Genomic DNA, 144,179 nt, shown 5'->3' with positions numbered 1-144,179 from the left:
TGACTGATCAGTCTCCTACAGCCTGCAGAAGAAGAAAAATCAAAGAAGGGGTTTGCTCAGCTGTCATGAATGCTAAAAGAACAGTAGCGAGAGGGGGTAGGGAGGAATAAGTAGCGCCTGCTCCGGAGGGGATGAAATAATGGTGTATTTCAAAGTAAATTTAAAACTGTTTTGAAATCTATCAGCCAATGGTAGGGTACAGAGTCATTTGTCAAGATGAAAAATAAGAAGAGAGTTGATCAACTTTTCAGTCTCAGAAAGGGCATGAAGGTACACTTTGCTGCCAGTGCCAGCTCTTTTCTATGTATGTTCATGTATTAATTCCTTCTTTTATTCAACACAGATTTATTGAGGGTTGATTAGCTGTCAGGCACTATGCTAGTAGCCATAGAAGACACAAAGGTCAACAGAAGAAACACTGCCTCTGCCTTTACAGAACCCCGAGGTCAGTGAAGGAGAGTGTGAACAATCAGGTAGGTGAACAGTGACAAGTGCAATGAAAGAAAAGGAAAGTTATATGGTGCTAGTGACTGATGCTCGACAAGATGATATGACCGAATGTGAGCAATCAGGGGAGGCTTCCTTGAGGAGGTGACGTTTGAGCTGAGCTCTAAAGGATAAGCAGAAAGTCTTTCACTTGGACTTTGTGAAATAGGCATTATAAGGCCCATATCAGCATATTTGGGGCTGTGAGTAGGAGCAAACTCAACTAAAAATGATGTAAGTGAAAGAAAATTTATCTTGCAACGCAAGAAGACCAGAGGAAGCACAGTTTCTGGGTTGCTCAATTAAGTGGCTTAACAGTGGCATCCAGAACTAAGTTTTTCCATCTTTCCACCTTGTTGTCTTCCTCCTGGGCTTGTGCTTGCAGACTGCACTGTGCAGCCTCATGAGGTGGCTGTCATAATTCCAGGCATCACACAAGGGGCAGCACTGGGAGACGGACGGTGAGTGTGCTCCTCCCCTGAGGCTTTTTCCATTGAAGGAACCCTTTCCCAAAGCTACCAATAGACATTGACTCACGCCTTTTTGGCCAGAATTTCATCCCATGCCCTTTCCTAAAGCAATCAAGGAATTACCACCACAATCAGTGTAGATCAAGACTTCAACTCCTACCCGCAAAAGTCTGTGATTGCTTAATAGTTAAACAGACAGTGTTTATGAGCAAGGTAGAACATAAGAATTTTTCTCAGAACCAGTTTTACAATTAGATTTTTATTTTTCTTTTGGCTGCACTGGGTCTTTGTTGCAGTGTGTCGGCTCTTGATTGTGACCCTTGGCTTCTCTACTTGCAGCCCTTGGGCTCTCTAGTTGTGGAGTGCAGGATCCAGGCCCGCAAGCTCAGCAGCTGCAGCGGGCAGGCTTCTCTCTAGTTGTGGCACATGTGCTTAGTTGCCCTGCAGCATGTAGGATCTTAGTTCCCTGACATAGGGATTGAACCCATGTACCCTGCATTGGACAGAGAAGGCAATGGCACCCCACTCCAGTACTCTTGCCTGGAAAACCCCATGGACGGAGGAGCCTGGTGGGCTGCAGTCCATGGGGTTGCTAAGAGTCGGGCACGACTGAGCGACTTCACTTTCACTTTTCACTTTCATGCATTGGAGAAGGAAATGGCAATCCACTCCAATGTTCTTGCCTGGAGAATCCCAGGGACGGGGGAGCCTGGTGGGCTGCCGTCTACGGGATCACACAGAGTCGGACACGACTGAAGTGACTTAGCAGCAGCAGCAATCCTGCATTGGAAGGTGGATTCTTAACCACTGGACCGCCAGGAAAGTCCCTACAATTAGGAAGTGGACATCTCAGAGTTAAACAACTTCTCTCCTGCAACTTTAGATTGGAGCATGGATGAATCTGATCCTGATTTCATGCCTTCCTCTCCATCCAATCATGCAGTGAAGAATGGACCAGATTCAGGGAGGCTTCATTCTGTGATGCAAGATCAAGGGCTGGTCCTGCTGTTGAGTCTGCAGGTGAAGGAGCCCCAGTTGTGGGAGGAGACAAGGGACTGAGAGCAGAGAGGGCCCAACACATTTTCAAGCGAGAGACTTGGAGACAGGGAACATGAGCAGAAGAAACTACTGTAACTAGAGATCCCATGAGGGTCTCATAAATGAGACAGGAGTCACAGCTATTAGAACTGAAGTACTAGCAGCTGGGCTTGCTGCTGCTGCTAAGTCACTTCAGTCGTGTCCGACTCTGTGCGACCCCAGAGATGGCAGCCCACCAGGCTCCCCCGTCCCTGGGATTCTCCAGGCAAGAACAGTGGAGTGGGTTGCCATTTCCTTCTCCGATGCATGGAAGTGAAAAGTGAAAGTGAAGTTGCTCAGTAGTGCCCAACCCTCAGCGACCCCATGGACTGCAGCCTTCCAGGCTCCTCTGTCCATGGGATTTTCCAGGCAAGAGTACTGGAGTGGGGTGCCATTGCCTTCTCCAGCAGCTGGGCTTACTGCTACTGCTAAGTCACTTTAGTCGTGCCCGACTCTGTGTGATCCCATAGACGGCATCCCACCAGGCTCCATCGTCCCTGGGATTCTCCAGGCAAGAACACTGGAGTGGGTTGCCATTTCCTTCTCCCTCTGCTGCTGCTAAGTCGCTTCAGTCGTGTCCGACTCTGTGCGACCCCACAGACGGCAGCCCACCAGGCTCCCCCGTCCCTGGGATTCTCCAGACAAGAACACTGGAGTGGGTTTCCATGTCCGGCTTAGGGACTGAGTAAAACCCTTGCAAGCGCCCTGCCCCCATCTCAGCAGCGAGTGCCCCGCCCCCATCTCAGCACTGGGCTGCACAGCTGCCTCAAGTGTGAGGACAGGAGGGCCAGAGGAGGACGGGGCAGCCACAGGACAGGTCTAAGTTGAGGCGCCCACACTTGTAAAGTGGAGCAAGAAAGGGAATCCACCAGAAGAGACAGGAAAGAACGGTCAGAGAGGTAGGAAAGGAATGGGAATAGTAAAGACAGCAGAACAAGATATCCACAGGGAAGGGACAGTCACACAAGGTCTGGTGTAGAGTGTGAATGGATACACTTGGATGCATCCATCAATGTATGAATGAGTACACAGATGATTGAATAAATGAGCAAATATAGGGGAAATGCCAGATAAGATGCAGATACTGTATATATCAGGGAATAAACAGGGGATTTCTGAGTTCCCAGGGGGTGGGATTCAGGAGAGAAGAGGGAGATGGAAGCTCATAGAAGATAAGTGTGAAATCTCAGGACTTGGCACCTCTTGGATTGGATCTGAACATCAGTAAGAGTCAGGTTACACGCCTCCCCTGACCGCCCACCCCCACCATACACACACGCACATGCATTTTCCAGATGCAGATGCAAAGGCAGGCTCTGCTGCTTCCCTGCTCTTTACAGATGACAGGTGGGCCCTCTCACAGACTATACAGGTTCCTTGGAGTGAAGAGTACATTTTTGCAAGTGATAGAATACCAAGCAGATGGAACCCACCAGGATGGGTAAGAATAGGAGAGACCACCAAATACCACTCTTCGAAACTCAAGGAGTATCTCAGAGGAGTCCTATTGTCTGCTCTACCGTTATTTTCAGCCACACTGCTGTCCTAAAAACCTAGGAGTGCCAGGGTCAAAGATGAGAGACATCCTCTCTTCAAACATGACCCCTTGACTTCTCAATCCCATGCTTTATACCCATGCTGTCCTTTCAAGGTAAAGTGCCTTCTTACCCCAAATTCACACACCTTCAAGAGACAACTTCCCTAAGTCAGGCTGTCTTTCTATGAATCCCTTCATTTAAGGGATTGCTTAAATAAAGCATAGAATACAGTATTCCACAGCTGACTGCTCCCACAGTATCATAGCATCATTCCCCTCTACTTATGTGTGAAAGTAAAAGTCGCTCAGTCGTGTCTGACTCTTTGGGACCCCATGGGCTATACAGTCCATAGAATTCTCCAGGCCAGAATACTGGAGTGGGTAGCCTTTCCCTTCTCCAGAGGATCTTCCCAACCCAGGGATCAAACCCAGGTCTCCTGCATTGTAGGTGGATTCTTTACCAGCTGGGCCACAAAGGGAAGCTCATATTTATGTTTATCTGGTAATTAATCTCCTTTTTCTCTAGCCTAAGATTATTCAGAGACAGAAACTATATTTCATGTCTGTGTGAATCTGCAGTCATGTCTGTATCCAGAGCAACTAACATAGCATCTAATTAATAGTAACTGCTCAAAGCAGATATACTGATTAAAATATATAATTGCTAAGCAAATGAGTAATAATGAATAAAAGAATTAACAAATGAAGGATACGTGAATGAATGAATGGGAGTGAGTGAAAGAATTAGCAAATAAAAGAGAGAACAAGTGTTTTCTGGCTCTAGTCAAGATGTAGTCAAGACAGCTTCCACACTGTCTTATTCCCATTGAAAGCAACTAAAAACTCTGTGGAGAGAAAGCAGGGAGGAACCCTCTGAGGACTCTGAAAGCAAATGGTAGCAAAAGAAACAGAACTTCAAGTGATACCAAACTAGTGATGAGTTTTTTATAATTTTTTTTTCTCCAATATTTCCTAGCCTAGACTCGAATGCAGCCTGAAATCTAGACCATGCATTGGATGAATATGAAGCTTCTTCTAGTTCCGGTTCAAGGAGTCATATGGCTCCAATTTTACGCATGGCAAATAAGCTATATGGTGTCTCTTTTTGTTGTTGTTGTTTAGTCACCATGGTGTGTCAGACTCTTTGCAACTCCATGGACTGCAGCATGCCAGTCTTCCCTGTCCCTCACCATCTCCCAGAGTTTGCCCAAGTTCATGTCCATTGAATTGGTGATGCCGTCCAACTGTCTCATCCTCTGTCATCCTCTTCTCCTTCTGCCTTCAACCTTTCCCAGCATCAGGGTCTTTTCCAATGAGTCAGATGTTCGCATCAGGTAGCCAAAATATTGGAGCTTCAGCTTTAGAATCAGTCCTTCCAATGTGTATTTACGGTTGATTTCCTTTTAAGATTTGCTGGTTTGATCTCCGTGTTGTCCAGGGGACTCTCAAGAGTCTTCTCTAGCACCATAGTTCGAAAACATCAATCCTTTGGCACTCTGCCTTCTTCTTTAGGATCCAGCTCTCACATCGGTACATGACTACTCAAAACACCATAGCCTTGACTATACAGACCTTCGTCACAATGTGATGTCTTTGCTTTTTAACACACCGCCTAGGTTTGTCATAGCTTTCCTGACAAGAAGCAGTCATCTGCTTTCATAGCTGCAGTCACCATCTGCAGTGATTTTGCAGCACCAAAAAGTAAAGTCAGCCACTGTTTCCCCATCTATTTGCCATGAAGTGATGGGACCGGATGCCATGATCTTAGTTTTTTTTTTTGATACTGAGTTTTGATCCAGCTTTTTCACTCTCCTCCTTCACCCTCATTAAGAGGCTCTTTAGTTCCTCTTTGCTGTATGCCATTAGAATGGTACCATATGCATATATGAGGTTGTTGATATTTCTCCCAATAATCTTGATTCCAGCTTTTAACTCATCCAGCCCAGCATTTCGCATGATGTGCTCTGCATAGTAGTTAAACAAACAGGGTGACAATAAACAGCTTTGTCATACACCTTTCTCAATCCTGAACCAGTCAGTTGTTCCATACAGGATTCTAACTGTGACTTCTTGACCTGCATATAGGTTTCTCAGGGGACAGGCAAGATGGTCTGGTATTCCCGTCTCTTTAAGAGTTTTCCGCAGTGTGTTGTGTGCTATGACTTTGACACATAGTCAAAGGCTTTAGCATAGTCAACGAAACAGAGGTAGATGTTTTCCTGGAATTCCTTTGCTTTCTCTATGATCCAGTGAGTGTTGGCAATTTGATGTCTGGTTCCTCTGCCTTTTTAAACCCAGCTTGAACATCTGGAAATTCTCGATTCACGTAATGCTGAAGCCTAGCTTGAAGGATTTTGAGCATAACCTTACTAGCATGGGAGATGAGTGCAATAGTCCAGTGGCTTGAACATTCTTTAGTATTTCCCTTTTTGGGGATTGGGATGAGCCACCACATGGCCTTATCACCTCCAAAGGTCTCTACCTACTAATACCACCACATTCATTAGGATTCCCTGGTAGCTTCTCTGGTGGCTCAGACGGTAAAGAATCTGCCTGCAATGCAAGAGACTTGGGTTCGATCCCTGGGTCAGGAAGATCCCCTGGAGCAGGAAATGGCAACCCACTCCAGCATTCTTGCTGAGAAAATCCCGTGGACAGCGGTGACTGGCGGGCTACAGTCCATGAGGTCACCAAGAGCCAGACATGACTGAGAAAACTAACACTTTCATTAGGATTCATGTACCTATTAATACATCACCATCATTAGTATTTCAACAAATGAATTTATTCAGACAGTAGGGGAGAAAGAAACATTCAGACCATAGTAAATGGATACAATTTGTTTTTTAAATGAACAACAAAACCAAGTGTTGGGAGGATATGGGTGAACTAGAACTTTCATTCATTGCTGGTGGAAATGCAAAACATTACAGCCACCTCACAAAACAGTCTGCAGTTTCTTATAAAGTTAAATCTACACTTATCAATGATCCAGCAGCCCCATTCCTAAGTATTACTGTGGAGAAATAAAAACATCTTCACACAAAGCCCTGTACATAAATTTTATAGCAGCTCTATTCATAGTTACCAAAAATAGGAAATCATATGGATTGGATAAACAAAATGTGATCCATCCATTCAGTGGGCTACTAGTCAGCAATCAATAACAACAATAACAACAGCGATGAATGTCAAAGGGATATGCTACGTAAAAGAAGACGGTCTCCAAAGGTTACATACTATATGATTCAGTTTATATGACATTCTGGAAAAAGCAGAAGTGCAATGACAGAGAAGTGGTTCCCAGGGGTTAGGGGTGGGAGGAGGGTTTGACCACAAAGGAGCACAGGGTGCTTTTGAGGTGATGAGCTATTCTGTGTTCTGGTTATGATGATTATATAAATATGTACATTAAAGTTCCTAGAGCTGTACACCTAGAAAAAGGAAATTTATTGGACTCTATGTAACTTTATATAGCAATAATAATAATGGTGAATGAATATATTCATATTCTCATGTCTTGGCTCACTCTGTCCCCATCCATAAAGGATTTTCTTCCATCTTCTCAGCTTATGTGACTCTCTGGCCATCTCCACTAATTACCTGGAATCCCACCTCTCAAGATGCCTCTCTAACTGCATCTCAGTGCTCCCTTGTAGCCCGAGGCATACTGCCAAAAAGACCTGGTGCAATAAGGCCCGTTGGGGTCAGCTTCTCTAGTATGCTGGTGCGAGTCCGGCCTCACCTCCCTCAGGGTGCCCTCCAGGGCTGCTACGTGTCAGCGTGGCAGCTACCCTTGGGTTCTGTTTCCATCAAGACTCTTGACTGCACGGCAGAGAGACCCACTTGAGCTAGCCTGGGGGAAAGGCATTAACCCCAGGGCTTCCCAGAGGCCTTGGAGAATCTATGAGAGAGAATTAAGCAGAGCCAGTCCCAGGGGGCCTGAGACCTGGCCTCTCTGTCACAGGGCCTGCAGCTCTCTGCTTCTCTCTGTGGGTCTGCTCCATTCTCTGGACTGGCCTGCTCTCTTCTGTTTGCACACCAGCTTGTAGGTGGCCCCCCAGTTCCTTCAGCTTCTGGTGCATGTAACCTTCCTGCTCCAGGGCCCACCACATGCTGCAGCAGTCTCTCATGTTTCAAAGTTTGGGGAAAGCAATCAGTTTGCTCAACCCAGCTGTTTGAGTCTGCCACACAATTCCGGGCTTGGGTTATGTGTCCACGCCTGACTCAGTGAGCAGCTAGGTGAAGTACAGGATCAAATGCACTATGAGCTGCTCCTTCCAAGAGCTGTGACAAGGGCAGACCCTTCTAAAGTGCTGTGATAAACCATACTGGAAAAGAATATGAAAAAGAATACGTGAGTGTGTGTATATATATATATATATATATATATATATACACACACACACATGCCGCTGCTGCTGCTAAGTCACTTCAGTCGTGTCCGACTCTGTGCGACCCCATAGACGGCAGCCCACCAGGGTCCCCCGTCCCTGGGATTCTCCAGGCAAGAACACTGGAGTGGGTTGCCGTTTCCTTCTCCAATGCAGGAAAGTGAAAAGTGAAAGTGAAGTCACTCAGTTGTGTCCGACTCTTAGCGACCCCATGGACTGCAGCCTACCAGGCTCTCCATCCATGGGATTTTCCAGGCAAGAGTACTGGAGTGGGGTGCCATTGCCTTCTCCGATATATATACATACATATATATACACACACAACTGAATCACTGCTGTTCAGCAGAAATTAACAACCTTATAAATCAACCATACTTTAATAAAATTAAGTTTTTTAAAAGTACTGCTCAAATGAATTTACTGGTATGTCAGGCTGTAGACACACAGCACTCCCCTTCTGCACAAAGTCAATGCTATGAGTCCAGCTATGGGGGTAACTCCTTTTGGGGAGCCTCAGTATCAAGACACATTGTTCAACTGCTGCTTGGTGATGAGAAATGCCTTCCAGACAAGCCAGAATAAGAGGAGTCAGAGACAGCGAGGTCAGGAAGCCTGCTAGTACAGGAGGCCTGGAGCGGCAGCTGCCCCAGACTCAAAGTTCACCTTGGGTGGAGGCCACAGAGCAGCTTTGCTGACAGATGAAGGGGCTGGTGAGGGGAGGGTGCAGGAGGCGGGTCCACAGGGGCAGGCAGATGCCAGGGTGCTGGAGGAAGAAAGGAGATGAAACAGGCGTCCTAGCAGCACGCCTCTTTGCTTTCTGAGTGTCATTTGCCTTTTCCCTTCTACCTCGGGCCCCACCCTCCTCACCCAAGGCTTGATAGAGAGCCCCCCCACCTATCACCTCTGGACGGACCTTTCTGAGACATCCTGAGTGCCACCTGCTCCCAGACACAACCCTCCAGACCCGGGTGGTGACACTCCGGTGCTGTCCTCTTTCTGAGGAGAGGAGATACTTTGTCACACGCTCTTCCCACATTTAACCATGTGTTTATTCTGGAAAGCTCCAGTTCCTCTCCTTCCCTACCACCTCAAAAGCAGAACCTACCTGGCCTTGCCCTTGGTGCCTTTGGGCCACACCTCAACGGTGACTTGTGGCATCCTGAGCTACATTTGTGTGCTTTCTTCACCCTTGATGGTTCATGAACTCCTCAGATGTTGCATCTTTATCTTGTGTTTCCCATCACCTAGAACAATTTTGAGTAGGGTCTGCATTTGGGCTCCTGCAGAAGTGATTCTGACTTATGGATATAAGGGTGAGTAGTTCATTTGGGATGGAATTCCAGGAAACACCTGTGGGGATGGGAAAGTAAGAGAGGGAAGGATGGGGAAGCAGCCAAGGAAAGAGTCCATTAAAACTCAGCTACCGATAGGGACAAGTGAAGCTTAATCCTACTGGGAGAACTCTGGCAGGGAAACATGTGCTTCTCAGAGTCACCCTACTGGAGGGAGCTGGTTGTGATACACCAACACCTATCTGTCATTGGGTCAGGGATGCTTCTTGTTGTTCGGTTGCTATGTCCAACTTTTTTGCAACCCCATAGACTGTAACCTGCCAGGCTCCTCTGTCCATGGGATGTCCCAAGCAAGAATACTGGAGTGGGTTGTCATTTTCTTCTTGAGATCTTCCTGACCCACTGATTGAACCTGTGTCCCCTGCATTGCAGGTGGATTATTTACCAGTGAGTCAACTGGAAAGCCCAGGGCTGCTTCTAGGGGGCCTTAATTCCCTGGGATTACAGTCCACCGCTAGGACAGGCAAGGCAGGCTGTGGCATCTGGAGAAAGCCCTCAGCACAGACAGGCACTGGCCGGGGGAACTTGGTACAACTGAAGATGAAGTCATAAGGTGGTGGGGATATGGGTGATGCGACAGAGCTTAACAAATATCTACTGCATTATGAGCGATTAAGTTCACTCAGAGATCTTTAGGAATCAGCTTTTGTATCACCAAAGAGTGATATACAAAAGAAGGAATGAATTTCATTGTATTTAATTCTTGCCAAGGGGTCAGAGTATGGTTACTAAAGTATTCTATTTTCTCTTAACAGTTCTTCCACTGTATGTGTGAAACTAACACAATATTGTGAATCAACTATACTTCAGTACAAACTTTTTTAATTAAAAAAAATATTTTTTAGACAAGTACATCCTCTAATGTTATATATGCCACCCAGTGGGTAATTGTTTCAGAAACTGTGGTTGGGCATCTATGGGTGGGTGTCTCCTTTCTCCCCACCTCCGTGGCCCCAGCATCCCTCTCAGAGCTATGGGGTCAATCAAAGCAGAGAAACATCCCCAAAGAGGTGATCCTTCTCCCAGAGGCACACAGCACAAAGACTCTGGAGTCAGACCAGCTTGGGCAGCATCCTGGCCCTGGCTCCACTCACTGTTATCACTTTGGTTCAACAACTCACTTTTGTTGTCTATAAAACGGGCCTATCTACCTTGCTTACTTTTATAGGAATGAAATGACATAAATGTATGGAAAATATTCAACACTGTGTTAATACTTTATTTCTCAATTTTCTTTCCTCCCCTAATCTAAGGTAACCCTATAAGAGGGTCTAATGGTAGGAGGAAAAACTGATTTCAAAAACTGGGATCTTTGGGATCCTCAGTAAGCAGATGACAGTACTGAGCACAGAGAGGTTAAGAAAAATATCCACGGTCACAGCTAATAAATGGCTCAGCTGGGATTAGAGCCCAGACAGTGTGGCTCCAGAGTCTATGTTCATATGCTCATGATGCTTTGCTTACTGTTTGAGAATGAATACTGGAAAAAGAAAGATACTAGGCTAGTGAAAGCATCCAAAATTACAATAATAATGGATGGTCCAGAGCAAAGCAGGCATAGGAGGGAGTGGGAGGGAGTGCATGTCTCATGCACAGAAGAGACATGGCAATGGAGGACTCTGAGGTCTAGGAAAAGGAGAAGAAAGGAGAAATCCACAAGAATTTGTATTTTCCAAGCCTGGGGCTATTTTTAGCATATGTAACTTAGGGCCAGAGAGCCAGGTTTTGGAAAAGACGATGACACAAATAAAAACCAATATAATATTGTAAAGTAATTAGCCTCCAACTAAAATAAATAAATTTATATTAAAAAAAAGAATCCATTGAGTCATCCACTACTCATTAAGCATCTACTAAATATGAACACTCCCACCAAGCCTTAAATATGATTTAGAAACACCCAGGAAGTTTATTTTTTAAATCCCAGCACTTAGATCTGGACACAAATAATTAAGTCAGTATCTGTGGGGCTCAGGCTGTGGGCATTAGTATTTTTAAAAAAGCATCCCAGGTGATTATTATATGCGGCCAGGGCTGAGACCACTGGAATTCCTTATCTCATTTAATCCCCCCGGCATCCCTATGAGGTTCTACTATTATTGTCTCAGATAGGCTAAGGAAGAACTAAGAAAAAGAGCCAAGTTTCAGACTTTATGTAGCTGTAAAGCCCATGCTTTCAGCTGCTTCATAGGTTGAGAGGCTGAAAGAGGTCTTAAAGATTGCCATGCCCAGCCCCATTTCACAGAGAAGAAAATGGAGGTCCAGGGAGGGAGTGAGCTGCCAGAAGTCACCCACACCAGCTGTGCCACATCAGACTCCTACCTGGCTCTCCGGACCCCCAGCCCAGAACTCACTGCTCCCATGCCGTGTTCTGTTTTAGACTAGAATTCTGATACAGAGAAGAAGTAGTGAGGAAAACCACCCGAGCGCTGGGTCAGACTGTCAGAGGGCGCTCCTTCACTCTCCTGTCTGCAAAGGCTGACTCCGTGTTACGGGAAAGAAGCGAGAAAGGGAGCCCCAGCAGGCCACCCTGTCCCCTCCCTGCGTCTACACAACAGCGCCTGCTCCTGACAGCAAAAGCCCTTATTAAGCGTCCTGTACCATCTCATCACCTGCCCCCGCTGAACTTATACTGCTCATGTTGTAGGGATTAGGGGGAAAAAAAAATCCCTCCACCCCGAGGCAGAACAATAACAACACGGATGCTGACTGGGAAGGCAGTTCGTCGTGTGGGCTTGAAAAATAATGAAGGTGACATTTAGGGGGGCTGCTCTGGCCTCCCTGTCACTGAGCCTCATCATTAATTTAACCATCTCTGTTACAGACAAACTTTCTAGTCAGCCTTGGAGGGATGAGGAGGGGGCTCCCTGTCCTCTGTGGCCCATTAGAGATGCAGGGGGCTTCTCTCCCTCCTCCCCCAGTCACCTGAAATCTAGTCTCTGTCCGATTCTTGGCTCAAATGACATTTCTGCAGAAGAGCATAATTGGCTGCTGTGGACGAGGGGAGAAAAGGCAAAAAGTGTGTTGGCAGGAGGGCTCCGAGAAACATCTATCTTTACCCAGCAAAGAGAAGCTATTCTTCAAATGCCCACAGTGGGACATGCATTCATGTGTATATTCATCTGTTCAACAATTAATTACACGTGCCTCTTTGGCATCAGGCATGGTGCAAAGAGCTGAATATACCTTGGTGAGCCAAACAGGTAGAGACCCTGCCTTCCTGGAGTTTCTAATCTAGTTCTGTGCTATCCAATGTGGTGATCACGAACCACAAGTGTCTACTTATTTAAACTGATCTAAGTATAATCAAAAGTTCAATCCCTCCTTTGTACTAGTTGGGCTTCCCTTGTGGCTCAGCTGGTAAAGAATCTGCCTGCAATGTGGGAGACCTGGGTTTGATCCCTGGGTTGGGAAGATCCCCTGGACAAGGGAAAGCCTATCCACTCCAGTAATTGGGCCTAGAGAATTCCATGGGCTGTATAGTCCACGGGGTCACAAAGAGTCAGACATGACCGAGTGACTTTCACTTCACTTTGTACTAGTAACATTTCAGGTGCTCAGTAGTCATGTGGCTAGTAGCTACCACATTGGATAGACAGGAAACATCTCCATCTTCAGAGAAATTTCAGTTAGACAGCACTGGTCTAGTGGGACAGGCAGATACTTTATATTATTTCATCTCTCCCTCATAGAACCTTTGAGGTAAGCACAGTTTCCCCTATTTTAGAGAGGAGGAAGCAGGGACCACCTGGTCAGTTGTGGAGGCAGGGTTTGAACTCAGATTTCTCCTACCCCAAAATCTATAAGTAAAGGAAACAGGATCAAAGCTACAGGTAGAATAGCAAAGTGGTTCAGACCATGTGACTTGCAATATGACCTATTAAAATGTAAGTATAAATTTGGGTCATTTTTTTTTTAACCTCTCTGGGCCTCAGTTTATTCATCATGTAGGGATAATAATAGGGTCACTTCATATTCTGTGGTAAGATGTTTGTGTACACATCCTGGTATGGGATAAATGCTCAGTGTTTTGGAGCCCACTCAGAGAACAATGAGTTCAGGACTATGGACACAGCTACATATACAAGTTGGGGGATACCATCTTTTAATAATCTGTATCTGACACCTACCTGATAGGTTAGTTGTGAGAAATAAAATGGCATAGTTAAGTGTTCATTAAATACAAATTCCTTCCATCCCTTTGGATGATGAATCTGAGCTCTAAATGACAGAAGTACAATAGTGATTTAAAACCAGAGATAAAGAAACACTCAGAAATCATTTGTTTTGGAAAATTCAAGAACAGAACAACCAGGAACAGTAAAGATGAACCCCGGATTTTGATCATTATATTATTTGTCTATGTAACAAATTACCCAAATACTCAATGCCTTAAAACAACAAAGATTCATTATCTCATAGATTCTGAGGGTCATGAATCTGAAAGCAATTTAGCTGGGTGCCTCTCGCTCAGGGTATCTAGCAAGGTGGCAGTCAAGCTGTTGGCTGGGGCTGTATTATCTGAAGGCTTGGCTGGGCAGGAGAATCAACTTGCAAGGGAATTTAATCCCAAGACTGCTGTCAGGGGGCCTCATTTCTCTCTAGCTCTGTTTGGTCTTCTTGGGTGTTTACCACATGGGCTTCTACACAAGGCCCTATAAGAGTTCTTAAGACATGGAAGCTGGCTTTCCCCCAGAGCAACTGACCCAAGGGGTAGAAAGAACAAGTGACAGAGAGAATCCATAGTCTGTTCACAAGGTAATCTCAAAAATAACATACCACCATTTTTGCCATGTTCTATTCATTAGAAGCAAGTCATTAAATCCAGCCCATATTGGACTGAAAGAGGAATTAAGCTCTACATCTTGTAAGAAGCATCAAAGAATTTGTGGACATATGTTAAAACTACCACAAGCATGAACTGGGCTGGGTGCCCAGGTCTTCCTTTGAGCAAAGTGCCTGGATGGACCAGGAGTCAAAGACAAAAAGTTTAGGCACATAAATACCACTTTACCATCCAGGAGCTTGAGTCAGATCTGGGAAGATAGCAAAAGGCAGATGAAGAAGTTGGCAGCAGTGGGGCCTACCAGTAATGTTTGTGCATTTGCGTGGGGCAGGGAAGAAAGGGCACATCACCTGTATTATAATAGGACATACACCAATTGTATATAAATTCTTTCTCCTAACTGGGGCACTGTGTTTTGGGAACGAGGCACCAAAAGCACTTCCAAACTTGCATTGTTTTATTTCTGGCCAGAGTGCCTTCCCTGAATCCATCTCCTTTCTTTCACTTGGCCCTAGGTTGAGCAGCAGAGAAGGGGATGAAAGGAATTAATGTTTATTGAATAGCTGCTATGTCATTTTATTTCTCACAAATATCCTATCAGATAGGTGTCAAAGACAGATTATTAAAATGTATGTGTGCATGTGTGTGTGTGTGTGCACTCAGTTGTGTCCAACTCTTTCATCCCCATGGACTGTAGCCTGCCAGGCTCCTCTACCCATGGTATTTCCCAGGCAGGAATACTGGAGTGGGTTGTCATTTCCTACTCCAGGAGATCTTCCTGATCCTGGGATCGATCCCACATCTCTTGCGTCTCCTGCATTGGCAGACAGATTCTTTACCACTGAGCCACCTAGATATGGTGTCCCCCAACTCATGTGTATTCCTGTCCATAGTCCTGAATCTCATTGTTCTCTGTGGGTGCTCCCCTGACCAGGGACCCAACCTGCATGCTCAGTTGTGTCCACGACTCTTTGCAACCCATAGACTATTGTTCTCTGAGTGGTCTCCAAAATGAGGTTGACCTACTCTAATGATTCATGGGAGTTGTGGAGGAAAACACATTGGTAGAGCCCTCTATTTATATGTTTAAACTTAAAATAAGTAAAATATTAATGTTTACTAAGCTATAATATGCCAAAGCCTTTGACTGTGTGGATTACAATAAACTGTGGGAAATTCTGAAAGAGATGGAATACCAGACCACCTGATCTGCCTCTTGAGAAACCTATATGCAGGTCAGGAAGCAACAGTTAGAATTGGACATGGAACAACAGACTGATTCCAAATCAGGAAAGGAGTATGTCAAGACTGTATATTGTCATCCTGCTTATTTAACTTATATGCAGAGTACACCATGAGAAACGCTGGGCTGGAAGAAGCACAAGCTGGAATCAAGATTGCCGGGAGAAATATCAATAACTTCAGATATGCAGATGACACCACCCTTATGGCAGAAAGTGAAGAAGAACTAAAAAGCCTCTGGATGAAAGTGAAAGAGGAGGGTGAAAAAGCTAGTTTAAAGCTCAACATTCAGAAAACTAAGATCATGGCAACTGGTCCCATCACTTCATAGGAAATAGACGGGGAAACAGTGGAAACAGTGTCAGACTTTATTTTTTGGGGCTCCAAAATCACTGCAGATGGTGACTGCAGCCATGAGATTAAAAGATGCTTACTCCTTGGAAGGAAAGTTATGACCAACCTAGATAGCATATTAAAAAGCAGAGATATTACTTTGCCAACAAAGGTCCGTCTAGTCAAGGCTATGGTTTTTCCTGTGGTCATGTATGGATATGAGAGTTGGACTGTGAAGAAAGCTGAGCACCGAAGAATTGATGCTTTTGAACTGTGGTGCTGGAGAAGACTTTTGCGAGTCCCTTGGACTGCAAGGAGATCCAACCATCCATCCTAAAGGAGACCAGTCCTGGGTGTTCATTGGAAGGACTGATGCTAAAGCTGAAACTCCAGTACTTTGGCCACCTCATGTGAAGAGTTGACTCATTGGAAAAGCCCCTGATGCTGGCAGGGATTGGGGGCAGGAGGAGAAGGGGACGACAGAGGATGAGATGGCTAGATGGTATCACCGCCTTGATGCACATGAGTTTGGGTGAACTCCGGGAGTTGGTGATAGACGGGGAAGCCTGGCGTGCTGCGATTCATGGGGTCGCAAAGAGTCGGACACGACTGAGTGACTGAACTGAACTGAACTGAATATGCAGATAAGCTCTGATGCTCTTATGCTCTTACTGGGTCTATCTGTCATCTACTCTCTACTCTCTTTTCTTTCTGTGAAGAAAAGGTAAGTGTCCCACAAGACAGAAAGGCTACCCACAGAATCCTCATTCAATTTTTACTTTTCAGCATTTAATGGTTTACTGTAAGGACATGAGTATAATTAAGTGACTTTACAGATTATTGTCTGAGATACTAGAGTTGGGTGAAGATGGTGAAAATCTATACCAAACAGAGGCTCACTAGTTATCCCAGAGCTAAATACTTAAAAGAGTTGTCTAGAAGAGAGATGACATATGAAATTATTTTTAAAAAAGACAGAGGTTTGGAATTTACTGATATTTCCTATGATGAAAACAGCTGTTGGCAGTCCCGTATAGCTAAGACAATGATTAAATTCAACCTCTCACATAAATTAAACTTTGAGCCAAACTTTTGATTTTTTTTTTTAACTTTTTGGCCACACTGCACAGCTTAAGGGATCTTAGTTCCCCGGCCAAGGATCCAACTTGCACCCTCTGCAGTGGAATCAATGGAGTCTTTACCACTGGAGCACCAGGGAAGGCCCTGGGCGAAACTTTTAATTAACTATTTCAGAAAGTGTTGCAAGATTTTCAAAATCACAATATTTTAGTGTGAGTATGTATTTATGGGTCACTAATTATTTTTAAATTAGTGTTTATTTTTATTTCAGGCTTTCAAAAAATTCCAATCTTAAAAATTTCCATTTGTGGACTTCCCACCGGAGAAGGAGGTCCAGTAGTTAAAACTCTGAAATTCCAATGAAGGAGTGCAGATTGTATCCCTAGAAAGGGAACTAAGAGCCCACATGCCACATGGCATAGCCAAAAAAGAAAAAAATCTCCATTTGTGTTTGTCTTACACAAAAAATATTAGTACACGTGTAATGATACAATTTTTAAACAAAGAAATGTGCATACATTGATCCTGGATGCTCAAAGTTTCCAGTGTCAGTAGAGGCTCATGATCAAAAAGGACTGGTCTAGAGCCCAGTTATTTCCAATGTGATTTATACTCATGCTCATTCTCCTGAAACATTTCTAAGTAAGGAACTGGCAGGATGGGTGAGAAAGGAGAGAGCAGAGATGGAGAGCAGACAAGAGATGGCCACTCTGGAGAATCAGAGCTGCTCAGGGATTGCCAGGGAGAAAGCAAGGTTTGTTCTGAAGTTGATTTCATATTAGTACAGTAACCATGGACAAAACTGCAACTGAACCCAGCTAAACTACTCAAGAGCTTTTTAAAAAAAATAAGTCAAAAGGTGTACATTAATGGACACCGAGGCAGGCAAGCATCGACATGAACAAGGGTAGTACTGCCGTGAAGAGAATGAGCTCTCCCTGAGACTGAGTTATTCAAAAGGGCTCATGATTTTTCTCTGTTTTTATTTTCTATCTTGATGAGAAATGTGCTGATTCCACCCTGTCTCAGGGAAAAGAGAACGTTGACATACGGTTCACAATTTACGTAGCTGATTGCATATACTTGTGCTGGCTACATTGTTTCTGACAATTACAAATACTTCTTTGTTTACTCGGTGGTATTGTGGGGCATCCGTGATCACCCCGCTGTGCCTTGATGCTACAGTTACGGGTGCTCTTTATTCCATCTGACACTGCAAGGAAGCGAACTGAGGCTCAGACAGGTTATTTGATCAAGGACACCTAAAGGGTAAATGGCAGATCCAGGATTTGGACCCAGATCAATAAGGGAAGTACCTCAAAATTTCTCTGCCACATCTCAAGTGTCCCCAGACTGAGTCACCTCAATCCCAAGGAATCTCTGTCTATAGCAGTGTTTCAGAGGTTCAGGGTATTCTGAAGGTATTCAGAGGTTCAGGGTACCTAAAACTTCAGGGTATTCTCCAAACTTCAAAATGTCTAAAAAATGGCATGAGACAGGCTATTTACCAATAAATACAGTGCTTGTACTGGGTAAAATCTTTCAAGGGTGGAGTCAATCAATGTATGAAAATCATGTATGGGTCATTGGTGGTCAAAATGAGGGAAGTCATTGCTTTAGATTTTTACCCAAATGACAAGTACCCTGCATCAAGTCCCTTCAACTTCATATAGCATCTGGTGAAGCCAGACTGGCTGTTGAGTGAATGAATGCCTCAGGCTGTTGATAAGACCTTATTGTGTTCAGTTTCCTCAACTATAAAATAGGGGTGAGGACAGACATACCTCTAAGAGTTGTGGTTAGGATTTTTAAAAATCAAAATATGCAAAGTACTTAGAACAGTGCCTGACATCTAGCAGAAAATCAGTGACAGCTATCGTTATTGTTTTAGCCTCGGTTTCTGCATCAGTAAAATAGGAGAATGCATATACTACCTACTACCCACAGTCATACTGTGAGACTCAAATGAAATGGTACAATAGTGCCTTACAAGCTACAGCATGCTCCGCAGATGACAGAATGTGTTGTACTTTTCAGTTTTCTGACTCACACATGAAATAAGTCTGAGAACAGCACATTCCAGCTGGGAAATTAAAAGCTTTGTTCCTTTGGAGTCAGAGTGTGTCCCTGTACAGATCAATGTTGCTGAAGTGAAAAGAGAGATTTAATTACCTCCAGCCTCACCACCTTCCCCGCCGAGAGCAGCGAGCTCCTGGTGGGAGGGGAGGCTGAGTGTGGAGGTGACAGGCCATCGTGTGCACACCTGGGGAATCCTAGACCACCAGCCTGGGCTCTGTTCCTGGGGGCAGACAGCTTGACACAGGCAGAGCTGACCCCAAAGAGAAGGTGTGAACCTGTCTTTGAAAAGGCCATGAGCTGGGATGGAATCCCCCGGGGGAGGAGGCAGTTAAGGCTGCCTTCCTTGCCCTTGCAGGCCTGTGTGTGTCACCATGGGAGGGCACACAGCACTGAGTTTGCATACACTGGTATCCATGTACCGAAGAGTATAAACTCTCAGATGCATAAGGTCATATGCACAACAGAGAGTCTACATGTGCGTGTACCTGTGCATCTGAACACACCTTGCATGCAAAACACAAGTGGGTTTGCCTGCGGACCCTGTGTCTGCCCCCATGGGCACACATGCATGTCTGGGTCTCTGCTCTTGGCCTAGTGGGCATGGATCCTTGTGGCCAGGTGGATCCATCTGTGTAAGATCCTGGCATCACTGTCTAGATTTGTGTTCAAGTCTGAACACAAATATATATGAGTTTGTACAGCTCTTACTGTGCATCTCACTGGTGCCTGGTTACTGAGACAGGGCAGGCTGTGGGACTGCTGACCATGGGATACCTGTGGAGTCCGGTCTGGGGGGCTCTGGGTGAATGCCCCAAAGCTAGGAACTGGCAGGGAGCTGTGGTGGGAAGAAAGTGAGCTCACTGCCAAAGGAGTCAAGTAAAGTGGACCTAAATGAGAGGAGATGTGGAGCCTGGGCTGCGGGGAGGAGAGGACAAGGAGGAACACAGTGCAAGAGGGGGGAGCAGAGATCTGGCTGACAAATCCACCACCAGTGGGCAGGCACAGACAGAAGAGCGTCTTGCTTTTTAACCAGAGATGTCTCCTTAAAGGCGCCACACCCGTTGCCCAGGGCACATAGTCTGAGGGCTGGCGTGCATATACAGGGTCTGTTTCTACACAGGGCTTCTCTAGGGGTTGACATATGATATGATTGCATGTTGGCTTTTACTCAGGCAGTGTTTAGACAGCACCTATTGTATACACGAGGTCTTTGGGAGGAATTGGAACAAAGTGGAAGCATGTCCCTTGAGCCTGAGTTTCTAAATGGAGGAGTGAAACACACAATGAAGAGAAAAATAAGCAATGTAAAGAAAGTGCTCAGGCATTCTACTGTCTAGATTTGTGTGCAAGTCTGAACTCCACGTTTTACTGGCTCTGTGGTGTTAGGCAAGTTATTTAACCTCTCTGAGTTTCATTTCCCTCATCTGCAAGATGAAATAATAATACCAATTATTGTTACTAGGCTATTGTGACAATGAAAGGAAGTAAGAAATATGAAGTCACCTAATAAAGTATAAAGTACATAGCATATGTGATGAGTGGGGGCTCAGTCCAGCAGGCTCCTGAGAAGGAACTGACCAGGTGACAGTCTGAGAGAGGATGTGGAGGATCCAGACCTCCACATGAGTCAGCTCTTGTCTTTACACCTTTGTTGTTGTGATTCAATCTCTAAGTCATATCCAACTCTTTGTGACTCCATGGACTGTAGCCCGCCAGGCTCCTCTGTCCATGGGATTCTCCAGGCAAGAATGCTGGAGGGCGTAGCCATTCTCTTCACCAAGGGGACTTCCCAACCCAGAGATCGAACCTGTGTCTCCTGCACTGCAGGCAGATTCTTTACCATCTAAGCCTCCAGGGAAGCAGAATCAGAGGAGGATCCTAAAACCAACCCCCAGGGTCAGGAGAAGCTTTGCAGAAAGATGGGCAGAGTGAGGTTGGGTGTATCTGACATAGGTCGTGGTAGGACACACGGTATTTCACATTTGATACAGTCCTGTCAAGGTGATGCATTGAAATAGCCTGCAAATCAAAATGGCTCCACTACAGTTATAATGGATAACATTTATGGAGCACTCGCCATGTGCTTTCATTCATTTGCTCCTATGACACAGTGTGGGAATCCACATTTTCAGATGAGAAAACTGGGGGCTTAGGTAGCTTGACTAAAGTAGCCAGCTGGTAAGTGTCTGAGCTGGGGGGATGACTCCAAGCTGTACCCCTATACCACCTCTGGTCAGAAATGTTTCCCCATTAAAACTCAGGACCTGAGGCCAAGAGAGAAGCCAGATTTTGGAGAGGAAGAAACCTAGAGCAGCACGGTGGCTGTAAGAATGTGCCTCTCAGATGTCCAACCTCAGGGAGCGTAACTGACCAGTGGTCCCAGCCATTGTGCTCTGAAGTCCAGCACTGCTGTTGCACCATGCTGGTTCCTGGCAGCTCCCAGCCAGTGGCAAAACCCAGCGAGGGACGCTCAGCAGGGTCATTCAGGGGAGACTCGGGCCTCCTCACCTGGGCAACTTGGGTTCAAGGACCCCAGACAGCTTTGCCAGACTCAGGATTGTCTAAGAATTTCCACCCAACCCTCTGCCTTCCCTCTGTCCTTCACTCAGGGTCACATCAACTTCACACGCTGTAGCTCCTCCCATCTCTCCTGACTTCCCCCTCATTTTCTCTCCCATTTCAGATTTCCTATACATTTAATCCTGTCTGTTTCTGGTTTCTGCTTCTTCTATGGACCTGGACTAATACAGATCAAGTAAGTGTAAACAGTGGGTGCGCAGCTGAAGTCTGTGGAGCACTGGATTCTGAGCCCAGATGGTAGAGGAAAGGGAGGACGCTCGAGTGGTCTCATGCGAAGCACTGTCACTTTGCTCTTCCTTTTTCAGGCCTCGGGGGACGGTTCTTTCTTGAAGGAACAACCTCTCTCCCCTGCCACACGCCATCCTCTCTTCCTTCCCCTGGCTCCACCTGGTTCTCTTCTGGAGGTCACTTCCTCCAGAAAGCCTTGATGCCGTGACGCGGAGTGATGTGTCACCTTCAGTGCTGCCACTGCCCCGACCTTCATCTATCATGGACTTCATCCCACTGCCCGGGCACCTGTCCATGCCTCTGTGTTCCTGCTAGACGGGGGTGGGGGCTCCTGGGCGGTGGGTCAGAGTCTGTGCTACTTGTCACTGTATTCTGGTGCCTGGAATGTAGGAATGGTAAATCAATGACTGAAATGATCGAACACATCAATAAGTGGATGATTGGCCTCATAGCAGACAAACACATCACTTGCCTTGTATAAAACAGACACAGAACCTGGAGGCAGAGCACCGCAGTGGACCCTTGACACCAGAAAGACTTTCATGTGAACCTAGCTCTGCTAATTAGCAGCTGAGTGACCCCAAATTTGCTGAGCCTCAGTTTTCTCATCTGTAAAAAGGGGTTGTAATGCTCAACTCTCCAAATTGTGAAGACTGAAAATAAAACACATGAGGCATTTAACAAAGTGGCTGTCTCAGTAGTAGGAAATCAGGCGTCAGGCCCTCTGACCTGGCCCCCCAGGTCCTCCACTACAGATCTATCACCTCATACAGCAGTGCTCAGATAAAGGCAGAGGCTCTGCTTTCCTGACTTTCAAAACAGTTACTTACGTTCTACTCTCTGCTCTACCCGCCTTCTCTCTTCCCTCGATTTTCCATCTCCTGATTAGTAAAAACATAATAAGCACGTATTGCTTGTCATCAGCACTGGGGATTCAGAAATAAGCAGATGAGAATCTTCCTTCTTAGAGTTCATGGTCCAGTGAGGGTCTGGGAGAGAAAGAGAGTAGAAACAAGCATAAAAATAAAGAATTGCTACTCAGGGCAGGAAAAGCCACAATAGGCTAGGACTCAACTGCTGACATGTGATAACAAAGACCCAAGATTTTCTGAAGCAGAGCCGATTTCAAGTCATTTAATATATTTTCAAAAAAGGTAATCTGTGGAGTATGATTTAATATGGGTTACTTTTATCATGGAATACTTTAGGCACAGGTACAAAGAGCAATCATGAACCAACCACTCAGCTTAAAACAGAAAACCTGACTGCATTCTTCTTTCTTTCTCTCCCCAGTGGCAACTTCAATCCGGAAGTTTGTGCTTAATCACTCCCTAGTGTGTTCTTAGACTTTTATTATGTATGCACATATCTACAAATGATGTATTGCTTGGTTCTGCATGTTTTAAAACTTTATATAAATGTCACATCCTGTATGTATCACTCTGCAACTTTTTTGGTTGTTTTTGCTCAATACTGTACTTTTGAGATGTATCCATATTGAGGCCTTTATCTCTAATTCATTCATTTTCACTGCTCTGTAGCATTCCACTGGATGTCAATATCACAGTATTGATCTGTTTTCCTGGTGATAAACATTTGGATTGGGGAAACAGAGTCACTCTGTTTGTGTACTACAGACTTCCAAGAAGCAGACACCAAGATGGAATCAGATGTACAAGAGATGAATTGGAGAGACACAGATGAGTGATGTGGGTAGGGGACGAGTAGTAGGCAGGGACAGCCTTCAGACCACAATGCAGGTCTGACACAGGAAAGGAGAGTGGGAAGGAAGGAGGACCGAGTCAGGAAGATTTCTGACTAGCGTGGCTCTAAGCAAGTCTCAGCTAGGCCAACAGGGAGTCCTCAAGCAAAGGTTGTCCATTATAGGTACCCACTGGGAGGCCAGAATGGCCCCGTCCAGCTCTAGCACTGCTGCTGTGTCCAGTCACTGGCTGGAAGCCATCCAGATGAAATGTCACACTGGATTTGAAGGTGTGGCAGCTGGGGCATCAGTCAGCTAAGCTCCACACAGCAGGTTCTCTGGAATGGGGTGCTGAATGGGTCCACAACCTCTGTGGCTGCCATACTGTGCATGAGCAGAGAACAGGCAGATTCCTACTTATTTATTCATTCGTTCATTCATTCTCTATCTTAGAAACAAATTGAGATGTTTCAGAAGGTCATCACAGAACAGTGCCATGAAAGCTGTGTCCCTAGAGGACTGTTTTAGACTTCATCACTGGGGCCAGCAGCCGCAGGAAGTCATTTTTGTCTGGTGACCACATAGAGCTCTACTGCCAGGGATCTACAGTCAAGGTCCCAAGCGTCTTCAAGGTAAGATTTTGGAGTCATACAGACCTGTTTTTATTCTCTTCTCTGCCACTTGGTCACTTGTGCAAAGACCTTTGTACCTTGCTCTAGGTCTCAAAAATGAGGGTAACCAGACCTATTTCATGGAGTTGTTATGAGGATTAAAAGAGGTGATGTAAACATAGCACCTGGCACACATAGTAGGTGATTTAAAAAACATTAGGCAATTAGGTTCCTCATCCAACATTCTTGGATGGAACAATTTTTCTCAAACAGAACTGCTAAAACTTAGAGCCCTAGTTCTGCAAACTCCAGCTATAGCAATCAGGGTGAATCGAAATGGTCTCCATTGACCCTTCTTATTCACACCCATCACTCTTTCTAAAGCAGCATTTGTGATTAATCTCACTCTAGGGCTAAATCAGTCCCAAGCGCTTCCAAGGCACTTGATAAAGAAGCTCTCTGATTTATAGCAAACACCATTATTGAGCGGTGGCAGAGAGAGGCCATTGGGGGATTTGTCTTGCTGGAAACTCTGTCTGTTGGAGCCATTTCTTCTACTTTCCTGGATAAGAGGTCAATTTATTTCAAAATAGATAAATGGGGTCCTTTTTTTATTCCCTTGGTGGGGTAGGAAGGAGAGAGGAGTTGTACAATTTTTTAAAAATAATGAATAATAGTTAACATTTTAAATTTGGGGAACTCTTCATGGCTGACACAGACATCAGGGTTCAGCAGAAGGCTAGGCACATAGTTCAGTTCAGTTCAGTTGCTCAGTCATGTCCAACTCTTTGTGACCCCATGGACTGCAGCACACCAGGCTTCCCTGTCCATCACCAACTCCCTAAGCTTGCTCAAGCTCATGTCCACCGAGTTGGTCATGCCATCCAACCATCTTATCCTCTGTCATGCCTTTCTCCTCCTGCCTTCAATCCTTCCCAGCATCAGGGTCTTTTCAATGAGTCAGTTCTTCACATCAAGTGGCCAAAGTACTGGAGTTTTAGCTTCAGCATCAGTCCTTCCAATGAACATTCAAGACTGAGTTCCTTTAGGATTGACTGGTTGGATCTCCTTGCAGTCCAAGGGACTCTCAAGAGTCTTCTCCAACACCACAGGTCAAAAGCATCAATTCTTCAATGCTCAGCTTTCTTTATAGTCCAACTCTCAGATCCATACATGACTACTGGAAAAACCATAGCTTTGACTAGATGGACATTTGTCAGCAAAGTAATGTCTCTGCTTTTTAATATGCTGTCTAGATTGGACATAGTTTTTCTTCCAGGAAGCAAGTGTCTTTTAATTTCATGGTTGTAATCACTATCTATAGTGATTTGGGAGCCCAAAAATATAAAGTCTGTCACAATTTCCATTGTTCCCCCATATATTTGCCATGAAGTGATGGGCCAGATGCCATGATCTTAGTTTTCTGAATGTTGAGTTTTAAACCAGCTTTTTCACTCTCCTCTTTCACTTTCATCAAGAAGCTCTTTAGTTCTTCGCTTTCTGCCACGAGGGTGGTGTCATCTGTGTATCTGAGGTTATTGATATTTCTCCCAGCAATCTTGATTCCAGCCTGTGCTTCAGCCAGCCTGGCATTTTGCATGATATACTCTGCATATAAGTTAAATAAGCAGGGGGACATAGTAGGTCCTCAATAAATGTTTGTGGGCATATGCAGTCATCTCATGGAATCCTCACAGTGCCCCTGTGAACTGTACCAAACTCATTCTTCCCATTTGACAAAAGGGGAAGTTGAGGCTCGCAAGTAAGACATGGAAGAATTAGGACGGTGATGTAGCCCAGACCTAGCCTTGCCAGTCACCACACCACTGCCGTTGGTGGTTCAGGAGCAGAGCCGTCATACCCATTCCTTGAGCACAGATGCCTAAGACACTGGCTCAGAGTGAAAGCCCAGTTAGCCAAGGCTGCAGCTTATTTTTACCTAGTCTTTGGATCTAGTTGGTTCTACTCCAGAACATATACATAGAACATTTGTCTCTCACTTGCAGTCCCACTTCTTCACTTCTGCCTACTCAGAGCCAGACTTTCCTCTCCAACAAACCTTACAAACGGTAGTCTGACAAGACTTTGCCTGAATATTTCCAGTAACCAAGAGCTCCCTTCCTGCCAGAGTTGTCCATAAGAGAGCTCTTCTTATTTGTGCCCTAAGAAGGTAATTCCCCTGGACCTTAGACTTTGCTGCAGGCAGAAAAGCATAGGTGAAAAGCTCAGGCAGACCTGCCCTGAAGTATGGACTTTCTATTTACTAGCTAGGTGAACTGGGAAAGTTAACTAATTTGCAAAATGCAACCAATAATATTTTATCAGTAGGATTTCTTTTGGGTGCAGGTGTGAGAATGGCCACCTGATATGAAGAGCCGACTCACTGGAAAAGATCCTGATGCTGGGAAAGATTGAAGGCAGGAAGAGAAGGAGATGACAGAGGACGAGATGGTTGAATGGCATTACCAACTCAGCAGACATGAATTTGAGCAATCTCTGGGAGATGGTGAAGGACAGGGACAAGCTCAGACAGATGGTGAAAGACAGGGAAGCCTGGCACACTGCAGTCCATGTGGTTGCAACGAGTTGGACACAACTGAGCAACTGAACAAGAGAATACTTAATTAACAGTGGCATAAACAATACACTTAATTTTTCATTTCTAAACAATTGCAAGGGAGGCAGCACTGGCACTCGCTCAGCAACACAGTGATGTTGGGCTCCAGGTTAGTATCTTCATGATTCTCTTGGCCTGCCCTCAAGTTCATTAAAAGGCCACAGCAGCATCAAGTATCATATCTTAACACAAAACTTGCAAAGCAGGGATAGAAGACACAGGTTTAAAAATAAAGCAAAGTAGATAAACAATAAGGGTCTACTGTATAGCACAGGGAACTATATTCAATATCCTGAGATAAACCATAATGGAAAGAATATACATATGTATGCATGTATTTCAGAATGTATAACTGAATCACTTTGCTGTATAGCAAAAATTAACATAACATTGTAAATAAACTATATTTCCATTGAAAATGTAAAATAAAATAAAACAACCAGACTTTTTCATGGCCTCTCTCTTATCAGGTGGAAAACATTTGCCATCCTGGAAAATATTAGTCTTGTCTCTATTTCTCCTTGGTCAGATCTGGTCACATGCCTACTTCTAGACCAATCACTAGCTTAGGGAGATAGTACTGCCATGATTGACTTAGAAAACCATGTTTTATCTCCTTGGGCAGGGCAGATTACCATTTAAACAAAATGAAGCTTTGCTAGCTGTTGGCTGAACAGCAACAATATTGCACTTGAGGGTAAAATGGGATAATATGCGCACAGTGCTTAGTAATTTCTGACATGTTTTACTCCTTGTTAACTCTTACTATTGCCTATTATGATGATAAACATTAATAAAGGTATCCAGTTTCCCTCTGACAATCTCTTCTTCCACCTAGAACTTCAGTTCACCCTTAATTATGTTCTACCTTGAGGATCATTCTTCTTGACAGAAAAGATAAAAGCATTAAAGGTAGGACTGCCTTGTTGCATTTACTCTACTGGGAGTTGTTTACATTGTAGTCTGGGCGAATGGAGCCCTCTGGAGTTGTGCAGGATATAACGTGTGTGACTGCTAGCCTTGGTCCTATTAGAAGTAAAATAGTTCTTTCTGTGTCATCTGTCTTCACCATACCATCTTCTCCCATAAGCAGTCCCCTCCTGTTCTTGGTATATTTGACCCTACAAAAACTTTAGCTTTTTTGTCTTACTCGTACGTCTCACTTAGGAATTGAGCCTGGATTAACATCTTATCAATATCTTGAGTGAAAATAGGGACAGGCAGCTCCCTTTAAGGGATAGAGTTAGTGACCAGTTGTGGTCATTGAACTTGACCATGGGACCTCTATCTGCCCTTCATACGGCAGTGGGGGTTGAGGGAAGGCAGGCTTTCCAGTTCTGCTGTCACCTTTGAAACAGTTCAAAGAGACTCACCAGCAAAGGGTAGAGAAACCAGGGCAGGTATTTCCTGAATATTACTTAATGCTATCTTGAGTAGAAAACAAAAGACTTTGTTGAAAAACCTTTCTTGTATTTGTCTCTTGATATTCTCTGCCTTACAAAAGAATCTCTTAAATCATCTAAGGCCTGATAAAAAGAGTCAGATTTTGGCCCCAAACTTTCCTTTGCAAATCATCTTTGGAAGTAAGTGGACTATAAAGCATATGTTTGAGGGGAAAAGAGAAAGAACAAGAAGTAATTAGTTACCATGTGCCAGGCACCTCTGCACATAAATCCACTGCCTTCTCCTGGCTGCTCTGTGAAGCAGGTATCACCAAATATTTGGTGGGAGTGAAATCAGTCCTGGGAAAGTGAAGGAATTTTCTAAGGTCTGTCTGATTCAAAAGACATTTCTCCACATCACACTGTCAGTTCAGTTCAGTTCAGTTGCTTAGTCATGTCCAACTCTTTGTGACACCATGGACTGCAGCATGCCAGGCCTCCCTGTCCATCACTAACTCCCGGAGCTTTCTCAAACTCATGTCCATTGAGTCAGTGACGCCCTCCAACCATCTCATCCTCTGTCATCCCCTTCTCCTCCTGCCTTCAATCATTCCCAGCATCAGGGTCTTTTCCAATACATCAAACTGTATTTTTGTTCATCATAAACTAGTCAGTCAAATAGCCAACCCGTCCTCATCGAATGCCTTCAGATGGCATTAAATCTGGAGCCCATTAGCTTGGAGGATGGGGACAGTCAAAACTGTGACTCTGGGTCAAGACACCCATGCTCTCTAGGCTCTGATTCCTGCATTCATCTATAAAGTGAGACAATCATATCCACCTCACAGAATGGCTGTAGGGATCAAATCAGCCCCTGGATGTCAAGTGCTTTTGGGTCCTGGCTTATAAGAGCCGATTAATTATTCATCCACTAACCAATGGTGGCTCTTATTATTGCTCTGCTTACTGGTCTTACTGTCAGTGACTGGATCTTGCTGAGCCCTGAAGTGAACTGAGAAGTGTGAAGTGAAAGTGTTAGTCACTCAGTCATGTCTGACTCTTTACGACTCCATAGCCTACCAGGCTCCTCTGTCCGTGGAATTCTCCAGGCAAGAATACTGGAGTGGGTTGCCATGCCCTCCCCTCCAGGGGATCTTCCCAACCCAGGGATTGAACTCTGGTCTCCTGCATTGCATGCAGATTCTTTACCATCTGAGCCATCAGGGAAGCCCCAGTGACCGCTTTCCAAAACAACCCAACCTGAATGTCCTCTGCAGAGTAAGCTGGAGCACTTCTGAGTTGGCTTCCTCAAAACTGGTTTGCCTTCCCAGCCTGTGTTCCGTGTTTCGACTCCTGACAGATTCCTTGTATTGGACAAGGCCTCTGAGTGTGACTCTGCCATCTGCTCCAGCTGTTAAATAAACTTCTGCTCCCAGACGGGCTGTCACATGTGTGTAAAAACCACTTTACGTCTGGACTCTGATTTCCAAGTCAAAATTTCCATTACATGGCTGGTTATTAGGGTCACTCCGGATCCAGATTGTATGAATCAGAGATAATAGGTTTCAGCTCCGAGGCTGCCCTGGGGACTGATGATGGGCCCGAATGAGGGATGTTTACTTATTGTATGTGGGCATGTTTATGGCTACTCTGAGCATCAGATGATCACTTTTGTGCCACCATTATTAGAAGAGGTGGCATTATGAAGGGACAATAAGCCACTCATGCCCAGTACTACAGTTTATGAAGCCCATTTATATTTAAGTGTTGACTCATTACCTCCTCATAACAACCCCGAGAGGCAAGGGTTATTTAAACTATGCACTGCTGTGTAACCATGGGCCGATTCCCACTCTCTGAACTTTAGTTTTGTCATCTGCTAAGTGGGGTTGTTATGGGCATTCAGTAATAATAACAGTGTTTGATAACTAACTTCCCAGTTTGGGTCTCCCCCAAAATAAGGCCGAGGCAGGCACCAGGTAAAGTAGGTAGGCCTGAGGTGGTTTATCTGGCCTTGCTCTCAGGAACTCATATAAGGAAGTGGACAGAGAGAGTGGGGAGGGAGAAACCACTGCAGTATGGATTAATGACTGGGTTAAAACTGTGATGGGGCTTCCCAGGTGGCTCAGTGGTAAAGAATCCACCTGCAATGCAGGAGACCTGGGTTCGATCCCTGAGTTGGGAAGATCCCCTGGAGAAGGGAATGAATGCCCACGCCACTATTCTTGCCTGGGAAATCCCATGGACAGAGAAGCCTGGAGGGCTATAGTCCATGGGGTCGTAAAGAGCCCATGACTTAGAGCCAGACATGAGCCTAAACACACACATCTATAGGCTCATAAATCACACTAAAACTAAACCTGCTACAGATAGGTTTCCCTTTTCTCACCCTTGGGTAAGAACAGATCATCATCAGTTCTGGGTTGTATCACATCAGGCAATGGTCATCCTTTTGGAAATGACCTCTCCTAAATAATAACCTTATCACCCAGACTAAGATGATGCTAGAATCGGCCTGCATACAGCGTTGTTTTTGTTTTTTTTTTTTTGAAAGAGAAATGAAGCAGTTTTTAATAAAATTAATGGCATAAATTTGGTTGTATATCTTGGAATACAAAAATAAATTGTAGGTGTTTTAAATGCAAAATGATAAAAAGCCAGCCCCAAACTGCATGCAGCATTTTGGATAATGTACAAAGCAGAGACACATAACTATATTTAAAACCCATAATAACTGTGGGAAGTAGGCAGGGAAAATGTTATCATCCTATTTTCCTAAAGAAAAAATATGATTAGTCATGTTCTTGATTTTTCTCAAGGTATTCTAACATCAGAGGGGAACAGTTGTGGAAAAAATTAAATTCAACTTTCTTTTCTGCAAAAATGATACTTAAAAAATATATCCTTATATACAGAACAACAGACCTGTCTACCTTCAGTAGACTGTCCATCATCCCTAACCTACAGAAATATGGCTATAATTTAATATACTGGTCAACATTAATACATGTTAATTTTACTTTATTTTATCTTCTGGAGAAAAAAAAGTGAATCTGACTGTAAACCTCCTGGGAAGAGGTCCCAGGCCCCTTGTGGCCTGTAAAGATGTTATTGGAATCTTCCAAGGAACCTAACTAAAAATTTTATATTTTCTCTCATATAATTAGGCCACACAGACTAATTAAAATCACAAATCTTTCTTTTGGCTGGAATTTGGTAACACCAGAGATCACATGATGATCAGCAGTCCTGATTGGTCATTAATGACATCACAGAAACTCTGAGACCTGGAAGCAGAACCACACTGTGACTTATGCCCCTTACCCAACTATCTCAGCTCCTAAGCAGCCAGTGCAACAAGAGACCCTGCTCACGGGTTGAGACATTCCAACCCTTCAAGACAGAGGGAACTTGGTGCAAACATCCATGCACACAGAGCCAGATCATGTAAAAAGAATTCTTGGTGATTTAAAAGCTAGAGCCACTGGCCTACTTTGGAGGGCTATGGGTTTTCTGATGGAAATTAGGGGGCCAAGGAGTAAAGGGGGGATGCCCTGATAGTGCCTTATTTCCACAGTGAAATGAGATTGAGATATATATATATATATATATGTTTTTACCACAGATTAAGGAACTCTCTAGGTTTCAATAAAAATACATTATACAAATGCTGGAGAAGGTGTAGAGAAAAGGGAACCCTCCTATACTGTTGGTGGGAATTTAAGTTTGTGCAGCCATTATGGAAAACAGTAGAGAGGTTCCTCAGAAAACTAAAAATAGAATTACCACATGATCCAGCAATCCCACAACTGGGCATATATCCGGACAAAACTCTAATTTGAAAAGATACATACAACCCAATGTTCACAGTGACACTATTCACAATATCAAAGATATGGAAACAACCTACATGTCCATCGACAGACAAATGGATAAAGAAGATATCGTACACAAATACAATGAATAGTTCTCAGCCATAAAAAAGAACAAAATAATGCCATTTGCAGCAACACGGATGCAATGAGATTATCATTCTAAGTGAAGTAAATCAGAAAAAGACAAATACCATATGATATCACTCTTATATGGAACCTAAAATATGACACAAATGAACCAATCTATGGAAGAGAAACAGATTCACAGACATAAAGAGCAGACTTGTGGCTGCCAAGGAGGAGGGAGATGGGGGAGGGATGGACCAGGAACTTGGGGTTGGAAGATGCAAACTACTACACTTAGGATGGATAAGCAAGGTCCTATTGTATAGCACATGGAACTATATTCAATATCCTGAGATAAACCATAATGGTGATGCATATAAAAAAGAATTTGTGTGAATATATGTGTGTGTGTTACATATATATAAAACTGAGTCTCTTTGCTGTACAGCAGAATTAACACAGCATTGTAAATCAAGTGTATTTCAATTTAAAAAAAAAAATGTTATAAAACAATTACCAGGAATTTTATCTTCATGTATATGAATATGCTTAAAATAGATATTTTTACCACATGCCATAGAGCATTAAAATGAGTGCTTTTAAGAAAGGGAAGAGAAGGTATTGGCCCTGCTGTTCGCAAGTGAGGAGTGAAAGGAAAAGAACCCTGTGCATTTCCACTTCCTTTATGAGATTTGCCAGCTGAAGTAGTAAATGGATGAGGAGCACAGACTCTGGAATCAGAAGATGAAGGCTTGAATCTCAGTTCTGCCATTACTTGCTGAGCAGTGCTGGGCAGTTGCTTAGTATCTTTGAGCTTCAGTTTTGAGATATAAAAAATGGAGGTAAGGCCTGCCTCTCCAAAGAGAGCGGAGTTACAGTGTGGTGTTACTGTTGAATGAGCACAGGATTATAAATCAACGAATCTTTTCCTTCTGATCCCAGTTCAGCCGTTCACTTGGATAACTTGCCTAACTCCTTCAAGCTTTAGTTTTATCCCCTATGAGCAAAACTCACTTGTCCTTCCAATCTCATAGGTTGATTTTGAGGATATAATTCAGGTCAGGCCAAAAAAAAAAAATTATAAATGATAAAGCAAACATTGCAACACAAACCCACTATCATATCAACATAAAATTTTGCTACAGTGTTTTTGTCCAGATTATCATTTCAGACCAATCTTCAAAGGATCATGTTTCCTTACTTGCTCAAAGAGGCAAAGGTAACAGGTTTCTTTATTCATCACTCAATAGACCCTACGGTTGCATGTCCCCCACCATGTCATAGAGCTCTGTTTGGGTGCTGTTGACTGTACCCATCCTTGGCTCCTGCCAGTCAGGACAATCCCATCCTCTACCATGGTGATGGTGACTGCTTCTGGGATGCTCTTTAGAGGCTGCACTTAGAAATGAAGGCTTTGTTTCAAAAGTTGCAAAGTGAGTCACTCTTCCCACCTAGATGTGAAGTAAACCTGGCAGCTGCCTACAGCCATCTTGATTATCATCAGAGGAGAGAGAAGCCAGAGCTGAGAAAAATCACAAACAGCCATTGCTCTGCTGATATCATGATCCTCTGGACTGAATTGTGTCCAGAGCTAGTGCACTTCTGGGCTTGCTGGCTGAGACAATAAATTTTCTTGATTGAGTTTGAGTTGGTTTTTCTGTTCTTGCAAGTAAAATAATCTTAAGAAATATACCATGTGACCTTGAGCAAGTTTCATTAACCCCCTGAACATTAGTTTCCTGATCTATAATAGGGGATAATATAATATCTATCATATAGAGGGTTACAGTGAGGTTCAATGGTGCTTGAAAAATGCTTAGCACAGTGCTTAGTACAAAGTAAGAATTCAATAAATTGTGGCTATTTTTATTATGTTTGGAGCTCTAGACATTGTGCTAAATGCTTTCAGTACATCATTTCCCTTAATCATCATGTTAACCTATAAAGTGGGATTTATTATTTCCATTTATAAATAAAGAAATGAGGGTTAGAGGGTTTAGGGGACTTGTCTAGGGTCCCATGGCTACCAAAAAGCAGAGATTTCACCAAGTATCATTACTTTTCCTTTTTTCTAATCTTTCGACCAGATGATATTGTACATTATCAGCAAAATGCAAATGTGCTAAAAATGATTAGGTATTAGAGATATAGCAGTAAATATACATTTTTCTTTGAGCTTAGTTTTAGAGGGTATAGTATTAAAACTATTGGATTATAAAAGAAATTAAATTGAATTTGTGCCCTGGATTAACCAGCATCATTTTCCAGCCAACAGCATCTAAATCCTCCAAGCACATAAAAAGCACTGAAAGTAAGTTATGCAACTAAATGCAGGCCATAGAGAGGTCGTTTCCATGTACAACTTAAAGCATATGTACACATATTATGTTCCAATTACTATTTAATTTCTCCTAAAACCCTGAGCTGAAATGTAACATTTCTTTTACATTTATTGATTCTAGTTTTTTAAAAAATCCTTTTCATGTACACTATAAAATTATCATCTCTACATTGTCTCTGCTCTTTCTGACAAGATGTCAACTTGTGTATGTTTTCTAGGAAGTCTGAACAATACAATTAGATATGAGAATAGAAGAAAAACAAATAGACTAGGGTCTTCACTACATAATTTTCTTAGGAAATGTACAGGGAAATCTAAAACTGCATTCTACTGTTGACCTGTAGGGGACCTTCTCCAGATGCTGTTACATGGCATGGAGTGACAGCACTCAGTCACTAAGGGAGGAAAGACCGACCAAAGGGAGGATGGTTAATCCAAACCTCTGCCTTACAAGTGTTGTCTTGTGGGCAGATGAGGGAATTCCTTCCGAGCAATAAATAGAAAGCCTCGAAAAACATAAATACACTCTGGACTGGTCTTCTTAACAACTAGGTCAATATTTTGTCAAAGAAAATGTAACTGCATCCAGACATATCCCTGGTGAGAAGTAACAGAGTTTCACAGGCAGGGCGAGAGGTTTCACTTCCGTCCTGCCTCATTCCAGGTTTTTCACATGAGGCCTGATAGAAATGTCTGAGAGGAGGACCTGGAAAACAGTCTTATAGATGATACAAGTGATCCTTGATTTTAAGTTTAGACGGTTTTTTACCGATATCAAAGTCATACATGAGGAAGCTGACAAGCAACCTAGAATAGAGTTTGTTTCTTTTGGTAGTTTTTAGAAAGCTGAGGGTGTGGAAGTGGACATATTTGTAGTCAGGCAGGTCTAGCCTTGCTCCTTCTAGGTGAGAGACACTGAGTGTATCGTTGAACCTCTGCAAGCCTGTTTCTCATCATAAAATGAAAATACAGGCATGCCTCATATCACTGCGCTTCACTTTATTGCACTTTGCATTATCATGTCTTTTACAAACTGAAGGTTTGTGGCAAGACTGTGTCACACTGTCTCAACAGCATTATTTTTTAATTAAGGTGTGTACATTGTTTTTTACACATGATGTTATGGCACACGTAATAGACTACAGTACAGTATAAACATAAGTTTTATATGCACTGGGAAGCCAAAAAAATTTGCGACTCATTGGACTGTGATATTCATTTTCTTGTGGTGGTCTGGAACCGATCCTGCAGCATCTCTGAGGTACGCCTGTAATAAGAACTACTTCACAGGGTTGTGTGATGAATGGGCACAGGTAAAAGGTAGCTTATTTTCCCTTTAATTTTCTATAAAACTATTTATTTGATTTAACGTGTTATAAGAAAAATATCCCTCTTAATATAACCTCAACATCACTAGACTTCACCAGTTTGGGAGTACAAATCATACAAAAATAATAATACATTTTAAAAACCTATTTCTACATGTAGCGAATACAGTAATTTCTGGGTATCACTAGGGATGTGTCCTGTGCTTCTTTCATCTTCATCCAGATCTTTTTCGATGTCTGCTGCCAGAAAGATCAACTTGGGGACTACACCTCCCCCTGTCTGCGTCTCTGTGATACCTCAGTGAGAACAGGTTGGCTGTGCTCTCTGAGAACCCCCGAGGTATTGAGACTATAACATCACCAACAAGCTCAGATGACACAACTTCCTGCTACAGCTTCAGTGCACCAGAAGCATACCGTGTCTGCAGAGAAGATCCTTCTCCCCATTTTCTCACTTGATCACTTAGACCTCAAACAGCACTACTTGTGTCTGCCTATGGAAAGAGCTTCTTCAGCTTCTTCTTAATCACTCATGGCCCACAGATGAGGATCAGGAAACTCTCTAGTCAAAGGTGCCCTATTCCACACAATTGCAGTCCTATTGCAAACCAATTTCTGCATATTTCAGACCATCAATTTCCTAGTTCATTGCAACCACCCAGACTCTTAAATTCAGTTTAGGCTCAGCTGGAACCCTCTAGATGATAACAACTATTTCACGTTCTGATAATCTGATTTTTCACCCACTAGAGGTTTTCCCCCCAAATCAAAAGTATAAGACACAGTAAAATGTGTAAAACAGGGGCGGTCCTAAGATGGCGGAGGAATAGGATGAGGAGACCACCTTCTTCCCCACAAATTCATCGAAAGAAAATTTGAACTCTGAGAAAATTCCACAAAACAACTTCTGAATGCTGGCAGAGGACATGAGACGCCCAGAAAGGCAGCCCATTGTCTTTGAAAAGGAGGTAGGACAAAATATAAAAGATAAAAAGACAGACAAAAGAGGTAGAGACGAAGATCCATCCCGGGAAGGGAGTCTTAAAAGAGAAGTTTCCAAACACCAGGAAACACTCACCAGCGGGTCTGTGGGGAGTTTTGGAATCTCAGTTCAGTTCAGTTACTCAGTTGTGTCCGACTCTTTGCGACCCCACGAATCGCAGCACGCCAGACCTCCCTGTCCATCACCAATTCCCAGAGTTCACTCAAACTCACGTCCACCGAGTCAGTGATGCCATCCAGCCATCTCTTCCTCTGTTATCCCTTTTTCCTCCTGCCCCCAATCCCTTCCAGCATCAGAGTCTTTTCCAATGAGTCAATTCTTTGCATGAGGTGGCCAAAGTACTGGACTTTCAGCTTTAGCATCAGGCCTTCCAAAGAACACCCAGGGCTGACCTCCTTTAGAATGGACTGGTTGGATCTCCTTGCAGTCCAAGGGACTCTCAAGAGTCTTCTCCAACACCACAGTTCAAAAGCATCAATTCTTTCGTGCTCAACTTTCTTCATAGTCCAACTCTCACATCCATACATGACCACAGGAAAAACCATAGCCTTGACTAGACAGACCCTTGTTGGCAAAGTAATGTCTCTGCTTTTGAATATGCTATCTAGGTTGGTCATAACTTTCCTTCCAAGGAGTAAGCGTCTTTTAATTTCATGGCTGCAGTCACCATCTGCAGTGATTTTCGAGCCCCCAAAAAAGTCTGACACTGTTTCCACTGTTTCCCCATCCATTTGCCATGAAGTGATGGGACCAGATGCCATGATCTTCATTTTCTGAATGTGGAGCTTTCAGCCAACTTTTTCACTCTCCATTTTCACTTTCATCAAAAGGCTTTTGAGTTCCTCTTCACTTTCTGCCATAAGGGTGGTGTCATCTGCATATCTGAGGTTATTGATATTTCTCCCAGCAATCTTGATTCCAGCTTGTGCTTCTTCCAGCCCAGCGTTTCTCATGATGTACTCTGAATATAAGTTAAATAAGCAGGGTGACAGTATACAGCCTTGACATACTCCTTTTCTTATGTGGAACCAGTCTGTTGTTCCATGTCCAGTTCTAACTGTTGCTTCCTGACCTGCATATAGGTTTCTCAAGAGGCAGGTCAGGTGGTCTGGTATTCCCATCTCTTTCAGAATTTCCCACAGTTTATTGTGATCCACACAGTCAAAGGCTTTGGCATAGTCAATCAAGCAGAAATAGATGTTTTTCTGGAACTCTCTTGCTTTTTCCATGATCCAGCGGATGCTGGCAATTTGATCTCTGGTTCCTCTGCCTTTTCTAAAATCAGCTTGAACATCTGGAAGTTCACGGTTCACGTATTGCTGAAGCCTGGCTTGGAGAATTTTGAGCATTACTTTACTAGCATGTGAGATGAGTGCAACTGTGTGGTAGTTTGAGCATTCTTTGGCATTGCCTTTCATTGGGATTGGAATGAAAACTGACCTTTTCCAGTCCTGTGGCCACTGCTGAGTTTTCCCAGGGCAACAACTGGGAGGAAAAATTAAATAAAACCCACAGATTACGTGCCTAACGGCAACTCCCAGTGCTCGCATCCGCCAAGCAGGGGCTGAACGGGGAGGCACGGGCTACATTGTTTAGGGTAAGGACCGAGCCTGAATGCTCTGAGGGCAATCTGAGGGAACCTATGTGAGATAGCAACCCAAACTGTAGGATAGCCAGAGAGAGAGAAGAAAAAAAAAAAAGAGAGAGAGAGAGAGAGAAAAAACTATCTTGCAAAAAGCCCTAACCTAAGGCATTGCCAGGCCCACTCACAGAACAAAGGGCTGAGCCAATACCAGAGGAGAGCTAGCTGGCTGTGGACCGGCCCATCCCCCACTGGAGACAGGGAGGTAGGCGGGGGCAGCCAGAGCCAGAAAGGGGCAATCTCAGCCCCAGAGACAGCATCCTCTACCAAACTGCAAGCAGGCTCCCAGTTGCTAACCAAGACTTCTTGGGATTCTGGGCAGTTGACATCTGCCAGGAGGGTCACAGCCAGAGATCAGCTCCCCAAGAGACACACGGCACACCTGAGACGGGCGCACCCGCTGCCACCCAGGAAACTGAGCTGCTGGGATCAGGGAGGTGATAAGATGCACTCCCCACCTGGGGAGACTGTGCTCACCAAGCACCTGGTCACCTGAGCTGCCAGACCTGGGAAGGGCACAAAACGCAGACCCAATCGAGTCTGCGCCTTTGTGGAGTACCTGAGAACCTGAACCTGAGCGGCTTAGACCTGGGAAGCGCATACAACCCAGGGCCCGCCTCTGACAGTTCCTGGCAGAGCAACCTAGAGCCTGAGAAGTGTAGACTGGGAAAGTGCATGCACCATGAGCGGGAGCAAACCCAGTGTGGCCCAGGCACTGTGAGCACTGCCCACACACACCAGTGACATTTGTTTGCAGTGTTCCTCCCTCCCCACAGCATGACGGCACAAGTGAGCCTAAATAAGTGACCACCTTCGCCCCCTTGTGTCAGGGCAGAAATTAGACACTGAAGGGATCAGCAAACAGAAGAAGCTAAAATAAACAGAGGGAACCACTTTGGAAATGACAGGTGCAACAGATTAAAACCTCTAGTTAGCACCGACTACATTGGAAGGGGCCTACAGATCTTGAGAAGTATAAGCCACATCAAGGAACTATCTGAAACTGAACTGACCACACACTGCCTGCAACAGCTCCAGAGAAATTCCTAGATATATTTTTACTATTATCACTTTTTAAATTTTTAAAAATGAAAAAAAAATTTTAAGTCCTTTATTACTCCTTTAATTTTAATTTTTATAACCTACTATTAAGTTGCAAAAAAAAGATCCTATTTTTAAAGCAAACTTCATATATATATTTTATAATTTTTGTGACTTTTTTTTTTAATATTGTATTTTTGAGAGTCTAACCACTACTCTAGATTTTTAATCTTTGCTTTTTGGTATTTGTTATCAATTTTGTACCTTTAAGAACCCAATCTTAAGTACCCATTTTAACTTGGGAGTGTGATTACTGGTTTGATTGCTCTCTCCCCCTTTTGACTCTCCTTTTTCTCCACCAGGTCGCCTCTATCTCCTCCCTCCCCCTTCTCTTCTTTAGCAAACTCTGTGAATCTCTTTATGTGTTCTGGACTGTGGACAACACTTAGGGAACTGATTACTGGCTGGATCTGTCTCGCTCCTTTTGATTCCCCCTTTTCTCCTCCTGGTTGCCTCTGTCTCCCTCATCCCTCTTCTCTTCTCCATGTAACTCTGTGAACCTCTCCAGGTGTCCCTCACTGTGGAGAAGCTTTTCATCATTAACCTAGATGTTTCATCATCGGTGCTGTATAGATGGCGAAGTCTTGAGGCTACTGTAAGAATAAGACTGAAAACCAGAGGCAGGAGGCTTAAGTCCAAAATCTGAGAACACCAGAGAACTCCTGACTCCAGGGAACATTAATTGACAAGAGCTCATCCAAAAGCCTCCATACCTACACTGAAACCAAGCACCACCAAAGAGCCAACAAGTTCCAGAGTAAGACATACCAGGCAAATTCTCCAGCAATGCAGGAACATAGCCCTGAGCTTCAATATACAGGCTGCCCAGAGTCACATCAAACCCAAAGACATCTCAAAACTCACTACTGGACACTTCATTGCACTCCATAGAGAAGAAATCCAGATCCACCCACCAGAACACCGATGCAAGCCTCCCTAACCAGGAAACCTTGACAAGCCACTCGTCCAACCCCACCCACAGCGAGGAACCTCCACAATAAAGAGGAACCACAAAGTGCCAGAATACAGAAAGGCCACCCCAAACACAGCAATCTAAACAAGATGAAAAGGCAGAGAAATACTCAGCAAGTAAAGGAACAGGATAAGTACCCACCAAACCAAACAAAAGAGGAAGACATAGGGAGTCTACCTGAAAAAGAATTCAGAATAATGATAGTAAAAATGATCCAAAATCTTGAAAACAAAATGGAGTTACAGATAAATAGCCTGGAGACAAGGATTGAGAAGATGCAAGAAATGTATAATAAGGACATAGAAGAAATAAAGAGAGTCAATAATGAATAATGCAATAAATGAGATAAAAAACACTCTGGAGGGAACCAACAGAATAACAGAGGCAGAAGATAGGATAAGTGAGGTAGAAGATAGAATGGTAGAAATAAATGAAGCAGAGAGGAAAAAAGAAAAAGAATTAAAAGAAATGAGGACAACCTCAGAGACCTTGGGGTCAATGTTAAATGCCCCAACATTTGAATCATAGGAGTCCCAGAAAAAGAAGACAAAAAGAAAGACCATGAGAAAATACTTGAGGAGATAATAGTTGAAAACTTCCCTAAAATGGGGAAGGAAATAGTCACCCAAGTTCAAGAAACCCAGAGAGTCCCAAACAGGATAAACCCAAGGCAAAACACCCCAAGATGCATATTAATCCAATTAACAAAGATCAAACACAAAGAACAAATATTAAAATCAGCAAGGGAAAAACAACAAATAACACATGAGGAGATTCCCATAAGGATAACAGCTGACCTTTCAATAGAAACTCTTCAGGCTAGAAGGGAATGGCTGCTGCTGCTGCTGAGTCACTTCAGTCGTGTCCAACTCTTTGCGACCCCATAGGCGGCAGCTCACCAGGATGCCCCATCCCTGGGATTCTCCAGGCAAGAACACCGGAGTGGGTTGCCATTTCCTTCTCCAATGCATGAAAGTGAAACGTGAAAGTGAAGTCGCTCAGTCATGTCTGACCCTCAGTGACCCCATGGACTGCAGCCTTCCAGGCTCCTCCATCCATGGGATTTTCCAGGCAAGAGTACTGGAGTGGGGTGCCATTGCCTTCTCCAAGAAGGGAATGGCAAGACATACTTAAAGTGACAACCTACAACCAGATTACTGTACCCAGCAAGGATCTCATTCAAATATGAAGGAGAAATCTAAAGCTTTACAGACAAGCAAAAGCTGAGAGAATTAAGCACCATCAAACCAGCTCTTCAACAAATACGAAAGGATCTTCTCTAGACAGGAAACACAGAAAGGGTATATAAACTCAAACCCAAAACAACAAAGTAAATGGCAACGGGATTATACTTATCTATAATTACCTTAAGTGTAAACGGGTTGAATGCCCCAACCAAAAGACAAAGACTGGCTGAATGGATACAAAAATAAGACCCTTATATATGTTGTCTACAAGAGACCCACCTCAAAACAAGGGACACATACAGACTGAAAGTGAAGGGCCGGAAAAAGATATACCACATAAATAGACACCAAAAGAAAGCAGGAGTAGCAATACTCATATCAGATAAAATAGACTTTAAAAAAAGGCTGTGAAAAGAGACAAAGAAGGACACTACATAACGAGCAAAGGATCAATCCAAGAAGAAGATATAACAATTATAAATATATATGCACCCAAAACAGGAGCACCACAATATGTTAGGCAAATGCTAACAAGTATGAAAGGGGAAATTAACAATAACACGATAATAGTGGGAGACTTTAATACCCCACTCACACCTATGGATAGATCAACTAAACAGAAAATTAACAAGGACACACAAACTTTGAATGATACAAGGGACCAGTTAGACCTAATTGATATCTATAGGGCATTTCACCCCAAAACAATGAATTTCACCTTCTTCTCAAGTGCACATGGAACCTTCTCCAGGATAGATCACATCCTGAGCCATAAAGCTAGCCTTGTAAATTTAAAAAAAAATGGAAATCATTCCAAGCATCTTTTCTGACCACAATGCAGTAAAATTAGATCTCAATTACAGGAGAAAAACTATTAAAAATTCCAGCATATGGAGGCTGAACAACACGCTGCTGGATAACCAACAAATCACAGAAGAAATAAAAAAAGAAATCAGAATATGGATAGAAATGAACCAAAATGAAAACACAACAACCCAAAACCCATGGGACACTGTAAAAGCAGTGATAAGGGGAAGGCTCACAGCAATACAGGCTTACCTCAAGAAACAAGAAAAAAGTCAAATAACCTAACTCTACACCTAAAGCAACTAGAAAAGGAAGAAATGAAGAACCCCAGGGTTAGTAGAAGAGAAGAAATCATAAAAATTAGGTCAGAAATAAATAAAAAAGAAACATAGGAGACCACAGCAAAAATCAACAAAGCTTAAAGCTGGTTCTTTGAGAAGATAAATAAAACTGACAAACCATTAGCCAGACTCATCAAGAAACAAACGGAGAAGAATCAAATCAACAAAATTAGAAATGAAAACAGAGAAATCACAACAGACAACACAGAAATACAAAGGATCATAAGAGACTACTATCAGCAACTATATGCCAATAAAATGGACAACGTGGAAGAAATGAACAAATTCTCAGAAAAGTGTAACTTTCCAAAACTGAACCTGGAAGAAATAGAAGATCTTAACAGACCCATCACAAGCATGGAAATTGAAACTGTAATCAGAAATCTTCCAGCAAACAAAAGCCTAGGACCAGACGGCTTCCCACCTGAATTCTACCAAAAAATTTAGAGAAGAGCTAACATCTACCCTACCCAAACACTTCCAGAAAATTGCAGAGGAAGGTAAACTTCCAAACTCATTTTATGAGGCCACCATCACCCTAATACCAAAACCAGACAAAGATGCCACACAAAAAAGAAAACTACAGGCCAATCTCACTAATGAAAAAAGATGCGAAAATCCTTAACAAAATTCTAGCAAACAGAATCCAACAATATATTAAAAAAATCATACATCATGACCAAGTGGGCTTTATCCCAGGGATGCAAGGATTCTTCAATATCCACAAATCAATCAATGTAATACACCACATTAACAAATTGAAAGATAAAAACCATATGATTATCTCAATAGATGCAGAGAAAATCTTTGACAAAATTCAACATCCATTTATGATTAAAACCCTCCAGAAAACAGGAATAGAAGGAACATACCTCAACATAATAAAAGCTATATATGACAAACCCACAGCTAACATTATCCTCAATGATGAAAAACTGAAAGAAATTCCCCCTAAAGTCAGGAACAAGACAAGGGTGCCCACTCTCACCACTACTATTCAACATAGTTTTGGAAGTTTTGGCCACAGCAATCAGAGCAGAAAAAGAAATAAAAGGAATCCAGATGGGAAAAGAAGTTAAACTCGCACTGTTTGCAGATGACATGATCCTCTACACAGAAAACCCTAGGACTCCACCAGAAAATTACTAGAGCTAATCAATAAATATAGTAAAGTTGCAGGATATAAAATTAACACACAGAAATCCCTTGCATTCCTATACACTAACAATGAGAAAACAGAAAGAGAAATTAAGGAAACAATTCCATTCACCATTTAAATGAAAAGAATAAAATACTTAGTTTTCAGCATTCTTGCCTTGAGAACCCCATGAACAGTATGAAAAGGCAAAATGATAGGATACTGAAAGAGAAACTCCCCAGGTCAGTAGGTGCTTAATATGCTACTGGAGATCAGTGGAGAAATAACTCCAGAAAGAATGAAGGGATGGAGCCAAAGCAAAAACAATACCCAGCTGTGGATGTGACTGGTGATAGAAGTAAGGTCCGATGCTGTAAAGAGCAATATTGCATAGGAACCTGGAATGTCAGGTCCATGAATCAAGGCAAATTGGAAGTGGTCAAACAAGAGATGGCAAGAGTGAATGTCGACATTCTAGGAATCAGCGAACTGAAATGGACTGGAATAGGTGAATTTAACTCAGATGACGATTATACCTACTACTGTGGGCAGGAATCCCTCAGAAGAAATGGAGTGGCCATCATGGTCAACAAAAGAGTCCGAAATGCAGTACTTGGATGCAATCTCAAAAACAACAGAATGATCTCTGTTTGTTTCCAAGGCAAACCATTCAATATCACAGTAATCCAAGTCTATGCCCCAACCAGTAATGCTGAAGAAGCTGAAGTTGAACGGTTCTATGAAGACCTACAAGACCTTTTAGAACTAACACCCAAAAAAGATGTCCTTTTCATTATAGGGGACTGGAATGCAAAAGTAGGAAGTCAAGAAACACCTGGAGTAATAGGCAAATTTGGCCTTGGAATATGGCATGAAGCAGGGCAAAGACTAATAGAGTTTTGCCAATAAAATGCACTGGTCATAACAAACACCCTCTTCCAACAACACAAGAGAAGACTCTATACATGGACATCACCAGATGGTCAACACCGAAATCAGACTGATTATATTCTTTGCAGCCAAAGATGGAGAAGCTCTATACAGTCAGCAAAAACAAGACCAGGAGCTGACTGGGCTCAGACCATGAACTCCTTATTGCCAAATGCAGACTGAAATTGAAGAAAGTAGGGAAAACCACTAGACCATTCAGGTATGACCTAAATCAAATCCCTTATGATTGATTATACAGTGGAAGTGAGACATAGATTTAAGGGCCTAGATCTGATAGATAGAGTGCCTGATGAACTATGGAATGAAGTTCGTGACATTGAACAGGAGACAGGGATCAAGACCATTCCCATAGAAAAGAAATGCAAAAAAGCAAAATGGCTGTCTGGGGAGGCCTTACAAATAGCTGTGAAAAGAAGAGAAGCAAAAAGCAAAGGAGAAAAGGAAAGATATAAACATCTGAATGCAGAGTTCCAAAGAATAGCAAGAAGAGATAGGAGAGCCTTCCTCAGTGATCAATGCAAAGAAATAGAGGAAAACAACAGAATGGGAAAGACTAGGGATCTCTTCAAGAAAATCAGAGATACTAAGGGGACATTTCATGCAAAGATGAGCACGATAAAGGACAGAAATGGTATGGACCTAACAGAAGCAGAAGATATTAAGAAGAGATGGCAAGAATACACAGAAGAACTGTACAAAAACGATCTTCACGACCCAGATAATCACAATGGTGTGATCACTGACCTAGAGCCAGACATCCTGGAATGTGAAATCAAGTGGGCCTTAGAAAGCATCACTATGAACAAAGCTAGTGGAGGTGATGGAATTCCAGTTGAGCTATTCCAAATCCTGAAAGATGATGCTGTGAAAGTGCTGCACTCAATATGCCAGCAAATTTGGAAAACTCAGCAGTGGCCACAGGACTGGAAAAGGTCAGTTTTCATTCCAATCCCAAAGAAAGGCAATGCCAAAGAATGCTCAAACTACCACACAATTGCACTCATCTCACATGCTAGTAAAGTAATGCTCAAAATTCTCCAAGCCAGGCTTCAGCAAAACGTGAACCATGAACTTCCTGATGTTCAAGCTGATTTTAGAAAAGGCAGAGGAACCAGAGATCAAATTGCCAACATCCGCTGGATCATGGAAAAAGCAAGAGAGTTCCAGAAAAACATCTATTTCTGCTTTATTGACTATACCAAAGCCTTTGACTGTGTGCATCACAATAAACTGTGGAAAATTCTGAAAGACATGGGAATACCAGACCACTTGATCTGCCTCTTGAGAAATTTGTATGCAGGTCAGGAAGCAACAGTTAGAACTGGATATGGAACAACAGACTGGTTTCAATTAGGAAAAGGAGTTCGTCAAGGCTGTATATTGTCACCCTGTTTATTTAACTTATATGCAGAGTACATCATGAGAAACGCGGGACTGGAAGAAACACAAGCTGGATTCAAGATTGCCAGGAGAAATATCAATCACCTCAGATATGCAGATGACACCACCCTTATGGCAGAAAGTGAAGAGGAACTCAAAGGCCTCTTGATGAAAGTGAAAGTGGAGAGTGAAAAAGTTGGCTTAAAGCTCAACATTCAGAAAACGAAGATCATGGCATCTGGTCCCATCACTTCATGGGAAATAGATGGGGAAACAGTGTCAGACTCTATTTTTTTGGACTCCAAGATCACTGCAGATGGTGACTGCAGCCATGAAATTAAAATACGCTTACTCCTTGGAAGGAAAGTTATGACCAACCTAGACAACATATTGAAAAGCAGAGACATTACTTTGTCAACAAAGGCCTGTCTAGTGAAGGCTATGGTTTTTCCAATGGTCATGTATGGATGTGAGAGTTGGACTGTGAAGAAGGCTGAGTGCTGAAGAATTGAAGCTTTTGAACTGTGGTGTTGGAGAAGACTCTTAAGAGTCCCTTGGACTGCAAGGAGATCCAACCAGTCCATTCTGAAGGACATCAGCCCTGAGATCTTTGGAAGGCCTGATGCTAAAGCTGAAACTCCAGTAGTTTGGCCACCTCATGTGAAGAGTTGACTCATTGGAAAAGACCCTGATGCTGGGAGGGACTGGGGGCAGGAGGAGAAGGGGACGACAGAGGATGAGATGGCTGGATGGCATCACTGACTCGGTGGACCTGAGTCTGAGTGAACTCCGGGAGTTGGTGATGGACAGGGAGTCCTGGTGTGCTGTGATTCATGGGGTCTCAAAGAGTTGGACACGACTGAGCGACTGATCTGATCTGAAAGAAACAAAAGACTTATATATAGAAAACTATAAAACACTGATGAAAGAAATCAAAGAAGACACAAATAGATGGAGAAATATACCATGTTCATTGATTGGAAGAATCAATTTAGTGAAAATGAGTATAGTACCCAAAGCAATCTATAGATTAAATGCAATCCCTATCAAGCTACCAATGGTATTTTTCACAGAACTAGAACAAATAATGCCACAATTTGTATGGAAATACAAAAAACCTTGAATAGCCAAAGCAATCTTGAGAAAGGAGAATGGATCTGGAGGAATCAACCTTCCTGATTTCAGGCTATACTACAAAGCTACACTCATCAAGACAGTATGGGACTGGCACAAAGACAGAAATATAGAACAATGGAAGAAAATAAAAAGCCCAGAGATAAATCCACACAGCTATGGACACCTTATCTTTGACAAAGGAGGCAAGAATATACAATGGAGAAAAGACAATCTCTTTAACAAGAGGTGCTGGTAAAACTGGTCAACCACTTGTAAAAGAATGAAACTAGAACACTTTCTAACACCATACACAAAAATAAACTCAAATGGATTAAAGATCTAAACGTAAGATCAGAAACTATAAAACTCCTAGAGGAAAATGTAGGCAAAACACTCCCTGACATAAATCACAGCAGGTTTCTCTATGACCCACCTCCCAGAGTAATGTTAATAAAAGCAAAAATAAACAAATGGGACCTAATTAAACTTAAAAGCTTTTGCACAACGAAGGAAACTATAAGCAAGGTGAAAAGACAGCCTTCAGAATGGGAGAAAATAATAGCAAATGAAGCAACTGACAAAGAATTAATCTCAAAAATATACAAGCAACTCCTGCAGCTCAATTCCAGAAAAATAAATGACCCAATCAAAAAATGGGCCAAAGAACTAAACAAACATTTCTCCAAAGAAGACATACAGATGGCTAACAAACACATGAAAAGATGTTCAACATCACTCATTATCAGAGAAATGCAAATCAAAACCACAATGAGGTACCATCTCATGCTGGTCAGAATGGCTGCTATCCAAAAGTCTACAAACAAATTCTGGAGAGGGAGTGGAAAAAAGGGAACCCTCTTACACTGTTGGTGGGAATGCAAACTAGTACAGCCACTATGGAGAACAGTGTGGAGATTCCTTAAAAAACTGGAAATAGAACTGCCATATGACCCAGAAATCCCACTGCTGGGCATACACACTGAGTAAACCAGAACTGAAAGAGACACATGTACCCCAATATTCATCACAGCACTGCTTATAATAGCCAGGACATGAAAGCAACCTAGATGTCCATCAGCAGACAAATGGATAAGAAAGCTGTGGTACATATACACAATGGAATATTGCTCAGCCATGAAAAAGAATACATTTGAGTCAGTTCTGAGGTGGATGAAACCGGAGCCTATTATACAGAGTGAAGTAAGCCAGAAAGAATAACACCAATACAGTATACTAACACACATATATGGAATTTAGAAAGATGGTAACCATAACCCTATATGCGAGACAGCAAAAGAGACACATATGGATAGAACAGTCTTTTGGACTCTGTGGGAGAAGGCGAGGGTGGGATGATTTGAGAGAATAGCATTGAAACATGTATATTATCACATGTGAAACAGATCGCCAGTCCAGGTTTGATGTATGAGACAGGGTGCTTAGGGCTAGTGTACTGGGATGACCCAGAGGGATAGGATGGGGAGGGAGGTGGGAGAGGGGTTCAGGATGGGGAACACATGTACATCCATGGCTGATTCATGTTAATGTATGGCAAAACCACTGCAATATTATAAAGTAATTAGCCTCCAATTAAAACAAATAAAATGTATTTTTGTTCCAGAATTTTTTAAAAAAAGGATTTAGGCATGATTAAAAGTGAAGTTCTTGATTTATCAAGAAGTAAAATGTAGCAGTGATCTTCAACCAGAAAGTAAATTATTTATCAGTAGATGGCACTGTACTGGATAATTTAAAAAAATCTTTTAGTTCAAGGTTCAACTTACTTATCAAATTAAAAGAATTCTTTGTTTCAACAGAAGAAGGTAAGATTACATTACTTCTATTTTAAGTTATCTCATGGCTTTGAAAATAAAAGATATGGTTTAATGGAAAACAAAACAATGACATAATCAAGTTAAACTCTATTTTTAAACTATTCTGATATCTTAAATAACTCTTCTGATATTTCTAAGCAGAAATAATGATAAATGTCTCTTGTTTACAGTACAACAAACAAGTATAGGAACAGAACATGTGCAGATTTGTACTGTAGCAATTTGACTTAGCTGGAACTACATGCATGTCCCAGAATCCCTGGTCACAAACGGCTCCAGGCAGATTTGGCCAAAAGAAGAATTAACTTCAGATGCCCGAGGAGGAACTGAAGCAGCCATAGGATTTCTCTTCTTGGTTAGATGTGGTCACAGATACTGACACTGCCAGTTCCAGCCCATCCTAACATCACTCTGGTCCACGTCTAGCTCTTTTTTTCTCAAACACTGAACCAACTGACCAATAAAGACCCCAGGTTCACACCAGACAGCTGGCAGATGACACAGAAGTGGCATTCTAGAAGTATTTAATTATGGACGAATAATGTTTAGTAAGCTATAATAATGAAGTAAATGAGTTAAGCTCCTCCTCACACAGTAGCTTCAATGTGTTGATAATGTTCTATTAATTTATAGATTTATAGGGTATTTGTACACCCTTTTGCATGTATCAAACATTACATAACATTTTTTTAAAGGACAATCAGTGATATTAAACATCTGGAGATATTCAAATAAGTTGAGACCACAATGTCTAAACAAAACAGTGAGCTAAGAAATCCATCTCCACCATTTCTTTAATATTTACCAAATTATCATTCAGCAGTATCATTCACTGTGCATGAAAACCCTCCATCTATAGTCAGCTATCTTTAATAGTCAACCAAACTCCTGCGTTTGATAGCTAACCACCAAGATCATTTCTTAGTCTGTTTTATTTTCAGAACTGAAAAAGTAGATCCAGTGCTGGAACCAATGACAAGGATACATAACAGGCTCAATATTCTGTGTTAAAAAGAGTTGATCAGTTAAATTATCTTCATATTGGTATCAGCCTGATTCAACTCCCTTAACATCTGAGTTACCACAAGGTAATGAAATGAAACGTCTAAGAAAATAAGAAAAATAACTGCTAGTTCACTTTTGTGGATTAAAAAAAAATCAAGATTCAAAAAAAATGTGTAATACAAATTTATTCTGTGGCATTTTCCTCATTAAAGATATTTTTTAATTGATTAAATATATCAACATTTCATGAAAAATAAATACCTAGTATAAGAATTCAGATAATACCTGTAATATACATGATTTGACCCTGAGTATCCATTTTTTTCCTTTCAAACATCATTTTTTAAAAAATAACATGAAAATGATAAGGACTGCTGCATTCTTCATGTATCCTGTGTCTCATAAATTTTAATTCAGCTGCCAGTTCTTTTGTCCACTATACATGTTAATGGTATTTGCTTCTGGTTTTGGATGGGAAGAGCATCCATTTTCTGTTTAACAGTGATATTTAGGTCTTCTTTCTCTGCTTCAAGAAAATTCTTCATGCTGAGTTTGAATAGTAATCGAGGGTCTGGTCCAGAAAGTGGTGGGCAATTACAGGTCTCTCTAATTTTGAGAGCCTATAAAGAAAGAATACAATACAAAATATATACACACATATAAATTAATTAAAACAATGAAAAATAAGAATACATTCTGTATTTCTGCAATAAAGGGATCTTAAATACAACATGTGAAAGAGAACATATGTAAATACATAGTAAATAGTCATATTTACATGATTTATCCATACAATAAGGTATTTGCAAAGAACAACTGTATCTGCAATGACTGCCCACTGTCCTACTGGGGATAAACAAGGCTTCTTGGGGTATCTCTATGATTTGTCAAACTCGAAGCAATCCTGAGAATAATATTCCGATCAAAAAGATCTGAAGACTCAGATTTTTTTCAAGAGAGAAAAAAAAAAAAAGATGTGAACACACTGAAAGAAGATATACATAAATGGGACAGTCTGGGGTGGAAATGATGCTAATAACCTAGACAAGTAAGCAAATCAAAATCATGACACCTTTTAACTCCAGGGAAAATAAAATGCTGCAGGAAAAAGAAAAGTAAGCACAGTATACAAACGGCTCAGCTCTGTTTAGTGTTTACAGTGTTTAAAAAATCGATCTTTATCTATCCAAAAGGGGGAGAGCTATATTCATGCCTGTGTATGCACAGGATGTGACAGTGTGCCGGGAGCCAGCACGGGAGTTCCCACCCATGACAAGGTCATGCGGGAGTACCCTGACGGGGAAGGCGAGTCAGGGCTCAAGGGCGCCCCCCCGGACCTGCCTGAGCATCTACCCCAAAACCAAAATCTGTCTGTTTTACTATTTCACGACTTGTCACCAACTCTTCTGACATTAACGGAGGGCTATCCCCGACCACCTTTCTCTGTAAGAAAATCAACTTAAAACTCTAGTTAATAAGTCTCCTGGGCATAATAGGAGTATTTCAATTCAAACCCCTCTGATGACTTTCTAGATTGCCTGACAGGTTTGTTCAGACTCCTGCAGCTATGCATGTGATTGTTCACAGCCTCCCAACCATGAGAGGCACAGGAAGCTTAAGATATTCTAACAATGCAGAGCTTCTTAGAGAGTTAAAATTGTTAGAATAGAACTAGTAGAGGATTTCTTTGTTGAGCTAATGCTTGCTTCCAAGTTTCCATATCCCTTACCTACTGGGTCCCTGGGAGTGTATTGATTAATATAGTTGGTGTATAGAAATGTAAGTAGTAGCTTTAATGTTTGTAACCTTGGTCCCTTGAGTTAGTTCTTGTTATAGCCCACCACACTTTTGACCTATAGGAATGCAACTTTAATGCTTTCAGAGGGTGGCACCTGACTTTAGAATAATCACCTTTAGAGACAAATAAGTTTTCTGAAGAAAGGGTCATAAAATGTTAACAGGCCTCCTGGCCAGAAGATGATGTAAATCACCTAAAACTTTTGCACATGATAAGGTTGCAGAAAGAAAGCCTGGCTTCGATATGGATCAAGGACTGCTGACCTTGCATGACTCTGCTGCTGCTGCTGCTGCTGCTGAGTCACTTCAGTCGTGTCCGACTCTGTGCAACCCCATAGACGGCAGCCCACCAAACTCCCCCATCCCTGGGATTCTCCAGGCAAGAACACTGGAGTGGGTTGCCATTTCCTTCTCCAATGCATGAAAGTGAAAAGTGAAAGTGAAGTCGCTCAGTCGTGTCCAACCCTCAGCGACCCCATGGACAGCAGCCTACCAGGTTCCTCCGTCCAGTGGATTTTCCAGGCAAGAGTACTGGAGTGGGGTGCCATTGCCTTCTCCGTGCATGGCTCTAGCCCCCCCCTTATCCTCTATGCACAACTTAAGGTATAAAAGCTACTTTGGAAAATAAAGTTGCAGGCCTTGCTCACTGAAGCTTGGTCTCCCCATGTCGTTCTTGCTCTTTCCTTTTCCTTTTCAGGCTGATCCCCTGGAGCACAGGGGCCCTCTGCGTTCACTTTCCTGCCTGGGCTTCTAAGACCCACTAGAGAAGGTGCCTAAAGTGGGGCACCTTCCACGATTCGAGAGGGCGCCTGCAGCCTACGTGAACAGAGAAAATCCCGTGCTGGGGCTTTATTGGCTTTCTGCGTAAACCAAGGAGTATCAGCCTCTTTTCTCTCCTCTATTTTCTTAACTGCAGAATTCTTTCCTTATCTCTTTCTCTATTTCTATCCTTTTCGCCAATGCCGTCCTCTCGAAGGAATCCCTGGATCCAACCGGGGCTGGACCCCAGTAATTCTCATCCTCCATGGGGAGAAAAGAAACATATAATACCCAAAAACAAAAAGTTAGGAAATAGCCATATAAGCATGTTACATGGACATGGTAGGAAATACTGAAAGAACCACTTTATAGAGGTGCAGTTAGCCTTGAAATTGGAAGCAGGATAGGGAGACTGCTGCTTCACATACTAGCCTCAGAGAACTACGTGCTTCTTTAAAGTGGGTACATGGACGACTTTAAAACATGAAAACCAAAATAGAAATTTTTTAAGAGAAGAAAGTCTTGATTCTTAAGGGATTTTGAAAGAAACATATTTGAGGGAAAAAATTAGTTTAGTCTTTTACCGCTTCTAAATCTTGGATAGTGATGCACATTAAGGGAAGAGAAGCAGGGAAGGGGATGTGAGAATCCCTTAGAGGAAACGGAGTAGCCCCCGTAGTCAATGAAAGAGTCCGAAATGCAGTACTTGGGCACAATCTCAAAAATGACAGAATTATCTCTGTTCATTTCCAAGGCAAACCATTCAATATCACAGTAATCCAAGTCCATGCCCCAATCAGTAATGCTGAAGAAGCTGAAGTTGAATGGTTGTATGAAGACCTAACAGAACTTCTAGAAATAACACCCAAAAAAGATGTCCTTTTCATTAAAGGGGACTGGAATGCAAAAGTAGGAAGTCAAGAAACACCTGGAGTAACAGGCAAATTTGGCCATGGAGTACAAAATGAAGCAGGGCAAAGGCTAACAGAGTTTTGCCAAGAGAATGCACTGGTCATAGCAAACACCTTCTTCCAACACTACAAGAGATGACTCTACACATGGATATCACAAGATGGTCAATAATTAAATCAGATTAATTATATTCTTTGTAGCCAAAGATGGAGACACTCTATACAGTCAGTAAAAACAAGACTGAGAGTTGCCTGTGCCTCAGAACTCCTTATTGCAAAATTCTGACTTAAATTGAAGAAAGTAGGGAAAACCACTAGACCATTCAGGTATGACCTAAATCAAATCCTTTCCAATTTTACAGTGGAAGTGACAAACAGATTCAATGGATTACATCTGATAGACAGAGTACCTGAAGAACTATGGACAGAGGTTCATGGCATTGTACAGGAGGCAGTGAACAAGACCAACCCCAAGAAAAAGAAATACAAAAAGGCAAAATGGTTGTCTGAGGAGGCCTTACAAATAGCTGAGAAAAGGAGAGAAGCTAAAGGCAAAGGGCTTCCCTAGTGGCTCAGACAGTAAAGCGTCTGTCTGCAATGCAGGAGACCTGGGTTCGATCCCTGGGTTGGGAAGATCCCCTGGAGAAGTAAATGGCAGCCCACTCCAGTATTCTTGCCTGGAAAATCCCATGGACTGCGGAGCCTGGTAGGTTACCTTCCATGGGGTCGCAAAGAGTCAGACACAACTGAGCGACTTCACTTTCACTTTCACTTTACAGGCAAAGGAGAAAAGGAAAGATATACCCACTTGAATGCAGAGTTCCAAAGAATAACAAGGAGAGATAAGAAAGCCTTCCTCAGTGATCAATGCAAAGAAACAGAGAAAAACAATAAAATGAAAAAGACTAGAGATCTCTTCAAGAAAATAAGAGATACCAAGGGAGGAGCCTGGTAGGCTGCAGTCCATGGGTTCACGAAGAGTCGGACATGACTGAGCGACTTCACTTTCACTTTTTCACTTTCATGCATTGGAGAAGAAAATGGCAACCCACTCCAGTGTTCTTGCCTGGAGAATCCCAGGGGCAGGAGAGCCTGGTGGGCCGACATCTATAGGGTCACACAGAGTCTGACACAACTGAAGTGACTTAGCAGTAGCAACAAGGGAAACTTTCATACAAAGATGGGCACAATAAAGGACATAAATGGTATGGACCTAACAGAAGCAGAAGATATTAACAAGAGATGGCAAGAATACACAGAAGAACTATACCAAAAAGATCTTCATGACCCAGATACCCACGATGGTGTGATCACTCACCTAGAGCCAGATATGATCACTCACCTAGAGCCAGACATCCTGGAATGCGAAGTCAAGTGGGCCTTAGGAAGCATCACTACAAACAAAGCTAGTGCAGGTGATGGAATTCCAGTTGAGCTATTTCAAACCATAAAAGATGATGCTGTGAAAGTGCTGCACTCAATATGCCAGCAAATATGGAAAACTCAGCAGTGGCCACAGGACTGGAAAAGGTCAGTTTTCTTTCCAATCCCAAAGAAAGGCAATACCAAAGAATGCTCAAACTACTGCACAATTGCACTCATCTCACATGCTAGTAAGTAATGCTCAAAATTCTCCAAGCCAGGCTTCAACAGTACATGAACTGTGAACTTCCAAATGTTCAATCTGGTTTTAGAAAAGGCAGAGGAACCAGAGATCAAATTGCCAACATCTGTTGGATCACAGAAAAAGCAAGCGAGTTCCAGAAAACCTTCTACTTCTGTTTTATTAACTGCAACAAAGCCTTGGACTATGTGGATCACAAGAAATTGTGGAAAATTCTGAAAGAGATGGGGATGCCAGACCACCTTATCTATCTCCTGAGAAATCTGCATACAGGTCAAGAAGCAACAGTTAGAACTGGATATGGAACAACAGGCTGGTTCTAAATCAGGAAAGGAGTTCGTCAAGGCTATATATTGTCACTCTGCTTATTTAACTTATATGCAGAGTACATCAAGCGAACTGCTGGCCTGGAAGAAGCATAATCTGGAATCAAGATTGCTGGGAAAAAGACAAATAACCTCAGATATGCAGATGACACCACCCTTATGGCAGAAAGCAAAGAAGAACTAAAGAGCCTCTTGATGAAAGTGAAAGAGAGAGTGAAAAAGTTGGCTTAAAACTCAACATTCAGAAAACTAAGATCATGGCATCTGCTCCCATCACTCCAGGGCAAATAGATGGGGAAACAATGGAAACAGTGACAGATTTTCTTTTGGGGGGCTCCAAAATCATTCAGGTATGACCTAAATCAAATCCCTTATGATCATACAGTGGAAGTGAGAAATAGATTTAAGGGCCTAGATCTGATAGATAGAGTGCCTGATGAAACATGGACTGAGGTTCATGACATTGTACAGGAGACAGGGATCAAGACCATCCCCATGGAAAAGAAATGCATAAAAGCAAAATGGCTATCTGGGGAGGCCTTACAAATAGCTGTGAAAAGAAGAGAAGCAAAAAGCAAAGGAGAAAAGGAAAGATATAAGCATATGAATGTAGAGTTCCAAAGAATAGCAAGAAGAGATAAGAAAGCCTTCTTCAGCAATCAATGCAAAGACATTGAGGAAAACAACAGAATGGGAAACACTAGAGATCTCTTCAAGAAAATTAGAGATACCAAGAGAACATTTCATGCAAAGATGGGCTCAATAAAGGACAGAAATGGTATGGACCTAACAGAAGCAGAAGATATCAAGAAGAGGTGGCAAGAATACACAGAAGAACTGTACAAAAAAGATATTCACGACCCAGATAATCACAATGGTGTGATCACTGACCTAGAGCCAGACATCCTGGAATGTGAAGTCAAGTGGGCCTTAGAAAGCATCACTATGAACAAAGCTAGTAGAGGTGATGGAATTCCAGTTGAGCTATTTTAAACCACAAAAGATGATGCTGTGAAAGTGCTGCACTCAATATGCCAGTAAATTTGGAAAACTCAGCAGTGGCCACAGGACTGGAAAAGGTCAGTTTTTATTCTGATCCCAAAGAAAGGCAATGCCAAAGCATGCTCAAACTACTGCACAATTGCACTCAACTCACATGCTAGTAAAGTAATGCTCAAAATTCTCCAAGCCAGGCTTCAGCAATACGTGAACCGTGAACTTCCTGATGTTCAAGCTGGTTTTAGAAAAGGCAGAGGAACCAGAGATTAAATTGCCAACATCCGCTGGATCATAGAAAAAGCAAGAGAGTTCCAGAAAAACATCTATTTCTGCTTTATTGACTATGCCAAAGCCTTTGACTGTGTGGATCACAATAAACTGTGGGAAATTCTGAAAGAGATGGGAATACCAGACCACCTGACTGGCCTCTTGAGAAATCTGTATGCAGGTCAGGAAGCAACAGTTAGAACTGGACATGGAACAACAGACTGGTCCCAAATAGGAAAAGGAGTACGTCAAGGCTGTATATTGTCACCCTGTTTATTTAACTTATATGCAGAGTACATCATGATGGACTGGAAGAAACACAAGCTGGAATCAAGATTGCCAGGAGAAATATCAATCACCTCAGATATGCAGATGACACCACCCTTATGGCAGAAAGTGAAGAGGAACTAAAAAGCCTCTTGATGAAAGTGAAAGTGAAAAAGTTGGCTTAAAGCTCAACATTCAGAAAACGAAGATCATGGCATCCGGTCCCATCACTTCATGGGAAATAGATGGGGAAACAGTGGAAACAGTGTCAGACTTTATTTTTGGGGCCTCCAAAATCACTGCAGGTGGTGACTACAGCCATGAAATTAAAAGACGTTTACTCCTTGCAAGGAAAGTTATGACCAACCTAGATAGCATATTCAAAAGCAGAGACATTACTTTGCCAACAAGGGTCCATCTAGTCAAGGCTATGGTTTTTCCTGTGGTCATGTATGGATGTGAGAGTTGGACTGTGAAGAAGGCTGAGTGCCGAAGAATTGATGCTTTTGAAGTGTGGTGTTGGAGAAGACTCTTGAGAGTCCCTTGGACTCCAAGGAGATCCAACCAGTCCATTCTGAAGGAGATCAGCCCTGGGATTTCTTTGGAAGGAATGATGCTAAAGCTGAAACTCCAGTACTTTGGCCACCTCGTGGGAAGAGTTGACTCATTGGAAAAGACTCTGATGCTGAGAGGGTTGGGGGCAGGAGGAGAAGGGGACGACAGAGGATGAGACGGCTGGATGGCATCACTGACTCGATGGCCGTGAGTCTGAGTGAACTCTGGGAGTTGGTGGTGGACAGGAAGGCCTGGCGTGCTGCAATTCAAGGGGTCGCAAAGAGTCGGACACAACTGAGCGACTGAACTGAACTGAACTGAAAATCACTGCAGATGATGACGGCAGCCATGAAATTAAAAGATGCTTGCTCCTTGGAAGAAAAGTTATGACCAACCTAGGCAGAATATTAAAAAGCAGAGACATTACTTTGCCAATAAACGTCTGTCTAGTGAAAGCTATGGTTTTTCCAGTAGTCATGTATGGATGTGAGAGTTGGACTATAAAAAAAAAGCTGAGTGCTGAAGAATTGATGCTTTTGAACTGTGGTGTTGAAGACTTTTGAGAGTCCTTTGGACTGCAAGGAGATCCAACCAGTCAATCCTAAATAAAATCAGTCCTGAATGTTCATTGGAAGAACTGATGCTGAAGCTGAAACTCCAATACTTTGGCCACCTGATGCAAAGAACTGACTCACTGGAAAAAACTCTGACGCTGGGAAAGGTTGAAGGCAGGAGGAGAAGGGGACGATAGAAGATGAGGGCTGGATGGCATCACTGACTCGATGGACATGAGTTTGCGTAAGCTCCGGGAGTTGGTGATGGACAGGGAGGCCTGGTGTGCTGCAGTCCATGGGGTCGCTAAGTGTGGGACATGACTGAGGGACTAAACTGAACTGAACTGAACATTTCACTAGTTCTCACTGAAAAAATAATGACCTGGAGGGGTGGAGGGAAGACGTAGAGGACAGGACCTGAGGGAAGAAGTAACTTGGGTATCCAGAAGAAGATACTTCCAAAATGCGGCAGTGAGTGCCAGAACCTGAGATGCGAGAGTCATGTTCCGGACAGTGTGGAAGCCAGGACAGCTGCAGCAGAGTGGGTATGTGGCAGGTGCAGATCGTGTGGGATCTCACAGGTCAGGGAAGGGATCTGGGTCTTACTCTGAGTGCGCCTGCTTCTGACATCTGTGGGGTCCATGGCAAGAATGCAAATGGAGGCTCAGACACCATATATTTAAATATCTAAAATGACTACATAAAAAATGTTCTTTTCTACTTTGAGGAACAGACAATCAAAATGACACTGATGGCCGAACACAAAATTAGCATCCTTGAATTCACTGTAAGGTTGCAGGGAGCCTACCCTGGCTGCTGCCACTGGCCTGCTGTCCACTCCCTTCTCCCACCACAACCGCCCACCTGGCACTAGGAGGGACCTTGTGTGCGCGTGTCCAAGGGAAGAGGTCCACAGAGGCCCTGGAAACAGGCTCCAAAGGATCTGGGTGGGGAATTCCATTATGCCAAATGATGACAGCAGGTTCTTAAAAGGGACTATTCCCTTAGGTCTCACAGGAGAGGAGGGCATACAACCAGAAGCAAGTCAGAAAAGGGTCTTTTTAAATGGCTGAGGTCAAGGCAAGAGCTTGGGTCTAGGACTCTGACTCTGAATGAGGCTGTGAGTTACCAAAATAAAGAGGAAAAAGCACTGAAGTGAAATTCTTTGGTGATAGAGGTCTTGTCTGAATTTTCTTTGTATCTCACAATATGACAGAATGTGATATATACTCAGTGTTAAGTAAATGTTTGTTAAACTGAACTGAAAAAAGAAAAACAATGTTTCCCAGCTACAGCACTAAAGTAAACAGAAATTCAGACCCTCAGCCAAATGTTGACCTACTGTCCAAACAAGGATACCTTTGAGAGTGAAAGGAAATGCTATTAAAATAAGATTTACACCAAGACATCAGGCACAAACTGAGACTGTCCTGGCAAAACTGGGACATGCTACTCTTGCTTTAACTCCTTTATAACCATGCTGATGTTCTTTCCCAAGTGAGAAGCCATTCTGTCACGGCTGCTACATCACACGCCCAAGGCGTTCCTGGGTGTCAGTAAAGGCCCAAGTGCGGGGTTCAGCAGGTAACAGGGGGTACAGCTGAGTTTAACAATAAGAGATGTGAAAAAGCAAACAAAGAGAGGAGAATACCATCTCCAATAGTCTTGTATATTCAGTAAAAGCTCTTCTCTTTCCTTTAGTCAATACTTTTGCCTTCAACAGAAACTTAGAACCCAATACTGAGTAAAGTGCTAGGTATACTCGAATCAGAACAGTCATGATCCCTGCCCTCAAGCAATTCACTTTGCATTTCCCCATGACTGGGCTTGTGAATAGTTTCCATAGTTTTGTTTTATGTGGCTTTTATAAGTTACCCTGCTATGAAAATCTTTGTTTAAAAAAAAAAAAAAGATGTTATTTTCTAACCTCCAGTTGGGAAGGAAAATTCCCCAAAATAAAATGATCTGATCAAAAGCATAAGAACAGAGTGTAATTCTTGTGATATAGGACCAGACTGCTTTCACCAGGAAGGGTTTATCACCCTATAATATCATCATGCAATCATATCTGACCTAATCCATGTAAGAGTGCATGATTTCTATCTAGATAACTACATAATTTCAAACCTCAGAATTCTTAGAAATCATGCGTTAAATTTTACAGAGAAGAAAATTGAACCCTAGAGAGGTTAAGTGACTGGCAGGAAACAAAACACTGCCTAGTACTTGTTTATTTACTTGTAATTGCCAAAACTCGGAAGCAACCAGGATGTCCTTTGGTAGGTGAATGCATAAATAATCTGTGTTACAAGCAGACAACATAATATTATTCAGCACTAATAAGAAAAATTTTCAAGCCATAAAAAGCCACGGAGAAACCTTAAATGCGTGTTTTTAAGAGGAAAAAAAAAAAAGCCAATCTGTAAAGGCTACATAGTGTGTGATTCCAGTGATATATGTGACATTCAGAAAAATGCACAACTATGGAGACACTAAAAAGATCCTCGTTTGTTAGGGGGAAGGAGGGAGACAAGGATGGACAGACAGAGCAAAGAGTATTTTTAGGGTAATGAAACCTACACTATGTAGTACTATAAGGATAAATACATGTCATTATACATTTGTCAAAACACCACCAAATATACAACTAAGAGTGAACCCCAATGTAAACTGTGGACTTTGGGCTATAATAATGGTGGCAATGTACATTCATCTATAGTAACAAATGTACCACTCTGGTGCAGGATTTTGATAGAGGGGAAGGATGTGCCCACATGGAAGCAAGAGGTAGATGGGAAATTGTACCTTCCATTTAATTTTGTTATGAACCTAAGATCTGTCTTAAAAACAAAACTATCTTTTTCAAAAGCTGGCATGGAAGTAATCCCAGGTGGCACTAGTGGTAAAGAACCCGTTTGCCAATGCAGGAGACATAAGAGACGAGGTTCGATCCCTGATTTGGGAAGATCTCCTGGAGAAGGGCGTGGCAACCCACTCCAGTATTCTTGCCTGCAGAATCCCATGGACAGGGGCACCTGGTGGGCTACAGTCTACAGGACCTCAAAGAGTCAAGCATGACTAAAGCCACTTAGCACAGCACAGCACATGGAAAAGCAAAAAGGTTTAGAAAAAAGGAATTGGAACCCACTTTTGTTGTTTTTGTTTTTTATACTTCTGCATTACATGTACTAATGTGGTTTCTTTTTCTTTCTTTTTTTTTGCACATTATGTTTCCTGAGTAATCCTTTACTGAGTAAAACGTACTTTGGCAACATCTGAGCTACATTTCCTTAACTGCTAGAAAAACTATATATACTTCATAAAGGTTTATATTAGTATTTCTTCACACGTCAACTGTTTTTCTCCTCTACCTATCAAGCAGAATCCTGTTACAGACCACGTATATTTTCATCAAGTCTTCATCTGTTTTGCATAGTAAGATTTTTATCACATATGTTGGTAAAACATTCTTTTTTTCACTTTCCTTTCCACATTTATTTCATTATGCTTTGTGGTATCAACATCTTTTATTTTTTATAAATTCAAATCTATCTTATTAAATATGCCTTCCTCTCTTTTAAAGTAAGCAATGCTTTCCTACTATATAACTAGAATATGCTTTTTCCCTTACTTTGTTTTCTGTATTTAACTCCATGCACTGCACATAATAGTACTTAATAAATGCATGCTGAATTTTAAACAAACATTTATAGAACACAAGCTATGAATAAATCATTATGATAAATGTCATAGGAAAAACATTCTTAAGAGTTTTTACAGCCTAAGAGAAAGCAGAAATGCATTCACATAAGAATATACAGTTCTAAGAATCCCATGGAAGACCTAGCATTAAATATGGGATTAGCCAGCCTAAAGATTCCCACTAGGAGTGAAAGAAACTAACATTTACCATTCATTTTCTATATGTCTTGCACTGTGCCAGGTGTTCTATCTAAATTGGGGTTATGATATGAACTACTTTGAAATCCTGGGTTCAGTGTTAAATACTTATCATTAAAGTATCTTATAGTGGAGGTAGGGAAGGAGAAAGTTTCCCTTTCTTAGGCCAAGAGGGAAGGAGGCATGATCTCCACACAAATACATAAAACATTCATTAAACATCCAGGAGAGACTGCTATCTCAGTTTCCTTCTCCAGGGGATCTTCCTGACCCAGGGATCAAACCCACATCTCTTTATGTCTCTTGTATTGGCAGGCAGGCTCTTTACTACTTAGCTCCACCAGGGCTTCCCCAGTGGCTTAGATGACAAAGAATCCACCTGCAATGCAGGAGACCCAGATTCGATCCCTGGGTTGAGAAGATCCTCTGGAGAAGGGAACGGCTACCCACTGCAGTATTCTTGCCTGGGGAACCCCATGGACAGAGAAGCCTGGTGGGCTAGAGTCCACAGGGTCACAAAGAATTGGACACAACTGGAACAACTGAGCACTCACGCAGTAGAGAAGAAAATAAACATTCATTTCCAAGCATTTAGTTTCTAATGTCCATTAAATCTTATTTTTGTACTATTCAACTCAATTTTCTGTTAATTTCTTTACGTGATCTTTGGTTTTCTAAGAAGAGCAGAGTGCAAGCTATAATCACAATCCTATATATTGCTAAATAGCAAGCTAAACTATATATTTTATCTAATTCTCAAGCATCAGTGGATTTGGAAAGTTCACTACTGCTACTGAGTACTTCACTGACACTTTGTTGTATGTGTTTCATTTACTAAGGGATCTTTCATCATAAAAGGGGTTTCCCAGGTAGTGCAGTGGTAGAGAATCTGTCTGTCAACGCGGGATACGCGGATTTGATCCCTGGGTCAGGAAGATCCCATGGAGTAGGAAATGGCAACCCACTCCAGTATTCTTGCCTGGAAAATTCCATGGACAGAGGAGCCTGGTAGGCTACAGTCTTTGGAGTCAAAAAGAGTCAGACACGACTGAGTGACTGAGCACAAGCCATCTTAAAAGCAAGGAAAGTTGGTTTGGCTAGATACCATAGCAAAATGTATTCGTTCCATCGGTTTTTGTTTGTTTGGTTTTGTTCCATTCCTCTTTAAACTCTTACACTTCTCCAAAGTCTGCAAAGTAAGATCCAAAGTCTCTTAAAGTGTTTTTAAAATTTCTCTTTATACCACGGCATCTTGCAAAAGCCTATCTTTGCAATGAAGGGCAAACATTTGATAAATGTATGTATCTAGGTATGTTCATGTCAGGTTTCTCTTGCATGATGCTCTGGGATTCTTCTAAAAACTTTTCCTGAGAAATGTTATCTAAATTAAAAATGTGACATAGAAACTAGTCAAAGAAATGTCTTTTCTCTTGTCAAAAGACAAAACAAATGACCCTTATCACTGTTACATGCAGCCTGGATTTCCTTGTGTCTTCAATATGCTTCCATTTTTTTAAACACCTTTTTTAGCTTCGGATGTTTTAATTTGGTTGTGCTATGTATGTTGCTCTATCTCCGAGCATCAATAAGTCTTTGCTCTGGAGCATCAATTCTGTTCTTTCCAATAGCTACTCTGCAGTATTCACAAGTGAAGTAACTTTCTGAAGTGGGTGTGTCTTACATTTGTAAAGTCATTCTTTCTTCTTCCTGTCACTTTCAATGTAGCTGAATCAGCCTTATCATGCAGCTTTACATGGTGCTGCCTCTGCATGTGCAACTAATTTGTGCAACTAAACTAAGTTGTGTCCAACTCTTTTGTGACCCCATGGACTGCAGCACTCCAGGCTCCTCTGCCCATGGGACTTCCCAGGCAAGAATACTGGAGTGGGTTGCCATTTCTTCCTCTAGGGGATGTTCCTGCTCCAGGGATCAAACCCAAGTCTCCTGCATTGGCAGGCAGATTATTTACCACTTGAGCCACCAGGGAAGCATCTCTGATGAAGCAAATTTTTTAAATTAGCTTGAGATCTGCTTTTGTTTTTTTAGTTTTTCTATTATTTAAAGCTTATCTTATTCAAGGAAAATGGGCATTTGGGGGGCTTTGGTTTTTGTCGTTAATGCTAGATTTAGTTGAGATGAAGATCTTTGTGGTATTATTAGTTGAGGACTCTCAGACACTACCTATCTATTAAATATCAATACAATTATCTGTGACCAACCTTCCTTTCAACTCTTATGCACTAATCATCATTGTGATTTAAAAAAAAAAAAAAAAAAACCTCACTTACCTACGTCTTAAATCTACTCTTAAATAGGAGAAAAATGTGCCTGCAACACCTTTTGTTCCATTAGAGCTGACTTGGCTGGTCTGAGTTCCTTCTTCACTGTTCTACTTAGGTAGATTCCTCCTAAAGACACACGGGGCTTATCTGCTGGCTCAGACAGTAAACAATCTGCCTGCAATGCAGGAGACCTGGGTTCAATCCCTAAATTGGGAATATGCCCTGGAGAAGGAAATGGCTACCCACTCTTGTACTCTTGCCTGGAGAATTCCATGGACAGAGGAGCCTGGCGGGCTGCAGTCCATAAAGTCACAAAGAGTCGAACACGACTGAAGCGACTAACACTTTCACTTTCTGAAGACACAATCAGCTTAGCCTTTTAAGAGAGAGGAGGATATTTCTTCAATTAAAGACACTTCTCAGGTTGCTGAAGAACTGGATCTTTGGCAGAGTGCCGTATCACCACCTCACAATCACTTGCTGGCTATGAGGGGGAAAACCACATTCCCAAAGGAGGGGTTACGGTATCACCCTCCAAACCCTCTGATCAAATGTGACATCACTGAACATGGAGCAGCCAGATTCAGAGACTCCTGATGTGAAGCCATATGAAGTATAACTGCACCACCTATAAAATATTCTTGCCAAAAGTTAACTTCCACTTATACGCATACAGAGAAAGAGGCTGGTCAAGGCCACAAAGAAGTAATCAGATAAATCTAGAATGTGGGTCTAGATTTATTCAACACATCAATAACATGTTTAAAAACAAAGGGCAGGGAGACTGCTCTAAAATCACAGACTTAAGGGACAAAGCAGGGAAATGCTATATGGATTTGTTGGATTTGAATAAACTAATTATAGAACTATATTTTGGGATGATATTTGAGTATACAAAGGATATTTAACTTTATTAAGGGGAAATTACTTAGTTTTCTTAGCTATGATGGTGGTATGATTACAGAAGAAAACAGTACTACTTTCTAAAATGCATATTGAAGTATTAGGAGGGAAAGCCCTCATGTATAAGTTTTGCATTAAAATACTTCAGGGGAAAGAAATAAGAGAAGGGGCAAATGAAGCAAATGTATAAAAAACTTAATACTACTGAATGTGACTGAAAATGGGGGCTCATTAAATTATTCAAATTATTCTCTATCTTTATATATGTTTTAACATTTTTACCATCAAAAATAAAACTAAAAATCTTTTCTTAAAAAAAAAAACAACCTTACTTTTCCTTTGTCATTTTTACACTCCTATAACTTCAACCTTGATTTTACATCAATATCTTTTAATTCTAAATGGCTCACGAGAGGTTTAAATGTTTTTCCTGAAATATAAAAGCCGTCCCTTTACACCCTCTGAATTTCCAACTCTTTACCTTAATTTCTGAAGGTAAGCGTATACTTTTCAAAAGATCTGAAATTTTAGTATCAATAACCTCAGTGCAAAAACTCACTAGAAACAAATTTAAGAGAAAATAATAAGAACAGTAGGTTACCACTTCAAGGAATAGGAAATACACCAGAAAACACAATACAATGTGTGGCTACTTAAAAATAACCAAGACACTTGTTTTTTATTAGTCTGACAGGATGATCTGATCTGGTGTCTACTTGAAAGGTTAACAGAAGACAATAGGAAACAAAGAGAAAACTGTGAAAGAATTTGAAATGGGCGGTAAACGGTCATTTGCTGTCCCGTCAGGTGCATCCTTGGTATTATCTCTGTCTTTCATGGCCTTAGAGCTATTTTACCACACTCTAATTTGTAGAAAACTTAAAACTCTGTAAATGATACTTGTCCACAGAAAAGGAAATGAACTATATCTGGTACTACATATCAAGTAAAACAGCAATTACATATGCATAAAAAATAAACTAAGAAAGAAAAAAAGAAAAAGGAAAAAAAACAGAAAAAAAAATTAACGCCAAAGAAGCCTCATGGTTAGGCTAAAAGCCTCCTTTGAAAACAGAAACCAAGACATTTCAAGTGGGAAAAAAAAAATCACCTCCATTTTTTAAACATGTTTTTCTAAAAATATCATTACTTTTCTCCCCTTTCCTCCTAAAAGCAATTTTTTTCTAATAGCCCATTCATTTCAGCCTCAAGTAGATACACATCAAATGCACCATAATATTTTTTTAAGGTTTTAAGACAATGGTACTGTCAGGCTTACTGGTTTTATATGATTCAGAGGCCAATTCAATTACAGTAGCTGCTATGATATTTGCCTTTTCCTCAACACTCTTCATGTCAAACAAAATGAAATTCTGTGAGGTGAGCAGTATGTTTGTGTACATTGGCCAACAACGACATTTCACTTCAATGTTAAACACTCTCATATTTTCTCCTTATGAGATGTATAATATTAATGATTTATGCATTTACTTTGTCCAATTATAAATATGTAAGAATGATTTACACGTGAGTTAAAACCCCCAGCTTCCTGCAAGTTTAAAGAATCTGAAGTAAAATGAGATTAAAATGAATGCATTTATGGTCTGCCACTGAGTGATTCTTGTACCTAAAAATTAAATGTAGTAAATTTGAAACTCAAGATTTAAAAAATAGTTTACAAATAAAGCTGACATTGAAAGTTCTAAGAGTATTAAAAAATAAATCCTATTCAAAATTATGATTATAATAACATAACCCCAGACAACTAGTAATTCCAAATTAAATGCTCTCCCTATATACTCTATTATTCTCTATCCCCTTCCCCATGCCAAGGAAAGGATGACAGAGAGTTGGTAAGAGAAGAAATATAAAAAATTTAGTATAAATGCTTTCAGTTGTAAAATAAATCCTTCAAGTAAATTTCAACCCCAGGTTATTATACAATTTTTCTTATTAACATCTATTCATATAGTATAATGATACTTACAGAAAAAAATTAAATAAGGTATCTCTTTCAAGGACTATGTATGGTAATATATAAATTTAAAATTTGAATATAATTTTAAAATTGTCATACTATTAAACATCAACAGGTTGATATAACATCTGTTCTTCAATTTTTCACCCAAGTTGTTATGGTAACAGAATACGTGGGATATGTGTTTCCTAAATTTAACTGATTATTTCAAGTAAATAAAATTATAACATACCATATCATTAACTACAAATAATATCATTACTATAACTCTTTATTTATCCTTTTTAAATACTAGTGGATCACAGGACTATATTTAACTAGGCATTTACACATGCATTATCTCAGAATTCACATTTTTTAAAAAAGCAAAGATATTTTTTTCCAATTTGGAGGCTTGATTTAGAAACAAAACAAAAAAAGGAACTGGCTTATTTTCTGAACAATATACTAAACTAAAACACTCCAAAATTACATGATTATACTGTTTTTATGGAGCTGTAGATCACACTCTTTTCAAATACAACACAGATCCTGTTACTCCTCTAGTCCTCAGCTCAAAACACTCCACTGAGGCTCTCTTCAGTCATGTCTGACTCTGTGTGACCCTATGGACTGTAGCCCACCAGGCTCCTTAGTCCATGGTATTCTCCAGGCAGGAATACTGGAGTGTGTTGCCATGCCCTCCTCCAGGGGATCTTTCTGACCCAGGGATGGAACCTGAGTCCCCTACAACTCCTGCACTGCAGGCAGATTCTGTATCACTGAGCCACCAAGGAAGCCCCCACTGCTGCTCTATCTCTGAGTAAAACCTAGGCCCCCCCCCTTTTTTTTGGTGGGCCTATAAAACCTGCTCCCTCCACCTTCCCTTGTTTAACCCCAAGCAGCTACATTGGTTTCTTTGCTGGTCCTCAAATATAGCTGGCTCACTCCGGCTCAAGGACTTGTACTTACTATTCCCTCTGCCTGGACAGCTCCTCCTCCCAGGAAGCTACATGGCTCACTCTTTCCCTTACTTCAAGTCTTCCTTCAAATACCTTCTTCCCAGTGAAACTTTCTCTGACCCAACCCCATTTCAAACAGCTATTCCAGCAACCATGACTACCTCTGCTCACACATTACCTATCTGCTATGGAATGAACTGTGTCATCCAGGAATGTGTATGCTGAAGCTCTAATTCCCAATGTGATGGTATTTAGAGATGCGGCCTCTGGGAGGTAATGTTTAGATGAGATCATGAGGGTATGACCCTTGTCATGGAACAGTGCCTTCTAAGAAGAGGAAGAGACACAAACAGCAATCACTCTTTCTATACCACTCGGGACACAGTGAGAAGACAGCTACATACAAGAACACGAAGAGAGACCTCACCAGAAACTGAACCAGCCAGAACCTTATTATTGAACTTCCAGCCCTCAGAATTGAGAAAAGTGTATTTCTGCTGCTTAAGGCAGAACCCTGATCTTGTACCTTTAGCCTTCAAATCTGTGAATAAATTAATTTCTGTTGCTTAAGCTACCAAGTCTATGGATTTTGTTATGGCAGCCCAAGATAATACACAATTCCTCCTTCTTTATTTCCCTCCCTTACATCTATTACTGACTAACATGCAATGGCAGAAAGTGAAGAAGAACTAAAAAGCCTCTTGATGAAAGTGAAAGAGGAGAGTGAAAAAGTTGGCTTAAAGCTCAACATTCAGAAAACGAAGATCATGGCATCCGGTCCCATCATTTCATGGGAAATAGATGGGGCAGTGGAAACAGTGTCAGACTTTATTTTTTTGGGCTCCAAAATCACTGCAGATGGTGACTGAAGCCATGAAATTAAAAGACACTTACTCCTTGCAAGGAAAGTTATGACCAACCTACACAGCATATTCAAAAGCAGAGACATTACTTTGCCAACAAAGGTCTGTCTAGTCAAGGCTATGGTTTTTCCTGTGGTCATGTATGGATGTGAGAGTTGGACTGTGAAGAAGGCTGAGCGCCGAAGAATTGATGCTTTTGAAGTGTGGTGTTGGAGAAGACTCTTGAGAGTCCCTTGGACTGCAAGGAGATCCAACCAGTCCATTCTGAAGGAGATCAGCCCTGGGATTTCTTTGGAAGGAATGATGCTAAAGCTGAAGCTCCAGTACTTAGGCCACCTCATGCGAAGAGTTGACTTATTGGAAAAGACTCTGATGCTGGGAGGGATTGGGGGCAGGAGGAGAAGGGGACGACAGCGGACGAGATGGCTGGATGGCATCACTGACTCGATGGACGTGAGTCTGGGTGAACTCCGGGAGTTGGTGATGGACAGGGAGGCCTGGCGTGCTGCGATTCATGGGGTCGCAAAGAGTTGAACACGACTGAGTGACTGAACTGAACTGAACTGAACATGCAATAAATTGGTGATTTATTCTGTATATTACTAATTTATTCTATTCACTGTCTCTCACCCTTTACTGCCAAATAAACTTCCTGAGGGCAGGGGGTTTTGTCTATTTTGGTCACAACACCTACAATACCTATAATCTAGCACGTAAGAGGTAATCAATAAATATTTGTTGAAAAATACATCAAATATAGATTTAAAACATCATAAACATTAATATGCTATGGTAAGACAATACACTTCCGTAATGATCTACAGGAAAACAATAAAAAAGAAAAATATACAATCTTCAAAAACTTGAATTTTAAAACATCAAAGTTACCAAGATTTGTATTCTCAGAGGACCAAAGAACCTCATTTTCCTGACTTTCTTGGTCTTTTCCTATGAACCTAATCTACTACAGGCTCTTCCTCCTACCAATTAAGCATGGACTCTACCTAACACGGCTACGTGTCCAAGAGCACTTCCTGTGCTTACCTCCTAAGTGAACTCACTCACTCTCACCACTTCAACTACCAGCATTCCTGGTGATTCTGAAATCCTCATGTCTGACCGAGACACCTCTGCACACTGGTGCGATATTCCCAACCACCCTTTAGATGTACATCACTGTCTGAAATGGCAGAGGACAGGAGTTTTAGGTGCAACCCAACACTGTCCTCACTTTAGTAGGAAAGAAACCTTAAAGAAAATCTAACCCAAAAAAGGTAGTCTCTAAGATGACACAGACTCACATAATTCCAGATACTGCCTGAGGAATCATTTTCTTTCATTACAGAAATTAGACCTATGATAGTAGGGAATTCCGATCTCTGAATTATGACTATGTATTCTAATTAACAATATACTCTTGTACTATCAGTTTCACTTCTACCACTGAATTACTCCCAATATTGTAGTAGAGTTTTATTACCTTCAAATTGAATTTAATCACTTGGGGGGAAAAAATACAAGAAATTATATGAGGTTTTCAAATTAAGCTTCCGAACTAGAATAGTTTATTTTTAGAAGAAAAATATGTCTTAATTTTTTTCTTCGTCACTGGCTTCCAAATAACATAGCTGTTTCTCCAAACATTTTTTTTTTTCGTACTCACTACTCAATTTATTATTATTTTAAAGAGTTCTCTAAAGAACATTTACTACTTCTTTAAAGATCGTTAGTTATCTGATGATGAAACAAAAACCTGGAATTTAGGACAGGCTTCAGATAAAAGTTAGGTAGAACTCATTATCCAGTTTAAGCAAACCATGTATTTTTAGAATTTCATTAAGCAAAAAGCAAAGGAAATTCTAAGAGAAAACCATATGGTTATTATGGATTTAGAGATAGGTTAGGCCACTCCCAGGGTAGTATGAGGTTCCTGGGTCTGGGGTGCCACTAAGAAGACTCTCAGAGTCAGCACTCAACACAAATCAGCTACTTATGAAACTGACTGTCCCAGTCCCATGTTGTCTTTCAAGGTGAAGAACTACTACACGTTATATCAAGTAAATTTCACTGCTCTTTCTTTCTCACGTATTTTTCCTTAAAGTTAAGAGTAAAAATGAAATGTATTTAGGATAGGTCTCAATAACCTATGTCTGGCTGACCCAGTGCTCATAAAAGGCATAAAGTAAGCTCAAAAAATCAACAAATCCAGTCATCATTCTTTTCAAAATACATCCAAAATCTGACCATTTCTCTCCCGCTCTTCTGCCTCCATCATCTCTAACCAGGATTACTGCAAGAGCCTCTTAAATAGGCTTCCTGATTCCAACCTTGCCCCCCTATAGTCCACAAAAGAGACCCAGTGATCACTATAAAACACTTGAGCCAGATTAAGCCTCCTCTGCTCAAAGCCCTCGCTTAGCTTCCCATATCACTTGAAATAAGAATCAAGACCTTACAGTGGTTTAGAAGACCCCTCACGCCTCAACCATTCTCCCCTCCCTTACTCCATTCAGCCCCAGTGTCTTGCTATTCCTTGAATATACCAAGCAAGCACAGTCTCACTTCCGGTCCTGGGCATTAGCTGCTTCCTCAGCCTAGAAGACTCTTCCTCCAGATATCCACAGGACTTGCTCCCCTGCTCCTTTCCAGATTCTGTGTATTAAGGTCTTCCTTGACAAATGAACACTGACTAGTATACCTTCTGTTGCCCAGGCCTCTCTCCCACCTTTCATCCGCTTTGTTTTTCTGCAACGTGCTTATAACTGCTTGACATACTATATGTATGTTTGTTGGCTTGTTTATTATTTGCATTCCTTAACTAGAATGTTAGCTCTAAGAAAACAAGAGGCTGCTTTGTTCCTTGCTCACTCCCCAGCACAATACAACACAGAACAGTACATTAGCAATGAATATTAATAAATGTTGATCATACGAAGAAATGAATGAATCCTGTGGTAGTTTCTTACCACAAATAAGAGGCTTACCCCCAAAATAAGGTTATTATTATTACACCAAGTAATAAGGTTATTTTTCCTTCACAATGTATACCATTGTATTCTACTTTTCTTATGATAAATAATATTCCTTATTATATTAAGAATCATTTTTTACTTATTTTAGCATCTTAAAATATCAAGACTATGTATTATTTCTTTTGCATCCTTCTTATAGCAGGTACTCAATGTTTGTTCTTCTGAATTTGAAGTCATATTTAAAGAGATGTTTATAATATATCTGTATCTGTTGTGTTATCCCTTTAGCAATTAGCCCAAGACTAATTCTTAAATTGGTAACGAATATTCTGCTTTTAAGCAAGTGAGGCAGAAGAGAGGATGTAGGCTGCCTTAGAGATGATTGACATTCATTTTATACCTATGTGGAAAGCACAGAAAACATTCTGAATATGTTAAATCAAAAGATTTTTAGAAGAGAGTGAATACTACTTGGGAGAAAGCTGTTTTGGCTTGATCCATTAATGAATTCTACAAAGGAAAAAAAAAAAGAGCACACAGCACACACTTTATTCTATCTTTTAAGAGAACTAACCAGAAAGCAAACTAATCTGAAGGTTTTTTTTTTTTTTCCCTAAAAAACAAAACAAAACAAATTCCAGCATTACTACTGGAATTAATACTCAACCCAAAATTTCACACAATTCATTAACTGGTATTTTTAATGATAAGCTTAAATCACGGGGGAGGAGCCAAGATGGCGGAGGAGTAGGACGGGGAGAACACTTTCTCCCCCACAAATTCATCAAAAGAGCATTTAAACGTCGAGTAAATTCCACAAAACAACTTCTGAATGCCGGCAGAGGACATCAGGCACCCAGAAAAGCAGCCCAACTCTTCGAAAGGAGAGAGAAGAAATACAGCTCCATCCACCAGAACATCGACACAAGCTTCCCTAACCAGGAAACCTTGACAAGCCACCTGTACAAACCCACACACAGCGAGGAAACGCCACAATAAAGAGAACTCCACAAACTGCCAGAATACAGAAAGGACACCCCAAACTCAGCAATTTAAACAAGATGAAGAGACAGAGGAATACCCAGCAGATAAAGGAACAGGATAAATGCCCACCAAACCAAACAAAAGAGGAAGAGATAGGAATCTACCTGATAAAGAATTCCAAATAATGATAGTGAAATTGATCCAAAATCTTGAAATTAAAATGGAATCACGGATAAATAGCCTGGAGGCAAGGATTGAGAAGATGCAAGAAAGGTTTAACAAGGACTTAGAAGAAATAAAAAAGAGTCAATATATAATGAATAATGCAATAAGTGAAATTAAAAACACTCTGGAGGCAACAAATAGTAGAATAACAGAGGCAGAAGATAGGATTAGTGAATTAGAAGATAGAATGGTAGAAATAAATGAATCAGAGAGGATAAAAGAAAAACGAATTAAAAGAAATGAGGACAATCTCAGAGACCTCCAGGACAATATTAAACGCTACAACATTCGAATCATAGAGGTCCCAGAAGAAGAAGACAAAAAGAAAGACCATGAGAAAATACTTGAGGAGATAATAGTTGAAAACTTCCCTAAAATGGGGAAGGAAATAATCACCCAAGTCCAAGAAACCCAGAGAGTCCCAAACAGGATAAACCCAAGGCGAAACACCCCAAGACACATAGTAATCAAGTTAACAAAGATCAAACACAAAGAACAAATATTAAAAGCAGCAAGGGAAAAACAACAAATAACACACAAGGGAATACCCATAAGGATAACAGCTGATCTTTCAATAGAAACTCTTCAAGCCAGGAGGGAATGGCAAGACATACTTAAAATGATGAAAGAAAATAACCTACAGCCCAGATTATTATACCCAGCAAGGATCTCATTCAAGTATGAAGGAGAAATCAAAAGCTTTTCAGACAAGCAAAAGCGGAGAGAATTCTGCACCACCAAACCAGCTCTCCAACAAATACTAAAGGATATTCTCTAGACAGGAAACACAAAAATTGTGTATAAATTCGAACCCAAAACAATAAAGTAAATGGCAACGGGGTCATACTTATCAGTAATTACCTTAAACGTAAATGGGGTGAATGCCCCAACCAAAAGACAAAGACTGGCTGAATGGATACAAAAACAAGACCCCTACATATGTTGTCTACAAGAGACCCACCTCAAAACAGGGGACACATACAGACTGAAAGTGTAGGGCTGGAAAAAGACTTTCCATGCAAATAGGGACCAAAAGAAAGCAGGAGTAGCAATACTCATATCAGATAAAATAGACTTTAAAACAAAGACTATGAAAAGAGACAAACATGGTCACTACATAATGATCAAAGGATCAATCCAAAAAGAAGATATAACAATTATAAATATATATGCACCCAACACGGGAGCACCGCAGTATGTAAGACAAATGCTAACAAGTATGAAAGAAGAAATTAACAATAACACAATAATAGTGGGAGACTTTAATACCCCACTCACACCTATGGATAGATCAACTAAACAGAAAATTAACAAGGAAACACAAACTTTAAACGATACAATAGACCAGTTAGACCTAATTGATATCTATAGGACATTTCATCCCAAAACAATGAATTTCACCTTCTTCTCAAGCGCACATGGAACCTTCTCCAGGATAGATCACATCCTGGGCCATAAAGCTAGCCTTGGTAAATTCAAAAAAATAGAAATCATTCCAAGCATCTTTTCTGACCACAATGCAGTAAGATTAGATCTCAATTACAGGAGAAAAACTATTAAAAAATCCAACATATGGAGGCTGAACAACACGCTGCTGAATAACCAACAAATCACAGAAGAAATCAAAAAAGAAATCAAAATTTGCATAGAAACGAATGAAAATGAAAACACAACAACCCAAAACCTGTGGGACATGGTAAAAGCAGTCCTAAGGGGAAAGTTCATAGCAATACAGGCACACCTCAAGAAACAAGAAAAAAGTCAAATAAATAACCTAACTCTACACCTAAAGCAACTAGAAAAGGAAGAAATGAAGAACCCCAGGGTTAGTAGAAGGAAAGAAATCTTAAAAATTAGAGCAGAAATAAATGCAAAAGAAACAAAAGAGACCATAGCAAAAATCAACAAAACCAAAAGCCGGTTCTTTGAAAGGATAAATAAAATTGACAAACCATTAGCCAGACTCATCAGGAAACAAAGGGAGAAAAATCAAATCAATAAAATCAGAAATGAAAATGGAGAGATCACAACAGACAACACAGAAATACAAAGGATCATAAGAGACTACTATCAACAATTATATGCCAATAAAATGGACAACGAGGAAGAAATGGACAAATTCTTAGAAAAGTACAACTTTCCAAAACTCGACCAGGAAGAAATAGAAAAACTTAACAGACCCATCACAAGCACGGAAATTGAAACTGTAATAAAAAATCTCCCGGCAAACAAAAGCCCAGGTCCAGACGGCTTCACAGCTGAATTCTACCAAAAATTTAGAGAAGAGCTAACACCTATCCTGCTCAAACTCTTCCAGAAAATTGCAGAGGATGGTAAACTTCCAAACTCATTCTATGAGGCCACCATCACCCTAATACCAAAACCTGACAAAGATCCCACAAAAAAAGAAAACTACAGGCCAATATCACTGATGAACATAGATGCAAAAATCCTTAACAAAATTCTAGCAATCAGAATCCAACAACACATTAAAAAGATCATACACCATGACCAAGTGGGCTTTATCCCAGGGATGCAAGGATTCTTCAACATCCGCAAATCAATCAATGTAATACACCACATTAACAAATTGAAAAATAAAAACCATATGATTATCTCAATAGATGCAGAGAAAGCCTTTGACAAAATTCAACATCCATTTATGATCAAAACTCTCCAGAAAGCAGGAATAGAAGGAACATACCTCAACATAATAAAAGCTATATATGACAAACCCACAGCAAACATTATCCTCAATGGTGAAAAATTGAAAGCATTTCCTCTAAAGTCAGGAACAAGACAAGGGTGCCCACTTTCACCATTACTATTCAACATAGTTTTGGAAGTTTTGGCCACAGCAATCAGAACAGAAAAAGAAATAAAAGGAATCCAAACTGGAAAAGAAGAAGTAAAGCTCTCACTGTTTGCAGATGACATGATCCTCTACATAGAAAACCCTAAAGACTCCACCAGAAAATTACTAGAACTAATCAATGGCTATAGTAAAGTTGCAGGATATAAAATCAACACACAGAAATCCCTTGCATTCCTATACACTAATAATGAGAAAACAGAAAGAGAAATTAAGGAAACAATTCCATTCACCATTGCAACGGAAAGAATAAAATACTTAGGAATATATCTACCTAAAGAATCTAAAGACCTATATATAGAAAACTATAAAACACTGGTGAAAGAAATCAAAGAGGACACTAACAGATGGAGAAATATACCATGTTCATGGATTGGAAGAATCAATATAGTGAAAATGAGTATACTACCCAAAGCAATCTATAGATTCAATGCAATCCCTATCAAGCTACCAACAGCATTCTTCACAGAGCTAGAACAAATAATTTCACAATTTGTATGGAAATACAAAAAACCTCGAATAGCCAAAGCGATCTTGAGAAAGAAGAATGGAACTGGAGGAGTCAACCTACCTGACTTCAGGCTCTACTACAAAGCCACAGTTATCAAGACAGTATGGTACTGGCACAAAGACAGAAATATAGATCAATGGAACAAAATAGAAAGCCCAGAGATAAATCCACGCACATATGGACACCTTATCTTTGACAAAGGAGGCAAGAATATACAATGGATTAAAGACAATGTCTTTAACAAGTGGTGCTGGGAACTCTGGTCAACCACTTGTAAAAGAATGAAACTAGAACACTTTCTAACACCATACACAAAAATAAACTCAAAATGGATTAAAGATCTAAACGTAAGACCAGAAACTATAAAACTCCTAGAGGAGAACATAGGCAAAACACTCTCTGACATACATCACAGCAGCATCCTCTATGACCCACCTCCCAGAATATTGGAAATAAAAGCAAAAATAAACAAATGGGACCTAATTAACCTTAAAAGCTTCTGCACATCAAAGGAAACTATTAGCAAGGTGAAAAGACAGCCTTCAGAATGGGAGAAGATACTAGCAAATGAAGCAACTGACAAACAACTAATCTCGCGAATATACAAGCAACTCCTACAGCTCAACTCCAGAAAAATAAATGACCCAATCAAAAAATGGGCCAAAGAACTAAATAGACATTTCTCCAAAGAAGACATACAGATGGCTAACAAACACATGAAAAGATGCTCAACATCACTCATTATCAGAGAAATGCAAATCAAAACCACTATGAGGTACCATTTCACACCAGTCAGAATGGCTGCGATCCAAAAGTCTACAAGTAATAAATGCTGGAGAGGGTGTGGAGAAAAGGGAACCCTCTTACACTGTTGGTGGGAATGCAAACTAGTACAGCCACTATGGAGAACAGTGTGGAGATTCCTTAAAAAACTGGAAATAGACCTGCCTTATGATCCAGCAATCCCACTGCTGGGCATACACACTGAGGAAACCAGAAGGGAAAGAGACACGAGTACCCCAATGTTCATCGCAGCACTGTTTATAATAGCCAGGACATGGAAGCAACCTTGATGTCCATCAGCAGATGAATGGATAAGAAAGCTGTGGTACATATACACAATGGAGTATTATTCAGCCATTAAAAAGAATACATTTGAATCAGTTCTAAGGAGGTGGATGAAACTGGAGCCTATTATACAGAGTGAAGTAAGCCAGAAAGAAAAACACCAATACAGTATACTAACGCATATATATGGAATTTAGAAAGATGGTAACAATAACCCTGTGTACGAGACAGCAAAAGAGACACTGATGTATAGAACAGTCTTATGGACTCTGTGGGAGAGGGAGAGGGTGGGAAGATTTGGGAGAATGGCGTTGAAACATGTAAAATATCATGTATGAAATGAGTTGCCAGTCCAGGTTCGATGCACGATACTGGATGCTTGGGGCTGGTGCACTGGGACGACCCAGAGGGATGGAATGGGGAGGGAGGAGGGAGGAGGGTTCAGGATGGGGAACACATGTATACCTGTGGCGGATTCATTTTGATATTTGGCAAAACTAATACAGTTATGTAAAGTTTAAAAATAAAATAAAATTAAAAAAAAAAAAAAAGCTTAAATCACTAAGATTATGATTAGTATGATGAAAAACATACCTTGACTTTTAGACTTTCACCAAATCAGTTAAAACTAAAAAGTATGATACTAAAAGTGCTAAACCTTGACTATCATGAAAAGTCAACTATACATACCAACTTATTCACCAGGACTTGTGGACTAGCAGGATTTTTTACTTTTCAGTGAAATCCTTTGAACACTGATGGTAATAAAAATGGTTGACAGGCTAGTGCTCTTTTTCTAGGCGCAGGAAGTAACAATATTAAAAATAAATGATACCATAACAATAAAGTCTTGCCTCATGCAGTGTTAGCTCACCTGAGGTATGAGCTTATCCAAGTGCTCAGCTCGATTGCCATGAGAAGGGTGTGTAGACAACCATTCTGGCAACTTGGGATGACCATGGAGGCTTTCTGCAAATTCCATCTGCTGCCAAAACACTGAACTGGCTCTGACGTCCACACAGGCCTAAAACCAAAATTAATAAAAGCACAACGTAAGCTTAGTAATGAGGGCATTATTTTTAAATTATCTTTATGTCATTACATTTCTTAAAAATATTTACCATTATCATTTTAATAAAAGTAAAATACGCTCATTGCTTAAAAAAAAAAAAACTCTAAACAATATGGTAAAGCATCCTCCTCCCTTGCCCTTCCCACTACACAACGGTCACAATAATCCCACTCCCAAGAAGTATGATGGGTATTAAAAATGTATATTGAGGGCAAAAATCTTCCATACAAATTAAAATTTTTTAGGTTTTCATAAAAAGACTTTAAAATCTAATCTGTTAACAAACTATAATAAAGTTTACTCTTCATCTATACTACCAGAATAATTAGAAGACCTCAAATAAAGACAGTTACACTTTTATGTGAAATTCCAATTTTATTTGCGTTATATCTTACTACAAAAATGGTTCTGCGTTTTAGAATATAAGATTAAAGTGCTGACTCCAGAAAAAAGTTAGTGTTTTTATGCTGTTTGATTCCACCCACTATTAGCGTGCATTTACATTTAAAATCAGTCATTCCCTCTTGGAAATCTTTTTTAAAGGATATTAAACCTACACTATAGGTTTTATTTGTTGACATTTTTTTGGCCAAAGCTTAACTTTCTCCTTTACAAATTTCTGTTATTGTATTTATGCTTAAGAAGGATTTCACAAGTTTGAAATCAGAGATATTACTCTATGATTTCTTTTTAATACATCTGTTTACATTTACCTCGTCAATCCACTTGAAGTGAACATTTATCAATGTATGAGTAATGTATTTTTTTAATTTATTTACTTTTTAGTTGAAGGATAATTGCTTTACAGAATTTTGTTGTTTTCTGTTAAAGACAGTTATAGTTTTAATGTATACATCAATTTGTCTACTTTTCCTTGAACTTACTGAAGAACATTTGAATTAAGCCATTCAGAATACCTTATAAAAAATGAATCTTTAAAAAAAAGATGGGATATATAGATTTTGTGTATGTGTGTATACAATTCCATCATATACTCATATACATATACTTATCTATTCATAGATCATTTCTGGAAAGCCATTTAAGAAACATTAATAGTAGCTACCCTAAGAGATAAATGGGGTGTTTGATGGTGGAGGAGGTTATTTCTGAAATGTATTAAAATATATTTATTTTATACTAAAATTTATTTTCTAAATCCTACATAAGGTGATTTAGTAAATATTATTATAAACCTATTCAATTTTTTCACACTTCTTAACTTATTTTTCCTATAAAAAGTGGCTGGGAAAAAAGTGATTATATTGTATTTCCCAACCAGTTTTACTTTTGATTAAAACAATTTTTTAAATTACACTGTATTGACTAAAATGTGCTATCAAAAGCCTTAATGTGCTATCAGCCTTAAAACAGTGCAACTGTGAGAAACAAAAAGACAAAGAACACTGTATGCTAATTTAGACAGCCAACAACTATGCCACATCATTTTTAATAAACACCAGTAAAGCCATTTTTAAATACTCAGAAAATGAAAAGAAAAAATAATTTGAAATTCAAGTAAGTTTTATTCAATGTTTAAAGCAACACCATTCTTTTTTTATTGTGGTAAAATACATATAACAAATTTGACCATCTTAACCACTTTTAAGTATACAGCTCAGTGGTACTGAATACATTCACACTGTTGTACAGTCATCTGTACCCATAACTAGACTCATAACTCTTCATCTGGTGAAACTGAAACTCTGTACCTATTAAACAATAACCCTCCATTCTTCCCTCCCCTCAGCCCCAGGCAACTACTATAACAATTCCTGTCTTTATGACTTTGACTACTCTTAAAATACCTCAAATAAATGGAATCACAAAATATTTGTCTTTTTACACCTGGCATTTCACTGGGCATAATGTCCTCAAGATTCATCCATGTTATAGCATATTATAGAATTTTCTGCCTTTTTAAAAAGGCTGGATGACATCTCATTGTATGTATGTACCACATTTTGTTTATCCATTCAACAGTCAGTGGGTACTTGGGTTGCTTCCACATTAGCTATTGTGAAAAATGTTGCTATGAACATGGGTGCACAAATATCTTTTCAAGACCAAGCTTTCAATCTTCCAGGGAATATACCCATAAGTGAAGTTGCTGGATCATATGGTAATTTTAATTTAAAATTTTTTCAGAAACCATCATTTCATTTCCATGGTGTCTGGACCATTTTACATTTCCATCCAATTTCTTCATATCCTCACCAACACCTGTTATTTTATGTTATTTTGATAATAGCTTTGCTAATGAATGTGAAGTAGTATCTCATTGTAGTTTTAACTTGCAGTTCCCTAATTATCAGTGGTGTTGAACATCTTTCCATGTGCTTATTGGCAATTCACATAGTTCTTCTCTGGAGAAATGTCTATTCAAGTCTTTTGCCCATTTTTGAATCAGGTTTTTATTGTTGAATTTTAGAAGTTCTCTATATATTCAGATATTAATCCCTTATCAGATACATGATTTGCAAATATTTCTTGCCATTCTGTGAGTTGTCTCTTTTTACTCTGAGGATAGGGCTTCCCTGGTGGCTCAGGTGGTAAAGAATCTGCTTGAGCCCCAGCTTCAATGCCTGGGTTGGGAAGATCCCCTGAAGAAGGAAATGGCAACCCACTCCAGTATTCTAGCCTGGAAAATCTCACAGACAGAGGGGCCTGGCAGGCTACAGCCCATAGGGTCACAAAGAGTTGGACACAACAGAGCAACTAACACTCTGTGAATGGTGTCTTTTGATGCAATTTTTTTTTAATTTTCATGAAGTCCAATTTGTCTACTTTTTCTCTTGTCAATTGTGCCTTTGGAGTTACATCTAAGAAATCATTACCAAAACCAATGTTGTGAAGGGTTTTGCCCTGTGCTTTTTTCCTAAGAGTTTTTGTTTTAGGTCTTACACTTAGGTCCGAGTTAGTTTTGTATACAGTAAAGATCCAGCTCCACTCTTTTGTGGAGAAATCTGTATTGCAGGTCAAGAAGCAACAGTTAGAACTGGACATGGAACAATGGACTGATTCCAAATTCGGAAAGGAATACATCAAAGCTGTATACTGTCACCCTGCTTATTTAACTTATATGTAGAGTACATTATGCTTCATGCTGGATTTGATGAAGCACAAGCTGAAATCAAGATTGCAGGGAGAAATACCAATAACCTCAGATATGCAGATGACACCACCCTTACGGCAGAAAGTGAAGAGGAACTAAAGAGCCTCTTGATGAAAGTGAAAGAGGAGAGTGAAAAAGTTGGCTTAAAACTCAACATTCAGAAAAGTAAGATCATGGCATCTGAACCCATTTGCCAATTCATGACAAATAGGTGGGAAAACAATGGAAACAGTGACAGACTTTATTTTCTTAGGCTCCAAAATCACTACAGATGGTGACTGCAGCCATGAAATTAAAAGACGCTTGCTCCTTGGAATAAAAGCTATGACAAGCCTAGACAGCATATTAACAAGCAGAGACATTACTTTACCGACAAAGGTCCGTACAGTCAAAGCTATGGTTTTTCCAGTAGTCATGTATGGATGTGAGAGTCGGACTACAAAGAGAGCTGAGTGATAAAGAATTGATGCTTTTGAACTGTGGCATTGGCGAAGACTCTTGAGAGTCCCTTGGACTGCAAGGAGATCAAACCAGTCCATTCTAAAGGAAATCAGTCCTGAATATTCACTGGAAGGACTGATGCTAAAGCTGAAACTCCGATACTTTGGCCACCTGATGCAAAGAACTGACTCATTGGAAAAGACCCTGATGCTGGAAAAGATTGAAGGCGAGAGGAAAAGGGGATGACAGAGGATGAGATGGCTGGATGGCATCACTGACTCGATGGACATGAGTTTGCAAGCTCCAGGAGTTGGTGATGGACAGGGAAACCTGGTGTGATGCAGTCCACGGGGTCGCAGAGAGTCGGATGTGACTGAACTGAACTGATCCTCTTCTTTTAAGAATTATTTCCTGAAAAGATTGTCTTTTACCCATTTTCCACTTTTGACAAAAAATCATTTGACCATATGCATGACGGTTTAATTCTGGGCTATCTACTCTATTCTACTGGTCTATAAGTCTTTCATACTAACACCACACTGCTTGGATTACTGCACACTTGTAGAGTAAGTTTTGAAATCAGGAAACATGAGTCTTCAAGTTTTGTTCTTTTTCAAGATTCTTTTGGCTATTCAGGTTCCTCAAGATTGTATATGAATTTTAGGATAGGTTTTTCTCTTTTTTCGGCCATGCCATGTGGCATGTGGAACTTCCCTGATCAGGAACTGAGTCTAAAACCCCTGCAGTGGAAATGTGGACTCTTAGCCACTGGATCACCAGGGAAGTCTCTAGGATGGGTTCTTCTATTTCTCAAAAAAAAAAAAAAAAAAAAAAGATCACTGGCATTTTACAGAGATTACACTGAATTTGTAGATTGGTTTGGGTACTGACATTTTAGCAATATTGAGTTTCACAATCCATAAGTACAGGATGTTTTTCCATTCATTCATGTCTTCTTTAAGTTGTTCCAGAAATGTTTTGTAGTTTTCACTGTACAAGCCTTTTCCCTCCTTAGTTAATTCCCAAGTCTTTTACTCTTATGGGTGCTATTACAAATGGAATTATTTTTGTAGTTTTCCTTTTTATTCACTGTTCATGAATAGAAATACAACTGATTTGTGTGTGCTGATTTTGTAGCCTGCTACTTATTAGTTTAAACAGCTTTTTTGGTAGAGTCTTTAGGATTTTCTACACACATATCATCTTACTTCTTATTTTCTAATTGGATGCTTTTTATTTCTTTTTCTTGCTCTGGCTAAACGTTCCACTACTACTATGTTGAATGGAAGTGAAAGTGGGCATCCCTGTCTTGTTCTTGATCTTAAAGGAAAAGTTTTCAGTCTTTGCTGCTGTGTGTTTTTCATATATGGTTTTCATTGCAGTGATACAGTTTTCTTTTTGTCTCTATTTTGTTGCCTGTTCCTTATCATGAAAGGGTGCTGAATTTTGTCAGATGTTTTTTCTGTATCAGTTAAGATAATCACACAGCTTTTTTCCTTCATTTTGTTGATAATAGCATATCATTGATTAATTTTTGTATATTGACCCATTCTTGTATTCCAGGGATAAGGGTCATTTTGCCACAGTGTATAATCCTTGTAATAGGCTTCTGAATTCTATTTGCTAGTATTCTTTTGAGAATCTTTGCACCGATGTTCATAGTAGTAGCTAGTAGCTCAGTCGTGTCAGACTCTTTGCGACCCCATGGACTGTAGCCTATCAGGCTCCTCCGTCCATGGGATTTTCCAGGCAAGAGTGCTGGAGTGGATTGCCATTTCCTTCTCCAGGGGATCTTCCCAACTCAAGAATCGAACCCGGGTCTTCCACATTGCAGGCAGACGCTTTACCGTCTGAGCCACCAGGGAATCCTTCTTTTCTTGTAGTTCATCTTTGTCTGGCTTTGTTATTAGGATTATACAGGTTTCACAGATAAGGAAGTATTCCCTCCTCTTCAATCTTATTAGGAAATTTGAGAAGTACTGATATTAATTCTTCTTTAAATATTTGGCAGAATTCATCAGTGATGCTATCAGATCCAAGACTTCACTCTGTTAGAAGATTCTGATCATTGACTCAATCTGATTACTAGTTATGTGTACTAAGTCACTTCAGTCATGTCCAACTATTTGCAACCCCATGGACTGTAGCCCACCAGGACCCTTTGTCTATGGGATTTTCTGGGCAAGAATATTGGAGTGGGTTGCTATGCCCTCCTCCAGGGAATCTTCCCAATTCAGAGGTAGAACTTGTGTCTCTTACGTCTCCTGCAATGGCAGGCAGGTTCTTTACCACTAGCACCAGTAGTTACAGGTCTATTCAGATTTTCTATTTCTCCATGATTTAGTCTTGGTAGGTTTTGTGTTTCTAGGGATCTGTCCATTTCATCTAGGCTATCCAATCTGGGGCAAACAATTGTTCACAACATACTATTATAATCTTTTTATTTCTACAAAATCAGTAAAAGTGTCCCCAACTTCATTTCTGATTTTAGTAATCTGAGTCATCTTTATATTTTTATTAGTCCAGCTAGTTCATGATTTGTCAATTTTGTTTATCTTTTCAGAGAACAAAATTTTGGTTTTGTTGATTTTTCTCTGTTGTTCTTCTATTCTCTATTTAATTTATCCCCACTCTAATGTTTTTTAAATTTCCTTCTACTAGCTCTGAGTTTAGTCTATTCTTTTTCTAGCTAAGTTGTAAAGTTAGGTTGTATATTTGAGAGCTAACTTTGGGTATATTGATTTCATTTTCATTCATCTCTATATTTATTAATTTCCCTTGTGATTTTTTCTTTAAATTCTTTGACTGTTTAAAAGTATACTGTTTAGTAGAGGTCTAACACTATGCTACTAAACAACCAATGGATAACTGAAGAAATCACAGAGGAAATCAAAAAATATCTAGAGATAAGTGAAAATGAAAATACAATGGACCAAAACCCATGGGACACAGCAAAAGCCGTTATAACAGGGCCATTTATAGTGATACACACTTACCTCAAGAAACAAGAAAACTCTCAAATAAACAACTCTGACTTACACATAAAGAAACCAGAGAAAGGGGAATAAAATCCAAAACCCAAAATTAGTAGAAGGAAAGAAACAGCAACAAAACAAAAACCAATGGGGGGGGAAATAAAATCAATGAAACTAAGAGCTGGTTCTTTGAAAAAATTAACAAACTGATCAACCTTTAGCCAGACTCAAGAAAAAAAAGCAGGGAGAGGACTCAAATCAATAAAATTAGAAATGAAAAAGGGGAAGCTACAACCAATATCACAGAAATACAAATGATCATAAGAGACTACTACAAACAACTATATGCCAATAAAATGGACAACCTGGAAGAAATGAACAAATTCTTAGAAAGGTACAATTTCCCAAGATTGAACCAGGAAGAAACAGAAAATATATTACCAGTAATGAAATTGAATTAATAATTTAAAAACGCCCAATAAACAAAAGTCCAGAGGGCTTCACAGGTGAATTCTACCAAAAACATAGAGAAGAGTTAACACTTATACTTCTGAAACTATGCCCAAAAACCGAAGAGGAAGGAACACTTCCTAATTCATTCTATATGGCCAGCATCACCCTGACACCAAAAACTAGATGAAGATCTCACATATACACAAAAATTACAGGCCAATGTCACTGATGAACATGATGCAAAAATCCTCAACAGAATACTAGCAAACTGAATCCGACAATACATTAAAAAGATCATTTACCATGATCAAGTGGGATTTATCCCAGGGATGCAAGGATTTTTCAATGTCCACAAATAAATCAATGTGATACACCACATAAACAACAACAACAAAAATCCCAGTGCCCTGGGGCAGTAGGAGGTGAACCACACATGTAATGTTCCTACATTTCTCGGAGCTGCCCAAGGGACTAGCCACTGTCACATCTATCTAAGTGCACTGATAGACTCTAGAATACTTTAGATGCCTGGGGAGCACTAAGACCAAAGACAGATTCAGACTAGCCTGAATGTTTGAGAGGTTACCCTAAGTCTCTGGCTGGGCTGATCAGCAAAGATCTCCTCCTGTTTGAGGCCAATCTGTGAAGACTGAAAGAAGTGGTTGTTTTTTCCGTTGTGAAGATACCAATACAATAAGTCAAGAGAAATGAAGAAACGGGGAAATGAGTCCTGAAGGAACAAGCTAAATCTCCAGAAATCAACCCTAATGATGATTTACCTGATAGAGAATTCAAACCAGCCATCATAAAACTGCTCATCGAGGTCAGGAGAAATGCATGATTTGCAGCCAAGAGATAGAAATTACTAGAGTACCAAACAGAAATCTTGGAACTGAAGAATACTATAAATAAACTGACAAATTTCAGTAGAGGGATTCAACATCAGACTAGATCCAGAAAGGATCAGTGAACTCGAAGACAAAGCATTAGAAATCATCTCATCAGAGAAGTGAACAACCAAAAATAATAGAGTGAAGAAGGCTTAAGGAATTTATGCGATATTACCCATCAGCAGACCAATTTATACATTATAGAAGTCCCAGAGGAAGAGAGAAAGAGAAATGGGGCAGAAGAAAAGTATCTCTAAATCCTGGTCTTTCTATTCACCTAGACTCTCCAAAAAAAACTCCTGCCAGATATCATGTTCTCTAAGAGGTAAATTCTGACACTAGCAGTTCTGAATTTTTCTTTGGAATGGCAACAACACCCTACACTTCTCTGAGTCATTCTGGCATTCTCCCCTGTATTCTACATAGACATGTGGTAGATAAAACAGCCATCTGAGATACCACTATAAAGAACTGTAGCAGAAGGGTAACTAGATTCTTAGATGTAGAAGAATACACTGAGGCTATATTAAATTTAAAGGAACTGAAAACATATATAAAAATGGTCATTTTACGGACAACAGGACAGATGTCCAAAACTGTTCCTAGCAGGTTAAAGCATTAGGTTGACCAAAAAGTTTGTTCGAGTTATTCCATACTATCTTACAGAGCAAAACTTTTGGCCAACCCAATATTATCAAAAAGTTCCATTTCAGAAGTAGGAGGGGAAAACTTTATTATCTGTGAGCCCTTTGACAAGTTACTTGCTTTCTCCATCCCTCAGTTTCATCCATAAAAATGAGAGAATAATTGTACTTCACAGGGTTGCTATGAAGATTAAAAGAGGTAGCATATTTAAAAACACTCAGAACATGAGCAATACATAAAGAAATGAACTATTATTATCACTGTTGTCAAAAATCATCATCATTGTTACCATCACTACCATTACCATCATCATCTACCAGGATGTCTCAGTTTATTTCAGTCTTTTACAGGTTCCTTTTGCCAATATCGTACCACTTGTTAAAGCTCACCTTACAACCCACTTCTTGTTTAAACAATATTTTCCAGTCAATAATTAAAAACTGCTCTTTTCCAACTAAATGTGACATAGTCCTGGGATGGTTATTGCTAAACTATTCTCAATATGTGCCAACCCCACTCACTTAAAAAGAAAAAAAATGACTTATCAAAATCAATTTTATGTACCCCAACAAAGAGGAAAAATGACAACTTCCATTATTTTATAATTCATTTCATTTTAAAGTTTTCTGCATTTTTGATTGCCAACATGTCAGTTCTACATAATTTTAATAAATTTTCATGCATTTATTTATCTATCCTAAAATGTTTTATCATAAGATTCAAAAACTTGTACTGAAATCAGAGCAACTAAAAAAAATTAAATGAAATCACAACAGCTTGTCTCATTTCTCTAAGTGAAACAATCAGGTTCAAAATAAGATGTAATCTATAATACATGCATTATGGGAGCTTACTTCATGGCACACCTAGTAAATGAGATGTTCTCATTTATTATTCTTTCTTTCTTAAATAAATCACTAAAAACATAAGACTTTAACACAAATAGGACACAAAGATAGTCAGTTCGCTATGTAAAAGGCTCAGATTACCAACCTGGGAAACTGAGACCTGAATTCTAGCCCTGGCTCTTGCTGTAATACTAACTGCGTGCTAAGTCGCTTCAGTTGTATCCAGCTCTACGACTCGATGGACTCCAGCCCACCAGGCTCCTCTGCCCATGGGATTCTCCAGCAAGAATACTGGAGTGAGTTGCCATGCCCTTGATCTTCCCGACCCAGGCACTGAACCTGCGTCTGCCTCATCTCTTGCACTGATAGGCGGGTTCTTCACCACTAGTGCCACCTGGGAAGCCCGTAACAAGGGAACCCACTCCATTATTCTTGCCTGAAAACTCCATGGATAGAGGAGCCTGGTGGGCTACAGTCCATAGGATTGCAGAGTTGGACACAACTGAAACGACTTAGCACGCACACACACACGTATGTTACTGGACAAATCACTGCACCTCTTTGGGCCCTAATATTCTAATCTGTAAAAGGAGAAGATGGATCAGATTATCTCCAGTTTTCCTTCCTGCTTCAAAAATCTGGGATTCTATAACTTATCATTTTACAGAAAGTTCAGATTTTTTAATTTTCTCACTCCTGCTATGAAGGGAGGTTTTGCTTATTACCTATTGCTATTTCCCCCACTAGATGGTGCTATGTACACAGTTACTCAGATCACTTGAAGCAATCAGCCAACTATGTTTCTTAAGAGGGGCACTTGCAAGATTTGGGGGCTGGACAATACCTCATTCTGGAGAGCTCTCTGGGCCACTACAGGCTATTTAAGATCCCTGCCGACTGCATGCCCACTAAACACCAGCAATCCTACCTCCACAGTCAGTATGACAATCAAAAATAATCAAGAGGCTGTCCCCCAGCTTAGCAAACAAAAGAAAACTAGTTTTCTTTCTCATATTTAAGAAACAGATACTCAAAAAATATATGAACATGGTACAGCTTTTTGTGAAATCAAATAAACAAGAATCATTTCTGTAAATGACGGTAAAGTGTCAAATTCTTTTTACAGGGACAAATGAATAAACACAGACAACAAAATCGGGCTGTCTTTTTGTCAGCTGGACAGGTAGCTGTTACTCTGTGCTTAGGACACCTTAGTTCTACCCGTTTTTACAACTGTATTTGTCATTCTGGTTATTTATGTAATAATTTAAAGTTTTTTAATTTTTATAAAAATTAAATGAAAAATTAAAACTACAACTGTTAAGAATGCAAATATAAAAAACAAACTCACTCACAGCCAACAGCAGAGTAGACACAGTGTCTCTAGAGGAGAGAAGCTGCTTACCATGAAAGAGGCATCTCGAGTAACTTGATTCTAATGGATTTTCCGTATTTCTATTTAGTCCTTGGCCTTAAAAGCTCATAAATCCAATGGGACAGCACATGACCAATAGATCCATCTTTCAGGAACAGTTTCCATTAACCAAGCTCACTAGACGGACGTAAAATCGGAATGCCAGCCTATTAGCTGACAGCAGTAACTACAACTACCCAAACTACAAGGGCACAGGGCATGTGTGTCCTCAAGTCAGCACGTTCTCTCCCTCGCACGCAAGGCAGTCCAGGCAAAGGAAGCCAGACTACAGTCAGAAGGTTGCTTGATAAGGAAATGATCAGGAATAAGAGAATTACGTGATCTATTAAGTGGCTAGAAGTCAACGGAGTCTGATGCATCACTGTCCAAAAAGAGGACACACGCCACAAATTAAGAGTCAAGTTCCGGATATTCAAACTGACCATGGAGGTTCAGTTCAGTTCAGTCGCTCAGTCATGTCTGACTCTTTGTGACCCCGTGGACTGCAGCACACCTCCCTGTCCATCAACAACTCCTGGAATTTACTCAAACTCATGTCCATTGAGTCAGTGATGCCATCCAACCATCTGATTCTCTAAGTTATCCCCTTCTCCTCCTGCCTTCAATTTTTACCAGCATCAAGGTCTTTTCCAATGAGTCAGTTCTTCACATTAGATGGCCAAAGTATTGACAGTTTCAGCTTCACCATCAATACTTCCAATGAATATTCAGGACTGATTTCCTTTAGGTTGGACTGATTGGATCTCCTTGCTGTCCCAGGGACGCTCAAGAGTCTTCTTCAATACCACAGTTCAAAAGCATCCATTCTTCAGCACTCAGCTTTCTTTATAGTCCAACTCTCACATTCATACATGACGACTGGAAAAACCATAGCTTTGACTACACGGACCTTTGTTGACAAAGTAATGTCTCTGCTTTTTAATACGCTGTCTAGGTTGGTCATAACTTTTCTTTCAAGGAGCAAGTGTCTTTTAATTTCATGGCTGCAATCACCATCTGCAGTGAGTTTAGAGCCCCAAAAAATAAAGTCTGTCACTGTTTCCACTGTTTCCCCATCTATTTCCCATGAAGTGATGGGACCAGATGTCATGATCTTAGTTTTCTGAATGTTGAGTTTTAAGCCAACTTTTTCACTCTCCTCTTTCACTTTCATCAAGAGGCTCTTTAGTTCCTCTTCTCTTTCTGCCGTAAGGGTGGTATCATCTGCATATCTGAGGTTATTGATATTTCTCCCAGCAATCTTGATTTCAACTTGTGCTTCATCCAGTCCAGCATTTCTCATGATGTACTCTGCATATAAGTTAAATAAGCAGGGTGACAATATACAGCCTTGACGAACTCCTTTCCCAATTTAGAACCAGTCTGTTGTTCCATGTCTAGTTCTAACTGTTGCTTCTTGACCTGCATAAGATTTCTCAGGAGGCAGATCAGGTGGTCTGGTATTCCCATCTCTTGAAGAATTTTCCAGTCTGTTGTGATCCACACAGTCAAAGGCTTTGGCATAGTCAATAAAGCAGAAGGAGATGTTTTTCAGGAACTCCCTTGTTTTTTCAATGATCCAATGGATGTTGGCAATTTGATCTCTGGTTCCTCTGCCTTTTCTAAAACCAGCTTGAACATCTGGAAGTTCATAGTTCACATACTGCTGAAGCCTGGCTTGGAGAAATTTGACCATTACTTTGCTATCATGTGAGATGAGTGTAATTGTGTGGTAGTTCGAGCATTCTTTGGCATTGTTTTTCTTTGGAATTGGAATGAAAACTGACCTTTTCCAGTTCTGTGACCACTGCTGAGTTTTCCAAATTTGCTGGCATAGTGAGTGCAGCACTTTCACAGCATTATCTTTTAGGATTTGAAATAGCTCAACTGGAATTCCATCACCCTCACTACCTCTGTTCATAGTGATGCTTCCTAAGGCCCACTTGACTTTTTGTTCCAGGATGTCTGGGTCTAGGTGAGTGATCACACCATCATAATTATCTGTGTCATGGCGATCTTTTTTGCATAGTTCTTCTGCCAATTCTTGCCAACTCTTCTTAATATCTTCTGCTTCTGTTAGGTCCCTACCATTTCTGTCCTTTACTGTACCTATCTTTGGATGAATTGTTCCCTTGGTATCTCTAATTTTCTTGAAGAGATCTCTAGTCTTTCCTATTCTATTGTTTTCCTCTATTTCTTTGCATTGATCACTGAGGAAGGCTTTCTTATCTCTCCTTGCTATTCTTTGAATTCTGCGTTCAAATGGGAATATCTTTCCTTTTCTCCTTTGCCTTTCGCTTCTCTCCTTTTCTCAGCTATTTGTAAGGCCTCCTCTGACAGCCATTTTGCCTCTTTGCATTTCTTTTTCTTGAGGATGGTCTTGATCACAGCCTCCTGTACAATGTCATGAACCTCCATCCATAGTTCTTCAGGCACTCTATCAGATCTAATCCCTTGAATCTATTTGTCACTTCCACTGCATAATCACAAGGGATTTGATTAGGTCATACCTGAATGGTCTAGTGGTTTTCCCTACTTTCCTCAATTTAAGTCTGAATTTGGCAATAAGGTGTTCATGATCTGAGCCAGTCAGCTCCCGATCTTGTTTTTACTGACTGTATAGAGCTTCTCCACCTTTGACTGCAAAGAATATGATCAATCTGATCATACAAAATGCTAAGCAAAGTATAAAAATATAATAAATATTAAATGGCAGATAACAGTGTTACTATCTACAAAGGTGACACAGAATAAAGTGGTAGTATAAACATAATTTAGGTTTTCATACTTATTTCTCCCTTTGGCAGGAGAAGAAATACTTGTATTCAGAGATGGCATTTTTATATCCTAAGTGCTCCATAATAAAGATATTACTTCATCACTATGGATTCATCACTTAACATCTGCAGCAATACTGTTTTTCTCCTTTGAACTAAATAAACAAACCATAATATCACAACTGGTAAAAGGTCACTAGTCCACAACACAAAGAACGTGAAATCATAGTTTTATCTACCCAGATATACTCTTTAAAATATATATAATATGGATTGCATATCATAAATAATCAAAGGAATATCAATATTTCTTTAATAACTTCTCTAGTTTAATTCCTTTTTTTTTAATAAAACAGGAAATTTAACTTACCAAATGACCTCAAAACACAAAACTGACATTTGATTACTCAAAGTAGTAATTTCCAAATCTGACTGGATATCAGAATCACTTGTAGCTCCTAAAGACACTCCAGACTCAGACCTTGGTCACCTAGCTACTGATTCTGAATTTCCAAGGGGGGAGGCTAGAATATGTGTTTTTAAAATCTACTCATCAAAACACAATAAAAGGCAAGCCACAAAAGAAGAAATCGTTTTTAAAAGAGCCAATGAAAATAAAACATTGTGCTCAGCTTTACTGCTAAGCAAGAAAATTCAAGTTTTAAAAGCAATTTTTGAGATCTCATTTTTTGTCCAAATTAACAAAAAAGGTATTAAGAACAGTGCTGTTGAGGGGAATTTAAAAAGGCATTCTGGTTTGTCACTGGTAAGACTTGCTAGTAACATTCTGAAATAACTGAGAGTGTCTTTTAAAGTAAAAATTGAAATGCCAGCAACTCCACCCTATAGCTATAAAAGCCCAAGGAGCGGAAGGATATGTGTATAAGGTTGTCAATTTCAGAATTATTGCAATAAAAACAGTAACAACAACAAAAACTAGAAGTACCTCCAGAAGTTCATCAACAAGCATATAGTTAAATGAGTTATCCAAATTACAGAATATTAGATAACTATTTAAAAGACTGCATTAGGGAGTTCCTCTCCTAACAGTGATAGAGACAAGTAGCTTATTATAGCAGACCAAAGTTTCCATCAAAAGTGATTAGAAAATTTGGATAAAACATAAATAATACTTGTTCAAAGGTACTGGAGAGTTATCAAGTCAACCAAGACTAGAAAAGCCAAAATCCCAGAAAGAAGGAAAGCTCATTGAGGTGAGTCTGATCCTCTGTTTCACTCCAACCAGCAGATCTTATTAAATTTTAAGCAGTGAAGAGCAAGAGACTAAGAATATATGCAGAAATCAAAAGAAATCCAAGCAGAAGGAGGTGACTGAGAAGAGCCTTTGACTGTATATCAGGACCAGAGAGTCAAAACTTAGAAATCAGACATTTCTCCAAAGAAGACACAGGGATGGCCAAGAAGCTCATAAAAAGATGTTCGACATTATTCACTATTAGAGAAATGAAAATCAAAACTACTATGAGGCATTATCTCACAGCAATTGTAACAGCCATCATCAGAAAAACTACAAACAATAAACGCTGGAGAAGGTGTGGAGAAAAGGGAACCATACTGCATTGTTGTGGGAACATAAACTGATACAGTCATTGTGGAGAACAGCATGGAGATCCTTAACAAGTTACGCCTAACACCACCATGGTGGTGGTTCAGTCGCGAAGTTGTATCCGACTCTTGCGACCCCATGGAATGTAGCCTGCCAAGCTCCTCTGTCCATAGGGTTTCCCAGGCAAGAATACTGGAGTGAGTTGCCATTTTTTTCTCCAAAAACCACCATATGATCCAGTAACCCCACTACTGGGCATGTTGTTGTTGTCAGTTGCTAAGTCATGTCTGACTCTTTGTGACCCCATGGACTGCAGCCTGCCAGGCTCCCCTGTCATCTACTATCTCCTAGAATTTGCTCAAATGTATGTCTACTGAATCAGTGATGCTATCTAACCTTCTCATCCTCTGCTGTCCCCTTCTCCTGCCTTCAATCTTTCCCAGCATCAGTATCTTTTCCAATGAGTAGGCTCTTCACATCAGGTAGCCAAAGTATTGGAGCTTCAGCTTCAGCATCAAGAAATGAGATGTCGAAATTTATTACACAGTTACAATGAAAAGGTGGTATTGGCTCAAAGATAAATAACGAACCAGTGGAATACAACAGGGAGTCCAGAAACAGACTTACATATAGCCTCCCGCATTCATGACACAGAAATTGAAGTTTAGTGGAGAAAAGAAAATCTTCAATAATCAGTGCTGAGTCTATTAGATATGCACATGGGGAAAAAATTATCTTGACCTCTTCCTTATATTTAACAAAACAAGAAAACTTCTTGGAAATAAAACAGGAACAACTTATTGAAATAAGCAAATATTTCTGAACCAGAACACAGAAGGCACTTACCTAGATGGAAAATTTCACAGACTGTAGTACATTAAAATTGGGAAATTCTTGATAGAGTGTGGTCCACTATTTGGGAACCCTTTAATCTATGAGGTCTGAAAATTAATTTAATTGTGCTTATGCAACATTCAAAGAACATAGCTTTTTTGGATTTATTGAATTTTTTGAACTTTGAATTTTTATCTCAATTTATGTAATTAAATACATGAAATGCATGATGAGAAATTCAGGTAAGAGTGATTTTCAATAGTTAGGATTTCTGATAACTACTGAAAACTCAACAAAGAATCAAATACAATTTGAATTTAACATGTGAAGTGGCACTGTTTTCACCAATTTTTAAAATTGCAGTTTTACTTCTAATGTTAAGTCCTACTAATACACAGTTATCACACATGATAAAAACAGTAGCCAGGCATGAGGTAGCTTCAAATAAACCCAACATAAACCAAAATAAGACCCCAGAGCTGCTCTCTGTGGCTAGCAAAAATAAGTCATCTGCTATAACAAAAATTATAACCTAAAAGATATAAAGTAATAAGACTGTTCTTCTACCATTTATTTAAATGGTAAAAATTCAGTTTGTTCAGCTGAGATTATAGCTATAACAAGATAAAACCTTTTCCAAGTGGGGAAGAACAGTTATACATCATCTTATTCGGAAAGCCTCCTTAGATCAGCAAAACAAGGGAAAAGAGTCAAATAAAGATAGCAATAGCTTCCAGAGGGGACAGACCTAAAAAGATATTGATGACGGGCTTCCCTGGTGGCTCAGGGGTAAAGAATCCACCAGCTAATGCAGGAGACATGGGTTTGATCTCTGGTCCAGGAAGAAGACCCTCCCCGCACCCAGCCCCCCATGCTGCAGAGAGACTAAGCCTGTGCACCGTAACTGCTGAGCCTGCGCTCTTGAGCCCAGGAGCTACAACCACTGAGCCCACATGTGGCCATTTACTGAAGCCCATGTGCCCTAGAGCCCGTATTCCACAAGAGAAGCCACTGCAATGAGAAGCCCACGCAGCACAACTACAGGGTAGCCCCCACTCGCCACAACCAGAGAAAAGCCCATGCAGCAAAAAAGATCCGGAACAGCCCAGAATAAATAAATAAAATTATTTTTAGAAAGGTATTAGTGAAAAATTATATATAGTCAAAGTCTCATTCTACGCCCACGACAAACCTCGTTAAGACAACATACAATTGTATTTTGTTATACGAAGGAGATAGTGTATTTTCAACCTCTAAACTTTTTACCTTGGCAGCAAGCTGTAGTCCAATTTTGTCAGCTTCAGCCTCCAGCGTTCTACTATATGGTCTATCAAACAAAAACTAAGAAATAAGAAAGAAAGGTTCCATTCAGGCTATTTATTTCATTAAAAAAAAGCAGCAACAAAATGAGATTTTTAAAATAAATTTCATGGATTATCTAGGATATAGTTCTTATGCTATGATTAACATTTAAAGCACACCATGGTATAAAACTATGCAGCCTTTATTTCCCCCATCAGACTAATATTTTAAAAACAAGGAACGAATAGGAAAAAACCATGCCTACAAATTTTTGGAGTCCACAGTATCAGAGTCCTTTTATTTTTTTCTGATTATATCTCCACTTACTATGTAGAGGATTCCCTGAGAAAGTTTATTGACATAGGTTTTTTTATTATGGCCAAGAAACATTCTGATCTTTCAGTCTTAAAATAAAAGTGAAAAACTGCAGCTATATAGTAGCCAGTGACACTACTAGGAGATTTATTTCAGTTAGAAAATTAACCATATAGCACAATGTTCTTTCTTTGATGTATTATCTTAATTTCTTCTTTGTTTTCCAAGTATTGATTAGTTAGGAAAATGAGCTTTTCTTCCAACTTCAATAAAAAAATACAAATAGATATTGTAACTTTAATTTTCCTAATTACTTGTATTTATGTGAATGCTTTCAGTTAAATACTAATTTTCAGTACGTACTAAAACTTTGTAGAAGATGGATAGGCAGGACTTTTTGAGAAAAGAGCTATTAATTGGGGAAGCAATTAATTACCTGTCAGTGATGGCTAGAAATAACTAAGTCAATCTAGTCCACAGTACATGACCATTAGATATGACTTGCTTCCTTCTCGATCATGTCTGTTTTAGATTGCTGAACTGTATTATATACTGGCTTCACTCACCAAAAGCTGTTCTACAGGTGTCCCCACAAATTGACTGGCATTAATAGTATAACTAGTATAAACTGATGAAAAACATTGGCTTTGAAAGGAGAGAAACATGTTCAAGCCTGAGTGCTTATTAACTATTACCTCTGAGCTGTATTTTTCCACCCTTCTAAGCCCAATAGTTTCATATGTAAAATGAAGCAGTGACTTCATATAGTGGCCAAGTATAGCAGTACTTCATATAGTACCAAACTCCTAGAGTTGCATAGAGGGTTAAAATGAGCAAGTCATAACTCCTATTTGTTGAGTCCTTGCTTTATACCCGGTGCTGGGCTAAATGCTTTCAACCGGTGGTTACCAACAGAACGTGATTTGCGTCCCTTGGGGACATTTGGAAATGTCTGCTGATAGTTTTCATTGTCACAGCTGCAGCTGGGGGTGGGAAGAAGTGGGGAGAGCTACTGGCATCTAGCGGGTGAAGTGAAGTGAAGTCGCTCAGTCGTGTCCGACCCTTGGTGACCCCATGGACTGTAGCCTGCCAGGCTCCTCTGTCCATGAGATTTTCCAGGCAACAATACTGGAGTGGGCTGCCATTTCCTTCTCCAGGGGATCTTCCCAACCCAGGGATCAAACCCAGGTCTCCCGCATTGCAGGCTGATGCTTTTACCATCTGAGCCACCAGGGAAGTCCCTATTTAGTGGGTAGAGGCATCTAAATGTGTGGAGGCTACTAAACTTTCTGCAATGCAGAGGACAATTCCCCACAACAAAGAATTATCTTGTCAATTCTTTGTTAATTCAAAATGTGAATAGTGCTTATATTGAGAAATACTGCTTTAAATGTTATCATTTAACCTTCAATAATGCTTTGAGTTAGCCACTACTATCTGAACTTACAGATAAAGAAACTGAGACCTATAACAAGTGCAGCAATCTGTTGAGGTTCTACAGAATTTAAATCTAATAGAGACTAAATTGAAGCATAGATCCATCTGATCAGAGCCTGTATTCTTAGCCCCTGTACAAAATTAATTTACAGTGTTTATCATGGTGCCTACCATATAGTATGTACTCAATACATGCTAGCTATTGTAAGTATTACTAATAGCTCTCAAAACCTTAACTGGTAGCGCTCTATGAGGCCTGCTACACTATATCCAAATGGTTAAGTGAGAGCCCCTCCTTCTTCCTTCCTCTCTTCCTTTCTCTGACAAAAGAATGTCAGCATTTCCCCCTCAATAACTTCACTATCAGAGTCCCCTCTGCCCTCCAATCACCATGAGCAAGAAAGAAGCATTTCCTCATCACCAAAATTATTGGGAGGTGGCCTTGATTCAGAGAAAAAAATAGAGGAAAAAAAAAAGAGTTCAAACAGAAGTAATCCTTACTTGAGTTTCAGTGTAATTATTAAAGAATTATACTCAAGCAACAGGATCATTAAGCATTTCAACAGAGAAACAGCTTCCAGTCATCTTCTTTATGACATAATCTTCTGATTCCATTACACAAAATGCTATCTACTGATAAATGATGGAAAACCTGCATTACCTTCTTTGACTTCCCAGCACATGAATGATAAAAATAAAATTCAAAATATGAGATTTTGTAACTTAAGCAATAACCATTTTTTCTTTTTCCCTTTAAGAACTTTTACTTCAATAAAAATGAAACCAAATGATACGGTAACAATGAATAAAAGATTTAGTTATTCAATTTCCAAAGCAATTTGTCTCAAAGATTTTTACAGATTAGATTTAAACAGCACCCAGATGGCACTCTGATGGGTGCTCCACAAATCACTGAATATACACAAATAACAGATTGTTCCTAAATAACCAAACCTCCCAGGACAAGAGGAAATATATGATGAAAGATGTAAAATAAAATAATCACAGCCAGCAAAGCAAATATTAAGATTGCAAGACCTCCTTTCAGTAGTGTACTGTTTTGAGCAAGATGAAGGACCCCACAAATTTTATCAGATGACTATCATTATACATAAAGCAAAAGTTAACAAACACCTATTAATACTGTCCTTTCAATATTTACCAGGTAATACTAGCTTAGCTGGAATGAGGTGGTGGGAGAAAGTAGGCAGCTTCTGCCAATCCTGTGCCCATAAAAGTTTACAGGTTTTAAGAGCTCCCCAAGAGTGCTGATGAACCTATTTGCAGGAAAGGAATGAAGACATAGAAAAAGGACTTCTGGACACAGGTGGGGAAGGAGAGGGTGGGAAGAGTTGAGAAAGTGGCACTGACATATATATACTACCACGTGTAAAACAGATAACTAGTAGGAAGCTGCCATACAATACAAGGAGCCCAGCCTGGTGCTCTGTGATGACCTAGAGGGGTGCGATGGGAGGGGAGAGGGAGGCTCAAGAGGGATAGGATATACGTATAATTATGGCTGATTCACGCTGTCGTACAGGAGAGACCAACACAACACTGTAAAGCAATTATCCTCAAAAAAAAAAGTTCCCCATCGAAATGTAAACATCTGGGGAAGGAAGAGCCATCCAGTGAGCACACCACGGTCACTACGAGAGACAAAGGAACATCTGAAGGTAAACAACGGAAGGAAAGAAAGGGTTGTGACTGGGTTTTCTCTCTGTAGAAACACTAAAGATGCCAAAAAAATTATGTTCGCCAGAAGCTGCCAAGCCCTTCCTACCCATCCATCTCCATCATTTAAGAGAAGTAGTATTTTCTAATTTAAATGCCTATTATTAAGAGTATCCACTAAAAATGAGAAAATATAAGACACTAAAACATAGTAGCCATGCATGTTTCATGATAAGGATAAAATATGACAAGATTTCTGATTTTTTTTTCTTTACAGTAATATTAAAATATCCTCACCACAAGCTATTGCAAATTCAAGTTTTTGTCTCAGACTTACCTCCTGCAGTTTAGACTGTATCCATTGGCCCAAAAGTGCCAAACTATCTCGAGGACAAATGGCCCAAATCATCGTAAGAAAAATCAGACCTAGGAAATCCAATAAGTGAACCAAGCTAGCCTTTTCTGCCTGAGAAAAATCAAAACAATAAAAATTATACTTAATAAATTCAGACAGTACAGGCTTATATTTTCTAGCTCACTGTGTGTAACGACATTAAATAATTACATGTGTTTAACTGAACTTCGCCAAGTAAGACTGCAAGTTCTCTTTCTTCTGCGAGCTTTATCCTTCCTGTCTCTTGCTTACACATTATGTATTCATTTACTTGTACAACTGGTATCTGCTTGAACTATTACCACTATTCAGATATAATGACAGGTTCATTAACCTACAGAGTCTTATATTAACAAGCATACTAATTTTGTAAAATATGTACAATTGTTTCTTATTTTATAGATAAACTAGGATGAAGAGAGGTTAAAAGAGTTGCCCAAATTCACATAGCTGCTAGTAAAAAGAACAAGGAATCAAACCCAGGAAGTTAGTTTCTAATATTGTCGCTAAATCCTTTTTAAAAATCAAATAAATGTGTTTATTATGCTTTTACTTTTAGACAGAGACCAAACACTATTGAACACATGAAGAAGTTAAAACAAGAACAATTCAGGAAAATATTGGAAATTATTTTAAATAAAAATCTTTTGATTTCATGACCTAATATATGAAAAGTCAAGCAAGTTTGAAATTTTATCAGTCTGATATTGCCCACCAAGAAATTTAGTTACAAGATTTTTTTGTATTTACTTATAGCAGTAACCAAAAAAAGTTCTAAAGTGGTTGTTTTGAATAGCAATATCTAAATATAAGTTTAATGCACTGGACTGGTCACCGCTCCCCACTATTGTTGATTAATAAATGTTACTGTCAGGCTGACACTGGCAATACAGGAAACATTACTTGAGTGTATGAAATATGGCTGACAACTAAAAATAATCACCTAGAATATTTCTTAATATAATCTGCCCTCACAAAGCAATTTTTGCTTCATTATAAGAACTGAGAGTCATGAAAAACAATTATGGAATTATTTTAGCACTAGAGAATACAACTCCAAGTGATGAAGTCATTATAGAAGAGAAAATCCTTGTAATTACTAAAGAATATAATTGCTATTACATAATCTTAGAAAACCAAAAAAAAAATTTAAAAATCCATATTTGTGGAATAACAAAAACAATGTAAAAGGCGAGATCAAATAAAAATGGAGACTCCTGAAAGAGAAAACATAGTACAGACAATGGCTAAGACGCCTAACAAAGAAATATTAACAACTATTTCCTATTTTTGAGCCTGCTATTTGCTTTTTATGTTTCATCTAATTACTGTTCTTGCAGAGACAGAGATGACAACATTATGCTGAATAACACATTGATCTAGATCCAGGAAAATTAATGTACTGAAATGAATACCTTTTAAAAGCTAAAAATGACCAAAATTGATTTTGCAGTTATGAAACCATTTCTAGAAAGATATAATGCATTTCAACTGTTTAGATTGATTCTTATATGTATCTGTTTAAGGGAAAAAAATTTTTTTAATTTTCCTATAACTCAGAAGAAATAAAGGTAATAATTACTATTTGCACTCCAGAAGAGCACAACTTTGGCCTACCTCATCTTATTAATACTCTAAGGAAAAGACAGAATTTGAGATGACTTTTAGAAGGATTAATAACATTATCTTTTCCACTTGAAGTTAATATTACTTGCATTTCTGATACAACATTTTACAATCCTTTCACTATTTACCTCTGTGCTTTTAATTAGAAAATATACCTTTTCTACTCATGCAGACAAATGAGCCATGTACATTTTTAGTGCATCAAAATAAAAATATGAGTAAACAAATATTTTTCTAGATTCATACCAAGTCAAACAGATGTGTATATTCACAAGGGCATTAATCAACCTGAATTGTATGATAAATTGACCTGAAAACAGCCAGGTAACTGTGGTAAAAGAAAGCAGTGCTGGACTTGCAAAGACAAAGCCTTGATTAAAGTTCAAATTCTGCCAGTTTGTCAGATTAGTCATTTTATTTAAGGTCTTTTTAAACGTTAGTGTTCTTGTATATAACATAAGGATTTTAAATACCTACCTCATGAGGACAGTATTAAAATTATTAATGAGAAGGTATATATTAAAAAGCTCAGTAAACTGTAAAATAGCAAGGTATCATTATTATTACTCTGCATTCATTATATACAGCATATCATTCTAGACATTTTCCAAGATGCTCTAAGTTATTCTCTGAGAATGAATAAAAAAGCAAGAAAACTGATTTACCACTTAAATAGTAATATCACTTTCCTACAGTTAATTTTCTGACTAGATTATAAGTATGTTAATAATTGCGGAAAGTTTAAAATCTAATTTGAAATAATTAGAGGTTGAGAATAATTACTTCTTACCAAAAAAGACAGGTGATAAAAACAGTATTTAAGAGAAACACTAATTATTCAGAATCAAACACTAAAGACCATAGAAATCCTCAAAATTAGCCAGTCATACTTTTTGAGGCAACAGAATAAGTCAATTACTAAAAGCTAAAATACCATCAATTAAAAAAAACTGAAAAGATTCAGTTCTCTAAAAGATTTAATTTGCTAACTTCAAAGGAGTATTTCAATAACTGAGCATTCACTTTAGATACTTACAGCATGCTCAAGTACTGCATGTGCTATTTCATGGCCCAGAAGGAAGGAAAGCTGATGAATATCAGTCACACTATTTAAAAGTCCAGTGAAGATGAATACTTGTCCATTCTGCACCATAACGAAAATAATGCAAGCAATGAGAACACCATTTAAAAAAAAAAAAACAAACAAGGACATTAAATTTAACAATTAAAAATTAGGCTGGGTAACATTTACTTACTGGAAGTACAAAGGCATTTATATCTGGGGAATCAACCACATGAATAATCCAATTGATCTCAGAGATCCCTGGAATATCTTGATTGCATTCAATTAAATGATGAACCACTGCTTTAACAGCCACATATCGGGCGTCTTTCTCAGTTAGCATATCATTTTTAAATTCTTCCATCCACTGAAAGGTTAAAAAGAAAAGTAGTCTCTAAGAGAGTGTTAGCTCTACAAAATGTTTATATTGCTTTTATTGTTGTTTGTTTAGTCACTAAGTTGTACCCAACTCTTGGCGACCCCATGGATTGTAGCCCACCAGGCTCCTCTGTCCATAGGATTTCCCAGGCAAGAACACTGGAGCGGGTTGTCATTTCCTTCTCCAGGGGATCTTTTCAACCCAGAGATGGAACCCTCATCTCCTGCAATGGCAGGTGAATTCTTTACCACTGAGCTACTAGGGAAGCCTTTATTTTAAGGAGTGATTTATATGGCACTATGTTGTTGAATACTTTAATTTTTAAATATGGAAAAATCTGCATATAGTAAATACTCAAATTTTTCAAATTTGAATTATTTATGCAAAGGCAAAAATTTGGCTTTTCACAAATGGAGTAAGTTCTAATAACTTAAGATTTTTCCTATAAATTGGTTGAAATAAAAATTTCATTCATCTTTTCTATTAGCTTATAAACAAATAAAATGCTTAAATATTATTTCTACTTTCCTAAATATTTTAGAAAACAAAGCATTTCTTAGAGAACATAAAGATTTTATATAAGAAAGCAAAACACAAAAGAAATTACTGTGGGATGGAATGGGGAGGGAGGAGGGAGGAGGGTTCAGGATGGGGAACACATGTATAACTGTGGCGGATTCATTTTGATATTTGGCAAAACTAATACAATTATGTAAAGTTTAAAAATAAAATAAAATTTAAAAAAAAAATAAAAAAAAAAAAAACAACAAAATTACACCCAGCAGCCAAGTATGGAGCTGAAAAGAATAATCGGCTAGAGCTGTCATTTGACTTTCTATCATTTCTAGCAAGCTTGTACCATCAAATATTTCATTTATTCTTCAACCATTGCTGCCACTTAATTTTTCAATGCATGAAAACAGATGTGAAATTTCCCTGGTGGTCCAGTGGTTAAGACTTTGCCTTCTAATAATGCAGGGGGTGCAGGTTTGATCCCTGGTCAGGGAACTAAGATCCCACATGCCTTGCGGCCAAAAAAAACCAAAACAGAAAACAAATGTAATATTGTAACAAATTCAATAAAGACTTTAAAAATGAAAAAAAAAAAAAGAAATTACTGTATAGCAGAAACTAACACAACACTGTAAAGCAACTATACTCCAATAAAAATTAATGAAAACTTTCTTTCATAACATAAAATGCCCTATGCTTAATAAGAAAGCTAAACTTCTACCAGAAAAAAGACAAAAATGTCTTATTTACACCGACTGAAAGGAAATTACTGAAACTGTAGAACTAATGAGCATATCATTTTCTTTTTACTGTGTTAAGACTAACCACCATACAAAGACATTTTTTCTGAAGTTATATGCATGAGAGATTCTTTCAAGTATACTTTGAAAAAATTTGCTGTTCCAGTCGCTCAGTTATCCCTGACTCTGTAACCCCACAGACTGCAGCACACCAGGCTTCCCTGTCCTTCACAATCTCCTGGAGCTAGGTCAAAATCATGCCCATTCAGTTGGTGATACCATCCAACCATCTCATCCTCTGTAGTCCCCTTTTCCTCCTGCCTTCCATCTTTCCCAGCATCAAGTCTTTTCCAATGAGTCAGCTCTTTGCGTCAGGTGACCAAAGTATTGGAGCTTCAGCATCAGTCCTTCCAATGAATACTCAGGATTGATTTCCTTTAGGATGGACTGGTCTGATCTCCTTGCAGTCCAAGGGACTCTCAAGAGTCTTTTCCAACGCCAGAGTTCAAAAGCATCACTTCTTTGGCACTTAGCTTTCTTTATGGTCCAACTCTCACATCCACACACAACTACTGGAAAATTCATAACTTTGACTATACGGACTTTAGTCAGCAAAGTGATGTCTCTGCTTTATAATGTGCTGTTTAGGTTGATCATAGCTTTTCTTCTAAGGAGCAAGTGTCTTTTAATTTCATGGCTGCAGTCACCATCTGCAGTGATTTTAGAGCCCAAGAAAATAAAGTCTGTCACTGTTTCCTTTGTTTCCCCATTTATTGGCCATGAAGTGACGGGACCAGATGCCATGATCTTAGTTTTTTAAATGTTGAGTTTTAAGTCGGCTTTTTCACTCTCCTCTATCACTTTCATCAAGAAACTCTTTAGTTCCTCTTTGCTTTCTGGATAAGGGTGGTGTCATCTGCATATCTGAAGTTACTGATATTTCTCCCAGCAATCTTGATTTCAGCTTGTTTCGTCTACTCCAGAATTTCTCATGATGTACTCTGCATAGAAGTTAAATAAGCCAGGTGATAATATACAGCCTTGACGAACTCCTTTCCCAATTTGGAACCAGTCTGCTGTTCCATGTCCGGTTCTAACTGTTGCTTTTGACCTGCATACAGATTTCTCAGGAGGTAGGTAAGGTGGTCTGGCATCCCCATCTCTTTAAGAATTTTCCAGTTTGTTGTGATTCACACAGTCAAAGGCTTTAGAGTAGTCAATGAAGCAGATGTTTTTCTGGAACTCTCTTGCTTTTTCGATGATCCAACAGATGCTGGCAATTTGATTTCTGGTTCCTCTGCCTTTTCTAAAACCAGCTTGAACATCTGGGAGTTCTCAGTTCATGTACTTGAAGCCTGGCTTGGAGAATTTTGAGCATTACTTCACTAACATGTGTAATGAGTGTTATTGTGTGGTAGTTTGACCATCTTTTGGTATTGCCTTTTTTTTGGATTAGAATAAAAACTGACCTTTTCCAGTCCTGTGGCCACTGTTGAGTTTTCCAAATTTGCTGGCATACTGAGTACAACACTTTCACAGCATCATCTTTTAGGATTTGAAATAGCTCAACTGGAATTCCATCATCTCCACTAGCTTTGTTCATAGTGATGCTTCCTAACGCCCACTTGACTTTAGACTCCAGGATGGCTGGTTCTAGGTGAGAGATCACACCATCATGGTTATCTGGGTCATGAAGATCTTTTTTGTATAGTTCTTCTATGTATTCTTACCACCTCTTCTTAATATCTTCTGCTTCTGTTAGGTCCATGCCATTTTTGTTCTTTATTGTGCCCAGTTTTGCATGAAATGTTCCCCTGGTATCTCTAATTTTCTTGAAGAGCTCTCTAGTCTTTCCTATTCTATTGTTTTCCTCTATTTCTTTGCATTGATTGCTGAGGAAGGCTTTCTTATCTCTCCTTTCTATTCTTCGGAACTCTGCATTCAGATGGGTATATCTTTCCTTTTCTCTTTTGTCTTTTGCTTTTCTTCTTTCCTCAGCAATTTGTACAGAGAAGGCAATGGCACCCCACTCCAGTACTCTTGCCTGGAAAATCCCATGGACAGAGGAGCCTGGTGGGCTGCAGTCCATGGGGTCACTAAGAGTCGGACAGGACTGAGCGACTTCACTTTCACTTTTCACTTTCAAGCAATGGAGAAGGAAATGGCAACCCATTCCAGTGTTCTTGCCTGGAGAATCCCAGGGATGGGGGAGCCTGGTAGGCTGCCGTCTATGGGGTTGCATAGGGTCAGACACGATTGAAGCGACTTAGCAGCAGCAGCTATTTGTAAAGTTCCTCAGACATCCATTTGAAAATTAAGGATGTTCTGAAACTACTGAATTTCCAAAAAATTTGTAATTTCTTTCATATATGAATTAAGAAGTCTGTAACCTTGATAATATATTACAAACATGATTTTACAGAATATGAATTTCAAAATCTTTACATAGTATTTTCTAAAAGCACAAGTCACCAATGTAAACTGTCTTAAAAGAACACTACTGAAGTAGATACAAGATTACATGTAATTACAGTACTTTATAATAATCCCATAAGAACATATGCTTGAATTTTCATATCAAGCAGGTATTACATGCATAGGCTAAAAATAAGTTAAAAATATATGTACATGTATGTAATTTTTTTTAACTTCTTAGTGATATAAATGGTAGAACATACACTAATTTAACACTAGGCCTTTATCAACCTTAATAAAACACTTTTGTCAAACTTGCTTCTGACTAGACTATTCTAAGAAACATCTCAAATCTCTGTATAACCTGTATAAAAGAGATTGGTCTTATCTTTATTAAGAACAATCGAACAATCTTTTTAGTGAAAAATCTGTTATTTCTTTTTTATGGTAACTTTCCACTGACAAACTCAGAAGCTCAATATTATAAAAATATATAAATTTTTTTATATATCAATAAAAATATTGATATATAAAAATCTAACCACAGCAAAATTGTCAAGTGAGGCTATAAATTCAACAAATATTAATTTAGCATATATAGCACACGTTGGAGATATTGTGGGTTCAGTTCCAGTTCTCAACATCTTTGCTGAGATATTCACCACAAAGTGTGTGTCTTAGTAAAGCAAGTCACAAGAAGCTTTGGTTTCCACTGTTTATTGTGTGCATGTACACACCTTAAAGAACACTTTATAGCTGAAAAAAAACTGTTAAGCATCACCTAGGCCTTGAGAGAGACATAATCTCTTTTGCCTAACAAATAATAATGAAAAGACTCAAAATACTGCCTCACTGAAAAGTGACACAAATAGGAAGTGAGCAAATGCTGCTGGAAAAACGGAGCCGACAGACCTGCTTGACGCAAGGTTGCCACAAACCTCCAAAGTTTAAAATGCAGTATCTGCAAAGTGTAATAAAGCAAATAACAATAAAATGAAGTGTGTATACCATATGTGTGCTAAGCATGAGGGACAGAAAGATGATCTGCCCTCAAGGAACTCACCAGGGGTGTAAGATGTTCACTTGAGTTACTATACTTTCCAAGGAGTTAAGGCTTCTGAAATCCAACTTTATTTTGTATTCAAAGAATATAATTTAAAAAAAAATTTTTTTAAAGAACATAATAAACTGTGGCAACCTGGTGGCCCAGTGGTTGAGAGTCTGCCTGCCAATGCAGGGGACATGGGTTCAATCCCTGGTCTGGAAAGATTTCATACACTACGAGGCAGCTAAGCCCATAGCCACAACTACAGAAGCCTGTGCTCTAGAGTCCAGGAGTTGCAACTATCGAGCCCACACAGCAACTGCTGAAGCCTGTGCACCCACAGCCTGTGCTCCACAACAAGAGAAGCCACCTCAGTGAGAAGCCTGCACATTGCAACTAGAGCGTAGCTCCCACTTGCTGCAACTGGAGAAAGCCCTCATGGGCAGTGAAGGCCCAGGGAAACCAGTAAATGAATCGATTTTTTTTTTTTTTAATGAGAAAGAAAATATATACATAATAAACTGCCCCAATTGATGTTTAGGGGATGGGGAACTATGTTATTCTACTTAATTTTCAAGATACAAAAATTCAAATTATAGATCTATTTGTTAAAAAAAAATACATAGTAAGCATACTTTGTACACTGTACCAGTACTTAAAATAAAATGATAAACAGAACAAACAGGCTCTTTGAACCCCTGGAGTTAGTCTAGCAAGGGAGACAGATCAGCAAATAGATAATTATGCAAATAATTATGATGCTTCTACCCTCATGATAAGTGGTTTTTAAAAGCAAAGTACAGTATGCAAAGAGAAAATAAAAGTAGGATACCTAGCCCCAACACAGCGAAGCAGTGATCAAGCTACAAATGACTGATTCATAATGCAGTCTGTTATGAAGGATGCCCCCCAGGGCCTAACACAGCCTCACTGCTTAACCCAGTCGGGATAATCGAGGAAGGCTTTCCTGAGAAAGTGACATTTAAGGTGACATGTTGCAATCAGGAGTTGGCTGGGTGATTGTGAGGAAAGGTGATGCAGATGGCAGGAATACAAAGCATGAAAGATCTGAGACTTTTTGGAAAAAAGGCTAGTTCCCCATCAGAGATTAAAATTAAAAAGTAGTGCATTGTTCATGTTTAAGAAACTTTCCTGCTTTGAATATTATATCAAGCAATCTAATTAAAAAATGAGTCTTTCTACTTACTGCTTCATATTCCAGTTCTGATAAAAGTCTGAAATGTTCTTTCCCCAATAACAGTAGCTTGCTCCTTCCTGTGACTGGACTCACTTCCAGATGTGTAAAATAAAACACTACAAAAAGCAATCCAAAACTACTCAAGCCAAGAAAGAGCTTCCATTTATTCTTCCTTAAACTTTCTTTAAATAGTTCCTTCTTGTTAGGAGGAAGTGCCTGCCACCATTTTCTTATGCCCCTAGAGCAAAAAGAAAAATTCTGATAACAAAAAGTTCTGATAACAAAATCAGTACATACCACCAAAACTTTATGCTTATGCTAAAATTTTGTCATCAAAGGCTTGAATTTTTATATTTCTCTGTATAGATGGGTTTTTTTCCAGTTTGTAAAATTCTTAGCCAAATGATAAAAAAGCAATCAATTATACAGAGCTATAGTTAAAAATTCTAATGCTCATTTGAATTTTCTTCTTCGGTTATTTTAAACGAGCCAAGTGAGAAGTTGTTTTACTCTAACTACCATTAGTTCACATTTATTGACTATTGAGCACATTCAAGGTACTCTTCTAATAGAAGAGAAAACTGAGGCATAGAGAAGTTAAACAACTTATCCAAGGTCACAGAGTTAATAAGAGGAAAATCAGGAAGGCAATGTGATAATAGGGATGAACTGGGCAAATAAACAACTGAAGGCTTTTGGTACAATAAATCTTCACCTTTAACCACCAGTCCCCCCACTGCTCATCAGACATCTGGCACAATCTGCCCATACTTGAGTCAGATGCAAGGGAAACTATCTCAGCACTGATTTTAGAAACGAATATTGCACAGTAGCAGAAACTCCACTAAGCTACAGAGAACACGACAAAGGAGAGGTAGTAAGAGCACAGGCACTGTCAACACAGAAATCAGAGATTTTATGGATGACATCTGAGGAGGTCCAACTCTACCAGGCAACAATGTTCTCTGCTGCTTCCTAGGATTCACAGACATTTTGACAACCAGTAATGTTTTCGGTGGCTTCCCAGGTGGCTCAGTGGTAAAGAATCTGCCTGCCAAAGTAGGAGACCCAGATTCAATCCCTGGGTTTGGAAGATCCCCTGGAGAAGGAAATGGCAATCCACTCCAATATTCTTGCCTGGGAAAACCCATGGACATAGGGGCCTGGCGGGCTACAATCCACAGGGTCGCAAAGAGTTGGACACGACTTAGCAACTAAAATAATAATGCTGTTTTCAGTACCTGAACAAAAAACTTCCCCCATGAGTTCATCTGTGAAATTACAACAAATATTTAAAATATATACATCATTCTCTAGACAAAATTTATTTTATAAAACAATTTCTTTAAGTTATTTTAGTCCTGCTAAGTGATATACCTAAAAGGCCCTTAAAGTGTTTCAACCTAAAAAGACTTAGATCAAGCTATGAAGTATACTTATTTCCAATTTAAAAATTTATGACACCATTATTTAAAATGTATGAAAACATAACTTAAAACAAAATTTCAGGTGATTTATAACGGTAATAACAAAAAGTTAAATAATTTAAGAGGAAAAAGATCTATCGGCTCAAGAACCTGGGCTGAGTTGTGACAAAGATTCTCTCCTGGACCAAACTCTACTTAGACTCCCATGAATGTTTTGACTTCGGGACTCCTGTGTTCATCTCTGCACAGGTCAGTTAAGTCAGAATCCCTCATCCTCCATATCTTATTACTCGTGATATCTAACCTGTTACTTATCATTCATCATCCCCCAGGTCTGCTGCTGCTGCTAAGTCGCTTCAGTCATGTCCAACTCTGTGCGACCCCATAGACGGCAGCCCACCAGGCTCCCCCGTCCCTGGGATTCTCCAGGCAAGAACACTGGAGTGGGTTGCCATTTCCTTCTCCAATGCATGAAAGTGACAAGTGAAAGTGAAGTCGCTCAGTCGTGTCCGACTCTTAGCGACACCATGGACTGCAGCCTACCAGGCTCCTCCATCCATGGGATTTTCCAGGCAAGAGTACTGGAGTGGGGTGCCATTGCCTTCTACGGTATCCCCCAGGTCAGTGGTCCCCAACCCTTCTGGCACCACGGACTGGTTTTGTGGAAGACAGTTTTTCCATGGACCTGGGGTGGTGGTGAGGGAATGGTTTCGGGGTGATTCTTACAAGGAACACGCAACCCAGATCCCTCACATGCCCAGTTCACAGTAGGGTTCATGCTCCTATGAGAATCTAATCCTGCTGCTGATCCGATAAAAGGCAAAGCTCAGGCAGTAATGCAAGTGATGGGGAGCAGCTGTTAAATACAGATGAAGCTTCGCTTGTTTGCCCACTGCTCACCTCCTGCTGTGAAGTTGCGTTTCTAAACAGGCCATGGATAGGCACCATGGTTGGGTGGTATCTGATCACTCTCACCTGTCTTCAGCAGTAACTCTGGTAGACCAGATTAAGTAGAATCCCTCCTGGCTCCTGATGTTTCCTCTCTGTAGTTTTCCATCTACCAACCCCCACACTACCTGCACAGCCCATGGTGTATTCAGAACTGACTCTGGTTCTATACTGAGGTCTCTTTTCTCCTACCGCAAAAGTTCTGAATAAAAGCTGGTTTTACTTCTTTGACTACTGCCTAGCTCTAGCTTTCTTTGAAGTCATACTTAAATTGAGAGCTAAATTAACTGTGTATTTTCTGAGTGCCAAAGCTTAGTCATAAAGAACACAATAAATTAGAGTACAAGTTCTCGATTTTGGATAAAAAGAAAACTGGGTGGATTATTATGGAAGTAAAAAGGCTAGAAGGCACTTCATAGCTATCAAATATGAAATAACTTTATAGGGAGACAATGCTTAACTTTACCTTTCTTCAATCTTCATGGAGCAAATAAGAGAAAACAAGATTAATTATGAGGGAGGAGTTTTAAGTTAAATACGAAGCATTATTTAGCTTTAAAAACATTAAGTGCTATAAAGGATCACCAAGAGAAAATAAAGATTTGTTGGAAATAGAATAGAAAAATAAACAAATACTAATTAAGAGTTAACTTGGCTAGGAGTTCTTTCTTAAATGAGCAAAGTTCTTCAGTTTCATGATTCATTGCCTCAAATTTCATGAACTAAAAAGGAATGTTTGTAAGTACAGTTCTTACACATGAACTGTAACAAACATTTCTGATTTTTGTAATTATAAGATCTTTAAAATAGTGTCTAGATAATATATATAAGAATAATTTTTACAGATCACATTTCTGAATTATATATGCAGCAAATGATTTCAAGATTATTAAGGCATATATATATATATATATATACACACACACACACACACACACACACACCAACTATTTAGAAACTGAACTTCTGAACTAATCATGGGAGGGAAATCTACCAATTTTTCTTTAAAAGTATGGTTTTACAAACTTTTAATATAAAAGCTTATATTTTAAAAAGCATTTTACCTGCCCACAATGATTGCAAGCAGTTTCTGCACTGGCTTAAGAATCATCAACAACAGAGGAGCAGGAGCAGCTTGGCACCTTGGAGAAGTGTGGAAACTCCTGATGTCTCTTGTGGGTAAACGGTTCAAGGGATGCGACACTGAATGAGCAGGAACTATGGGAACGTCCTTCATCTGTAGCTGTCTTGAAAAAGAGTCAGTCCGTGCAGTACATTTTCGGCTAATCATCCAAATTTCCTTACTTCTGGTGGTCAAAAGGCAGCCTTTTCTTTTGGTATTAAAAGTCCTATAGAAGAGGAAGTTTTCAGGCAGAGGAGTCCATCTATCACCGTGATTTACTCCCAGGCCCAGAGATTTATTTACTATATGGTTAATTTTCACTTGATGAAAGTCTCCTGAGGTTACAGCTTGTGTGTTACATTTTCTCCAGTTGGTCAGTAAATTAAATCGGAAGAAAAAACAGTTTCTAGCAGCAGACTGCAGTCCATAGATGAAGCTCATTTTTGTTTTACTTGATTATCTGGAACACAAAATATAAACTATAAATAATCCCAGCAAAATATTTATTACCAAACTGGAAATATAACACATTGAAAAGTTCTTCCTTCAACACGTCTCCAACCAAATTACCTTGGGTTTCTACTCACCACTCATGCAGCAATTTCTCTTAACAACAAAAACCAAAGAGGTTTTACTAACTTTTTTAAACTCAGTAACATGTACCTCCAATGTCAAACAAATCTGACCTTTTTTCTTCTTTTCATTTTTTTAATTTTAGTTGAAAGAAGTCTATTTTTATTTTAACAGCTAAATTATTTGGGGAACAAGAAATAGATTCAACAAAAACAAGACTGAAAGTAAGAAAGTGGAAGTCGCTCAGTCATGTCCAGCTATTTGCGAATCCATGGACTGTACACAGTCCATGGAATTCTCCAGGCCAGACTACCGGAATGGGTAGCCGTTCCTTTCTTCATGGGATCTTTCCAACCCAGGGATTGAACCTAGGTCTCCCACATTGCAGGGGGATTCTTTACCAGCTGAGCCACCAGGGAAAGTTTCAGCAATTGGCAGTAACCAGATCAAAGAGCATTTAATGGAATACTAACATCTAACACAAAATGTATTTTTTAAAATACCAATTTGTTCCTTTCAAATATAATGCTGACACTTCTGATTCAGGTCAAGACAAAGGGAAAGGGACTTATCTTCTTACTGAAAACAACTGAAAGAACAGAATATGAAGACCTAAATAGACATTTTTCCAAAGAAGATATAGAGATGGCCAACAAGCACATGAAAAGATGCTCAACACTGCTAATTATTATTGTTGTTGTTCACTCAGTCACGTCCAACTCTTTGCAACCTCATGGACTGCAGCATGCAAGGCCTCTCTACCCGTCACCATCTCCCAAAGTTTGCCCAAGTTCAAGTCCATTATATTGGTGCTGCCATCCAGCCATCTCACCCTCTGATACCCTCTTCCCCTTCTACCCTCAATCCTTCCCGGCATCAGGGACTTTCCAAAGAGTCAGTGGTTCACATCAGATGACCAAAATACTGCAGCTTTAGTATCAGTCCTTTCAACAAGGAAGGACCAATTATTATAGAAATGCAAATCAAAACTTCAATGAAGTATTACCATTCACTGCTCAGAATGACTATAATTAAGAAGTTCACAAACAATAAATGCTGGAGACAGTGTGGAGAAAAGGGAACCCTCCTACACTGTTGGTGGGAATATAAATTGCTACAGTCATTATAGGAAAGAGTATGGAGCTTCCTTAAACTAAAAATAGAGCAACCATATGATCCAGCAATTCCACTCCTGGCTATTTATCCAGAAAAGAAAAAACTCTAATTCAAAAAAGATACATGCACCCCAATGTCCACAGCAGCACTATTTACAACAGCCAAGTCATGGAAACAACCCAAGTGCCCATCAACAGATAACTGGCTTAAGAAGATGTGGTATATATATGTATACACAATGAAATACTACTCAGCCATAAAACAGAATGAAATACTGCCATTTGCAGCAACATGGATGAACCTAGACAATATTAGTGAAATAAGTCAGACAGAGAAAGATAAATATTACATAACATCATGTATATTCAGAATCTTAAAAAAACAATACAGATGAGTCTATATACAAAACAAAAACATATTGACAGACACAGGAAACAAACTTAAGATTACTGGGGAGAGGAGAGGGGAGGAATAAATTATTAGTATGGGATTAACAGTTACAAACTGCCATACATAAAACAGATAATCAACAAAGACTTGCTATATAGTGCAAGAAATTACATTCAATATCTTATAATAAACTACAATGGAAGGTAATCTGAAAAAGAAAATATATATATATAAAACTGAACCACTTTGCTGTATACCTGAAACTAACACAATATTGTAAATCAACTATACCTCAATAATTTTAAAAAAGAGTAAATAAAACAAATGTTTCATGACAAACACTGGGCTGGATGAAGCACAAGCTGGAATCAAGACTGTCGGGAGAAATATCAATCACCTCAGATATGCAGATGACACCACCCTTATGGCAGAAAATGAAGAGGAACTAAAGAGCCTCTTGATGAAAGTGAAAGAGGAGAGTGAATAAATTGGCTTAAACTCAACATTCAGAAAACTAAGATCATGGCATCCAGTCCCATCACTTCATGGCAAATAGATGGAGAAACAGTGGAAACAGTGGCTGACTTTATTTTTCTGGGTTCCAAAATCACTGCAGATGGTGACTGAAGCCATGAAATTAAAAGATGCTTACTCTTTGGAAGGAAAGTTATGACACCTAGACAGCATATTAAAAAGCAGAGACATTAACTTTGTCAACAAAGGTCTGTCTAGTCAAGGCTATTTTTCCAGTGGTCATGTATGGATGTGAGAGTTGGACTATGAAGAAAGCTGAGCACCGAAGAATTGATGCTTTTGAACTGTGGTGTTGGAGAAGACTCTTGAGAGTCTTTTGGACTGCAAGGAGATCCAACCAGTCTATCCTAAAGCAGATCAGTCCTGGGTATTCATTGGAAGGACTGATGTTGAAGCTGAAATTTCAATACTTTGGCCACCTGATGCGAAGAAGTGACTCATTTGAAAAGACCCTGATGCTGGGCAAGATTGAGGGTGGGAGGAGAAGAGGACGACAGAGGATGAGATGGTTGGATGGCATCACCGACTCAATGCACATGGGTCTGGGTGGACTCCAGGAGTTGGTGATGGAGAGGGAAGCCTGGCGTGCTGCCGTTCATGCGGTAGCAAAGAGTTGGACACGACTGAGCAACTGAAAACAAAGGTTTCACCATATGGACATTAGGCAATGAAGAACAGTCATCCCTGAGAGACAGGGAGAAAACAGATAAAGGAACCTCATGGCCACCCCAATCTTCTGCCTGGAGAGTTTTCAAGCCACTACGCAAAGAGGTAAAACCTAACACAGTCCAATAGGACTACCTTCCATTGTAGTTTATTACAAGATATTGAATGTAATTTCTTGCACTATATAGCAAGTCTTTGTTGATAATCTGTTTTATGTATGGCAGTTTGTAACTGTTAATCCCATACTGATAATTTTATTCCTCCCCTCTCCTCTCCCCAATGGTCCTCCAAAATCAAAGAGATGAAGCTGGGAATTCAAGGATATTAAAGTAGTTACATATATTGCATATGTGTTAAATCTTAAAGGAAAGTTTGAGCATGTTATATAGAGACAAAGAATATAATTTTTCAAAAGATTGATACTGAATTTCCAGATAAGAAAACTATTAACACAATGTCTTAAATAAAAATTACCCTGGATGAGACTAACAGCAATTAGACATTGTAGAAATAAAGACTTATGAACCTGAAATAACAATAAAACCCATCGAAAATTGAATGCAGAGAAAAAATAAACTGTAAGAAATGCATAAAGCATCAATGAGGTGTGGGATAACTCAAATGGAATAAATGGACTCCAAGAAAAGTGGGAAGGGATAGCACACAGGAAAAAACACTTGAAAAATAATGGCCAAAATTTTCCAGAGAATAGCAAGGAGAGATGAGAAAGCCTTCCTAAGTGATCAGTGCAAAGAAATAGAGGAAAGCAATAGAATGGGAAAGACTAGAGATCTCTTCAAGAAAATAAGAGATACCAAGGGAACATTTCATGCAAAGATGAGCTCAATAAAGGACAGAAACGGTATGGACCTAACAGAAACAGAAGATATTAAGAAGAGGTGGCAAAAATATAAAGAAGAACTATACAAAAAAGATCTTCACAACCCAGATAATCACGATGGTATGATCACTCAACTAGCCAGACATCCTGGAATGTGAAGTCAAGTGGGCCTTAAGAAGCATCACTATGAAAAATGCTGGTGGAGGTGATGGAATTCCAGTTGAGCTATTTCAAACCCTAAAAGATGATGCTGTGAAAGTGCTGCACTCAATATGCCAGCAAATTTGGAAAACTCAGAAATGGCCACAGGACTGGAAAAGGTCAGCTTTCATTCCAATCCCAAAGAAAGGCAATGCCAAAGAATGCTCAAACTACCGCACAACTGCACTCATCTCACACGCTGTAATGCTCAAAATTCTCCAAGCCAGGCTTCAGCAGTACGTGAACCATGAACTTCCAGATGTTCAAGCTGGTTTTAGAAAAGGCAGAAGAACCAGAGATCAAATTGCCAACATCCATTGGATCATCAAAAAGCAAGAGAGTTCGAGAAAAACATCCCTTTCTGCTTCATTGACTATGCCAAAGCCTTTGACTGTGTGGATCACAACAAACTGTGGAAAATTCTTCAAGAGATGGGAATACCAGACCACCTGACCTGCCTCTTGAGAAAGCTGTATGCGGGGCAGGAAGCAACAGTTAGAACCAGAAATGGAACATTAGACTGGTTCCAAACAGGGAAAGGAGTACATCAAGGCTGTATATTGTCACCCTGCTTATTTAACTTATATGCACAGTACATCACGAGAAATGTCTTGCTGGATGAAGCACAAGCTGGAATCAAGACTGCCGGGAAAAATATCAATAACCTCAGATATGCAGATGACACCACACTTATGGCAGAAAGCAAAGAAGAACTAAAGAGCCTCTTGATGAAACTGAAAGAGGAGAGTGAAAAAGTTGGCTTAAAACTCAACATTCAGAAATCTAAGATCATGGCATCTGACCCATCACTTCACGGCAAACAGATGGGGAAACAAAGGAAACAGTGGCTGACTTTATTTTGGGGAGCTCCAAAATCACTGCATGTGGTGACTGCAGCCATGAAATTAAAAGACACTTGCTCCTTGGAAGAAAAGTTATGACCAACCTAGACAGCATATTTAAAAGCAGAGACATTACTTTGCCAACAAAGGTCTGTCTAGTCAAGGCTATGGTTTTTCCAGTAGTCACGTCTGGGTGTGAGAGTTGGACTATAAAGAAAGCTGAGAGCCGAAGAATTGGTGCTTTTGAAATGTGGTGTTGGAGAAGACCTTTGAGAGTACCTTGGGTTGCAAGGAGATCCAATCAGTTCATCCTAAAGGAAATCAGTCCTGAATATTCATTGGAAGGACTGATGCTGAAGCTGAAACTCCAATACTTTGGCCACCTGATGTGAAGAAGTGACTCATTTGAAAAGACCCTGATGCTGGGAAAGACTGAAAGTGGGAGGAGAAGGGGACAACAGAGGATGAGATGGTTGGATGGTATCACTGACTCAATGGACATGAGTTTGGGTAAACTCCAGGAGTTGTTGATGGACAGGGAGGCCTGGTGTGCTGCAGTCCATGGCGTCTCAAAGAGTCGGACACAACTGAGCGACTAAAGTGACTGGCTGACTGAAAATTTTCCAAATTTGATGAAAACTGTAAACCTGCATATCAAGAAGTTTAACAAATCACACACACTGGAAACACAAAGAAAATTACTCCAAGGTATATAAAATTTTAAAACCAATGAAAGAGAAAATCTTAAATTTGACACCTTAGATTAAATGGACACATTCCTTGAAAAACACAAATTACCAGAGCTCACTCAAGAAGAAATAAATAACCTAAAGAACGTTATACACGGTCTTTAAATTGAGTTTGTAGTTGAAAACCTTCCCACAATGAAAGTTCCAGAACCAAAAGGCTTCACTGGGGAATTCTACTAAACATTTAAGGAAGAAATAACAATTCTATATAAACTCAGGAAATTAAAAAGGAATACTTTGCAACCCATTCCTTAAGACTAGCATCACCTGATAACAAAGACAGAAAAAAAAGGATAATTACAAAAAGACTACAAAATAATAAACTTCATGAGTATAGATACAAAAATTATTAATATTTTAGGAAATCTAACTCGACAATATATTAAAAAGACAATACATCATGATCAAGTGACATCTGTCCCAGGAATGTAAGGCTGAATAAAAATTCATACATCAAAGTAATTCACCCTAACTGAAAAAACACCACATGATCATCTCAGAAGACACAGAAAAAGCATTTGATAAAATCCAACAACCAGGAGCTTCCCTGGTGGCTCAGTGATAAGGAATTCATCTGCCAACACAGGAGACACGGGTTCAATACCTTACCCAGAAGGATCCCACACGCCAAGGAGCAACAAAGCCTGTGTGCCACAACTACTGAGCCTGTGCTCCAGAGCCCGGGAGCCGCAACACTGAGCCCGTGCTCCAGAGCCCGGGAGCCACAACACTGAGCCCGTGCTCCAGAGCCCGGGAGCCGCAACACTGAGCCCGTGCTCCAGAGCCCGGGAGCCGTAACTACTGAGCCCGTGCTCCAGAGCCCGGGAGCCGCAACTACTGAGTCCGTGCTCCAGAGCCCGGGAGCCGGAACACTGAGCCTGTGCTCCAGAGCCTGGGAGCCGCAACAATGAGCCTGTGCTCCAGAGCACGGGAGCCCTAACACTGAGCCTGCAGGCCCTAGAGCCCATGCTCTGCAACAGAAGCCACTTCAATGAGAAGCCCACACTCTGCAACGAGAGAAGAGCCAGCCCTTGTTCATTGCAACTAGAATAAAACAACGAAGATTCAACACAGCCCCCAAAAAGGTCAACAACCAATCTTTCAAAACACTCAGTAAACTAAGATATTTACAGGTATCTATATCCAACAGTATGTTTGCTGGTAAAGGATATACTTTCCTCCTAAGATCACGACCAAGGAAAAGATGTCCACTCCCACCACTTCTATTCAACATTATACTGGAGATGTTGGTGAGTGTGATTGAATTGAGTAAATATGTACATAACTAAATAAATAAATGGCATCCAGATAAGAAATATAGATCATCTTTATTCCTAGATATCATGACTGTCTATCCAAAATATCCAAAGAAATCTACAAACCAAACAACAACAACAAAAAATCTATTAGAATGAGCTTAAGGTGGCAGAATACAAGAGCAATACACAAAAACAATTTTATTTCTCCATACTAGCAAGTGAGAGAAGCCAGACCCATACACAGGAAAAAACATTACTCTCCCTCCAAAAAACATACTCTATGATTCCAGCTTTATAATATTAACTGTAGAAAATGCAGACTAATTTATAGTTACAGAGAAATCAGAGGTTGGAGAGGTAAAGAGGGGCAAGAGGAGGAATTACAAAGTTTGGGGGACAATTAAAATGCTCACTATTGTGATTGTGTTCCTGATTTCATAAATATACACTAAGTCCAAACATATGCACAGTTTAAATATGTCCAATTTACTGTGTGTAAACTATACATTAACATATTTTTTAAAAGATACTAAAAAGAGACAACCAAACACAATGCATAAACTCTGATTAGATCCTACTTTGAAAGAAAAAAATTAGCCTTGGAAGACAACTGGAACTACTGGGATAATCTGAATATGAATTTGCTTTTAGGTTCTTTTAGGTAAGTACTGCTTATTTTCTTAGTTGACAAAGATGTGGTTATGGAGGTGAGTATCTTACACCTGAAATACTTGATGAACACTCTCTCCATCATGAATGAAACTTCCAAATTTTATAATAAAATTGCCTACATACATACACACAGGACATAAAGCTGATATACTAAAAACGGTAGCAATCTTTGTGTAAAGTGGTGGTTATATACGTGCCATTAAATTTTTTTTTCAGTTTTCTTTAGTGTCTCAAAATCTTCATAATAAAAATTGCATCTTCTGCATTGGCAGGCGGGTTCTTTACCAGCTGAGCCACTGGGGAAGCCCAATAAAAGTTGAAGGTAAAAATACATAAATCGAATTCAGTCTAGGTTAATATACTATTATCTGGAAAGATGCTTCAGAACATCAATTTTCATAAATAGTATTATCTATATATCAAACTATTTGAATACTGCTCAACAGTTTTACATACTTTATACATTCTGCCCTTGCATTATTAATGTATAATCTGAATAAAGAGCATGCTAAGCAAGCGTTAACTTCTAGTTAACCCTTTTTGAATTCCTACCAATTCTAAATCAGTAGAGTCGAAGCTGATATTGTATATAATAGTTTAACATTAATAACAAGATATTTTCTAGTTTTCTTCTCCTTTGAACCTAGCTGAAAAGTGGTAAAATATTTTAGGCCTGGAAATCATTTTAAAATTAGTATTTAGGTAGCTAGGAAGATTCTTCATTGGCTAGGTGGTATGTGAGTTACGGACACAGCATAAAATTCAATCCCTGACCTCACAGAGGTTATAATCTAGTTGGGACTGGGGGGAAAGTACTTTAGTAAGACTATTAAAGGACAGTAAAACATGGCCTTAAGTGCCATACACTGTATGAATTTTAAAAAAGAAAGTATATCCTTGAGTAGCAAAATAGTTCAGGAAGGCAATTATTATGCACACCATTTGGGCAGATGCACAAAAAAAATTTAAGATTTCAAATATGAAAGTGTGTTAAGGTTTATATATAGAACGTCTTCTACCAAAAGTCCAAACTGCAAAAACAAATATTCTCTTTTCATTACTCTAGGGGACCAGTTTCAGTCACTTATCAACCACACTCCCTTTTTCTAAGTACACTCTACAGCCTAAATTTGGGGCATAGGCCTAGACTGCCATGTTTGTCCCTTTTGGTTCTGACCTCTGAATTATTTATTATTCATTCATACATTAAATATTTAACCTGCTACATGCCATACCACATACCTTTCTGAATGCCAGGGATATCAAAGAAAACAAACCAGACAAAAATCACTACCTAATTTGCAAAAATAGTAAAGCTTAAAATATGGCAGTATACACAAATATAAATAAATCTAAAGGAATATACACCAAAGCATTCACAGTGGTTATTTGGAGTGGCAGGATGATGGTTGTAAGGATTCAGCATTTCCATCTTCTGTATTTCTGTGCTATTCACATTTTTACAGAATGTGTGACTACTGTTGTAAGCCTCAAGCCAATAAAGCCAACTGTATTTGTAATTTTCATTGGTTTCCATGCACTTCAATAAACTTCTACATACTGTAGACCAAACTCTGCAAATTACCACTTCCCACTATTTCTCCAGGCACCTTCCCCACCCTTTCTTCACCAACTCCTAAGTTCCAGACCCACGGATTTACTTACACCTCTCAGTGGAAAGAAAGAAAAAAACCTCTCATCTCTGTCTGCGCATATCTATTTACACTGCTTAGCTCTGCTCACATGTCAAGCAAACTCCTGCTCATCACTCTCGACTTCCGTGAAATGTAAAGTGTTCTACTGACACAGAAGGTATAAGCAAAAGCCCGACACCATACCTATTACACATACAAGCAAAAACACTATCATTTATATCACCGACAAGTGTCACTTAGAGCAGAAATAGTGCCTGATAGTTTGTAATCCCTGCTTTATCCTTAAGAAAGGGTAGAGAATGGGAGAAGGAGTCTATTTATACATTTTCAAAGAGCCAATGACTAGACTACACAGAGCAGAAGAATCAGGGCTTACATATCCTCTTCAAAGAACAGCAGCAGGTCAATAAACATAGCTGGCAAACTTCTAGGATTATTAAATTAATGATGTGAGAAAATTAAACAATTTGGATTGTTCGCCTCTAAGAACATTTCAGATCCTTAATTCTTTAAGTACCATCTCAGAACGCGCAAGTACAGCCCTCACTGGCACTCACAGCTGAAGCCTAGAAGACAGTTTTAACAACTCTGCTGAAAATGACTATTTCTTCTCTAGTTTCTATGGCAACAGCTGTCGGATCGGCAAAAATAGGACATGTACTTTAAAATAATCATTCAAGCAAAGTACACACATGATGGAAGGCTTAAAAAAATAATAATAAATTGGAAGGCAACAGACTTGGTTCTTAGGCTTCCAAATGTCAGCCTACATCCTTTCACCACAGCTGAGAATGATGGATATGAACCCAAATCCTTTTAGTGAGGATTTGGTTGCATTGGTTGGAGTCACTATAGCTGATCAATCCCTGAATTCTCAGTGCAAGTATTTTCATTTCCCTGGACTAAAATTTCTCATGCTCACTGTTAACTGTTGTTCCACATTACACAAGCAAGAGACATTATTTAAAGAGCACAAAAAGTGATTTTTGTAGACAAGTTCATGAAGAAATTGTTTCAATACCCTACAGCTGTTCAGACAGGGAATTTCCTATTTTTCACTGGGGTTTAGGTAGGAAAACTTTTCTCTACTTTAAGAGTGAGGAAGTAAAAGAGGTTTGAGTCTCAAGATGCCTAAATCGGTTGGAATCAGTTTTCCACGGGAGAAGGTGTCACTGTGAGGCACATTACGTTAATTAGAAACACAACTTTTAAAAAGGGACCCCTAAACGAGAAGGCTGGGAGAGGGAGGTTATCTTGCCGGAAATACAGCCACCTGTCTATTTGCAACTCCCGCGCTGCACGGTAGCGCCCTGGAGTCCCTGCAATTCACACCAAAAGGGGACCAGGCGGGAGAAGGAGGCTTTACTCCCACGTCCTCCTTTCCCCCTCGCCCCTCTTCCCCGATTCCACACGCCGCCCCCTCTATTCCCGCCCGGGCGCCCTGTCGTCCCTCCCCTACCCCAGGCCTCGCCATCCCCACCCCGCCGGGTACACAGGGTCCTCGCTCCGCACCCCAGCGCCCCTCAAAGCTCTCTCCGCCCCAACTCCAGTACTCTGTCCCCCCCACCCCGGGGCCCCGCCCACTCTATAGCAAAGGCGTCCCCACCAGGACAGACCCCAGCAGTAGCAATAGAGAAGAGTCCGCCGACCCGACCTATGCGCACGCGCACACCTCGCCAGACAAGCCCGGCCTCTTCACTTCCTGCCCTCGGCAAGGACCGGGACGCTTTTTGCTCCGCCCACACCGGGCAGTCAACACACCCGCCCAGATCGTCCTCCCAGAGGGCCGGGGTCCCGTGTGAACTATGGCGCTCTAGTGCCCCCGCGTGGCTGGAGGAGGGACGTGACTATGGGCTAGGCCGCTTGCCTAGGAACATCTTCTCTAGCGTGATCCAGGCAAGAGTGTGCCCGCTGTAGATATGGCCTGCTGTGCTGGCCGAAAGGAAAGTGATTCGAAGGCTACCATAACGCTAAGGTTTCTTGGTTCAGAAGTTGCACTGATAGAAGTAGTCTTCGGAGTGTGAGAACTGTCTGCTTTCACATGGCACGTTTTAAGGAAGATGAGGGATAACCTGCGGCATCTGGAAGTTAGTTGAAAATAACTGGCTACAAAGTGATGTGTATAGTAGACTTTAAGATACCAGATAGTGATATACTTTAATTACAAATTTAGTCTGTTATGTTCTATGCACAGTGAAGAACATCTTAAAGGATAGAAACACTATTTTTAGGTATCACTTTTAGAGCATTTTAAAATGATTTTTTCTTTTATCTTGCTTGTCTGTATTTTGTAGTTTGCCTTTTGCTTCAAAGGAACTATGTTGGCATGTCTATGACCACTGGTTCCCTGAAAATGGAAGTGGCAGTTCCCTGAATCTTCACGGATTTATCTCCCACCCTCTGAAGTGCATGTTTCCTACCAAGGAAATATCCTTCCAATATACTAGCCACTTCTTGCTCATTCTGCCTGATTAGCATCATGTCATCAGTGAAACAGGTGTGGTGTTCTGTGGGATGCCCAAGTGATCCAGATTCTGTATTATGTGGATCACAGAGCTGACACAATGGCTGTGATCAGGGCTCCTACATGGTTAGGTCTGCGGTAGTTTGTAAGCCATCCTCCTGGTTTCTGAAGGGGGCTAACAGGCACACTAAATGGAAACATGACCATTTAAGGGGTGCCCATTCCTGCATCCTTTAGGTTGTTCATGGCAGCGTTAATTCCACTGTCACCTCCACATCCCCTTGGATGAAATATTGATTTTATTTTTTCAACTTGATAGAGAAGGGATAGTTTCAAAGGTATTCACTTGGACTTCCTCACATGAGAACTAAAGGCCAAGAACCTAATGTGCAGGCTTGCTCCAACTGCCCAATTTATATTCCCAATTAAGAATTCAAGAGTGGGGAAATGGGTGGGTCTGTAGGCCAAGGGACCATTGTAAGCTCTGTGTTATCAAGGACTCTGCTCATTATCTGACACTCAGAAGTCCCCTTTCTTACAGAGGAGCCATGGTGGTACTTTGTATTTCTGGGTAACAAGATCCTTTCAAATCCTGAGAAATATCTGGATGTTCCTCTTTCCCCAGTATACTTGTCTCAGTGTTGCAGGGTCCTTCTTCCTAGGGACCTAGCCACGTCCTTCGGTCAATGGGTTCCATGGTCTGGGTCTGAAAATTTACTCAGATATGAGAATTAAGAAAGGAACATGACTTTTTATTTGGATAACCACACTGAGACTCCTCTTCCTCCATTCTTGTGTTTTTCTGGTCATAGATATTAAGCAGAAACCAGTTGGCTAGAATACTTAGAAAATATTCTAAAATATTTTCTGAACGATTAGGCCCATGGAGCTTTTACAAACACATGCATATGCCCTTGTTGTGGTAAGGAGACCAAGGTAACTGTGGTCCCGGCAGTTCTGAATAGCCCATCCTTTCCTGACTCAGTTGAAGTGTTACTTTTGATACATACTAAATTTTCATAAATACCTGCATCTGTTTCTGGACTTTCTCGTTGTTCCTTTGTCTGTCTGTTCTGGCACTAGTATACAATTCTAATTATTCTAACTTTACAATACAGATTTTATTTTCAAATATTTTCTGCCTCTTCTTATACATTTGACTTTGAAGATGAACTTTAGAACTTTTTTCAAGTCCTCTCCATCAAAAGTCCATTGAGATTTTGGTTTTGTTATCACTGTATTTTTAAATTTATATTAATTTTGGAAAAAAAAAGTGTATCTTTGCAGTGTTGACTCTATCAATCTAGGAAACCGGCATGTGTCTCCATTTATACAGGTCTTCTTTTATGTCCCTCCATAAAGTTTTACAGGAGAAGGCAATGGCACCCCACTCCAGTACTCTTGCCTGGAAAATCCCATGGATGGAGGAGCCTGGTAGGCTGCAGTCCATGGGGTCGCTAGGAGTTGGACATGACTAAGCGACTTCCCTTTCACTTTTCACTTTCATGCATTGGAGAAGGAAATGGCAACCCATTCCAGTGTTCTTGCCTGGAGAATCCCAGGGACGGGGGAGCCTGGTGGGCTGCTGTCTATGGGGTCGCACAGAGTTGGACATGACTGAAGCGACTTAGCAGCAGCAGCAAAGTTTTACAGTTTTCTTATATGATGGGTCAAAGCAGTGTGTTTTTTAAAGGAACTATAGACTTTGGTTTGTCTTAAAATTACAGAATCTCAGAACTGGAAAGGACTTAAAAATCATCTCATCACCCCACTCAATCAAACAAGCAAAGATATGGGGTGTATTTTGGTGAGTTTTTTTTTACATGGTGACATCATATTATATGTATTTTCTGTGACTTCAGTTTATCACTTGAATAGCAAGTCTTGGAGAAATTTCTGTGTAGATGCAGATCAAGTTAATTCATTTTAATCACTGCGTAATGTTTTATGAAAATGATATTGCATCATTTAATTTATTATTCCCTTGTTGTGGACATTTAACTATTTCTATTGTTTTGATCTTACAAAGAACTCAGTTTACAACTTTGCACCCTAACTAAAATTGAAGTTCCTGAGAGTCTAGAGCACACAACCAGTGCCTGCAAAGTCCCCCTTCTCAAAGTCACCACTAGGTGGCACAATGCCTGACAAAGAAAGGCTTTTTTAAAATTTTTTTGGCTGTTAAGTGTCCTTTGCTGCTGCTGCTAAGTCGTGTCAGTCGTGTCCGACTCTGTGCGACTACATAGACGGCAGCCCACCAGGCTCCCCCTTCCCTGGGACTCTCCAGGCAAGAATACTGGAGTGGGTTGCCATTTCCTTCTCCAATGCATGAAAGTGAAAAGTGAACTTTAGTTCTGTTCAAAAAGTGTTTATCAGATGGGTATTGTATACTAAGCCCTGGAATTTTGCAATACCCCAATTTCAGCACAATAAAATCATCACTTCAAAAATACTTATTGGACTTCCCTGATGGTCCAGTGATTAAGAATCCACCTGCCAATGCAGGGGATGGGGGTTTGATCCCTGGTCTGGGAAGATCCCATATGCTGCAGAACAACTAAGCCCATGTGCCACAACTACTGAGCCCGCACTCTGGATCATCCAAGCTGCAATTACTGAAGCCTGCATGCGTGCAGCCTGTGCGTCCACAAGAGAAGCCACTGCAATGGGAAGCCCATACTCCACACCTGGAGAATAGCCCCCATTCACTGCAACCAGAGAAAGCCCACGCACAACAACAAAGACCCAGCACAGCCAAAAATCAGTCAATCAACAATACAGTATTTTTTTTAAAATACTTACTGAGTGCACACCATGTGCTGGGCCCTGTGTAGGTCTGAGGGCTCCAGGGAAAATGAACAATCCCCAGCTTTTCTTCTGGACTCCAACAATTTCCAGAATTAAAGAGGGGTCATTATAACATGGTACACATTTATTTCTAAGCTCCGGATAATTCTTTACACTTTAGACCAAAAGACCAGGCAGCAGATTTTCAAATAATTTGGATAATGTCTTAAATATGTTGTGAGATGTCCATGCTTACATTCTCACACTCTTGTACATGCTATCCTTTCTGTGTGGAATGTTATCTAATTTGGGGTTCCCTCAGAAGGATACCCTGAGACAAGAAATCAAATGCAAGTGATTTATTTGGAAGATGATCCCAGGAAGTACCAGTTGAGGTTCAAAGCAGAGAAGTGAGACAGGGAAAGGAAGGGAAGCCAATAAATGATGCATTAACAAACTGGTTACAGATGGAGTCAAATGAAGCAGAGTTTCTCTAATGAGTATGGGGGTACTATGTAACACACACTCAGAATTTTCCCAACTGAAGGATGAATTTGCTTGGTTATTTATCTACCAACTCTAGCCAGTCACTGAGGGAAAGTTGTCCCGAGGCTGATTAATTCTCTGCACTTCCATCCTCTTGCATATGTTTCTGGGAGGTCCAGAAGCCTCAAGCAGAGGCGTTCAGATGCTGATTTTTGCAAGTATAATGAGCATGTGTAGAAATACACCTGTTGGGCCAGGCAGCAAGATCCAGGGAGGTGTAAGTGGGCACCACTAACATCTGCTACCAATGCCTTTTCTACTGTCACCCAGCTAATTCATTCTTTAGAACACAGGGCAGAAGTCACCCTCTGAAAATCCCGCGTGCATATGCAGCCAGCCTGGTGAGTTGCTCCATCTTCTGTACACCAGCAGCACTTTGTTCTCATGTCTTTCCTACTAAGAGATTGTAAGTGGCTCTGAGACCCAAATTGGCTCCTGACTCCAAATCCCAGGATGAAACCACTAACATGCTCCCATACAAGTGAGCCCCTTGGATGTAGAGACACAGCTCCAAGCTCTGCCTCTGTCTTCATATCACTGTTTTCTGTGTGTTTCTGTGTCCTCTATTCTTATAAGGACACCAGTCATTGGATTTAGGGCCCTCCCTTGGTCAGGATGATCTCTTCTCAAGAGGAGTTGTTGCTCTTGTTTAGTTGCTCAGTTGTATCTGACTCTTTGCAACCCCATGGACTGCGGCATGTCAGGCTTCCCTATCCTTCACCATCTCCCAGAGTTAACATCACCAAAAGGAGTTAACATCTACAAAGACTATTTCCAGTGGAAATTGGAAGGAGAAAACACTCTGTGTGGCTCTTGAATTAGTAGAATAAGAGACTGAACTGCTGGTGGCCCTGTTGCTCCAGATGAGGAGGAAGCTGCCCTAGAAAATGATGCCAAGTCATGAGCATAATAAAGATATAAAGAGAGAAACAGAAACCTGACATTATTTGAGCCCTTGGATCCAGCCACGCGTGAAGCTAACACTTCCTCTTCACCTTCAAGTTACTTGAATTAACAAATTCCTTTTGCTTAACTAGTTTGAGTCACTAACACCAGCAACTGAACAGTTCTTACTTACTAATACAATCAAGTACTACACATTTAATTTCTTCCTTGATGCATCTGCTTTCCCTTCTCTTCCCCGACAAAGTCCTATTTATCCTTAGAGCTCAGTTCAAACTTTCTGGAGTAGACCTTCCCTAAACTTCCCCCACCTCCACCCCAGATTACATCAGTTCTACCAGATGGATGTTCTCATAGCCTGGCACTCCTTTATCATAACGCTTATACCACATCATTGTAATTGTTTAATTTATTCCCCTATCCTAAGGTTGCTTCCCTGGTTGTTGTTGCTCAGTCACTAAGTCATGTCTAACTCTTTGCGACTCCATGACTGCAGCACACCAGACTTCCCTGTCCTTCACTGTCTTCTGGAGTTTGCTCTCTCATGTCCATTGAGTCGGTGATGCCCTCCAATCATCTCACTCTCTGTTGCCCCCTCCTCCCACTGGTGACTCAGTGGTAAAGAGCCCACCTGCCAGTACAGGAGAGGTGGATTTGATCCCTGGGTAGGGAAGGTCCCCTGGAGAAGGATGGACAGAGGAGCCTGGTGGGCTGTAGTCCATGGAGTTGCAGAGTCAGACACAATTTGGCAACTAAACAACAACAATCCTAACACTTCCACTGTGCTGAAATGTAAGACCTTTGAGAACAGAAAAAATTCTATTTATTGCTATATTCCAGTTTCTAGCATAGTGATGAAAAGTAGTAGGTGATTATTGTCTGTTCATTCACAACTTCAATCTTCATTTGTTTTTCAAAGTATGGTAAAATAGACTATGACCAATTATAAGTCATAGCTACTTCATGTGTGTGTGTGTGTGTCTGTGTGGCTACTGGACAACTGTAATATGTCCTGATTAATTTTTAGTATAGAAACTACTAATTGCTTTAACTTAGGGATTTCTTAATAAAATCATCATAATGATTTCTTGAAAACTCCCAAGCTGATCAAAGGGAATAATTTGAAAAGGATAATTATACTCATGGAGGATGAACATTACGGCTTTAATAATACTGAGCCGTCTGATGAGACTTAAAGAAAGGAAGAACTCAGTTTGCAGTTCTTTAGGCATTTTCTGAAGATCTGAATTTAAATCTAAATAATCCATTACCTTGAATGGGCTTCTTTTAAATAACTTTTGCTTTTTTCCCTGATTGTTGAAACAAATTACACTCATCATAGAAAATTTGGAATATACATAGAAGTACAGTTGGAGAAAATGAGAAGCCCCATTATCCCCACTGATGTATCTTTGTGTTTTATTTCTCTGCATATCTGTAACTAGATATCAGTTCAGATCCTGGCTCTTGTCCCCAGGGACTTTCCTGGTCTTACCTTCTCAGGATCCCCCCTCCAGCATTCCTGATTTCACTTCTCATGTGTGTCCCCTTCTTATCTCACAGAAATAGAGAGATGCCTTTTCCTTGATTTCCACACTTGCATAGCCAACTTACCCTAAAGATCTGGGGGTAAAGACAAAGAGAAATTTTATATCACAGTTCCATATTCATCATTCATTCATTCATTCCTTTTAAAAATGGAATATTAGAACTTCCATTCCTTAGTCAAATCACACACTAGTGGTCTGGATGAAGTTGGAAAGTATCCCCCCAAAATTCATTCCCACCTGGAACCTATACATGTTCTCTTATTTGGAAGTAAGCTCTTCATAGATGCAATCAAATTAAGATGAAGTCATACTAAATTGCAGCACAGCCCAATCCAATGCCTGGTGTCTTATAAGAAGAGAAAAATTTGGACACAGACACACACAGAAGAGAGGCTTCCTAAGTGGCAGTAGTGGTAAAGAATCCATCCACCAATGTAGGAGACACGAGAGATGTGGGTTCAATCCCTGAGTGGGGAAGATCCCCTGGTGAAGGAAATGGTACCCTGCTTCTGTATTCTTGCCTGGAAAATTCCATGGGCAGAGAAGCCTGGTGGGCTACGGTCCACAGGCTCACAAGGAGTCAGACACAATTGAGCACAGCACAGCACACGCAGAGGAAAGACAGGTGTGGGAAGGAGGCAGAGACTGGAATTATGCTGCCGTAAGCTAGGAAACCAAGAAGCTAGAGAATGCAAGAAGGCTGCTTCACTAGAGGCTTCAGAGAGAATGCGGCCCAGCTGACACCTTGATTTTAGACTTCTAGCCTCTACAACTGTGAGAAATTTACTTTGTATTATTTAAAGCCACTACGTTTATTGTGCATAATTATGGCAACCCCAGGAAACTAATACACGGGTCAACCCCATGCTGAGTGACCTCCTCTCCCCACCTCTCCACCCTCTCTACCCCACACTCACCCCCCTTCTTTCACTCAGTGCCCCCCAAATTTCCTCCCACTTCTTTGTGCAAAGCAATTTAGTTTCTTTTTCCAGTCCTCGGAGCAAGGGTTTAGTCACTCACTCATGTCAGACTCTTTTCGACCCCATAGATTGTAGCCCACGAGGCTCGTCTGTGCAGGAGATTCTTCAGGCAAGAATACTCGAGTGGGTTGCCATTCTGTTCTCCAGGGAATCTTCCCAACCCAGGGATCAATCCCTGGTCTCCTGCATAGCAGGTGGATTCTTTACTAGCTGACCTTATCCTTTGCTTCACCAAGTAGGAGATGGGATGGAGGGATTCCCTTTCTCCCGCCCCAGCAGACCATTCAAAGAAAACCAGTGAACCTCCCTGGTGGTCCAGTGGCTAAGACTCTGTGCTTCCACTGCAAGGGGCATGGATTTGATTCCTGGTCAGAGAAGTTCTATATTGCCAGGCACTGGGGCCAAAAGAGAAAAATTAGTCAAAGAAAGCTGAGTGAAGTAATGACTGATTTCTACACTGATAAAAATTATACTATTGCTCTTGAAGATTAAAAACAGAAAGAAAAAAGAGGAAAACAAAAGCAACTATGGTCAGTTTGGATTTAAAACAGCCAATTTTGCATTTAAATGAACAAATTTGTTCCCATTTTTCTCTTTTAAAGTGGAGGGGGGCCACTGTGTCACTTTGGTACTCTCTCCCTCCCTTGCTCCTTCAGCTAACAATATATTGTAATCATTTCTTCATATTAAAAAGTCCTAAAAGATTATACCATAATTTATACAGATCCCCAATCCCTTATCCACAAATTCAGAATGCTCTGAAAACTTTTGAAAATTTAGTGCCAACTCATTTGATGACCAATGACCAGAAGTGGCCTATAGCTATTTATGGTCTATTTATACCAATTAGTGTGGCTATTAGTAAGTTTCATGGCAGAAATCTGGATGTGTTGATGATGTTGCTCCAGACCTTATTGAGAATGCTAAATAGTATATGCACAAAATTATTTTTTGAAAATTCAAAGATTCTGAAACACATTGGATCTCGGAGTTGTGGATGTGTATAACCGTCCCTTTGTTTTTGGATATTTAGATTATTTTCAGCTTTTTGTTATTATAAAATTGCTGCAGGGAACATGTCTTATATGTAAACCTTTGTGCATGCATGCTAAGTCACTTCAGTCGTGTCTGGCCCTGTGACCTCATGAACTATAGCCTGCCAGGCTCCTCTGTCCATAGGATTTTCTAGGCAAGAATACTGGAGTGGGTTGCCATGCCCTTCTCCAGGGAATCTTCCTGACCCAAGGATTTTGCGTGCAAAAATGCAGCTCTGGTTTTCCTGTAACATTTTTACAATGCCGTTTTTTTTCACCTTTTAAGTCAAAGGATTTCACTAGATCCTGGGGGGTTGGCTAGGCCTCCAGGGGCTCAAGAATTCCAAGACACACTCCATTTCTCTCTTATCTAAAGTGTCGCCTGCCTAGCTGTGCTTGCGGGCAGGCACAGAATCTGGGCTGTGTCCAAGCAGGTCAGAAGCAAGTTCAAAGTTCTGCTCTCCTGCTTCTGAAGCCTGAACAGGACTTCCTCCATTTTATCTTCACCACCAGTGAAGTCCTAGCAATATTTTTAAAACATGTTTATTATCATTTCTAGTTTCTCTTCCAGAATTGTCTATTCGAGACCTTTGTCTTTTTTTTTTTTTTTTTTTTTACTGAAAACAGGCCCTCTTGTAAAATTATTCTGTGTACGTGCTACGCCAAGGCCAAGGGGTGAAGTGAAGTGAAAGTCGCTCAGTCATGTCTGACTCTTTGTGACCTCATGGACTATACAGTCCGTAGAATTCTCCAGGCCAGGATACTAGGGTGGGTTGCCTTTCCCTTCTCCAGAGGATCTTCCCAACCCAGGGATCAAACTCAGGTCTCCTGCATTACAGGAGGATTCTTTACCATTGAGCCACCTGGGAAGCCCTTCTACAAGTAAGGAAATCAAGCTCAGGAAGTTTAAGCGATTTGGTCCAAGATCATATGCTGAAAAGGAACTTTACCAGAAGCTGCATTTGGCAATCTCAGCCTCCTGGGTCCCTCCAAGCAGCTCACAGATTAGTCTCTTGAACTGTCTACTCAAAACCTCTCCTTTTTTCCATATAGCTGTCCCCAAAGACCAGGCAGCTGGTGGACAAAAACTGTAAGTGTCAGACACTCAGGTCTCTCTTGATCTGGGCTTTTGCTCCCACCAATGCTCCCCTCAACCATCTGTTCAGTAGCCACGACCTTCTGACTCGGTCTCATCTCCTGAGGCCAAACTGGGCTGGTCCTTTTATCTCCATGCCTGGTTTTGACCATTCTTGGTTCCTTTGCCAGCTCATCCTCCTCTTTCATGTCCTGAAGTGCTGAAGTCTTCAGAGGCCTGGAACTAGTTCTCTCCCCTTTTCCATTTATCACTTTCCTCTAGCCACTTACATCTGTGATTATAGATTTTTGTCCTACCTACATACTGCTGCTGCTGCTGCTGCTAAGTCGCTTCAGTCGTGTCCGACTCTGTGCGACCCCATAGACGGAAGCCCACCAGGCTCCCCCGTCCCTGGGATTCTCCAGGCAAGAACACTGGAGTGGGTTGCCATTTCCTTCTCCAATGCATGAAAGTGAAAAGTGAAAGTGAAGTCACTCAGTCGTGTCCGACTCTTAGCGACCCCATGGAGTGCAGCCCACCAGGCTCCTCCATCCATGGGATTTTCCAGGCAAGAGCACTGGAGTGGGGTGCCATTGCCTTCTCTGTACCTACATACTAGTGCTTCCCAAAACCTATATGCCAGCTTCTCCCAAATCCCCATCTGCTGCCCATACATAATATGTCAGACATCTGTATCCAACTCCTGGCTGAACTCAACATATCCAATAGCACACATTATTTTCCTCCCACCAAACACATTCTCTTTCCTGAGTCCTCTATCGTGGGTAATGGTATCTCCAACCAGTCATGAAAGCCTGAAACCAGAGAACTGTTGTTGACACCTCCCACTTCCTCACCACCAGGTGGACTCCAGCCCCAACTCCTACTGATTTTGTGACCCTGGGTATCCCTCCAATACACTAATTCCTCTCCATCACCATCACTATCCTCTACACTTGTTCTCAGTCTAAACTACCTTTATCTCTCACCTGAGATTCTGGTCTTCTCCTGTTTCCCTGCCTCTACTCTTGTTCCTTTTCAATCTATTCTCCAGACTCCAGCCAGAGTGATTTTTTTCCCCAAAATCAGATTATGTCTACTGCTGCTAAGTCGCTTCAGTCGTGTCCAATTCTGTGCGACCCCATGGACGGCAGCCCATGTCACATCTGTGTAAATGTGTGTGTGTGTATGTGTGTGTGTACATGTATATATGTATGTTCAATGATTTTTACTACACTTATATTTTTTCACTAAATGAATTGCTTATTGAACACATTATGAACTACATGGTCCTGTGTTACTAATGCAGCTCATGTGTTACTTTGCACAGGAATTTAAGAAGCTTTATATAAAAGGATTTAGACTCTTTTGAACAAGAAATCCACAAGACAAAATACAATTTACATTGTCAGCCAACTCTCCTACCCACCTATACACATACATACAGTAGAAACAAAACTTTTATGGAACCCTACTTATTTTTGTTTGAAATGTACGTTTACTTTCTGGGCTTTTCTATCTTCTGTTGGTTTCAGGTATACAACATAATGATTTGATGTTTGTATATATTGTAAACCTTAAATATGCAGATGACACCACCCTTATGGCAGAAAGCAAAGAGGAACTAAAGAGTCTCTTGATGAAGGTGAAAGAGGAAAGTGAAAAACCTGGCTTAAAACTCAACATTCAAAAAATGAAGATCATGGCATCCAGTCCCTTCACTTCATGGCAAATAGATGGGGAAACTGACAGACTGTTTTCTGGGCTCCAAAATCACTGTGGACAGTGACTGCAGTCATGAAATTTAAAAACTCTTCCTCCTTGAAAGAAAAGCTATGACAAACCTAGACAGTGTATTAAAAAGCAGAGACATTACTTTGCCAACAAAGGTCTGCCTAGCCAAAGCTATGGTTTTTCCAGTAGTTATGTATGGATGTGAGAGTTGGACCATAAAGAGAGCTGAGTGATGAAGAACCGATGCTTTTGAACTGTGGCGTTGGAGAAGACTCTTGAGAGTTCCTTGGACAGCACGGAGAACAAACCAGTCCATCCTAAAGGAAATCAATCCTGAATATTCATTGGAGGAACTGATGCTGAAGCTGAAGCTCTAATTCTTTGGCTACCTGATGAGAAGAGCCAGCTCCTTGGAAAAGACCCTGATGCTGGAAAAGATTGAAAGCAGGAGGAAAAGGAGATGACAGAGAATGAGATGGTTGGATGGTACCACTGACTTAATGGACATGAGTTTGAGCAAACTCTGGGAGATGGTGAAGGACAGGGAAGCCTGGCATGCTGCATTCCATGGGGTTGCAAAGAGACATGCCTGAGCAACTGAACAACAACAATATATTGTAAAATTGCTACTCTTGAATGGGGTTGGGATAAGGTGGTGTCAGTAGGGAGAAGGGAGCCCCTTTTTCTTCATACAAAGGTCCCCACTCACCCATTTGTCAAGCCCTTCACTACAAGTCCAACTAGACAGGAGGTCCGTTTCTGCTTATCTGTACAGAGGCATGCCCTATACTAATTTGCACAAAGTTCAAAATATTCACTTGAAAGGCCTTTCTTAATGTGTCCTTGGAGCTTCCCCCAGTGGTGAAGAATCTGCCGCCCAATGCAGGAGACATGAGTTCCATCCCTGGGTCAGGAAGAGCCCCTGGAGAAGGAAATGGCAACCCACTCCAGTATTCTTGCCTGGGAAATCCCCTGGACAGAGGAGCTGGCGGGCTATAGCCCAAGGGGTTGCAGAAGAGTTGGATACAAGTGAGCCACTAAACAAGTCTGTCCCCAGCCCGCTTCTCCAGCCTCAAGCAGCACCACCCTTCTCCTTGCTATCTACATTCTAGGGTGCCGGACTACTCTGAGGTTCTCAGATAAGCCATATTCCCTCTGCTTCAGGACCTTCCCACCTGCTACTTTCCTTTGCTAAAATCCTTCCTTCCCTGCATAAATAACATCTACCCATATCCTGACTCTTAGATCAAGCATCAATTCCTTAAGGATGTGACTCCCTCTAAGGCAGAATCAGAACTTCCATATGTGCTGTTTGTCTTCAGAGCACTTATCTCATTTTTCAATTGTGCCCTTACCTTTATGATCATATACTTAAAGACTGTCTTGGCCTCTGGACTTTCAGTTATACAAAGTCAGGGACTCTACCAGTTGGATTGTTGGTTGTAAACAACAGAAACTGATTCTGGCTAAACTCAAGCATAAAAGTAATTTATTGGAGGATTTGGGGTAAATATACAGAATCAGTGGGAAGACTGGAGAACCAGATTCAGAAAATGGTCAGGAAGTAGGTTGGCTGGGCAGTAGGAATACGGCCAGAGGCAAGCAATGGGACAGTCTAATCAGTATGGCCCACTGGTATGCTGCTACTGGACAGTTGACATCTGTAAAGAGGTTGTACAGCTGGCAAAGTTAACGCTGCTGGGACTAATTTATCAGGTGATGGATGGCTGATGGATGGCTTCCTGTCCTCTAGATCAATGTCCCAGGCAGGAGAGTTCAGTTGACTGAGCCAGGTCACACACGCATGTTCCATCAGCCAGGAGCAGGACCACCTAGCCTCTCACCAAGACTCACATAATAATGGGTGTGTCTCCTCATTGAGAAGGTTGCAGGGTTGCCAGTCAAGCAAAAAACAAACACCAGAGAAACCATGTCTATTCAGTGCATCAAATACTCCAAAAGCTAGTACAATATCTGGCATAAAATAAGAGAAACAAAAAAAAATTTGAGAGAATGAGTGAATGATAAAACTTCAGAATCCTTAAGGACATAGGTCGTCCAATTTGGGAGGGCGTCCAGGTAACACTTACAGTTACTCAAGACCTCTTCCCTAGTACTAGTTTGACTAGTACTGGCCAAACTAGCCTCTTGGTCACACTTACCTTAGTCCCATTGAGGTGAGATTAGAAGACAAGAGTGCTATGAACCAGAGTAACTGGATATTATTAGATCCATTAGACGATGTAAATGTGAGGACCAGGGAGGTAAACTACCAGATTCAAGATCACACGGCTAAAAAGAGAGAACCAAGACATCAAGCTTCCTTGCTGACCTAGTTGAACTGACACCTTCTGTATCAAGCTCTGTTTCGATAGCACGTGATAATGTGCTTCCCATCAAACTATTTGGGTGATCGGAACATTTCCTCCAACAGTACCAACCAACCAGCGAGTTGAGAGTGGTGGGACCCCAAAGGGGCTGCGATGCTCCAGAGTGGGAGCCACAAGGACCTAAGGCTACTGAAAGGTTAAACTGATCTAGTCAAGAGACTCTTGGCCCTGTCTGTCCAAGAAGACACGATGTGTCGGTAAGCTGAGTGTTCAGACTGCTGCTCTGGGACATTTCTCTTCCCCTCCGTCCCCTCCTGGTATAGCATGAACCTGAGAGTTTCCACTGACATTGAGGGTATCTTAGCTTACTGTGGAATCAGGGGACACAGTTCTCCTGAGCTCAGTGGAATTCCTAACGCTGAATGAAATCCCGTACGTATCCCCACCCTTCCAGTAATTCCTTGAGTTCATCATACAGAGCAGTAACGACACCACCGATGGTGTTTAGCAATGACAGAGAATGGCTCCAGGAGGGAAATTACAACTGGAAGATGCCCATCAGGGTATGCTGTTGATTGTAAAAGAAATGTGTTACATTCCCAAGTGGTCCTTCAGGGGATTCCCTCTGGGTCCCTGAGAATAAGCTTCTCAACTTGCATCATCTCTTTTTGGCACGGAACATGGTTCTTTACCCTGTCGTATTGTAGAGCGTAGTGATAAAAGCACAGACTCTGGGGAAGGTAGCCCTGGATTTACATTCTAGCTGTATTCCTTACCAGCAATGTGATTTCTGGCAAGTCACTTATTAATACCTTGGTTTCCTCAGCAGTAAAACAGGAACAACAGAACATATCTTCTGTTCATGGGATTGTTGTTAAATGGATGAGATAATCAGGGTAAAGTTGTAGGACAGTGTCTGGCACATTATACATGTTCAATAAATGCCAGTAGTTGGTATGGTTTCATTTCAACACACACTTCTTGAGAGCCTATTCAGAGCTAGGCATCTTGCATGACCCCATGTGTGATACAGGAATAATTCTCCCAAGAGTTCATTTTGCTCCTTGTGAAGGCTTTGTTCAAAAAGAGACAAAGCAGAGGGTCATGGGGGAAAGAGCTCTTTTATCACAAAATACAGAATTGCACTCAGGCCTGACATTTTACATAGGCAGTAGAGTATAATGGTTAAGAGCATGGATTTGTGGGGAGCAGGGCATTCTCTGAGGGGTAGACAGAATAATGCCCTCCCCAGTCAAGATGCCCACAGATTAATCCCCAGGATTTGTGGATATGTTACATTAATGGCAAAAGGGACTTTGCAGATATGATTAAAGTTAGAGGCCTTGAGGGAAGATAATCTTATCCTGGACTATGTGGGTGACCCGACCTAATCACGTGGGTCCTCACAAGTGAGACATTTTTCGTAAAAAGATGGGACAATGGAGAAAGATTCAGTGTGAAGTTTCTACTTGCCATCACTGGTTTTGAAGTTGAAGAAAGTGGGGCATGAGGTAAGAAACATAGGCTGCCACTACAAACCGGGGAAAGCACTTCGTTTACAGCCTGTGAGAAGAAATTAAACATCTAGGTCCCATAACTGAAAAGGAACTGAATCCTGCCAATAAACTGAATGAGCAGAAAACAAAATCTCCCCTGGCACCCTCAGAAAGGAATGCAACATGCAGATATCTTGATTTTAGCCTAATGAAACCTGTGTCTTTTCTAGCCTTCTTATCTCGAGAACTGTAAGGTAATAACTATGTATAAATGTGTACTGTTTAACCCACTAGATTTGCAGTAATATGTTGTAACAGAAGCTAGTATACTCTGGCTAGCAAATTTATAAATCCTAGGAGACAGTATAATACATTGGTTAAGAACCTGGGCTTAAGAGCCAATGTGCCTGGGCTCTGGGAGAAGGCAATGGCAACCCACTCCAGTGCTCTTGCCTGGAAAATCCCATGGACAGAGGAGCCTGGTAGGCTGCAGTCCATGGGGTCGCTAGGAGTTGGACACGACTGAGCGACTTCACATTCACTTTTCACTTTCATGAATTGGAGAAGGAAATGGCAACCCACTCCAGTATTCTTGCCCGGAGAATCCCAGGACAGGGCAGCCTGGTGGGCTGCCATCTATGGGGTCGCTAGGAGTCGGACACGACTGAAGCGACTTATCAGCAGCAGCAGCAGCAGCATTGCCTGGGCTCTAAGCTCAGATATGCCACTTATATTAGATGTGTGACTACAGGCAAGTAATTTAACTTTCGGTGTCTTTTTTTTTTTCTTTGTCTGTTACAGGAATAATAATTTGGCCATCAATACTTGTTTGGGTAAAAGATTATGCTAAAATAAAAGACTCTTACAGAGACCCAACAATGACATAATTTAAAAACAAAAGCATTTATTTCTTTCTCACGTATCTCACTCAGCTTTGGCAGCCATTTCATACAAACCAAGCAGACTGTGACTTCACCTCTATAAACAGGTAACCTCAAAGTTTGCTCTCATCTCCCTGAGAGCAAACGCCTATGGACAGAGAAGTCCCTTTAGGGAAGTAGGCTGAAAGTGCTGTTTGCATTGCATTGGAGAGGGTTCAACCGTGACTAGTTAGTTATTTGGATCTTGAGGGGTCTTTCTGTCATTCTATCAAGACTGACCATTTACTAAATATGTACTCAATCTTTTCTTATGTCTAATCTTTAAAACCAAGCATAGTAGACAAGACTCACTTGTTTTACAAACAAGAAAGAAAGGCCAGGTAAATTCAAAACCCACACATTTTATACTCAACCAAAGTATCGCTCCCATTTAAGTGATATTAAGAAACTAAAGGAAACGCACAACAATTTAAGAACAGAAATGATAGTGAAAATAAAGAGGAGACTAGGGAGACAAGTGGAACAGACATTAGACAACACAGAAGTCAGGGTATTGGAACTGTAGGGCAGCTCAGCCACTATCTGCAAGACTTGGGTAAACCCATTCTCCTCTCTGGGCCTCAGTTTCTTCATCCAGAAAATGGACTCTTGGACTAAATGATCCTCTTTCCAGCTCTGACGTTGTGATTCTATTTGAAAAACGGTGACGCCAAAAGTACGTAAGCAGGTAAAAAGTATGTGATTTAAAGAATTGCTCTTGGAATTTCCAGGTGGTCCAGGTGGTTAGGACTCCATGCTCTCACTGCTGAGGGCATGGGTTCAATCCTTGGTTGGGGAGCTAAGATCTCACAAGCCATGAGGCGGGTCCAAAAAAATTGCTCCAATTAAGGAAATAGCGAGAGTGGAGACAGCCCTGGTGACCAAAACAAGAAAATTAAATGAAACCTCCTGTAGGGCTCAGAAGACAAGTTGTGACCTGCAAGGTGAATCCTACCTGCTCTTCACATTCCTGTCAAAAGCAGCCCCAGGCCAGAGCTCAAAATAGTAAATGTTAAATTGGGGAAGGGGGGTGGGGAGGAGGAATCTGGTGGTGGCTAAACCCCTGGAGAGAGCCAATTCTGGACAGTATAGTTCTGTGACTAACAGAAGTGAGCTGAGTACAGAACAGAGTATGAGGAGCTCTTCCTTGGAAGAAGTGAATAGGAAAGATGTCTCAACCTGCTGGAGCTTCCCAAGTGGCTTAGTGGGTAGAGAATCCACCTGCAATGCAGGAGACACAGGAGACCTGGCTTCGATCCATGGGTGGGAAAGATCCCCTGGAGGAGGAAATGGCAATCCACTCTGGTATTCTTGCCTGGAAAATCCCATGGACAGAAGAGCCTGGTGGGCTGCGGTCCATGGGGTCGCCAAGAGTCAGACATGACAGCGACTGAGCACACAGGCATGGAACCTGTTTGGTGCCTGGGGTAGAAACCTGGGCTAGAAAGCTGAAACAAGGGTTCTACATTCTGGCTTTGGTACATGGAGGATGTGTGATCATGAGTCACTCAGCCTCAGCCTCTGTGGACCTCAGTTTTCTGACATGTGAAATGAACATAATCCATCGTGGTTTAGTCGCTAAGTTGTGCCCGACTCTTGTGACCCCATGGACTGTAGCCTGCCAGGCTCCTCTGTCCGTGGGGTTCTCCAGGCAAGAATACTGGAGTGGGTTGCCATTTCCTTCTCCAGAGTATCTTCCCAACCCAGGAATCGTTTGTAGGCAGAATCTTTACCAACTGAGCTACGAGGGACCTAATCTATAAGAGAGGGAAAAATTGAACACCAAGTTCTAGGCATTCCTATCAATTACCTTCATTTAATTTTTTTATTTTATTTTTTAAACTTTACATAATTGTATTAGTTTTGCCAAATATCAAAATGAATCCGCCACAGGTATACATGTGTTCCCCATCCTGAACCCTCCTCCCTCCTCCCTCCCCATTCCATCCCTCTGGGTCGTCCCAGTACACCAGCCCCAAGCATCCAGTACCGTGCTTCGAACCTGGACTGGCAACTCATTTCATACATGATATTTTACAGTTTCTTCATCTGCTGAAAACTACAAATCTCTATTATAAAAATTAAATGTTGAAACATTTAATTTTTATAATAGAGATTTGTAGTTTTCAGCAGATGAGGAAACTGGCGAGTTAAGTGACTTATTGCCCAGTAAAGCAGGATTTGAACCCAGGTTTGTCAACGCTTGATTGTCAGTAACCCAGCGCCTCAGAGATGATACAAGTGAAAGTGCTTTACAAACTGTAAATAAAGTGCAATCAATGACTCAGCCCAGAATTAATGCAGACATTTAGAAATTATTCAAAAGCCACATTCTGATGAAGAATGGGGTTGCTCAGAACTTTTTCCTTTGTTCAGCCGCCCACTCAATCCTTAATCTGTTTACTTTCTGGGCAGTCAAGTGATAGTTTTCTGAAGTGACTCTTGAAACAATGGCAGTGTGATGCAGTGAAAAGAATACTGGATGAGGAATCAAGAATCTGTCTAGTTTCAGCTGGGTCACCGAAACATTAATCTTGAGAAGTCACTCACCCTTTCATCCGTAAGATGAGAGGTTAGGATAGAGGTGATTGCCAAGGTTTCTTTAGCTAAGGTATTTCAGTGATGGGGGGAGTAGGGGTGGGGAGGGTGGGTGAGGGGTGGGAAGTTGGCCTGAGACTTGTTTCACTCATTGTTAAGGTTCTCATTCTAACCTCAGGCACGTCAGCTGTCCTTTCCACAGCCAGCCTACTTCAGCCTTCTCTGCTTTTTAAGCCCTATTTTCACCTGAAAGGATGTTTGAAGCCTTCCCTTAGCAGGAGTGCTTGCAGGCTGAAGAGACTCTGGGGACCATAAGGTATCATTCTTTCAACACACACCCGTCACGGCGCCAAGCTGCCCAGGCAGCAGCTTAGAGCTCTCTCACCCCAAATCTTACTGGTGCTTCATTCTTGAGGGGCAGGCATAGACCAGAGTGCAAATCAGAGGAGGAATGTGAGATGTAGTCCGGGGAAGAAACTGAGGTCCTGGACCTAGCTATTTGGATGTACCACTCCATCCTCGTACATGCCCGTGGTTGCAGCAACTCCCAGGAACTGCAGTAACTTGTTTACCACTAGGCTACCCCACTGTGACCTTCTAACACACCCTGCTTCACATAAATAAGCGTGAATGAGTAAAAACAAGAAGATAAATGTGAGACAAGATTTTTTGCAGCTAAAATGAAGTTTTTAAAGCACCTTACTAGTAAAATCTTAGGAAAACAGACTACGTGGGCACATGCACACACACAGCCAAAGCACGAGCCCGCTACAGACTGGCTGTGCCCATGTGGGAAATTCATTTAACTCAGAGACAAAGGTAGAGTTTTCTTCTCCAGGGGAGAATTCTCACTTGGTGATAACCTTAGGCTGGTCCCCTTTCCTGACAACACTGGCTGGTTCTAGGCGGTTCCCTCAGACCTACCCTCAAGCAGTTGGTTTCCAAACAACCTTATTTAGAAACACCTGTGTTTACACTTGCCAGCTCAGGGATCTCAGAAACACCAGAGTGGCTATGGGAAAAGGCCCATCCTGCTAAGAAGTGTTAGAATTTGAAATAAGAAATCTGAGTCATAGGAAATTAGAGCAGTCCCAAATCATATTAAATCTGGAGCAAGTTTTCACAAATTCCATCTTTTGGTTTGTGCCTTTTCCATATTTTATTAAATTCATGTTTTAAAAAAAAATCACAACAGCATTATCAAAGACAACCTATGTACAAACATTTTACAAAAGAAACATTACTATTATCAGCTGTAATAAGGGCAAGTTGAGGAACAGATGCTGAGTTTCTGGGCCAAAGTCTGCCCTCAAATAAAGACATCTAAAATGTGCAGGCAGCTCAGACAGGCTTCTTTCCCCGTGACAAGCATGTGTGGTCAGTAATACAAACGTTGGGAAATAAAGATACAGCATGGGCCCAATTAGCGAACTCCTCATCAGGAAGGCCACGAGACAAGTGGAGCTAATGAAATAACTTAAACCCAAGACAGCAGCTGTTTCCCAGCTAAAAGCGTTTAAGCCTTCAGCATGGATTTCCGCATTTGTAAACCAGGCTGGGTTGTCACACAGACACTTGATTCTTATACATAACCCTATGCCAAACTTCCCTTAACTCTTGGAGTCAGGTTTCTGGTTGGACCGAAAGGGAAGGAATTTTAGAAATGCTTTCTTCAGGACAGAAGTCAGACAGCGAGGTAACCCTGAGAACAGGATCTATTAAATATGGTGGCGGTGGGGGGAGGCAGGAATGTGAGAGGAGAAATGTCTCCTGAGGGGGGCCAAGAATCAAGAAGGTGACTGACTCACTTGGGTTTGGAACCTTGCTCAAATAGGATACCCTACCCCACCCCAGCCCCGCCGGTACCTACAAGCTCGGTTTCTGTCTTATCTCCCCCAGTTCCTTGATCTCCACCTTCTTGTACTTTCCCGACTTTCTGCGATTGGTGATCACCAGGACGGCCACGCCGGCGACCACCGCCACCACGACCACCACGATGACGGCGATGAGGCCGCTGGTGAGGCGCTTCATGGAGAACTGGGGGGGCTTCTCGTCCAGGTAGTAGATGAGCATCTGCTCCAGGACCAG

The 144,179-nt window shown here is 40.5% G+C and overlaps 2 protein-coding genes across 5 annotated transcripts in view; both read right to left on the bottom strand.

Annotated features, from left to right (window-relative positions):
* Nucleotides 1-50,213: 50,213 nt before the first annotated feature.
* OMA1 (OMA1 zinc metallopeptidase) lies at nt 50,214-123,555 on the bottom strand. Of its 4 annotated transcripts, none has more exons than XM_055585717.1 (9): nt 123,407-123,555; nt 112,178-112,696; nt 108,748-108,976; nt 102,642-102,815; nt 102,422-102,529; nt 99,703-99,831; nt 95,901-95,975; nt 78,478-78,627; nt 50,214-50,665 (listed from the first exon to the last, which is right to left on the bottom strand). In XM_055585717.1, the coding sequence occupies exons 2-9, from the start codon at nt 112,675-112,677 to the stop codon at nt 50,459-50,461; spliced, it is 1,572 nt and encodes a 523-aa protein (XP_055441692.1). In that variant the 5' UTR covers nt 112,678-112,696; nt 123,407-123,555; the 3' UTR covers nt 50,214-50,458. The 4 variants fall into 4 exon arrangements, with proteins under 4 accessions (XP_055441692.1, XP_055441690.1, XP_055441689.1 ...); XM_055585715.1 differs by having other exon boundaries at nt 123,389-123,537; XM_055585714.1 differs by having other exon boundaries at nt 123,351-123,498.
* Nucleotides 123,556-143,176: 19,621 nt separating this feature from the next.
* Nucleotides 143,177-144,179, bottom strand: part of TACSTD2 (tumor associated calcium signal transducer 2) — a 2,045-nt gene continuing 1,042 nt past the window's right edge. The window contains exon 1 of the mRNA XM_055585713.1: nt 143,177-144,179. This exon is cut by the window's right edge and continues 1,042 nt beyond it. Coding sequence (XP_055441688.1) covers nt 143,958-144,179 — 222 coding nt within the window. The 3' untranslated portion in view covers nt 143,177-143,957.

Source organism: Bubalus kerabau, chromosome 6, assembly GCF_029407905.1.
Source record: "Bubalus kerabau isolate K-KA32 ecotype Philippines breed swamp buffalo chromosome 6, PCC_UOA_SB_1v2, whole genome shotgun sequence".
Taxonomy (NCBI): Eukaryota; Metazoa; Chordata; class Mammalia; order Artiodactyla; family Bovidae; genus Bubalus; species Bubalus kerabau.
Note: the sequence above shows the minus strand (reverse complement) of the source record. Positions and strands in the feature narration are given on the sequence as shown.

Coding starts and splice junctions, on each gene's coding strand:
- OMA1 (XM_055585717.1), bottom strand. CDS start 112,677: ATGAGCTTCATCTATGGACTGCAGTCTGCTGCTAGAAACTGTTTTTTC. Junction 102,816..108,747: donor CAGAACTGGAATATGAAGCA/GTAAGTAGAAAG, acceptor TTAACCTTTCAG/TGGATGGAAGAATTTAAAAA. Junction 50,666..78,477: donor TGGATAAGCTCATACCTCAG/GTGAGCTAACAC, acceptor CTTTCTTTATAG/GCTCTCAAAATTAGAGAGAC.